The sequence below is a fragment of the Lygodium microphyllum genome, chromosome 23, assembly GCF_053477565.2.
Source record: "Lygodium microphyllum isolate KBCC chromosome 23, Lygodium_microphyllum_v1.1.10, whole genome shotgun sequence".
Taxonomy (NCBI): domain Eukaryota; kingdom Viridiplantae; phylum Streptophyta; class Polypodiopsida; order Schizaeales; family Lygodiaceae; genus Lygodium; species Lygodium microphyllum.
In genome coordinates this window covers 93828076-93972254 of record NC_141157.1, presented here as the reverse complement: position 1 = coordinate 93972254, position 144179 = coordinate 93828076, and the positions used below count along the sequence as shown (strand labels likewise).

Genomic DNA, 144179 nt, shown 5'->3' with positions numbered 1-144179 from the left:
AAATAATTTTATGAATTTACTTAATACTTTTGTAACTATTACTGATGTTGGGACCTAAAACAACCATGACACTAGCTCTAACGGCTCAGGCCGATCTCTTCAAGATGACGTTTAGTCGAGTAGTGTGCAATGACAAACGTCTTACACAACCCAAAAACGATGGCAAGGAGCACCAGTTATGGAATTGACTTTGTCTAAATACAACACACAAAGAAAATGTTTTCGACTCTTAACTACCAACGCACCGATACAAACGAACTAGGATACATCTTGTAGCTTATATTTTCAAAATAAACACGCACAATGTAGTGCATCGAAATTTTTTCACGAACAAAACACACAAGATTTGATATAACAACTTGGATACAATAGACATAGCTTAAAGGTTTGTGATGAGCACTGGGTTTCCAATTTCAAACATGCGGAATTCCAATGCAACAACAAGTCCATAGACTTGGTGTGACCGGCGTCTCTTGTCTCATGCAAGTGAACTCAATCTTCATTCAAGGGCCCCTTCCTTGTGATTCATAGGGTTTATATGGTTGTGAACTTGTTCTCTTTTCACCCAAAAGCCTAAGCTTTTGTGTGTTAACTTCTTTCGTTTACGTTAGCTTTTATAAAGCTTTAGCTGATTGCCAGAAAACCCTCCTCTAATGGTGCTGGACCCTGCCACATTTCCATTCCCAATCCCTCTTTCTTGCCCACCTCTGCTCATCTTCTGCAGACTCTCTTGTCCACACTAGAGCGTCCAACAAGACGGAGGGTTGACAGACACCTTTGGGATCTTATTCATGCCGCCAGCTTTCAAGATTCCATCTCCAGGTCTATACCTCCATAACTTCTCGCATTTTTTTGTAAGACTGTTGGTACTCTTTAGAATTAGGTCATTCTGTAGCTGGTTCCTTCAGAAGAAGAGCTGAGATTTATCTGCAACCTCGGCTGAGATCGTACATGTGCCTTCCTCATGATAGCTTGGAAATGACTTCCCCATTAGGCTTGAGGTTCAAAAGCTCCATATTATCCTGATGGCTTGCCTGCACTGGAATCACAAAGATCAAGGTACTCGACCTTGCTACTGTGAGACTTGGATTTTAGCCCTGTATCCAATTCTGCTGATGCATCATTCCTTTCCATAAAGAATTGAATGCCATCTCCTCTGCCCATTTGAGGCTCTACACTCACTTGAGGTCTGCGTTCTGACACCAGACCTGTGTCAGGACGGGTTGCTGCCCTTAACAACATGTAATGCTTGACTACCGTTCTTCCGCTGTCCACTTCAGGTTCCTGCTGCAAGTGTGCCTCTAAAAATGGTTGAAATGTTGAAGAAGGGGAAAATGTCCCTATACACAGTGCCATTACTTGCCATCCTGGCATATTGCTTAATCTGTTTGGATTACCTGTGGTTTGTTTTCATATCTGACAGAATCTGTTGACTATGGTAAATAATGTCGATTTGTGTAGAAACATCTCCCATGTAAGACATGGAATTTGAATGCAACAGCAACTCAATGCTTGTGAGGTGCACCAGCTAATCTCTGCAACAGTGGCTGTCTCAAGAGCTCCTGCTGCATATTTGCAGAGGCTTTTCAAATTCATTGTAAGCCTTCTGGATTAATCTATCCAGGAGCCATTTCGTACAATCCCAAGAGGCTAAGAAACTATATTTAGTATAACACCGATTGTATGTCTATCATCAAGATAATAGACTTGTTGAGTCCCATTCACGACATAGGTATTTGCATGTTCCACAATGCTATCCCATGTTTTCACAGACATGATAGAATCGCTGGTTGAAATGACCAAATGGCCATATTGTTGAGAAAGTTGTTCTTCATGAACTGTTTTCAGTTCATGTCTTAAAGTTGGATGCACTTCAGGAGAATTAACTGTTGGTGCTTGAGTAGCAGGAGGATGAATATAGGCAACATTTATCAAAATATCAAATAATCTGTTTTCAGCCTTGGCCTGTACATCAGATCCACAGGGCTGTGAAACATGCTCTTTCTTCACAGTTTTTTCCTAGAAGCATAAACTCTTACAAAGCTGTTTTTTGTAACCTTTGCATCATCTGTTCCTCGCTTATATTTGTTCCTTCCCTTGTTCAACATCCTAAATATTTCACTCTCTTCTATTCCTACTGCATTTGTGTCAGCTCTTGTTGCTGTTGTATACAGTAAGTACACTCACAAAAATGGGAAGCTCTTGTAAGCACTTCAAATGCCTTCAAAACTACATTTGGTACACCTGGATGACTTGATCAAGATCAATCACTTGGAAAAACACTTGTCAATGACTGAACTAGGCCAAAATCGATCATAACTTGTGCCATTCTTGGTTGATAATAGTCCCTGACCAAGTATCAGAACTTCATCACACTTTGCTTTCCCTTTGGTATGTCCATTTTCTTCATGACCTTTCATATCAATTTCAGGAGGAACAGTCTTTGCTCCTTCCATATTATCCTCATCATCATGTTCTTCTTCCTCTTCCTTGGTATTATAATATTTTTCATCGTCTACCTGCAGCTCACTTAAGTAAATCAAAAATTCTGTTGGGTATTCCCATCATAGCCCCTATATTTGCTTCTTTTCATGATAATCTCTTTTTGTTATCCTGCTTTTGATTCATACAATGTGTCCTAGTAGAATTATGCTATGGAAAATAAACCTCGTGTCCAATCATACATGCTTTTGAGAATAAGCATAAAATTGGATCCATGCTATGCGATCAAACAAGCGATGCTCCACACAAAAATGGATACACAAGAAAATATAGTGCCTAGACTATCTACATGTGCTTGTGCATCATGCAAGATGCAAACACAGTTCCTTGATTTAATTATAATCCTTAATCTGACCTCTCATTACTCAGTAAGATAAATATTGCACTCCGCTCCACCCATCCAAGTCTCACATTCACTCAACAAAAATATGGTCCTCAAGATGTTAGACCAAGAAAACAACCCATCTCACAACTGAAGGTGTTTTCCATGACCCTCAAACTTACCCAACCACCTTTCCTACTTATCCAAAGGTTTCTATTCGAGTGATGAATATCTTAGCTCTCATGCGTGTAGGAAATAGTGCATTTACTATGAAAGGTGCTCTCTCAAGTACACATGTATCTAAGATTTACTATATATAGTTGCAGCGAGCATCACACCGTGCTAGTGCTCAACGATGGTACAAAACGTGCAGCAACCCAACCCATGGCATAGAAGTAATTGATAAAATCAAGTGCAACATGAAGTGCTCGTGAACCCATAATTCCTATGATGTGCAAGAGTATCAGCAAGAAAGTATACCTCTTCCAAGATGTTTAGTAGCTACAAAAAAACTCCAACTCTAATCTGTCCAAAGAAACACAATCTCAACCAAGGCTATCAACTTTCCACACTTAAAAATCCAAACAAAATGATAAAAATAACTCTTCAACTAAACAAACACAAAAAAACTCAACTATAAAACAAGAAATCAAACAACCACACAACATCTAAACTACAAAAAAATAGTGCTTCCAAAATTTTTCACAAACAAAACACACAAGCTTTGATATAACAACTTGGATACAATGGACATATCTTAAAGGCTTGTGATAAGCACTAGGTTTCCAATTTCGAACTTGCAGAATTCCAACACAACAACAAGTTTGATGGCCTTGGAGCGACCCTCCTTTCTTCTCTCATGTAAGTAAACTCAATCTTCATTGAAGGGCTCCTTCCTTTTCTCTCATAGGGTTAATATAGTTGTTCTCTTCACCCAAAAGCCTAAGCTTTTGTGTTTTAACTTCTTTCGTTTACGTTAGCTTTTATAAAGCTTTAATTCTTCCATTTTTCTTTTGAACTTCTTAAGGTCTTGTGTTTCCAAAAGCTTTCGTGCTCCTAATCATTGTCAGAAAGATTTTTCCAACTTAATTTCTTACGAAATAATTTCACAAGCAGTTCTAAAACCCTCTGCTAATGGTACTGCCGGTGCAGTTCCATTCCTGATTCCTCTTTCTTTTCCACCTTTCCCACTCATCCAGAGGTTCCTATTTGAGTGATGAATATCCCAGCTCTCATGTGTGCACTATGAAATGTACTATCTCAAGTGTGCATGTATCTAAGATTTATTGTATATAGCTACATCGAGCATCATGATGTGCTAGTGCTCGATGATGGTGCAAAATGTGCATCAAACCAACCCATGGCATGGAATTAATTGATAAAATCAAGAGATGACCCTTGAGTCCAGTGTGTCCAACAAGTACAACGTGAACCCATAATCCCTGTGATATGCAAGAGTATTAGTAAGAAAATATACATCTTTCAAGATATTTAGTATCTACCAAAAAAATCCAACTCTAATCTATCCAAAGAAACACCAATCTCGACCAAGGCTATCAAGTTTCCACACTAAAAAATCCAAACAAAATGACAAAAATAAATCCTAAACTAAACAAACATTAAAAAAAATCAACTATAAAACAACAAACCAAACAACCATACAATATTTAAACTATAAAAAAACCTACCTACCTAAAGTTTTTCTAGGGGGTTTTCAATTTACACGAAAACACTTGACAATGCCAAAAAACCTCACACGACCTCATAGCCATGAGTAGTTGGGTACTATAAATAATTGTTATGATTGTTGTGTTTGTGGATATAAGTTTGAATTGTAGTCCAATTAATTATACTTCCTGACTCCAAGTAGAGAAGTTTTCCACAGTTACGTGACTATCTCATCTTGAATCACACATATACAGGGTATCCCCCATCTAATTATTGTGGCTCTTACGCCTCTTCTACACCCTCACATAATCATTCACTAAGAAATAAGCACATTAACCTATAGTTGGGGATCTTCTTTTACTCCACATAGATCAATAGGTTTTCAAAAAATTGCTATGTATCCAAGAGATTCATTCCAATACCATATTTATATGCATATGCAACGTGTCATGCCACATGATGCTCAAACAATTCTAACTAATAAAACATGCACAAACATGCAAAACCATCTTTTTCATGATTTATTATAGCGTAGTACAGTGTTGAAAAGTTAGAATCGAGCTAATCCACACTTCTACTCTATATATTTGCTAAAACCCTAAATGTCTTACTATGATGCATAAACATTAGGTTCTTCATTACAAAGATGTAAAAGTTTATGTCTTGTATATGTTTGTGTTCATGTTTATGTCTTGTATATGTCGATTTTTATATTTTATGTGTTATTTTACAAAGAACCTACCCTTACCCGACCACTTTAACATAAAAGCAAGCGTAGAATAAGGCTAAATCCCATGTCCTATTGCTCACTACAAATTCATCAATATTTTTTTTTAAAAATTATTCTTCTAAACTTAATTTTTAATTTTTTATAATTATTATTGTCACAATTATAAATCATTCTATAATTTCTAATCATACAATAGAGAAATACAATAATGGTAATAAGCATGCATTATTTTGCCCCATATACACATCAATTTATCAACTATCATCCGATTTTTTACTTTTACGAATTTTGTATAACTTGAACAAAATGGTTTTTAGCATGCTTAAACCACTTATCACCAATATGAGCTATACCCAAGGATTCAACAATATATCCATTGCAAAGGATCTTCTTAAACTCCTAACACACTTCTAAGGATAGTTTAATTAATTGCAAGAGGTTAACATCAGCCTTAACCTCACAGAGAGAACTTGCTAGATCAAATTCCTGAAAGTTAGCAATAACTCTATTCTCTTGCCTATCCATTCACTCTCTTGGTTGCTTCATAGGCTTAGGTGCCTCTTTCTTGGCCTTCACTTTCTTCTTTGTTGGCTTCTTATTTAGGTTTGTTTTATCATCAACAACATTTAAAGGATTACCTTGTACATCAAGGCTAAGAATTTGCTTGCCCTTATCATTTTGTTTCAAGGTTTTCTCAATAGGTTTCACATTATATTTATCACCCTCTTTGGCCTTCTAACCTCTTGTAATTGGTTGTAAATTAGAAACATCAGTTGCATTTACACGCACTACTTCAATCAAAATTATACCACTACCACTGGGCAATTCTTCCATAGCAGCCTTTTCTCTCTGCGAAATCCACTTCGATCCCTCATCTTGCTAAAGATTGTTTCCTTGTCCTCGGTGATTAATAGGACGTGGTTTTCTACTTGCTGTAGAGAACGAATCTTGCTCCAATAGGTATTGGCTAGGTGGCCGAACTTCTCATATATGTCACATTTAACATTGGAACAATTTCAAGGAAACTGTTGACCACCACACTACTAGAGCTGAATCTTGATGGATCTATCTCATCAAGCTTCCTAGTGCCCATCCGACTTTGTTGTCACTTTAGGAAATTAATATCCACAACGATCTACCAATATTGTTGTATGTTCATATCGATGTAATGTTTCATCATGTCCTTAGCTTTCTCAACAATTTTTAATACAAAGGATTGATAACCATTGGCATTCAGAGCCGCCCCCACACTAGGTTTTATGATCTATAAAGGGATTGGTAGTTCCATATACCCTTCGTTTACGAGGGGACCTTGCCATTGCTTGTATACGTCATGGGTCTTGGTTGAGAAACATTCGACCCTACAAGTACGAGTAATTGAAGCAACCCTTGATTTAAAGTCCCTTGACATTAATCCATGATATTGTTGGGTGGTGTATGTATTGAGTTATATCCTGTTAGTATCACATTTTGCACCATCCCAATCATTAAGAGAGCTTGCCCTCTAGGCAGCCTGAATTCTTGACTCAACTCCCTCTATTGTTATTATAGCCGCATCTAAATCAGTTAGTGCCATGTTACTCAAGTGCAGTTGGATTGTAAAATCCAATCCTCTCAAGAAGAATTGTAACCAAGCGCAAGGGGCAATTAGATGGAATTATCCAAACACCGAAAGACTTTGTGTAGCTTTTAAGCATATGCTTTTAAACTCTCACTAAATTCTTGTTAAGTCTAATGTAGGATATGCAACCAGTATTGGCTCTCCTTTTTAAGAGAGAACTCTCTATGAAATGTAGTCTAGACTGCTTGCATAGTGGTAATTGAATGTACCGCAAGTCAACAACCCCATTGTGCTAAATTTTCCTCAGAGGCATACTGAAGAAGATCAAATGTGTATGCTTCCTCATCGACTTTACAGTTAAACATAAGTTTTTGGAAGTCTTTGATATGTAATTCTTCATATTCATTTGGACTTTTTCTAAAGATAAGCAATGGATACCCTAAAGCGGGTAGAGCTGACATTGCCACTAGGATTCGCATTGCTTGAGAGGGTATTAAGGGTGGTTGTGCCATCCCTATGGATATAGAAATACGCTTACGAGAGGGACAACTACGATACTGATAATGGTACCACTAGATGGTGCAATGCATGTACTGAGATTGCTCTTACTACTAGTAGCTACAAGGATCTTAACTTTAAGGGATACATGACTAGTACAGTCCAATGCATATTTGCAAAAAATTTATGTGTCTTTCCTTAGCTATTCTTCACATTACTCCCCTTGAATTTATGAGATCTCTAACATGTACTCATATTCTTGCCTTAATAACTATTTTTTCACTTCTGAGCCGAGAGACATACACTTAAGTACTGAGTCTTGGGCCCTTATGGAAATCCTAAAGACTACTGGCAAAGCACCATCTATCTCGATCTAAAATGGGCCTGATACTAGCTCTAATGGCTCTAGCCGTGCTCTTAAACATGCCAAACAACCCCACACAACCTAACGGGCAGAAGCATTGAGGTATAATAAATATGTATTCTAATTGTTGTGTTTGTAGATATAATTTTGGATTGTAGTCCAACTAATTACCCTTCTTGAATCCAAGCAAAGGAGTTTCCCACATGTAGATGACTATTTCACCTCGAATCATATTCATAAAGGACACTCGCCAACCAATTGTTGTGGTCCCTTCGGCTCTTCTACACCCTAGGGATTGGCCCCAAGATACATCTCTAAAACATATAACATATCATAACATGCTCCTCTTGATATCTATCATTCCAAGATATTGTTTATAACCTCACGTAATTATTTTCCAAGAAATATATGTGCTTACCTATGGTTAGGGATCCTCTTGCACTCCACATAGGTCGACGAATTTCCAAATAATTGTTATACATCCAAGAAATTCATTTCAATACCATACTGTAGAGGCAGGGGGCTCAAGCTCACAACCGTCAAGACCCATGGATCAAGCATTTCAAGCCGAGTACTAATGGCTACCTCTCACATAGCCGACGCACTATCTCTCTCTACGAGTGTAGTGAATCTACCTCCATGCCCGATCGAGTTGCCTCCTCTCACGAGCACTCCGGTAATTCCACGATCCAAGTGTAAGCTTCAAGCGAGCTCCATCCTCAAGCTCCACGTTCCAAGCTCCATTGCTGCGAGCAAGACACAATAGAAAAGAAGAGGAGAATAAGAGAGGAGAAGATGGAGAGCTTCTCCACCACGATCCCTCGCCCTCACACACTCACTCCCTCACACTCACACTCCCTCTCTTAAGCACAAGCTCAAGCAAGCAAGATGAAGATGAAGAAGATGAGATACTTTTGGCCATACATAAGAATGAGCTTCTCATTCACTTTTCAACTTTATATACAAAACCCTAAGTCCCTTTTGGACGTCCCCTTATCCCCTTTTTTACATGGCTAGCTATGGCTTAGGCCCTTTTCCCCTTTTTTACATGGCCGACCATGGCGTAGACCCTTTTCCCCATTGTCCTCCTATCTTCTTAGCTTCCTTCCTACTACCCATCTACCTTTACAATTTGCACGGGTGAGAGTCCGGGTGCTTTTAAAATAAATCATGGTGCACCTTGTGCTCTTTTACAAAAGTATTGACTTGCTATTTTTCTTGTGCGCCTTTCTCCTTGATTTAGGACTTTTCTGCACTTCTTGTATTTCCATATTTTTCTTGGCACGCCTTCATCTTTCGTTTCACTTTTTCATTGGCCTTGTCTTCTGCTTTAAACTTTTCGGATTTTCCACCTTGTTCATTTGAGGGTTAACATTACCCCCTCCTAGACGAGTGCCAATCCCATGGCACTCACTGTGGTAGATAGCGGGCTTTGGCATGCACCGAAGACGTGGTTGGAAGGAACCGTTGTAGTTTGCCATGGAGGAGTTTTAGTGGTGATGCGGATGAAGGTCATTGGGGGTACTTTGTTGGCATGATTGGCAGGTGATAGGGTTGTTGTGATTGGTGATATGGCTATTCTTTGTTGGGAGCTGCACTCATGGATGTCATAAGTGTTGGTTGTTTGGGACTTTGTGCGTGACGACTCTTTTGTGGGCTTGCACGATGATAAAGGACAAGAGTTGAGAGTTAAGTGTTGATGAGGAGCTAATGGTACTTTTGTTGGAGTCTTCACTACCTGCAATTGAAAACTTCTGATATGGTCTCTTCCTAGGGGTTAGTGTTAGTCTTCTTATCGTGCACAAGACATAGTTTGATTACTTTGGGAGACATGTAATGTCATGCACTTAAGGACCCAAACTGTGTATAGATTGTGGTACAGATATTATGTGAGTGCACGTACATACTTAGATATTACGTAGTTAGAAGACTACTGGTCTGGTTTCTCATAGAGCAATGTGTGGATGAAGCAAGAGTTCAATGGGATGGAAAAATTTGTCGATATTGAGACGTACACTCGAAGGATTCTTGAGACATCATCTGTCATTTTGACAGCACGATGTAGTATAATTGAGCTCATTGATGCCTTAGCTTTTGGTAGCTGGTGGCTATTTGTACTGTTTGAAGAGTACGGTGTACTTTCCTTGGTCTTTCATGCCTTGCTTAACCCACTATTGATTGCAATGATACTGAGATGGATGCAAAAAGAATTGTGTGAATGGTTCAAGGTGACGTCAAGCTCCCTAGGTATGTCATGTCCTTGATGTGCCCTGAACAACTGTGGGAGATGTGTAAAGGGCTAGGGAACTAGAGACGGAGCCAGCTGACCAAGGACACTAAATGCACCTAATTTAAGGAACCCTAGGTGCTATGATGTGATCATGAGTGCCTTTTTTTCTTTTCTTTTCTTTTTTATTTGTCTTTTTTTCCCCTCTTTTTTTGGATAAAATGAATACAACCGATGCAATACATTAAGGCTATTAGCATTTCATTTGGACTGAGAAATGTCAAGATCTAAAGGCTATGAAAATGGATATTACAAGGATGATTGTGTTAGTAGCCTCGATGCTAGAGAAACAATTATTGAGATGGAGGGATACACTTGAGATTTTGCAAACCTCTTTGTAACATGTGAGACATCGATACAATTGAGGTAGCAACTGCAGTGAGCCAAATGTAGAGTTTGGCCAAGAAAGAGAGAGTAGCCAATGACTATGCTTTGGGCCATACTCAAATGCAATGTGCGCTTTCTACAAGGGTAATTTTCTCTTCTAGCAGCAGGGCTTCCAAAATGGCTCTTTGTTCTTGGTATTTCTGTCACTTTTTCTGTAATGGCTCTTTGTGGGGTTGGTGGTATTATGGTGACTTGGACATTGAACGCTTTTGTACAGAGACCTGTGTCGTCCTATATCCACTTGACAACTCATGAGAATACATGCAAGTCAAATACTTCAATCATAATGAACATGTGCAACTCAAAAAGGCATCACTTGTCTGAATTCCATAGTGTTGACTTCGATGTATATCACCTGCAATTGATCATCATTGCTTATGTGTGTGCTGGCTTTGTTTTTTTTTTTTTGGTATTATCTATACACAGTTAACAAAATACATTATTTATTTAAATACACATTTATAAATCCATGTCCCTTCGTGAGGATAAAAACCAATTGTAGAACTCAGGATTGTACTGGAGTATGGCACATGCATCTAGTACTCGTGGTAGCCTACTCAATAACAACATATATTTTGCAACATTGAGGAGCATGGTACCTTGTCCGAGTCTACTGGCAACATGTAGCTCCTCCTCAGTGAGAATTTCATCAATCAGAGAGTTCTCTTGGCTAGCTCGAGCTAAGTCTATATCCCGAATGGCAGTTAGTACTCGAAAGGAGGTTGGTACCACATAGATTGGGTCTCTTTGAGACCGCCATTTGGCCAATCACTCCTCTGAGACTGTCATAATCTGGGATCCAAGTTCGGCCATTGTAGCGTAGTTTTCAAACCAACGTTTTTCAAATTGACTTTGACCCTCTGATTGCCGCTTTAGCTACTCTATCTCAAAGAGGTTTGGTTGGCAAAGCACTTTATTGAATGTCACAGTTAAGCGTAGTTCGTCAGCCTCCTCGTAAAAAATGAGTTGCATGCGTTCATATAGGAGCTTGTCATAGTGCTCGTTAAGGTATTCTTGCTCTCCCACGATATTGGATATGACAAATATTCCTCAAGTTGCTCCCTAGGGAATGTGCCCATGTATGCAAGGACATAAGCACATGCGAATAATTTGAGTTTAGTATCCAACTCAGTCAAGCACTCTGTGACGCTTCTATATTCGATGAGGGCTTGCTTGGTTGCTATCTCATGCAAGGTTCTAGGAGTTTCACTAGCCTTTAGTATAGCTGGGGGGCTCAGGTCTAGATGAGCAAGATTGGTCACTGTTAGGATTGCTCCTGTCCTTCAGATTTCCATATTTCTCCTGAGGCTTTGCTACTATTATGTCATGGTTCTCCTCGGATGATGTGATTGGTATAGTTTTGTCAATGTAATGTCTCCATTACTTAGTTTATTCTAATGTGCATATGCATTCCAAAGAAAAAATGATTCATGTCGCATATTTATTTTTAAAATAAAAAAATACTAGCTCTAATTATGAAACTGACTCTCATTATGAAGATAATTGATGAGGCATTATATGCCAGTTCATGGAAGAAAGACTTGGGAGACCCTCCTAAGAATAGCTTATTAAAACTATGTTTGTAGTATATAACAACAAAAAAAGAACTAGCCTAGTGGATAGTCACTTGGCAGTTAAGCGCACTTGGGTGACGATACTACCAGGATGGGTAACCTCCTAGGAAGATTTTCCTACAAGCTAATGGGAGCTTCTCGCGCGCAACCAATGGCACCAATGAAGCCTTCGTAGCCCGTTGCCAAGATGCCAAGGTCTATGTCTTGCCCATATGTTCGTCAATTTTTACCTTCGCGCTGCAGAAATGGAGCCCCTCCCTGACGTCATCAATGACGTCATTAAAAATGCTAAAAGAAAGCATTTTCTCTTTATCATTGATTATGTCATCGAAAAATGTAAAAAAAGTGAGTGTCCTCTCTTCTACCCCCCGTCCCCTTGCAAAACTATAAATTGAGGGCTTGGGAATGACTAGAAGAGCAACAACAAGCAATCTTGACGAGGACAAGATGTTGATCGAGAAGAAGAAGACTCTATTCCACGAGACGAAGAGACATCATTCCATTCAACCCAAGAAAGGGGATACACTGAAGAACTCTCATCCTCTCCTACCTTGATCCGAGAAGAGAAGACACTGAAGAACTTTATCCTATTCTATCATACCTCTACTCTCGTCTCTATTCTGTCATGGCCTTGAAGAAAAAGAATTCAGAAGCAAAAATCGCAAATTCCCCTACTAACGTGGAAGCAACAATTCGAGTTACGAGCATGGGAGTCACGAGCGTGGATGTCAACCCTTTACCAACCGTAATACCACATGTTGTTTTTTCTAAAAAAGTTATAACCAAATTCAATAGAAATAAGATAAGTCTCTTAAGAAATACTGACTTAAGACCAAGAAACTTCGTTACAAGAACTGGGAAGTTAAAGACCCCAAAATCTAGATACCCCTAGTTAAATTTCAAGGGAAAGATTTCATTATGTAAAACTCAAGTGTCGATTGCTACTAGAATTAAGCATCACTTGAAAGTTGCATGATTGATTGAAGTCATAACTACTTGCAGACATCAATCTTATTTGTGATATTCTAGATTAGATCCTAATTGAATTCAGTATTGGAATAGATAAAATTTTAGGAGCCCTATACCTCCACCAAGGATAGGTGTTGAATCCCCATACCAAGAGGGGATGTTTTTATCATTGTGGAAGCATGGACTGGCTTCGATGGCGAGAGGTCTCCCAGCAAGGATCGTATTAAGTAGGAGGTGGATAGGGTGCTAGGGGGCTCTGGCTAATAAATCCATTTTTGCATCTAGAAACTACTTAGTCCCCTATATGGCCCGAGTTCTACTTGGGACACCTATAACGCTAGCTATATGTGGCCTTGATCTTGGTGACGTGCAGATGCGTCGGATGAGGTAGCACGTAAAATTATAAAAAAATTTCTTGTCTCCTGTATGGGCAAGAGAACACACATCATGGAATATAATCAATGAATTTGTTTTATTCTGGTTGTATGTCTATGAGTAAATTACGTAAACAAACAACTGTGAATAAATGGATTTTAATTAATGAAGTTGTTTTTATATATTTCACGTAATGTGATAGATAATTAGATAACTAAGAACTTCCATAGAGGGAAGCGGGTGAATGGATTCCCGGCGAATCCTATCCTATGGCAAGGTGGTCTCGATTAGTCGAGAGGTTTCCCCAAAAACAAACGCTAGGAAGAAACTCTAGGAAGGGCCGATTCGTTGACTTACCTAGGGTTTGGTCTTGGAACCCAAATTGTAAATTATCTTAGGGAAAAGGTACAACGGCTATGCCAGAGCATTGCGATGGATCTCATAAATCCTTTGTCTGCTATACTCGAAAAAAGTATTGTACTCCATGAACTAAGGGTAATGGCAGTCGCTCCTTCTAGATAAGAAGCCCCGCTGAAGGACACCTCCAGATGTGAGCTAGTTGTTGATAGGTGACCGTTAGATCAATTAGGAACCTTGAGGTCGGTCCTCCGTGGGTAAGGGCAGGACACTTCCATTGCAGGGTAGACCAAGGGTTAACAAACCGGACAAAATCCGATCATTCTAGTTAGAGTATAAATAGCGACGGTTGGAAGGAAAACTTTGGGTGACTACTAAAATCTTATCCGTCAAGAAATTAAGGTGGGTACGTCACAATCAACCAGTTGTGACAGTGTTATATCCACTCTTGATTGGTCAATGTAAGTTCTATTGTCGATGGATTGAGTGTTACAAGCAACCATTGATGGTAATGGTTACTTTGACTTATCAGAACACACGGATGTGTCTGAGGTTTCATTGCTGTTAGGAGAGATGGCAATGGGTTCATTCATGGGTGGACTTAATGCTTTATTCCTAAGCTCTTCAGCATTTTGGGTCTCAATCTTCTTGGCATCTATAGCCAATTGCAACTGCCTTTGTTTTCTCCTCTTTTTCTTGGGCAATTGAGGTGTATCCTTTAAAGATTCAGGACCCTGAACTAGGTAAACCGTTGATGTGCTTGGTTGGGCCTCAGCCTTCTCTTTCTCTAGTGTGTCCTCATGGGACATAGCCACGGCCTATTGAACAGGCTCACTAGGTTGTGAGGGTACAATTGCCTCTCTTTTTGGAGAGTCTAGTTCTTCAACTAATTCCCCCATGTTTAGCCCCTCATCCAATTACATTGCTTTTTATCAGTGCTAGTGTTGTGTTTAGAGCTGTTTTGCTCTTGCTCAGGAGGTTTAGGTGACTCTAGTGTAGAACGAAGAGAGTTTAAGACTCTTGTCATGTAAGCTTGGACAAAACCAACTAAAGAAATCAGGGTTGTATTGATGGGAAGCATAGAGATCTAAGATTGCAGGATTATCATACAAGGGATGTTTCTGGACGGTGGCAGAAAGTTGGACCTCATGGACCATTGCCAACACTCTTAATGAGGTCGGGGCAACGTATGTGGAATCATGTATTGATGTCCAAAGGGCTTTCCTTTGCTCAGCAAGTATCATTAGTCAATGACCAATTTTGGCTGCCAAACTTTGATTGGAGTACCATTTATGCACAAAGTTGCCTTGTTCTTTCCTTTTTCGTTTGATTGCTTTGAGATTTTCCTTGTTTGTCTCACATTGAGCAGTATAGAGTGAGGGTATCAAGTGCAATTCTCTAGCTGTGGCCTTTGGAATGTCCTTTATGACTTCTTCAGCGACAACTACATAGCGAGAGCAACCATGTTGTTGCTTGTCCCAAGTCAAGGGTTCGGCTATGAGCTTTGTGTACTTTGATATTGGCCTTCCGATGTCCACATGGACGTATGCACATGTGATGGCTGTTAGCTTGTAGTCAAGCTTCATAATGTACTTCATCTTTCGTTCATTGGTCAGATGCACCATCTCCTTGGCCAAATCTTTGAGAGATTTTTCCTCAAGCCTAGGCTTTAGGTGCTTTGAAAGTGCTAGAGGTGTCAAGGATGTTGGTTGCAATATCTCTTCTGTAGGTGTATTGCTAAGGATACGTTCCGCAAGGGGCGTCGTCATAGCCAAAGGTTATGACTGTTGTGATTCCCGATTGGAAGTAGTAGTAGCTAGTTCAATGGACAAGGTAATGTTGGTAGATTGCGGTGTCAAGTACTTAGGCGGATCAAAAGTGGTCGTGTCTTTTGTTGCCCTTTGAGCATTCACTTGTGCAGATCAAGCATTAGTTGAGCTAGTCACGTTGGATTGCACGAGCATATCCTTGGGCTGAGAATTAGGGGTGGTGTCATGTCCCGCACCTTCGACATTTGGAAGATCAGATGGAGATAGAGATTGGGCTTGGGCAGCTGCACTTAACGACTGTTGTTATGCTTCTTGTGTCCATTTAGGAAAAGAGGATGTAGGAGATTTGGGACTCCTAGGTGGACTTGATACTGACTGGAAGATTTACTCGTGGCTGCTAGATGATTCTGTCATTTACTTTGTTGAGCACTCAACCTTATCATGAGCAGCATTGTGCTTATGGTGCTCATTATCCTCTTGGAAAGTCAAAGGCTCCTTGGACACTATTGGCTTTTGTGCACACTCGACGGTTACATTGATATCCACTTGTTTAGCACACTAGGCTGAGGATCTACCCTTCAAATAGTCCTATTTGGTTTCTTGATTCCAATCGTGAGGGGCTCAATCACTCCAATATTGTTGACTCGTGACTTGGATTTTCGTTTAGATTTCTTCCTGCGCTTCTTTGCTTTTGATACGATCTGACCTTCAGGTGATAGAGGTGGTTTAGCAAGGGGTTTTGGTACCCAAATCCATCGGTTACCTACGTAATACCCTTGAGCATGTAGCAACGCTTTGGATATCCATCGTGGCATTGTGCTGGCTCTCCATCGATACCTTCGTTTGTAAGGCTTGGGCTTCTTTTGTGGTCTTCTATGATATTTTTAAGTCCAAAGCCTATCCTTGGCATTGTCTCATGACCTTATTTCAAGCATGGATTCACTCATTGGTTCTCTCTATTCAACATGCATTTATATCAACTCTTTTAACAAGTCCTTGCTCTCGTTACTAGGCTTGCTCGGTATGTCAAAATGTTCATTGTCTTTTCCCCGAGGTTTGATGAGGTCACCCTTACTAAAGGTTGTGATTATCCTCACACCCAGTAGTGTCAAGTGTATCCTCTATGCCACATAATCAACCTCACACTTCGTCGCTCTTTTGAAGGGTCTTTCTAGGAGGATTTCCTTTCCACAATGAGCACTATTTGGAGAAACATGGAATAGGATAGGCAAGCTTTCAGTTTCAATAGTTACAAGGATTTTGTACTTCCCTGTAAGTGCTTGTGGGTGTCCCTCGTAAGGACTAAGGGTTACATTAGTCAGTGTGAGCTTTGGTTGGCCTAGTAGGGTCCATGCTTCATAGGTCAAGATATTAAAATCAGCTCCTACATTGATGAGAGCATCGAGACAGTGCTCTCTTTTTGCGGTGAGTTTGACCCTAAGATAAGCAGACGATACTATGTCTTCATCTTTCAGGTCTTGGCTTATAAATTCAAGCCTCTGATACATGCCTTTGAGTCCCCAACTGCACAACCAGATGTGGATTCTCCACTGATGTCTTGGGTCGTCTGTGTAATACAGTTCAAGGTGCATCTATCATCACGACTGTCACGTCTATCATCCTCGCAGTTGTAGCTTAATGTTGTCGCATTCCGCTTTGACTAGATGCAGTCAGAATGCAACATATACATGTCTTTGTGGTGTGGCCTTTTTGCCCTTTGCTGGCTAGATTGACCCATTGAGATTTTAGGATCTCGGTTTGGTCTTTGTTCGGGTATGGGCTTTTGGTGGTTGTTTTGCAAGTGAGAATCTATACTTGTGTAGAGCCATTACTATATTAGGATCTGATTTGAAGGGCATGTCACGATGCGTATTTTCTCTCCAACCTACATGGGGGAAGTGCGGACGGGAGCAAAGCACCCTCTGTGGGGGTCCGAGGGGAGCAGTCTCCCTCGACTTGCAAGGCCGTTACACTAAATACCATACGCGATTTGAAGGACCGTTCATAGCCAAGTTTTGAACTACTTGCATTAGATTTCAATCCACAGTCATAGATCTATGATGTGCTTTCGGCTCTATAGGGTCTCTGGGTCAATTTCAGAGGTTAGATGTGTCAAATTTGTATTCAGTTTACGTGTCCAATTTTGATAAATTTTTGTCCGATTCTTAGAGGTCCAATTCTTAGGAGTCCGATTATCAAAATCAGACGTCCGATTTTGGGTTGGTCCAATCGACCGATCCGACAGTCCGAGTCCAAGTAGTCTGATTTTTGTGTATTCGATTTTCGTGCATCCGATTTTGCGAGTTTGATTCTGGGAATGAGACGTTCGATTATGGGATGTCTGATTTTTGTGTATCCGATCTTTATGCATCCGACTCTATGAGTCCAATTCTAGGAATCGAAGTTCGATTTGATAGGTGTCCAATTTTGAGTATGATTCTGGATAGTCCGATTTTTGTATGTCTGATTTTCATACGTCCGATTATGAGAATTGGACGTCCGATTATGGGATGTCCGATTTTCAAAATCAGACTCTGTTATCAAAGTCTGATTCCTGCGGACGAGTTTCAGGGATGATGAAAATCAACTCAATTTTAATGATTTTGGTTATGAGGAGTCGAATAAACTTTTGGAATGTAAAAATAGACCCTAATGAAGGATTGTATATACTTAGAATAGCAAATAAACTTCAAAATACAAATCGACAAGCAAATCAAACCCTCTTGCCCTGTTATAACAATAAAAACCCTAATGCATGTTTTTCTTTTTTTCTTTGTTTTTTCCTATCCTAATGCATCCAAATCACAAAGAAAACACCTACACTACTCCAACTTGCTTTTCCAAATCCAAAAAAATAAAAACCTACTTGCTAAGGAGATCGAATAGCTTTTCAAACTTCCTCGCTTCCTATCTATCTACCTCAAGCACTGGTTCAAAGAAAACCCTACTTCAATGCTCAATTCGGAGTGCACAAGCACTCAAGGCTTGAATCTGTTGATCCCGACAACGGAACCAAAATGTAGAGATGAGCTCAAGCTCGTCAATTGCCGCTAAGACCCACTGACCGCTTATTGTTTAAGTGTTTCAAGCCGAGCACTAATGGCTATCTCTCACCTAGCCGATGTGCTCTCTACAGGTGTAGTGAGCTTACCTCCATGCCCAATTGAGTTACCTCCTCTTTCGAGCACTCCGGTAGCTCCACAATCCAAGTGTAAGCTTCAAGCGAGCTCCATTCTCAAGCTATATGCTCCAAGCTCCATTGTCGTGAGCAAGACACAAGAGAAGATAATGGAAGAGAATAACAGAAAAGAAGATGGAGAGCTTCTCCACCATAATCTCTCACTCTCACACACTCCCTCTCTCAAGCACAAGCTCAAGCAAGCAAAAACAAAAAGAACAAGAAAAAATATACTTTTGACCATGCATAAAAATGAGCTTCTCATTCACTTTTCAACTTTATATACAAAACCCTAAATCCCTTTTGAGTAGTCATCCCCTTGTCTCCTTTTTTACATGACCGTGGCCTAGGTTCTTTTTTCCATTGTCCTATCTTTCTAGCTTTATTCCTATCGTCCATCTACCTTTACAATTTGCACAAGTGAAAGTCTGTAGCGCTCTTAAAATAAATCATAATGCACCTTGCGCTCTTTTACAAAAGTATTGACTTGCTCTTTTTTTTGTATGCTTTTCTCATTGATTTAGGACTTTTCTACACTTCTTGTGTTTCCATATTTATCTTGGCGCACCTTCATCTTCCGTTTCACTTTTACCTTGGCCTTGTCTTCTACTTTAGATTTTTCGAATTTTCCACCTTGTTCGTCTAAGAGTTAACACATACTTATGCATATGTAACACGGCTTGACACATGATACTCAAACAATCCTAACTAATAAAACAACTACATGACATACAAAACCATTCTTTTCACAATTTACTCTAACATAATGTGATGTTAAAAAGATGAAATCGAACCAACTCGTACTTTCACTTCTTTAAATATTCACTAAAACACTAAATGTCTTACTATGATACACAATCATTTAGTTTTTCATTGCGAAGATATAAAAATTCAACATTCATTTCATGTCTGTCTTATATATATTAATTTTTATATTTATATGACATTTACTTAAAACATATCATTGTCCAATTACTTTAACACAAAAGCTAGCGTAAACTAATGCTAAAACCCATGTCTTATTGCTTGCTACACATTTATTAATGTTTTTTGTAATTGATTTTATTTTTTTGAACTCAATTTATTTAACTAGATATTACTTTTATAATTATTAATATTATAATTACTAATAACTTTATCATTTTTTAATTTAAAAAAATATAATCATGATAGCCAACATATATTATTTTGCTCTATCTGTACCATTACTTTTATTAATTTTATCAACTATCATCATATTTTTTAATTTTAAAATTTCGACACTTGAATACATTACATATCACTTTCATATCAATTTTCAATCCATATATACATCAATTCTATTATGAAAACTGAAATAAAGTCAAATTTTCTTTGAAACCGAGACTTACTATGAAATATTCTATAAAACCACTTAATTTTTAATACTTTTGGAGTCGCTTAGATAGCTCACTAATGGTCCACACAACTGCTAATAGCCACCTTTATGCTACTATGCTTTATTCATCGCATTGTACAATGTTCCGACACCCATTGCCCTCATTCTCTCAGTCCATTTGAACAACAATTATGGCAAGAAAAAAAGAGGAGAAAAAGAAAAAATTGAACTTTTAATAGAATGCATCATTTTAACGATATGCGCATTAATTTGAAGCGAAAAATTTGAGAAATCCATGGCTAAGGCTACTCCTCGCGATTCGGATTGTTGCAAAATGCCAATTTTTAGAAATTGAGGGGATGTGCCAAAAAAATATCCTCTCAAATTGTGAGATTTTTGCTTCTTTCAAGCTTTGTTGAGCTTAATTAGCAAATAACCATTTCATCTACTTCATGTTCGCACTACCGACAAGTGGTTCAACTAAAATCGAAGATCCAAATAAACTCGAATTCAAGATCTAAAAACACATCCACATTTTTAGCATTGGTTTCTATTGACTTGGCCTTTTGGACGCTATTTCTGACTTCAAGCTCAAATAGCTACTTTGAAACGCAAAAGTCGCACTTATTTAAATGGGCCATCTAGCAAACTCCAATTGATAAACGGACTCTTCCAATGCATTCCGAGCCTGAATGAATAGATCCATGCCTTTTTATGATAACAATCAAGCTTGTGGTGCATGCTAATCTTGTAGGTTAGCATACAAGTTAATGTTATTCATAACTTAAGCCAATCTCCAAAAAAGAAAAGAAAGCTATGACTTCTACTTGAGCATGCAAGAACAGACATTGGAACACAAAGTACATCCCAAAAGGTAACTACTTCGAAGAAATGCATGACAATGGGCGGGACTATCTTGGCTACCTTCACAATGTTACATTGTCTGGGATTATATATGACCATCAGAGTTTGAAAAAGGTCAAGATCCAAACAAAAGATTGGAGAAGGAAGTAAAGAGGAAGAAGAGCAAGAGACGAGAAAGAGAGACTACAACACTTTGATCCTTTATATAGCTTTTGGTGCCCATACTACCATGAAGTCCTACCATAATCCATGGTCACCTTGTATTACTACACCGCTATTGTTAGAATTGATGGCCTCTTTTAGCTGCCATTCCATGAATACTATTTTGTGTCACCAACCAAGCCGCCTTACTTTTGCTTAGACAACTTCAATGCCTCTTTATTTTGACTGCAAATCCTTCATTTTTAGTTTCAATTTTGGCACCTAGTCGAACCTCTCAACTGTCATTAAAAAGAGTAACGAAGAGAGAGAGAGAGAGAGAGAGAGAGAGAGAGAGAGAGAAAGAGAGAGAGAGAGAGAGATAGAGAGAGAGAGAGAGAGAGAGAGAGAGATTAACATCTTCCGGGGCCAAAATCGATCATGAGACAAAACCAAGTATAATGTTGATCGTCACTAGAAATCAAAGCATAACCTACTAAAAGATTATCAGTGATATACTATGAGAAACTAAAGTGGCATACAAGTCAAAATAGTACCCATGTGGAAATACGAGGATGAAGTAGTACATGTCTGGTTGTATGACTAAGTTATACCCATTATACCTAGTTTCACTCAATCAAGATCGATGGATAGATTATGCCATACATCTCCCCAATGAAATAGTATGGAGATAGTATTTGGACTAAGCCCTAAGCTTTGTCATGTGTTACTTGTCACTAGCAAGATCTCCCTCATCTCTCTATGATGTAGCATCAATGTTTGGTACCCCAGTATCCACAGTCAGCATGCTACTTTGATCTCCTCAACTCTCTAGATTGCCTTTCTTCTCTATGTTAAGTCCCATGTATGACCACTCTCAAGAAGAAATTGATGAGCCGTGATGATTGACATCCCCCTCTCTATATAGAGCCATGATGATTGATGTCCCCCTCTCTATATAGTGTCAACCTATAGTAATGACGTGTAGAGCCTCTATGATCCAAGAGGCACTGATATGAGTACTCCATGACTAGTCTGAGAGAGGTGTCTCCTCTAAATAGCATGGAGTATCTAGCTTGAATTATACTATAAGCTCTGCATCTGCAGATATAGTGCTCCTCAGTCTCCACCTCTTGTTATACTATGCACATCCACTTAGGTTTGGGAATATGGACTGCCCTCCCAGTCTTGATCTCAAGCTAATGAGATGATACCCTAAGCTAGTCAATGGCTATCCACATCTCATGAGGCATTATAAAGCCATCAAGTGCAGTCTTCATAAAGTCTCTATAATGCGACATCTTCAAGGAAAGGAAATGCCGAGATAAAATCCATGTATGCTATATGTACAACTGGTTAAGATCCTAGACATGACCAAGTTCCGAAGGGGGAGTCGCTGTCATATTGAAAGGGGGAAGGCCAATCTCATATCCTCTAAGCCACTGCTCAACTGCCTGAGCTAGCTGCCTAAAGGCATAAAAGTCTCTCCTAGGGTAGTCTATATAGATGCATACCACATACTCTCTATGAAGCTAATGGTCTCAAAAAGGGAATTCATTATCATGGAGTGTAGCATACTCAAATCTCATGATCTGAGAGAGAGAGAGAGAGAGAGAGAGAGAGAGAGAGAGAGAGAGGAAGCAATGTCATCTCCATCCCTTCCTTTGTCATCTCCTTAATCCATCCATTCACCTATCTGAGAAGCCACATTCATCACATTAAGAGACCTATAATAACTAGGCATCTTTCTAAGCTCATTCTTGCGAATAAGCTTGATAAGGCCTCGATTTTCCTTCGCAGGCATCATCCCAGTCAGATGACAGTGATTAAGGAGGCTGCACAAATCCGGTCCATAGTGCTCCCAAATAGCCAATAACACTTGAGACGGAATTCCATCAGAACCTGGAGCCTTACCTGTATCATTTTCTTCAAAGCAAAATGCATCTCATTCACTGTAAAAGGTCTTCCAATTGAAAGAATGACTTCAGTACTGATCTGGACCAAGAAAGGTAGTCACACGATTCTCACAGCAGTCAGCAACCTGATCAGACAAAGAGCCAATGATAGAGAATAGGTGTTGTAGAAAACTCAAACACCTGCTGCAAATAGATTTAAGCAGCAGGGATATGTTGGCCTTATGCACCTTTTTCTCCTTAGATTCTGCAGCAGATCTCTCAGCATTGTTAATCTTCTGCATGTCTTCCCAAAGCGCTTTCGCCACCACGAATTCAACATCAATTAACTTATCCCTTGCTTGTGAAGAATAGGTTTCTACCACCATTTTCCACCCATCCTTTGTGCGCAGAGCCTTGGCTTCAGTACCCTATAGGTCTTGTTCCTAGCACTGCCCTCCGCGCAGTGCCCTTTGCATCAATGGCCCTGGAAACAGTCTCCTTGGCCACCAGAGGGCAGAAATCATTAACAAGGCCTCGGACAGCTCTATGTGTTGAGAAACCACATCATCCCGTACAGTTTCCCTTCTTTATTCCAACTTTCGCTTTCAGTTTCCAGCCCAAAAAGGCTTTCTAGGGTCTTCCGAGAGTGTCACAGCACCATACAAGAGTCTTCAGTGGGCGAGACTCCAAACTGTTCATGCCTATATATACGGCACCTCCCATTAATTCTTCACCACACCCACTTCTTTCACTCACTTTGTAACACTGTCATCTCTCTCTCCTCTCCTTCCACTGTCTCCATCAGTATTGCCAGGTGCCAGTCTCTTTCCCTAGGCTGTGTTTGTGCTGGCAGTGGCTTCTCCTCTCCAGCTAGCGATCATCCACACCTTGGCGACAGCACTCTACCTCTTCACGTCAGCTCCACCTCTTCCAGGTGTCATCCACTGTTGGCGACATCATCTCCAAGCCCTGCTTGCGTTTTGACTTCCTAGTGGTTCCTCTATAGTAGGTGATCTCTTCCAGTTGGCGACAGCCCTAGAGACCACCACTATTGCTTGCATTTAGGCATCCTGGCTCATCCTCCTCCATCTAGTGTCATATCATAGCTGGCACTTCCATCATCAGAGGCTGCTACATTAGCGTTTTTAGTTTATGGCTCTTCCGTCTTCTTCGACGTCAATCCCTAGCAGCTGGCGTCAGTCTTCAAGCCTGCGTTTGCAAACTCAGAGGCTCCTCACCCTTCGACAATAGTCTTCTTGCTCTAAGCATCACCATTCATCATCCTTTCGTTTGTAGACTCAGAGGCTTCTTCAACACTCTCCTTGCTCCAAGGCATCCTTCGTGCTACGGCACCCTTGTATCAAATTCACTTCATTATTCCATTTCATGTGCTGCCTCTTCTTTATGGGTCACAAAGATTGTTCTGCATTAGCTCTCAACTTACTATGTTCAAGGTAATAAGACACATTCAATGCGGACTAAGTCCTCATGAGCATATAGAGGCATTAAGACCTCACGAGGCAATAAGTCTTCCTCGAGACCACCACACTGCGTGGAGGTTTCCCCCACCCATTTTCGGGTCCAATGGCTACCACAGCCCACATCTCCTCCACAGTCCACTCCATTGAGAGTCCGCAAATGTTCCCTACCCTTGGCTCACCCTGAGCCCTCTCCTTCTACCCCACCCTCTTCTCCTTAGGTTCAAGCAAACATCTCTAGGCGCTCTTCGGCTTCTGCTCCTTCCAAGCCCCAAATACCTTCTTTGGCATGACCGATGGTACTTCCTTCATCATTAGACACCTTGAAGTCAATGATCCATGAGTTGAGGTCCCTATCTCTCTCAACGGGGGCTCTAGAGAGGGATCTTTTTCCTTTGCCCTTAGAGGAGGCATCTCCTTTTTCTTTGACTTCAAAGGGGCTCCAACTCCAATTTCAGAGGGGAATCCTACTAGTCTCAAAGTTCCTAACCCACCATCATTTACTTTCGAGTAGTGGCTTTCTTTCGAGCAGTCCTTTCCTCTACTTCTACCCAATCTCTAGAGAATCTATCTTTGATCGGGGCCCTCGGATTTTCAGCCGTGACTTTGTGACTAGGCCTTCATATATCTTCCAGCATGGTGTGACGGAGCTAGTGGCTGCTCACCCGAGGTTGTGTTTTAGGTTCTACTACTCATCTAGTCTCTTGATTATTTTCACATGTCTCCCTTCAGGTAGCATTCTTGGATTATCAGGTAGCATTCTTGGATTACCAGGTGGATCTTCTTCTCTTCACCTCACTCCTTTTTTGTGCTCCTTTTTGGGCCTGAGACAGGGTGTTGAGAAACCACATCATTCCATACAGTTTCCCTTTTCTATTCCCACTTTTGGTTTCGGTTTCCAGCCCAAAAAAGGCTTTCTAGGTCTTCCAAGAGTGTCGGAGCCCCAGGCAAGAAACTTCAATGGGTGAGACTCGAAACTATTCGCATCTATATATACAGCACCTCCCATTCATTCTTTACGAGACCCATTTCTTTCACTCACTTCATGAGACCGTCATCTCTCTCTCCTCTCCTTCCACCATCTCCATTCCTATTGCTAGGCGCCAATCTCCAGCTTCCCTTGGCTCCGTTTATGCTGGCAGTGGCTTCTTCTCTCCAGCTGGAGACCATCCACACCTTGGCAACAACACTCTACCTCCTAGCGTCAACATCTTCCACCCGGCGTCAACTCCACCTCTTCTAGGCATCATCATCCACTGATGGTGACATTATCCCTAGGCCTTGCTTGCATTTTGACTTCTTGGTGGCTCCTCTAGAGTAGGCAATCTCCTCCTCCAGTTGGTGATAGCCCCGGAGACCACTGTTGCTTGCATTTAGGCAGCCTGACTCATCCTCCTCCATCTGCTGTCACATCACAACTGGCACTTCCATCATCAGAGGCTACTACATTTGTGTTTTCAATTTCTGGCTCTTCCATCTTCTCTGGCGTCACTCCCCAACAGCTAGCGTCTACCTTCAGGCCTACGTTTGCAAACTTAGAGACTCCTCACCCTTCGAGGACAGTCTTTCTGCTCCAAGTATGACCAATCATCATCCCTGTGTTTGTAGACTCATTGGCTTCTTCAGCAGTCTCCTTGCTCCACGGCATCCTTCGTGCTACAATGCCCTCGTATCAAATTCACTTCGTTATTTCATTTCATTCATTTGAGTTTCTCTGCTTTTCTCTTCTCTGTGTTTGCCGTACACACTCTCTGTTTCTCCCTGCAAACCCTATTGTCTCTCTGGTTGCTCAATCATTGCTTGACACTATGGACTACATCGTTGTCCCGTCTCCTCTCAAATTGCCTTTCCAAGGGGCCTCTCCTATTGTTTCCTGCCAGCTGGCAACTGGTGCTTTTGTTGTGTTAGAGCCCTTAATAAGCGGCTTGAACCCCGAGCCAAAGATTCAGTCCACAACTCCTAGATCGAACATGGCAGGTTTACACTCCAAGCAGGTTTACACTCCGCTTGCAGCACAAAGTGTTGGAGAATGCTATGCCAAGGTTGGGACTAGTTGGGACTAGTTGAGCCTCTGAGCCATTGTGAAGGTTAGGTGGTTGATCTTAGCCTTGAGAGGTTCTAAGCCCCATCCACCATCCTCCTATGGTGCCAAGATTTGAGCCTAGCTAGCCACGGGGGGATGCTTCTGGTCCTTGTAGGACCACACAAAGGACCTGAATAGCTTCTCCACCTTCCCCTGGTTGGACTTGATGAACGGGGTTAGCACCTACAAACAGGGTGAAGGACAAGAAGATTGAGTGTACTATAGTTTCCCTACCCGCCACACCCAAGGATTGACCCACCTAGCTCCACAACTTACCCTTGATCTTCTCCCAGAACCAAGCAAATTTTTGAGCCATAGTCACCCCGTGGCCTATTGGGCAGCCTGGGTACTGTAGGACCTTCCTTGGGCAGGTGCGTGACCCCAAAGCCCATGATCCATTCTGATAGTTGATCCCACGACAAGTAAATAAGTTGTCCTGGCTTGACTTACCTTAGAACCAAAAGCCATAGAGAAGTCTTCATAGACCTTCAAGAAGGTACCTACAGACTCTTGTGTGGCTTGAACCACATTTGTGTTGTCACCAAAGAACATTTGGGTGGTGAAGTTGCTTCCATCAAGCAAAACGAATTCTCTTGATGAGCCCAGCCTCGACCTTGGATTGAATTTCTCTTAGAAGGGGCTGGGTGGCGACTGCCAAGAGCAGAAGAGCCAATGGGCACCCTTATCTTACCAAGCACCAGAGAATGAATCCATTAGGCAAGACTCTATTTAGCTACCTTGGCAAAGACACACAAGAATAGGGCATGCAACATCCTTCTAAACGAAGCCCCAAACGCCATTGCTTCCACTACTTCCAAGAAGTCCCAAGTGAGCTGGTTGTATGCCTTCTCAAAATCCATATTGCCAAAGGGTGCGTTAAACAATTTCTAAGGAATAACAAACGTGAGATAAAACTCTTTAGGTGCGGTTAATATAATAACAAATGGTAAAACATTGCAAAGATGGGTTACAACCATTTTTTAAATTTTAAAGATAATGACAAAGGATGGGTTAAGCCATAGTAGGTAATTAGTGAGGCCACCATTAATGCAGAAAAACACTCTGTTTTTTCCCGTAGCAAAATTGCCTATTTGCGGGAGCAGTGCATCTGCATGTCAATAGCTACTCCAGCAGATCTAACCAAAAGCAGGCACAGTTCTTCAAGAAGTAATGCCAGGGTGCAAGCATCCTGCAGGTGAAGATGAATGCAATAAGCTCCCTGGAGGGGTGGCTTTGAAGGAGCAGCAAGGACAGAAGGTTGTGCAGACACTCTGCAACTCTCCCATTTGCTTCTACAATGGCAGGATAACCGCTAGACTTCATGAAAACCTTAGATTCACAAATCGGTCAGAATGTGGGGGAAAATTAGCAGGTAAGTGATCATATTTGCTGATTCTTTGAAGAAACTGAAACAAAATCATGATCTGAACAACACATAGGAATCATATATGTTTCACAGAATCTACAACTTTTTTATAAGACCAGAGCTTTGCATCCAAGCTAGAAACTCTGCCATCCCCTGCTTCAAGGATCTGCTGTGATAACCAAGTTCCTGCTTCGCTTTCTCATGAGTGTAAGCCCACTGCTTCTTCAAGACTTGAACCATCTGCAAATAGAAAACTATAAAAGATTACTGAAGGCAGAAATCAACATTGATTTGAAAGGAAATATGTCTATGCCTGAATGTCCGACAAGTTTCGATAGGATAAGAATAGGAGTTTTGGCTTATATAACAAGATTTTAAGTTTAAGACTAACTGCAGTTATTGACAAGAACATTGAAGAAGTGAAGTGTGAATATCCTGCTTAAAAGAGTGATATATTGTGATGCTACAGTATGCAACACTTGTGAACTTGGTCTTTAAGGTGAAAAATAAGTATTCAAGCAACGTAATTTTGTCGAAGAAGCACTATTTGGCATAAAGCAGTACTCACATTTCCCATGTGCGGGGGGGGGGGGGGGGGGGGGGAGGGGAGAGACTGCCTAATCCTTGATCAGCGAGGCTAATACCAACTATAATAATCTATAAGCCTTTGTAATTGAGGCACTAGCAACAGAAGGACACACTCTTTCTCAAGAGTTTTGGACTTCTTGGTTGTTGACATTCTTAATTGCTTTGCTTCCTCTCATCTTTCATCATGCCTATACATGCATGTCCAGCCTATCCACCATAGCTCACCACTTTCTATAATTTTCTGGAATACTCCGCTTCAACATGCTCAATACAACTTTTTGGAAAAGATAACAAAAAACTCTATTAATGACACCCCAGAGAAAATTCCCCCTAAGGTAAAGCTGGAATCCCATTTTCCCATGCAGACATCTCTCCTTCTCATTGGATGCAGACATCTCTCCTCATCATCCAGTCAAAATCTCCTGTAGTCTCTCCCATCTCCCATGGAGACTATGGATGATCTCCATCCAAATCCTAGAAAGTCTCCGTAGTGGAAACATCTTAAAGGTCAATATCATAGCTACATCTTGCAATGCAAATGAACCAACGATACTAGCCTTTAGCTCCCATATATGATAGTGTCCCTGAGTCCACCGTCTTGTGAGTAATCTAGAGTGGGAGTCCTCCTAAAATGTTGGCCAAATGATGAGAAAAGAGTATCTGTAATCGAAGCTACTGCCCCCCAAATCACAACCATAGTCTCCACTGTGCCAAGGAAGACCATCTCGAGGGCTCTCCTCCACACCTCTAGAGCTTTGGGATAATCCCATAGACAGTGCCTCTCAGTCTCCTCTACCTCTCTACATCTGGCACATGCTACTACTAGGGCCCTGCCATAGTCGAGCCATGTACCAAGTACCAAATCCCTATGAGCAAATAGACATAGGAAGAGAGAAATCTTCCTAGGCCTGAAGCTGTCATCCAACCTCCTCGAAGATTCTGACAAGAAGGAATTTGAGATACCTTGTCTTTGCCATTAAAGAGTGGCTCTTGGTCCTGCTTTGATCTTGCTCATCTATATTATCCTCCCCATCCTCGTCTAGTCACACTAAGAAAGCAACCTACATGGGGAATCTCCGCTAAGGAAGGTAAGTTCTCTGTTCAAGAGTATGGCCAAACTCTGATCTCAAGTAATGATTGAGCTCAATACACCTTCACAAGAGCTTCCTTGTAGAAAGCTTTCGCCTTCAAGATCTTCCCCTTCTTTTGGTTGGTGGCAAATCATAATTTTGTTGCTGCTTTGTAGTTGGCTTGTAGGGATCGCCTATCCATTAGCCATCTTGCAGTGGTGGTAATGCTCCTACAACCCCCCATCACCTATACGGTCACCTGATTGCGACACAAAATGGCTCCGTTAAGTTCTATTCTTTTCCTCAACAATGTACAGTTATGACAGTCACATGGACAGTAGGAGCTTGGCTAACTTCTTTGGGCTCAGCTATGGATTGCTTGAAATATTAGCGATATGGTGATCTCTTGCTTGTGAGCCCAATCATCAGTGTGAGACATCTTAAGTCAATAATTGTCAATCATGCATTGTTTCATTTTTTTATCCCACAAACGGCATTTTGGAACTTTTCTCATTTGCAATCCTGAGTATGACTATGTAGGCATCCTGTCATTTGGGCAACACACAATTTTTGCAGCATTATCCCCCCGCCCCCGCCCCCACCCAGAAAGTACAAACTCAGCTTCTGCATCCTTTTGAATCTGCCAAGCATGCTTCTCATTTTATGGTTCCAACTGTTCCCTTTGGAAGCTGAAGGCAGAAACCATCCTTGATAGGTATGACCTCTGGGAGTTCAACACCAAACCTATCCCCCCATCCTATTCCTACTCTTGATTATGAACCTTCTCAAGAACTGGGCATTCTTTTTGGGACCAGTCAGCACCTATGCCAGGTCATTTTTCCTGGTGCAATCCTAGGAACCAGCCAGCCCATTGCCTCAACACGTTCACGGCAACCTATACAGGTCTTGTCCACAGGCATAAGTTTATATGATTATCAACCTCAATATCCAATATATGCAATACACAAAGTTTCTTCACTTTTGTACATAAGTTTAAAGTGTATTGTAAGTGTTTGTCTCAATGTGACTCTGTCTTTAAATATAATTTGTGAATATCTGGACACCAATCCATTTTGAATTGCAAAGTAGCAGCAACGTAAACTCTGGCATGCATATCAGACATCATTGCAAAGTAAATGATATAATCTCTGTAATGCATATACCCAGAACTGCGTTGATCAGGTCTTGTTCGTGTAAGTATAGGAGACTTGCCTCCAAATTGCTAGCCTCTTCCAGATTTGCAACTTCTTAATGCTCATACCATCTTGCCTTGGAGGTGAAGTTGCATACTCCATTTGGTGCCATATCTGCATTCTATCAACAACCACACCAACCACATGAATGAGATTAAGGGTGTGATTGGTGCTTGTACAAAAGAGATCAGCTTGATGGATATGATCATGATCAGGATGTCGCATTTCCTATCTCCTAGGTATGATGTTTTCAGCTCTGTTCTACTTCTGGCCCATGTGATGGTTTGACTTGCAAGGAGTTGGTTGCCATGCTGCTGGAGTAAACGGCTGGACACTATGGCATTTAACGTCCTTTGGTGGTCACTATGGTGCAATCGCCAATGCATTTGCAGTTAAGAAGCCATTTAATTTAGCAAAATATAGTAAATGGAAGAATCTTTAGGTCACGGCACAAGAAAAACAGGAGAAAGGCAAGGAGAAGACTGAGTCTGATTACTTTAGACAGGGTTTGTGTCCGTTTTCCTATAGGGACAAGGACATGTGCTATAAGAAGCAACCCCGACTTTATAAGGTTGCTTCAATCAAAGGGAAGGAAGCTGCTACTATGACAGATGCTCAGGAGTTGTAGGGAAGGAGGCTGCTACAGATGCTCCGGAGTTGTCTTGATCTCTATGGGACTGAGCTCTAGCGGGCTCACATTGTTCCAAATCCATATCAAAGCCTCAGAAGATTCTATTGCAGAACAGACACCATGACACTCCCATCAGGCCGATATTCTAGCTCTATGTCAGAGGTCATTCAATGTTCCTGATCTCACTTGTCTATGTACGGTATCACTCTCCTTGGCACAACAGGGGCTTTTGCCAAAGTGGACATGCTAGCTAAGGGCATCCACACCACTAAGCCACTTTCCATTGGCATACAAGAGGGTGAGTTGTCATTGGCTCTTTGAGCAATTTGAGGATAGTTTGGCATGTGTTGTGATGGATGGCTAAGAGGGGCGTTGGACCTCAAATCCAAGTTCTTTGTCATCATTGGCACAATTACATAGCCAACGATCACAATATAATCTCATAAATATGCTATTGTTATAACCAAGGATTTCACATTCTATGAGGACTCTCCCCCTCCAAATCCCCATGGACCTTCATCAGGGATGCTTATGCATACTTGTTTCCTTTGAGGTGCATTCCTTCCACTTCCTATATTGCCTTTGCATGCTAGCCCCTAGAAGGCCACCTTTGCAAAATCCTCCACCCCTCCCCGCTTTATCCCCATCCTCACCTTCTTTGGAGCACCTGGATATGTTTTCTTGAGTGCTATAGAAGTATGCCAGCTTACAAGGCAGTATACAAGCAATTCGGGATGAGCATGTTGCTCAAGATCTTGTATACTCTCATGGTTTAGGACTTTATGCAAGAGTCTGATCTTCAACCTTTTCTTGATTCATGGTTGTATGGATTTCTATATTCCATACAAGGCTCTAGTATGGGTAGGCACAGAGTTACGAAGGATTTGCTTAACAGCTCGGAGTCCCCATACAGAACCTTTGTCCCCACAAAGAAGATAACTACCATTCGTTGGCCATTGCTTTGGCCTCCTATCAGTGGCAGATGATCTAACACATGGATGTTATGTCAGCCTGCATCAATGGCATCCTTTAGGAGTATAGCAGCCACCCAGTTTCATGTGCAGCTGCCTAGCATTTGCAGAAAGCTCTTAAGGGATGAAAAGGGCCTTGTGAGGATATGCTAGGATTTGCATAGAAAACATATAGTGCAAGAACATGGCTAATGCAATGAACATAGAAACAGGGTGACTTCATATGATTCATACAATATATTCAGCATGTGAATATGTACAGTATGGAATGTACACAAAAACTTTAAGAATAAAATATGTTGTTTCGTACGTTCATTAAAAAATACATATAAAATTGACAGCTTACACAAATATAAAATATGCAACTTAAAGATAGATCATGGAAAGGGAAAAGGAGAGGGAGTATGGATGAAACTGAGAGAGAGCAAGAGGGAGAGGAAGAGGGGATGTGGATGAAAGTGAGAGAGAGAGAGGGAGAGGAGAGGAAGAGGTGTGGATGAAAGTGGGAGACAAAGGGAAAGAGGGAGAGGGAGAGTAGGTTAAAGTGGGAGAGGGAGAGAGAGGGAGAGGGAGAGTTGGTTAAAGTGTAGATGAAGCTTGAGTGGAAGGCGGCTTGAGCTCAAGAAAGGGAGTTGATGAGATGAGACGAAGGGCTGCCCTTTTATAAGGGTTGAGGTGAGGGAGAAGACTATAAGTTTGAATGAGAAGTGGAACTTGGAAGATGAAGTTACGAAGAGGAGTGGGTAGGAGGAAGAGGAGTGGGTAGGAGGAAGAGAAACAATATCTGAATAAATGGTCAGATGGCTTTAGCATGGCCACTTTTTAAAAAAGGGTGCAATGGTTAGTTTAAATGGTCAACTACACAAACACACAAGTACATACATTGCGTTCTGTACACACACAGAATGCAGCCCTGCTTAGAAACAATGCAAATGATAAAGAAAGATGAATGAAGAATGTTGGGTAATTAAACATGTCAACATGCGAGAGCCCAATGATATTCTCTCATGTGTGTGCATTCTTTTTATCTTATAAGCCTTGCAGTCTTCACCATAGATCGCACATGTACTCTTGCTTTGCTCAGGACTGTAGTATAAGGGAATCACACCACCCTCGCCTAATGCTTGTGGGCCCAAAAGAGCAATCTCTACTCTTAACAAACTAGATTTTAAGAACAAGTACAAGCAGGCTTCTGCAAACACAAAGATTGAGAGTCAACAACTTGACCTAGATCCTTGATTACTCTTAGTATAGATCAAGAGCGTGCATTGCTTCAGAGGAACCTCTTCCAAATGATATTGGCATTTCAATCTCTTTTTCTCTACATTTCCTCTACCATACTTCTCTTTGCAATGTTTGATCCACTCCTTGCTGTGTGCTATTTATTACAAAACACAGGTTCAAATATACTGAGGTTTTGTTTCTATTCCTAAGTGATCAATCTTGAGTAATGTCCCAGTGATTTGGTGAATCACAAGTCAATGCTACACTGTAAATGCATGCAGTTGTCATCACACCCTGAAAATCTCATTAGGCTTAAAGACACCATGTGCAATTCCCATTCTTTTATACAAAATTTGCATTGACCAAGACTTGATTGCAACAATCCATCTGAGCATAAGCATCTGAAAAAGTACAACTGTAACAACAAATTTTGAGGACTAACATGTCTTGTGAGAAAGAAGAAGATAAGAAAACTTACTGGATAGCTGATAAGAGGAGAATGTCCTGTTAGTCTGGCCCAAGCAACAGATAGCCGTCCAACTGTGTCCAGCATCCACAAAGGAGTCCGAAACGAGGAAGGCGCCTTTCCCCTTATCCCATCAACTATATCTAATAGCTCATCAAAAGAAGCATTCTCTCCAGTGAGAAGATATCTTTCACCTTGTTTGCCTTTTTCCATGGCTAATATACAGCCTTGAGCCACATCATCTACATGGCAAAAAGACAATTTGTCCTTTCCAGAACCTATGTGCCCAGGCAAGCGTCCATGACAACGTTCTACAAGCTGTCAATGTAAGAAGTAGACAACTAGTAGATTGCATATAATACTCCCTCTGTTTGTGTTTGAATGCGGAAATTTAAATGATATCCATAAAATAGCACACAAGATGGATGTAGCAAGATAAACCACTGCATTGAGGTAGACATATGGCTGGTACAGCTTGCAAATAATACTTCCTATGAGAAAAGCATACAGTTTCCTCTGTGGTAGTTAAATGTGCTTGAAGGTGAAAGCACTACCCAACTGCTTCTGTATTATGGGATAAATAACAAGGATGCACTTCACTATAAAAAGTATCAGATGAGAATATTTTATTGGTTACAATTTCATTATGATGGAAAAGAAAAAACAGAAATACACCTTCCAATCAGGCTGCCAAATATCAAACCCAAAAACTGTAATTGACTTAGTTAACCATATTGCTTGCTTCCTATAAATCTCCATTGTAACATTCTAGAACAAATTATGTCGAAAACACTATTCTGACCAAGCAAGCAATTTTACATGAACCTACTGAATCCTCATATTTCAGTTAAATATGTAGATCTTGTTTGGGAAGACATTACCCGATGGTAACCGGGTTTAGAGATCATTAGAAGAGGAGAGCAAGCAGATTGTGAGGAGTTCCTCTTCCAAATCAGAGGTCAAAATCCTTGGTTCACAGCAGAGTTTTGTAGATCCACAGGCTTGCTTCCATTCTCAAAAGAAAGAGAGGACAACACGAGCCAGGATTTTCTCCAAGTTCGACAGGTTCAATGCAGATGGCTAGGCTTGTGACAGAGGTGGCGGCCTAGTTGTCATGATTCCTGACACTGCTCTCTTGGGCCAGGATGTTCTCTGGGTTCAATAGGGTCTATGCAGATGGCTAGGCTTGTGACAGAGGTGGTGACCTAGTTGTCATGATTCCTGACACTGCTCTCTTGGGCCAGGATCTTCTCCAGGTTCAATAGGTTCTATGCTCTCTTGGGCCATTCATTGATGGAATTTCTTAAGCTAAAGAAAATGCATCGCGCATCAAACCTTCATTAGCTCATTAAACAGCCCCAAAAATCAGAAGTAAATTTGAGTGTCCCATAAGCAAAACCCTAAACTTTGATTGTGTCCTTCACTGCTGCCTATCATCATCAATCATACAAGCTGCGTTTCACTGTTTACAGCACTCTCTCGACATCACCTAGTTGTTGATCTGCTCCCGTTGACTGCTGATCAGGCCCACATCATCATCCATACAATCAACTGCTCCATTGAGTTTTCCATCATTTTTTGCATCAGTCTGATCTGTATTTGCTTCTACAGCAAGTGGGTTTTGAGTTTCAGCACTTTTCTACATCCTATTCTGCTCCAAGAGGTAGTTATTGTACTAGGGATCCGTCTCTGGTGGACCACACACTCTGACACCTCCCTCAGCCCATTCCCACAAGAGTCATCGGTTGTTCAACTACTCTACCTTTTGAGCAATGTGTATATTCATTCATTCATCGAGCACACATTATTCATTCAGTTTCATATGTATTCTTTCCTATTTTGTGTCTTGTATCCATACGTGTTGTGTCTTCTCAATGCAAAGTCTGCCATAACTACACATGAAATCAGAGCTGGTGCTCTACTAACGGGTACCCCACAGCTGTTGTGAAGGCCTAATTCGTGCAAGATACATGAGTTACATGTAACCAACACTTCTTCACTAGAGGCCCTGAGGCGACATTATACTCTCAATGAGGAGAACCCCATCTTCATCCACTTTACCAAATGTTGTGAGAATAATAAGACATGGAATTCAGAGAATTCATATGTAGTAGAAACCTTAACTATACTCCTTTTCCTTCAACTCACTCTCTATTAGGAGCTACACATCAATCAAAGTCTGATGGTGAGGTCTGGCCACCTCTGCAATTAGGGAGGACATACCACATTCAAGACAATTGGCAATTCCTCATCTTCATCATAGCTAGGCAGGGTGTCAGCTGCATATAATCCTTTTGATTTGTATAACCTCCCTTCTCTGTTGCTCCTTCTGTTGTGTGGGATTTGGTTTTAATTTACCATGGAGACCGTGACCAGCATCAATATGTTAATCTCTACAAAGGAGGCTCTAGAGGCAGACGTACATCTTCAAGTATACCTGTTACATTACCTTCTGCTTCATTTGAGCATGTTGTTGGTGCTGATCAATCACAATCCCCTCCCCTTACTCCCACTTCTCATGATAATTTGGATTCTATTTTGTTTGCTTTCAGTAGCTTATGCTTAGATTCATCAACACTTGCATCATTCACATTAGGTTCAATTCTATCAATATCAAGTGCAATAGGATTCCGATCTTTCATTTCAGCTCCAAGTTCATTTTCATCTTCAGTTCTGTTAGCTATCCACATGTGCATGTCACTCTACACCCTATGATCTATTGGCCATACCTTACATATATCCACAAGTGAGCACAAGCATCTATCCTGGGATGATTGTGTTGGGTATTCCCCCACTCCCTTTGGATATAATTCCACAACCAATCTAACAAGGATATCCATCCTTTGCTTATGATGCACCTTCAAACATTCTATAGCCACTAAAACACAAGGATTCCCATCCTTGCTTATTGTGCATCTATCCATTCAACTTAAGATACTCATATACTTGCCATCTCTATGCCTATTCAGCCCAAGCACACATATGGATCCATTGTGCACACGTCTCCCATGCATGGTGGGCACTTTGTGGCAAACTGAAACCAACCTTTCTTCTTGGAAAGGGCAGTAATTCCTTGATTAAGCACTTAATCACAACAATAAGTAAATGAATATAACTTGAAATGTACAAATTACCTTAATAATCTCAGACATTGGACACCCTGTTAGCCCCAAAACTAGCACCCCTTTCGGTATTTCTTTAACTTGATTGCTAATGGAATGAGTACAAGCTGAGATTCATAATCTCCTTTGTTGTTCCAAAAAGCCTCTTTGCAATAGCAACAATCATTTGGGCTGATTGCCCCTTAATTTCTCACCCAAGACTTGCACAAATGGAACCACCAACCGGCCACGTGCTGCCCCAAATCACAATGATTGGGCAATCAATTCGGGCCAATTGCCCCTTGATTTTTCACCCAAGACTTGCATAAATGAAACCACCAACTGGCCAAATGCTGCCCCAAATTACAATGAATGGATTGGCATCTAAATTCCTTAACAATTACACAAATTTTAGGTGTTAAATTCAGTGTACAATGCCTTCACCGATTGGCACAAGTCTCAAGGTGACTATCAAACCCTAATTTTTGCAAAAATTTAGCATTTACAATAGAGATCTCTTTACTGTCCACCAAATTTGGTTGAGATTTGTTAAAAAAGACTGAGAAATGCTGAGATCTCCTGAGAATGGGTTAGAGAAGGTGAAAGAGAGTCAAGATGAGAGAGAAAATTGATTTTCTTTGCGAGAAAACCCTAAATTCTGCTTGTTGTCTGCTTCAGCCAGCATTTAATGCAGTCACTTACTGCCAAACATCTCCAAAATGCTATCACCTAATCAACAATGTTGTTGCCAATCCCTTGAATGTAACTCCCTACTGTCCCCTACCTGTCGAGACTCCCAGATGGCTATCTTCTACAACAAATTGCTATTTTTTTTATCAGAACAGGGACCAACAGCTCTCTCTCTCTCCCTCTCCCTCTCCCTCTCCCAAGTTGTAAACTGACTAAATGGTTGAGACCCAACCTCCAAAAACGTTTTCTCTGTTTGTATGGGAATTTTTGGAGAGTGGTAGTCTTCTAAATCCATTTTTCAACATTAGCCAATTATTTAATTATTTTTTAATTTTAAATAATCTTAAAAATTAATTTCAATTCTTCTAACCCTATCCAAAATTAAATGTACACATCCATAATTAAATTAGCTAGGCAACCTGGAGTAGTCCCCAACCTCTGTTGACCCTTAGACTGATATTAATTAGTTGATTAATACTAGTTCCTAGTGTCACCATCGATACTTATTGGCCAAATAACTCTCCCAAGGTCAAAACTGACACAACTAATCTCCAAAGCCTAGTTGGCATAACTTACCACAACTTTTGCCTTTGACACCCATTGCATCCTCGGAGTCCTTGGCCAGTTGCCATAAATTAACTATCATGTGCATCACATGTGCTTAAACAACCTTGAACATTTAATTAATAGCTTAATCAAATGTTATCAACAAGATTAAAGCATCTTTCACGTCCTCGTAGCAGACCTCCCCTATGAAACTAGTCTTCTTCCTTGGATAGGGTGGTAAATATAACATGATTAAGCAATCATTACAGCAATTATAAAATTCAAGTAAACTGAAAATGCACACTTTACCACTTTAACCTTAGACATTGGACACACGGTTGGCCCAAAATTGGCATCCCTTGCAATACTTTTTTAATCTTACATTGAAAATGGAAGGAGTACAACTAAGATCCTTTGATCTCCTGCACTAATCCAAGTACCTCTTGTTGTCAAAACTTACTAACAAGCTTTCAAATCAATTTGCCCCCTTGGTTTGCTTAGAGATTGGCCTTAACGCTACTTCTTGAAAGACAAATTCAGTCCCAAATTTGATATTGGCTTGCTCGCCTCTTGAATCTCCCCAAAATTCCTCAATTTCAGTTGCTAGAATTCAAGTCCTAGGCCCTCAATTTTGACTACACATCCCAAGGTGGCTATCAAACCCTAATTTTTATTGTAAATGAGGGTTTACAACAGAGATTGACTAAAATCTCTCCTTTGATGGCTCCAACTCTTGAAAAATGTTGAGATAGCTATAGAGAGAAATTTCAAGGTTTCATCATGAGAAACACTAAAAAACTGCTATTGCCTTGCTCAAATAGCCATGGAAGCTGTCACCCACAGCCTAGGACCACTAGAAAGATTGTTGCCCCCTCTCATATACTGTCACCTGCACGAGAACAACCTTGGGTTGCTATCACCTGCTCCTATAGGGCTCCAAATTGATGTTGCTTGCTGTAGGACTCATCCAATGTAGCTGTAAATCAAATTTGCAGCATCTCCTACTCTCTAACAACCTCCTTCTCTCTCACAATGGTTGGAATAGACTCTACTAGCCCCTAAAAACGTTTCTTTCACTTGCATGTGTAAGTTTTGCCAAGTAGCAGCCTTCTAATCCCATTTTTCAACATTATCCGGTTTATTAAATTAATTTTCAAAATATTAATTTTAAAAATTAATTTAATATTTATTCTAGTGCTTAAAAAATTATAGACTCCACTAGCCCCTAAAAACGTTTCTTTCACTTGTATGTGTAAGTTTTGCCAAGTAGCAGTCTTCTAATCCCATTTTTCAACATTATCGAGTTTATTAAATTAATTTTCAAAATATTAATTTTAAAAATTAATTTAATATTTATTCTAGTGCTTAAAAAATTAAATTCACTAGCCAATAATTAAACTGGCTAGGCCAATTTGTTTTCCAAGTATCCTTGAGCAATTATTGACCCTTAGATTAATATTAATTAATTAATTAATGCCTAGTCTTCAAAGTCACCACTGACATTAGTGGCCAATAAATTGATTTAGGTCAAAATCTAACACCAAGTATCACCTAGTACTTGCCAGACATAACTTATTACAACTTTTGCCTTTGACACCAACTATATCCTTGGGGTCCTTGGCTTGTTACCATGAAATAACTGCCATGTGCATCACATGTGCTCAACAACCTTACACGTTTGATTGATATCTTAACCAAATATTATTGGCGAGATTAGAGCATCTCAAACATGTTTCCACGTAGACAGTGCATAAATTACAACCAAGAGCTCTTTCTCATTGACCTGCAAATTCTTTTCTACACTGTGGAAAATTCGGCTCTCATAAGCCACAGCTCAACCATCCTGCATAATAACAATCCTAATGCTATTCATGCATCACGTTGAACTACGAAGGGCAACACAAGTACTAAATCTAAAGTCATCGTTTCCTTCAACTTTTCAAATGCTGAAATTTCCACTGCTATCCATCTAAATGGCATATCCTTCTTTTGCAAAGCATGCAATAGAGATGCAATTTCGGCAAACCCACGTACATACTTCTTGCAGTAATAACATAAATCCAAGAAACTGTGGATCTCATGCACATTTCTCAAAGGTGGCCATGATCGTAATACTTCAACCTTGCAAGGTCCATGCGAATACCATCAGCCGATAAAATATACTTAAAAAATTGAATTTCATACAAAAAGAATTCACTTTTCTTATCATTGATAACCAACTTATGCTCACACAGTTCATTGAACACAATGTCCAAGTGTCTTCTATGATCTACCCCGTTCTTTGAATAGACAATCATGTCATCAAAAAAACTGTCCACAAATCCTCTATGTGGCCTGAAAATGTAATCCATCATCCAATTGAAAGTGACATGAGCATTCATAAGCCCAAAAGGCATGGCAAGAAACTCATAAAGCCCAAAAGATATTCTAAAAGATCTCTATGAAGTTGGCTTGTGCACCATTATCAAAGAAAATCAATGAATGTCAATCCCTAATTTTTGCCCATGCTCTGCACAACTTAGTAACATCATCATTGGACTGATCAACAACATCAGGCACCAATCCCACCAATATTTTGGGCTTCTTTTCTTTAGAATCTCCCTGATTTTCTATTTTTCCGGCTTGCTCCCTATTGGGACAGTCCCTTGAAACGTGACCCTCATGTTCACAAATAAAACATTTATTTGCAGCCATCAATTCCCTACGTTGTGCCAATATTTTCGAGCCCTTCCTTTGCTTTTTTGGCCTCTTTTTAGGCTGATTTTTAAATCTTTTCCTTTTCTCAGTCTTAAACAACTTTTTATTCGGCTTCTTCCTACTCTTTAGGAAGCCCGAATCCTTCCCACGCAACAAAATATTGGCTATAGCAATAGTCTTTATGAGCTAAGGCATGCTAGATATGGTGGATTTAATGCAAAAAAACCCTAATTCCTTCAGGCAGTCCATAAACATATTTTTCCACTTGCTCATGAAGGAGTACGAGACAATAAGAAGTAGTAGGCAGCAATGCATCCCAAAACTTCTTATTATATTGCTCCAAATTCTTGCATTTCTAAGCATCCACAAGTTGTCATGGTGTCCACCTCAAAAGACTTGTCAACTAATTCAATGCAAACATTTGCTTGAATTGTACCCACGTTGACAGTGCTTTACCTTGCATCAAAAGAGTGGACCACTACTACCACGCATTCCCTTTCCAAAAAGTGATTGCCTTTCAAATCTTCGAGGACTCCGTGAAGTTCTCCCCTGAATAAGCTGCATGAAACTGCTCAATGAAAGTCAAAGCTTTCAACCTATCTTGTGCACCACTAAAGGACTCAAACTTAACTGCTTTTCCACCCTCATCATAGTCTTTTGCTGCCCCTTAGGGTATCAAGTTGTCATACATTGACTACTACAAAAAGAGTACATGTTATATGTATTTTTGAAAACAGGTGACAACATCTACAAGCTGTTGCGATAGGGCAACAGCAGTAAATTTCTAATTTTCTTCAATTCTTTACATTTACAAGCTATTGAGACAGGGCAACAGTAGTAAATGACAAATTTTCTTCAGTTCTTTGAATCTATAAGCTGTTGAGATAGGGAAATAGCAATAAATGACAAATTTTCTTTAGTTCTTCGTGAAGAAAGTCTGAATTTTCTCTCTCCTTAGCATTCTCTCTCATTTCTTAGTCTTTCTACAGCCTTGCTCTGAAGATTACAGCATTGAGATAACCAAAGGTTGAGAAATTTAAGATTTCTTTGCTGTAAACCCTAATCTGCAGCAACAAAAATTAGGGTTTAGCAGCAGCCTCAAGAAGCGTGCCAAAAATTGGAAGCTCCAAGACTTGGATTCAACAGGGCTGAAGCTGTTTTTAACCTATTCAAGTGGAGAAACCAACAAATCATTGAATTTGGGGCATTTTCCATCACAATCAAAGCAGGTAAAGGTCAATCGATTACTCGAATCAAAGGGCAAATCAAATTGAAGACTTGCTGGTCATTTTGGATAGCAAGGGGAGTTGGAATACCAAAAGAGATTGGAAGATTTCCATTGTACATCAACTTCTTCTTCAATTAAGTTAAATAAATACTGAAAGGGGTGCCACTTTTGGGGCCAACAGGGTGTCCAATGTCCAAGATTATATGGTAAAGTGTGCATTTCAGTTTTCTAAATTTATTAATTGCTGTAAATAGTGCTTAATCACGTTATTTACCACCCTATCTGAGGAGGAAAACTTGTTTCATGGTTCATTGCCGGAATACCATTCAATCCCTTGATTTGGTGGGCCCGAGACACCTAGTTGCAAGCCAAAGCTTTGTACTAATGCTGATTTTTAATCTCAGCTGAGAAATTACAGCAATATGTCTTCATACAGTGAGATGGACTCAAGCAGTGATGATGCCTCTCAGTATGAACATTCACATGGAAATTAAGGAAATGCAATGCCTAACCTTGGACAAGGCTCAAACCATGGATAGCAAGCTGAAAATGTTGTTGTTGGGCAAGATGCATGACCTTCAAGGCATAAGGAGGCTGATGACCAGCAAAGTGAAGAGGAATTTGATGAGACCAATTTAAGAATCTGATGAGGACAGCAACAAATCTCTTTGCTGAATTGGCAAAGAATCCTCAATTTGCCCGATTTTTGAATGCTCCAAAGAAGGACAACAAAGACAAGAAGAAAAAGACGTCTTCTACACCTTTGAGATAGCAAGTTGCACCGAAGATAATTCCAAACCCTTCATTTGAAGCTCCCAAAGATGCTAATGAAGTAAAATAGTTGGTATCTACGGGGCAAGGAATGCAAATGCAAGGCCATCACGGAAGTGCCAATCCAATGGATTTTGGACAGCCGGGTATGCATGCTATGATGGGGCAGCTAGGATATTTTGATGGAAGCACGATTTTTCATACTATGGTTGGACAAGGACCGCATATGGGAATGTATGACACAAATCCCTATGGTATGAAGCAACCAATGCATGGTGTGCAAGGCCCAATGTATTCGGGTATGGCTGGAAATATGGAAAACCCTATGTATAGAAGCATTGGCTTAATGTTTGGGGCACAAAGTAGCATGTTTGGTACTGCATCTGCACCCTCGAATACTTATGGGGCTCAAGGAATGAATGTTGGTCCTGCAAATGCTCCGTTTGGCATTGGTTTTGATATAAATTCACCCTTTTTGCAGCAGCCAATGTATGACAACTTGACACCCAAAGGGGCAACAAAAGACTATGATGAGGGTAGAAAAGCAGTGAAGTTTGAGTCCTTCAGCAGTGTACAAAATAGGCTGAAAGCTTTGACTTTTATTCAGCAGTTTGATGCACCCTATTCAGGGGGGAACTTCACAAAGTCCTGGAAGATTCGAAAGATAGCCACTTTCTTGAAAGGGAATGCATTACAGTGGTGGTTCACTCTTTTGATGCAAGGTACAGCACCGTCAACGTGGGTACAATTCAAGAAAATGTTTGCATCGAATTGGTTGACAAGTACCTTTGAGGTGGACATCATGACAGTGTGGAATAAGCTGGATACTAAGAAATGTGAGAATTCGAAGCAATATAATAAGAAGTTTTGGGATGCATTGTTGCCTATTACTTCTTATCACCCCGTCCCTCTTCATGAGCAAGTGGAAAAATATATTTGTGGGCTGCCCAAAGGAATCAGAAATTTTTACATTAAATCCACCGTATCTAGCATATCTCAGCTCATAGAGACTGCTACTACAGCCAATACTTTGCGGCGTGGGAAGGATTCGAGCTTCCTAGAGAGTGGGAAGAAGCCGAATAAAAAGTTGTTCAAGGTTGAGAAAAGGGGCAGATTTGAAAATCAACCTGAAAAGAGGCCAAAACAACAAAGAAAGGGCTCGAAAACATTAGCACAATGTAGCAAATTGATGGCTGCAAATAAATGTTTTATTTGTGAACAAGAGGGTCACATTGCAAGGGACTGTCCCAATAGGCAACAAGCTGGAAAATCAGAAAATCGGGGAAATTCTAAAGGGAAAACATCAATGGGATCGGTGCCCAGTGTTGTTAGTGATCAGCCCAATGATAATGGTACTGAGTTGTGCAGAGCATGGGGAAAAATTAGGAATCAGCATGCATTGATTTTCTTTGATAATGGTGCACGAACCAACTTCATCTCTGTGGACATGGCCGTCCGTCTAGGCATCAGAGAGGATGAGATGGGACCCATGGGGGAAGTTGGAATGGCATGTAAAGGCCATGCAAAGTCCGTCACACCGCTCATGGAAAAACTTCGGTTGTATATACAAGGATATATGGACAGTGAAGAGTTTTTCATTGCTCCATTTGAGGGTTGTGATGTATTGCTTGGTATGCCATGATGTCACCGTATGCATGTAGTGTGATTGATTCACGTGCAAAAAATATCACTATTCAGCATAAGGAAAAGGTACTCACACTTGATGTAAAGTTGAAAGGTGAATTTGTCCCTATTGTATCTGCAATTGCCATTTCTAAAGTAAAGAAAAATCATCTTTCAGGGTACTTGGTTTTTACTAAGGATAAAGATGACAGTGAGAATGTTCAAAACATGTCTAAGTTAGAGAAGGATTGCATGTCATTTCTAAAGATATATGCTGATTGCTTCTCTCAGTCACTTCCAGAGCAACTACCGCTTGAAAGACCAAAAGATCATGGCATAGATCTTATCCCTGGAAGTAGCCCACCTATTAAGCCACCCAACAAAGTCGGTGCAGCCCAACAGGAGAAGATTATGAGTCAAGTAAATGAGTTGTTAGAAAAAGGGCTAATTCAGCCCAGCTCATCTCCTTTTTGTTCTCCAGTGCTTTTGGTGCAAAAAAAGGATGGTTCATGGCGTATGTGCATTGATTATCGTGCTCTGAACAAGATCACAATAAAGAATCACTTTCCGATTCCTCAGATCCATGATGTTATGGATAGATTGCAAGGGACAGCCATATTTAGCCGTATAGATTTAAAAAGTGGGTATCATTAGATACACATTAGACCGGAAGATGTGCCTAAGACATCTTTTAGGACATCTTTTGGATTGTATGAGTTTCTTGTTATGCCTTTTGGACTTACGAATGCTCTCGCCACTTTTAATCGGATGATGGATCGTATCTTCAGGCCACATAGAGGATTTGTGGGCACTTTCTTTGATGGCATGATTGACTATTCAAAGAATGAGGCAGAGCATAGAAAACACTTAGACATTGTGTTCAATGAACTGCGTGAGCATAGGCTGATTATCAATGACAAGAAAAGTAAATTCTTCTTACATGAAATCCACTTTTTGGGGCATATTGTATCTACTGATGGTATTCGCATGGACCCTGCAAAGGTTGAGGCAATACGATCATGGCCACCTTTGAGGAACGTGCATGAGATCCACAGCTTCTTGGATTTATGTTCTTACTACAGGAAGTATGTGCATGGGTTAGTTGAAATTGCATCTCCATTGTATGCCTTACAGAAGAAGGATGTGCCATTTAGATAGATAGCTGTGGAAATTTTAGCATTTGAAAAGTTGAAGGACAAGATGACTTTGGATCCTGTGCTAGTATTGCCCGATCTAAGTAAGTCATTCGTAGTTCAATGTGATGCATGTGGTAATAGCATTGGGGCTATTCTTATGCATGACGGCCGAGTTGTGGCTTATGAGAGCCAAATTCTCCACGGTGCAAAAAAGATTTTGCATGTATATGAGAAAGAGCTCTTGGCTTGCTAGTATTGCCCGATCTAAGCAAGTCATTCGTAGTTCAATGTGATGCACGTGGTAATAGCATTGGTATAGAAAAGAATTTTCATGTCTATGAGAAAGAGCTCTTAGCTGTAATTCATGCATTGTCTACGTGGAAACATTATTTGCTGGGGGACTGATTTTACAATGCATATAGACCACATCAAACTCTGAGATACTTTCTGACGTAGACAAAGTTATCAGAGAAGCATATGAGATGGACAAATTTTCTCTCTATGTTTCATTTTTAGATTGTACATATTGATGGTAAAAAGAATGTTGTGGCTGATGCACTGTCACATAAGTCACAAATTTCAACCGTCAGCATGGTTTATCACACTGAGTTGGATGCCATGAAAGAGCAATATATTGCTGATTCAGACTTTGCTAATGTTTATAATCAGCTTTGCAATGGCCAAAGGCATGAACACTTTGTGCTAAGAGATGGATTTCTGATGATGCATGGACGACTATGTATCACAAAGCAGTTAAGGCCTAGAGTTATCACTGAAAGTCATGCTCCTCCATATGCAAGATAGAGATATTGATGCCACAGTCAAATCAATGGAGCATTTCTTTTATTGGCCAACTTTGAGGCATGATGTAGAATAGTTTGTTAAGACATGCATTCTATGCCGGAAGGTAAAGTATGATAGGCAAAAGATGTAGGGTTTGTTGCAGCCATTACCTATTCCAAATAGGCCTTGGCAGAGCATTGCAATGATTTTTATTTTTTAGTTTCCTAAGACACCTACAGGGAATAATGGGATATGGACTATCATTTGCAGGTTTAGCAAACAAGCCCATTTCATTCCGGTGAGGAAAAAAATAAAGGCTGATCATATGGTACAATTGTTTTTACAGCACATATTTAAGTATCATGGTATGCTAGAGTCGATCATTAGTGATCGAGACCCCCGGATGACCAGTTTATTTTGGAAGGGATTGTTTGAGAATATGGATATTATGCTGAAATTCTCATCATCCTTCCCAAATAGATGGTCAATGTAAGGAAGCAAATTCCACAGTGTTACATCTTTTGAGGTTTGCTATGTTTCAGATCACAAGACACAGTGGGGCCCTTGGTTGAGTTTGCTTTTTTATAACAACATAGTGCATAGTTCTACAGGCAAAGCTCCATTTGAGGTGGTTGAGGGTGACAAGAAGGTACCACCTATTGTGCAAACTAAGAATAAGATCTGCCACAGACGTGCTTTGTAGTTTGCAAAGGGTGATTATGTATTGCTGTGTTTTGAAAAGGTAAGGCTAAAAAAGATGAAAGGAAGAGAAAGATTGTATCCGACGTTGAGTATGAGATACTATGGGCCCTTCCAAGTGTTGGAGAAGATCAGCAAGTGATCAACAAGTATCTCATAAACTAATCACCAAGTGATCACTTGCTGATCATAAACTGATTACTTGCTAAAATTACCTCCACATTGGCGGATACACATGTCAAAAGTAGTGTAGCAATGGAAGCATAAACAACATGCTGAAATAAACTGCTGAAACACAAGACGAGAAAGAATTAACACAAATACAAATGAGAACTCAGATGCATGCTCGAGAAACGAAATCCATATCAAACATGAGATAGCAGCATACAACAGTGAGTCATTGGCTGTGTGGGCATCCTGGCACCAGCTCCTCTCTCCCCAGAAGAATCCACAAATGAGCTGAAGTACAGAAGAGGAGGAGGAGCCCCAACAATATATAGGCATAAAATGGGGGGAGCAATAAATGCATTCGGCCAGCATTTAATGCTTGTCGGCCAGCATTTAATGCAAGTAGGACAGCATTAAATGCTCCCTAGCCCTAAAAAAGGCACCAAAAAATGCCAAATAAATACTACATAAAATGTTGTAGTCTCTGCAGCACAGACTCATACCTGAGCTAACTAATCTGCTAACAACACAATGCCTTTTATGTCAGTTTGTTGAGGCCTTTTCATGGTGATGTACCAAAGGATATGTTTGTTGAAATTCAGCTTGCGGTTGAGGAGCTAGATGAGATTTTGGTACCCGAGTAGATTTTAGCACTTAAGGAAAAAAAAAAAGTCAAATGTAAAGTTTCCAAAAGATACTTGGTGAAATTTCAAAATTATTCACCAATGGATGAAAGAGGATGACTTGGCAAACCATCCTCAGTTGTTGCAGCTTTACCTAGATACCTTTGAGTTAAAGCCGACTTTTGTTCGGGCTCCATCAAGTTCAGTAGAGCAAAGATTTGGAGTATTGCCTGATGCTCAAGGGGAAGATAGCACTTCCACTACTTCAATTATGGACAACTCTCGTATGTAGTGGATCTCACATGTATTCAGCATGCATCCAAGATACTACGCTAACAATATGTTTGCCATGAGGTCACTACTTAGTATACTAGTCACTATGAGATGTATGCAGATGAGTATGAGTTTCACCTAAGCACTAGAACTATACTTTTGCATCAGTTATAATCCATTTAGCAAGAATTTTGCCTCAATTTAGAGACAAATTCTGATTAGTTTCAACTCAGTTTTTTATCAACTTGAGAACAGTTTATGGTCACTTTTGGCATCAATTTCGCATCAGTTTTTGAATTGATTGTTGGTCAGTTCTTGCAATGAGTTTCTGATCAGTTTGGGGTCACATTTGCAACAGTTTGTGATCAGTTCTCAGATCAGCAAGTGATCAGTTTATGATCAGATTATGCTCAGTTTTCAATGGTTTATATATGGTTACATGGACAATAGCATATGTTATGATGCCATTGATGTTATATCCATGGTTTATGCTTGATTATGCAATGATATGGTTTGCTTTTGCTAGATGAGTTGAGCTCATGATAAATAGACATGTCACATGATAATCTGACAATGTTTTTGAGATTCTTTGTGAGTCTTATGTTATGTTATGATTTGTTGGTACTTTTCAGCATGTACTGGGCATATGGAATGGTTGAGCAACAATGTGCAATAATGTGTTGACTATGATGCTTGTGGAAATTCCAATCCACTATTTTTCTTTTGATGTATTTGGCAATGCAATCGAGGACGATTGCAAGGATTTTAAGGGAAAGGGCTATCATGAGGACATGTATTTTTGAAACCTCACTTAACATGTGGATTAATTTTTAATCACATGGTTAAGTAAATGTTGCACATGTGAGATGTAACTCGGCGAGTAAATTTACGAGCCCGGGAGCCGTGGAAATCACGGGATGTCAAAGGTAAAAGTTGCTATAAGTTATGCTGCACAGGTACTTGGTGGTATCTGATGCCAGTTGTTGGCCTAGGTCATTCATTTGGCCATAAGTGCCAATTGGTGACACTAGGGAAGTGGCGTTTAATGGTGCCTAATAACGCTAATCTGATGGTCAAAGATGGTGTAGAGACACTCGGGAATGGAAGTTGCCTAGCCAATTTAATTATCGGTCAATCATATTATTTTCAAGGCACCAAAATAATTATTAGATTAATTTTCAGTATTTAAATATTGAAATTAATATTTAATTATGGATAATGCTAAAAAAACCATTTAAAAAGGCTACCACTTGTCAAAAATGCTATGCAAGATTGAAAAACGTCTTTAGAGGCTGGAGGCATTTTGAGTGTATTCAACCTGCAAGAGAGAGGAAGGAGATGCTGCTAGTTTAATTTGCAACCATTGAAGGACCTTCTGATGCAGCCAAGGGCAAGAGAAGACCAATCAACAATAGGTGACACTATCTACAACCTGTTGAGACAGGGCAACAGCAATAAATGATTGATTTTCATCAGTTCTTTATATCCACAAGCTGTTGAGACAAGGCAGCAGCAATAAATGACAAATTTTCTTCAATTCTTCGCGAAGAAAGTCTGAATTTTCTCTTCCTTAACATTATCTCTTATCTCCTAGCCTTTCTACAACCTTGCTCTAAAGATTACAGCATCGAGATCACCAAAGGCTGAGAAATTTAAGATTTCTCTGCTGTAAAGCCTAATCTACACAGCAAAAATTCGGGTTTAGCAACAGCCTCAAGAAGAGTGCCAAAAATTGGAAGCTCCAAGACTTGGATTCAACAAGGCTGAAGCTGTTTTTAGCCTATTCAAGTGGAGGGACCAACAAATCATTGAATTTGGGGCATTTTCCATCTCCATCAAAGCGGGTGAAGGCCAATTGATTGTCCGAATCAAAGGGCAAATCAGATTGAAAACTTACTAGTCATTTTGGATAGCAAGGGGAGTTGGAATACCAAAAGGGGTGCCAATTTTGGGGAAAACAAGGTGTCCAATGCCCAAGATTATATAGTAAAGTGTGCATTTCAGTTTTGTGAATTTGTTAATTGCTGTAAATAGTGCTTAATCAGGTTATTTACCACCCTATCCAAGAAGGAAGGTTGGTTTCAGTGCACTTGCTGAATTTACATAAAAAAGGTTGCACTTGCTGAATTTACATCAAAACCAACAACAAATAAAGCATTTGCATGACCCACATTCATTCCTTGAGCCCCATAAGCATTCGGGGGTGCATATGCATTACCAAGCATGTTACTTTGTGCCCCAGGCATCAAGTCGATGCTGCTATACATAGGGTTTTACATATTTTCAGCCATACCCAAATACATCAAGCCTTGCATACCATGCATTGGTTGCTACATACCATAGGGATTTGTGCCATACATTCCCAAATGCGGTTCCTATCCAACCATAGCATGAAAAATCGTGCTTCCACCAAAATATCCTGGCTGCTCCATCATAGCATGCATGCCTAGCTGTCCAAAATCCATTGTATTGGAAGAATCCATAGTATTCCTAGTCATGTAGGCTTACTATAGCACTTTTGGGCTGAGGCAATTACTACTATCATGCATCTCATCAATAGATCCGCATGCACTGCTCTTGGTAGTAGAATTGTAGAGAAGGTATGGTCTAGTAAACCTCCCTTGTGTGCATACTTGCAAGTCTTTGGATCTAAGACTTTATGCCATATTCTCAAAGACAAGGGAAATAAGTTGGATCTTAAGTCTATCAAATGCATCTTTCTTGGATCTGGGGATGCATGTGAGATGGGCTATCATCTTTGGAATATGCAAGGCTCGAAAGATTGTGTGCAAAGCCATGATGTTATTTTCCATGAGAAAAATATATGTATGAGACCAAAGCACGTGATTGAGATACACAGGGTAATCTTTTTGGTGAAGCCTCCTATTCCATGATGGCCTTGCATTTGCATTCTTTGCCCCATACATACTAATTGTTTTATTTCATTAGCATCTTTGGGAGCTTCAAATGAAGGATTTGGCATTACCTCAGTGCACCTTGCTGTCCCGAAGGTGTAGAAGATGACTTCTTCTTCTTGCCCTTGTTGTCTTTCTTTGGAGCACTCAAAAATCAAATGAATTGAGGATCCTTTGCTAATTCAACAAACAAATTTGCCACTGTTCTCATTCGATTCTTAAAGTGGTCATCAATTCCTCTTCACTTTGCTAATCATCAATCTCCTTATTGTTAAGCTAAAAATACATTAGCTTCACTTAAACAGCCCCAAAACATGCTTAATTAAGGAAGAAACCTTGTTTATTTAAAAAGAAATGCATTCCTCGAGAGTGTCTGTATCCCATAAGCACAAACCCACTTGGGAGGGCCCAAACTTTCTATAAATAGGTATGCTGCTCTCCATTCAGAACATATCTCATTTTTGCAAGTTTCGAGTGTTTTCAACTTGTTGCCCACACCCCTTTCACGGAGGACATCGCAGTCCCAGTTGTCCTTGCTGTCATCTACAATCTGGCGCCTATTTCCAGCCTTCCAACCATAGTTTGCGACTGTTTACAGCAAAGCGACTGTTGTTGATCACTCTCCAGTTGCCGCCTACTCAGTTTTCTCTCTTCTTAGCCTGTCGTTGCAGATTTTCTCTCTCCACTACCTGCGTTTGCAGATTTTTTCTCTCCTCTGCCTGCGTTCAGCTGAAGTTCTCTCCACAGCCTGCGTTTGTTGTCTTTCTCTCTCTACAACCTGCGTTTACTGCACACACTCTCTCTAGATTGCCGTTTGCATCAGGTCCAACCATACACAAGCTTTGTTCACTATTATTCGACATCCGGACGCTGCCTTGCTGCAATTCGGGATCCGTTTGGAGTACGACTCTCTCCAGCTCATTACCTCTGCCTTGATCCTTGAGATACAGGAGTTCGAGGTTCAGTCTTCATTCACTGCATAGTGTGTTTATTGCATGAGCATTGTGTATTCAGCAGTCATATCACTTCATTTATTTTCTGTGTCCATTGTCTCTGAGTTACCCTAACCCTAATTGTGTTCTTTTATCAGTCTGTGCTTTGTCATATGGTTTTTGTTTGTGTTTCTGTGTTAGGGTATTTCGTTACACTTATCCCTGAAGGCCTTACATCTTGCCCAAAAGCAACATTTTTAGCTTGCTGTCCATGGTCTGAGCCTTGTCCAAGATTGGGCATTGCATTTCCTTCATTCCCATGTGAATATTCATACTAAGAGGCATCATCACTACTTGTTTGCATCTCACTATATAAAGACATATTGCTGTAATTTCTCAGTTGAGAGCAAAAACCAATACTAGCACAAAGCTTTAGCTTGCAATCAAGTACTTTAAGCCCACCAAATCAAGAAATTGAGTGGTATCACAACAATGGAACCATGAAACCAGCCTTCCTTCTTGGAAAGAGCAATAATTCCTTGATTAAGCACTTAACCACAACAATTAGCGAATGAATATAACTTGAAACGTACCAAATTACCTTAATAATCTTGGACATTGGATATCTTGTTGGCCCCAAAACTGACGACTCTTTCGGTATTTCTTTTACTTGATTGCTAATGGAATGAATACAAGCTGAGATTCATAATCTCCTTTGCTATTCCAAAAAGCCTCTTTACTGTAGTAACAATCAGCAATTAATTTGGGCCAATTGCCCCTTGATTTTTCACCCAAGACTTACACAAATGGAACCACCAGCCAGCCAAATGCTACCCCAAATTACAATGAATGGGCTGGCATTTGAATTCCCTGACCATTATACAAATTTCAGGTGCTGGATTCAATTTACGATGCCTTCACCAATTGGCATGGGTCTCGAGGTGGCTGTCCAGCCCTAATTTCTGCAGAAATTTAGGGTCTCTCTGCTCTCCACCAAATTTGGCTGGGATCTGCTCAAAATGACTGAGAAATGCTGAGATATCCTAAGAATGGATTGAAGAAGGTGAGAGAAAGCCAAGATGAGAGAGAAATCTTGTTTTCTTTGTAAGAAAACCATAAATTCTACTTGCTGTCTGCTCCAACCTGCATTTAATGCAGTCACCTATTGCTAGGCGCCTCCAAAACGCTGTCACCTGATCAGCAATGTTGTTGCCAACCCTTGGAAGGTGACTCTCTACTGTCCCTGCCTATTGAGACCCCCAGATGGGTGTCTTTTGCAACAAATCACTGTTCTCTGATTAGAAAATGGACCAACAGCTCTCTCTCTCTCTCTCCCCCAAGTTGTAAATTGATTGAATGGCTAAGAACCCTAGCCCCCAAAAACGTTTTCTCAGCTTGCATTGGGATTTTTGCTAGGTGGCAGCCTTCTAAACCCATTTTTCAGTGTTATCCAACCATTTAATTAACTTTCAAATTTAAATAATCTTGAATATTAATTTCAGTCGTTCTGATCCTGTCCCAAATTAAATGTGCCCATCCATAATTAAATTGGCTAGGCCATTTGCAACCTCGAGTGGAGTCCCCAACCTCTGTTAACCCTTAGATTGGCATTAATTAGTTAATTAATGCTAGTCCCTAATGTCGCCACCCACACTTATTGGCCAAATACCTGTCCCAAGGGTCAAAATTGAGATCAACTGACCCCCAAAGCCCAGCTACATAACTTATCACAACTTTTGCCTTTGACACCCACTGTATCCTCGAAGTCCTTGGTTTGTTACCATGAAATAACCGCCATGTGCCTAATTGCAAGGCTAAAAAAGGATTAGCAAAATCTCAATGTAACACCTATCCCATCAAGCCAATCACAAATAAGACCCACCAATGTTTAGAAGATTTCATTTTGTGTCCTAAAGCCTTAAAATATTCAACTACTCCCAAGAAGACCAATTTAAGAATTTTGACACAAATTGATCATTTTGGCGCTATTTACATTTCTCAAATAGCATGGAACTTCAAGATTAATATCATGATGATAAGACTTGTTTTCTACAAAGAAAAAAGGTTTCCAAATGGGCTTGGCATTTGTAAAGCTTGCATCTTGGACTCAAGAGATTGCACTTATTAGCATGTATCCTTAGGATTTAGCTCTTCTTGTCCCCTCTCTCTATCTATCTATTGCTCTTCCAGTCATACCAAAATAGTCTACATTTTAGTCATAAGGTGGACCCCCAAGTGTACTCTAGTTCCATTATCTATCCACCCTATGTACCATTCAACATTGATACTCTTGTTGCTACGACCAAGACTGTTTTAGAGACAAGACTTGTTTTAAAGAGTTGAATTTCACAACTTGGTCAAACCTAATGCAATAGGTGCTAAAGTCTTAGGATCTCTAGGACCTAGTAGGTGGTCTAAAGGCTATCCCAAACCCTCAACTGGTCCACCCTAACCCTATCCCTCAATGGAAGGCTCCCAATGCTGTAAGTAGTCATGTTTGACATACATTGTCATCTCTTCCCTATGAACCTTGGTCTAAGTCAAACAAGGAAATAAGGAGCTCTAACATGCTTGTCATGTGTTTTGATGGAGGACGCAACTCTATTCAGAGCATGCATTTCTTTTATTGGTTGATTTGGTGTGCATTTCCTAGTTCTGCAAAATACCAATCGGGTTATGCAGCCTCTACAAACTACAATTTGCCATGTCTACCCTCGTCGACATTTTCTCCCTACCACATCAGCAAGCATTTTTTGGTGCTGGTCAATGAGATTTGGCTCATGACTGCCACACTTAGTGGCTCAGCTGGCTGATTGGCCAGTTTAGGGGCATTTCAGCTATTCATACCTGGTGGGCACTTTGGGTAGACCATTCATGTCCATTTTCTACAGGTGCACACTCAGATTGCAACATTATTCTCCATTTGCAAGGGCTACTGGCCGCACATTCCATCTCTATCACCATCACTATCTCCATTGCTATCATCATTTTCCAGCATGATCCCAAGCCTTCACTGACGTTTCGGGCTGCATGCAAGGACTGATTAGTCTATCATTGTAATTCAGCATTCTTTCTAGATCCAGTGCAGATTTCTCTTTCATTCCTACTCTCTTCTCCCTTCTCCTTTTCTCTCCGTGTTTGTATTCCTCTTCCGTTGCGCTCACATAGTATCATCGCCTAAGTGAGGACACAGAGGTTTCCTTTAGAGAAGATGACCCTACTACTAAACACAAATTTTCAGTCTATTGTTTGCTGTAGAAAACACAGATTTTTGTGTTTTAAAGGTATTTTCGACAAAGATAAGACATCCACAACTATTTTCTTGCAGGTACAGCTATTTGTTCTCTCCATTTGAGCTCTTTCTCAACCAACCGCACCAAATTCAGTGTGTTTGCAAGTTTAGAGACATGGAATACCACCGGTTCCAAGGCTTTGATGACTCAGATAAGGAATCTATTCATACTCCCTCTAATAGGCAATGTGATCATCGCGAAGATCGGAGGTCAAAGCCCCATTCTAAACAAGAACCCTCTCTTTCCAAGTCAAATAGACAGGAGAAACAATCTCCTTCCCTCCTCTCTTCATGTCTCCTGTAGGGCCCATCCTTCTGGCCCTAGGATGGGTATGATGGCACCATCAATGCACATAGCCATTCTCCCTTGCTTTCCCAAAGAAAACCAACTAGATGGATCAAATTTTTCGCTTTGGTCTTACAAGGTAAAGTGTATTCTTGACACATTTATCTTTTGGAGTTTATTACCTACCCTCTTTCTCGTCCTGTGGAGAAGCCCAAGGTGGGATGAACGATGGATCATGCAACTTGTTGAGATTAAAATGCATTAGCTTCACTTTAACAGCCCCAAAACATGCTTAATTAAGGAAGAAACCTTGTTTATTTAAAAAGAAATGAGTTCCTAGAGAGTGTCTAAATCCCATAAGCACAAAACCCACTTGGAAAGGCCCAAACTTTCTATAAATAGGTATGCTGCCCTCCATTCAGCCCTCATCTCGTTTTTGTAGGTTTCAGGTGTTTTCAGCTTGCTGCCCACACCCCGTTTGCGGAGGACATCGCAGTCCAAGCTGTCCATTGCAATATTCACTCATCTGGCACCTATTTCCAACCCTCCATCACATCAGCTTGCTGCTATTTCCAGCCAGGCGACTACTACTGTCGTACAGCCTACCACATCAACATATTGTTGCATTTGCAGGCCCTAGCTACTATCCTTGAGATTCTCTCTCCTCTCAACAGTCGCGATAGATTTTCTTTCTCCTCAACTTGCATTTGTTGTTTTCCTCTCTCCTCAGCTTGTTGCTGCTTTTTTCTCACTCCTCCCGATTGCATTCACCGTTTTCTCTCTCCTCACTGCGTTTTTAGTCTTTCTCTCTCCTACACTACCGTCTGCATCAAATCCACCCTTCCTTGGCTGTGTTTGCTGGTATTCGACATCCGGAGACTGCTTTGCTACGATTCGGGATCAATTCGAAGTACGACACTCTCCAGCTCATTGCCCCTGTCCTAATCCTTGAGATACAAGAGTTCAAGATACAATATTCATTCACTGCATAGTGTGTTTGCTGCATGAGCATTGTATATTCAATAGCCATATCATCTCATTCATTCTCTGTGTTCATTGTCTCTAAGTCACCCTACCCCTAACTGTGTTCTTCTATTAGTCTGTGCTTTGTCATACAGTGTTATTTGTGTTTCTATGTTAGGGTATTTTCTTCACACAAACCTATGGGATCAACTCAACACTAAAGCCCAATCCTTCCTCTCCGTGAGCCTATAGAATTATGTCCTAGTACATGTATGCAAGTTGTGGACAACAGCAGAAGTGTGGATAAAACTTGCTTCTTTGTATCATCACAAGATATTTCCCTACCAGATCACCTTGGAGAAGAAACTTATGACACTCAATCTTGATGACTCTCCTTCCATGAAGGATCACATCACCAAGTTGAAGGATATGAGGAATGAGCTTGCATCCCTTGGCAAGATTATATCTTCAAAGGATATGGCAATGATTCTCTTGACTCAACTACCATCTCCTAAGTACGATGCATTCTACACCTTCTTACATTGAGAACCCGAGAGACTCTTCTATGGGAGGAGCTAGCCCTGCTTGTCCTAGAGCACGATGAGCATCTCAAAGAGGTAGGAGCTAGCAAATCCAGCTCCACAAAGGCTTTCACAGCAAGAAGAAGGAGAATTCAAAGGCCAAGCACAAGAAGAAGAAATAGAAGAGTTCTTCAAGCTCTAATACAAATCCAAATGTTAACCCCAACACGAAGAGAGCGAAAGAAAGTGGAAAAGACGCAGGGCAAAGGTCGAAAAAATGTAACCCGACGGAAGGAAAAAAATGAGAAAAGGCCAAAAGCGCAAGGACAACCTTTAAAGGCCAAGGCAACCACGAAAAGGGAAAGGCGCATAAAAAGCGCACCCTAAAATCTTGTAAAAGAGTGCCGGGCTCTCACCCATGCGATTTGTAAATATAGAAGGGTAGTGAAAAGGAAACAAGGAAGATAAAAGGACAATGGAAAATAGGGCCTAGGCTATGACCGGCCATGTAAAAAAGGGAAAAAGGGGATGACCGCCCAAAAGGGAAGTAGGGTTTTGTATATAAAGTTGAAAAGTGAATGAAGAGCTCATTCTTTGGTGTGGCAAAACTAGTCTTCTTCTTCCTCTCTTCTTCTCTCCTTCTTGCTTGTGTATGCTCTTGAGAGAGGGAGTGTGAGAGTGTGAGGGAGTGAGTGTGTGTGAGAGTGAGGAATCAAGAGGGTGAAACTCTTCACCATCTCCTCTCCTCTTCTCCTCCTCTTCTCTTCTCTTCTCTTGCGCGCGCGGCTATGGAGGATGGAACTTGGAGATGGAGGAGGCTTGAGGATGCTTGAGCTAGCATTGAGAATCGTGGAGCTATCGGAGTGTAAGAGAGAGGAGGGTACTCAATCGAGCCTTAAGGTAAGTTCACTGCATTTGTAGGATTGACGGCGCGTCGGCTAGGTGAGAGATAGCCATGAGAACTCGCTTGGAATGCTTGAAACAATAAGCGGTCCGTGGGTCTTGGCGGTTGAGCGAAAGCTCCCACATTTTGGTTCCATTGCCGGGACAAACGGATTCAAGCTCGAGCACTCGCGCGCCCCATATCGAGCATCGAAGTAGGGCATTCACCCTGAAACGGAGCTTGAGATAGGTAGGAAGTCGGGTGTTTTTTATCTTCAGAACAGGTAAGTGTTTTGGAACAATCTGGTTATTAATGACTGGAAAACATGGAGAAATTAGTTCAGTGTTTTGCTTTCGATTCAGGATGTGTTTAGGATAGATTAGCAGTAGGAAATCACACACAAAGAGGCAGAGGGCTGCTGCTGTGAAACAGGGGGGAAAACCACAGGAAACAAAGGGAAAAAATGGAGTAGATGCAAGGTAACGGCATAGGAAACGCCAGGGAAGGAACCTGTAGTGTGTAGGGCAGAACTAGCAGGGTATAAACTCTGGGAGGGCAAGAGGACCCCATTTCCAACCAACGGAGAGCGAGAGAGATAGAGAGTGAGAGAGTAAGCGAGCTGGCAGCCGTCCGATCGACCGGAGCTAGGAGGACATCGCATTCGGCGACTTCAGGTAACCGATCTCGTCCGCCCCACTTCAGCTCTATCGCGGGGTAATCGCACGACCAATAGGATAATACACCTAGTGAAAATCAAGCAAATCGGTGTGCGTAACTCATCGAACCGGCGGAATCGGACGTCCGACCCAGTGTCCGATTCCCAAAATCGGACACTCGGACAAACGTCCGATCGGAACGACCCGTCCAATCACTAGGCTCGGACCAACTAGTCCGATCGGACGTGCCACGTGGCACTCGGACCAACCGTCCGATTTTTAGAATCGGACACTCGGACCAATTTGTCCGACTCAACCACTCGGACGCTCTGACTCGGACCCACCCTGTCCGATCGGACGAAGTAATACACGTCACCAGTCGGACCATGTCCGGTCCGATTCCTAGAATCGAACCCATCCATAATCGGACCAGTAAGAATCGGATCACCCGGTCCGATCGGACCGCCTAGGATCGGACCGCCTAGAATCGGACCGATTCCTCACACACCCGCCCGTCCGATTCTTGAGAATCGAACACGCGGACCTTAAGACCCCCACTTCGCCCTGACATACCTGGTCCGATCCCCACAATCGGACCACTGGTAAATCGGACGTCCGATTCCCAGAGTCAAACCAAAACAAAACCTGACCCATCCAGGGACACACTGGGGCACTCCCCCAGCGACCCACCCCCACGTGAGCAACAGGAAGCAGCATAGGACCCTGGGACCCATAGGGCGGCCAGGACTAGAGTAGCAAAGCCTGTCAGGCCCAAAACGAGCAAGAGTGAGTAAGACGCCGGGGAATCACTCACAGCACTCTGATTGAATTTCCGCACTTGAAGAACACTTAGGAAAGTCGAAAGCCTGATTGAGCACGAGTGCACGAGGAACAACACACTCACGAGTGACCCTAAGTTGAGCACTGCATTCAAAAATTAAAAAGAACTCACTCAGATAAATTGCCCAAAAAACCCACCACTAGGAGAAGACCCAAGGGTAAGCAAACGCGCAGAGCGCAAGGTAGGATCAAGCAAGGAGCGACAACGACAAGGATCTGACTTACAACCAGGCGCAAGAATCCCACCATGACAGAGGGAGGCTCAGATCATCGGTTTGCAGGGGAGCTAGATGTTAGCGCATTTCCGGAAGCCATACAGCAAATGGTGAGCAGTTACGATGCGCATGCCAGGTACGAACACTGTGGCAGGACGGCAGAGGCAATCATTGCGGACCTAGAGGAGGAGAGGAGGCTAGCCCGCAAGGCACTGCAGGGCATAGCAGAATACAATAGGGACCAACAAGCCAGGAGCCTAAGGCAAAGCATGGAGCTGCATGAGGTGCAACGAGTACTAAACTTGGCTGGCCGAAACCGGACAGACCAGGAGAGAGCACTTGAGGAAGACCTTACGCTGGGCGAGCTCCTCATGAAACGGCTGCTCGATAACACCGCGGTGGAACAAAATGCCACTGCGCTAGCAACCTCGCTACTTGCAGGACTAGGGGCAAACCAGGGTTCAAAGAGCCAAGGCAAAATACCTATCGTCGCTAAGCAACTCGACAAGTACCAGCCACCGGACGACCCGTACAGCTTTGTCGAGCAGTTTGAGCAGGTCTGTGAAGCCAATGGCCTCAACGACCAGGCCCAACGTTCGCAAGCATTCGGACTCTGCTTAAGCGATAAGGGTAGGACGTGGTATACGAGCCTAGATGCTATAGAACGGGCCAACTTCAATAACCTCAAGGACCTTTTTGTCAAGAGGTTTGCCGAACCCGAATACTCTGACAACCTGCTAGTGCGCCTGATGAACGTCAAGCAGAAGGAGAGGGAGGGCATCTGCGACTATGTGACCCACGTGAGAAGCCTCCTTAAGAGAATCCCCTTGGGCGAAAGACCGACTGACAGGGCAGTGTCAACCGTATTCATCAGCGGGATTCGGGATGAAGAATTGGCCATTGTACAAGTTGCTAATTGCCTTCGAGTGGACAAAAGCCTGCCAACGAGTCTACGAGGAACTGAAAAAAACCCTAACAACGGCACCTATCCTACGACCCCCAGATTGGACTATGACGTTTCACGTACACATCGATGCCTCTAAGTTCGCCGTGGGGGCAGTGCTGTGCCAACCTGGTGAGCATAACTTAGATTACCCAGTGAGTTTTGCGAGCAGGCAGCTCACTGAAACAGAGATGAATTATTCGACAACGGAAAGGGAGGGATTAGCCATGGTATTCGCCATGAAGAAGTTCCGGCATTACCTACTAGCCACCCCCTTCACCTTCTTTGTAGACCATCAAGCCCTGCTCTATCTAGTCAACAAACCTTGCGCTACAGGACGTATAGCCCGATGGCTTCTCCTGCTCCTGGAGTTCGACTTCTCAGTGGTAGTACGGAAGGGAAAACAACACTACATGGCTGACCATCTGTCCCGAGTACCCACAGGAGAAGCTGTTGGACAAGGCATTGTGGATGAGTTACCAGACAGCCACTTATTCCGCATATCCAGCGAAAAAGACCTATTCAGGGCCGACCTGACACCATACTGGGCAGACGACATAGTCCAAGTGCTTGAGCATGGGCTGCCCGAACGACCAATAGAACGGGCACGGCTTAGGCGCTTAATCCTAAAGATCCAGCCCTATCAGTTGATTGTAGGCCAGCTCTATAGGCTGGGGCAAGACGGTCTGCTACGTAGATACGTATGTGAGCATGAGATACACGATGTGCTATCAGAGGCGCACAACGGTATTGCAGGAGGACACTTTAGCGGGGATACTACAGCACGAAAGGCGTTGCAGTCCCAGCTGTGGTGGCCCACACTCTTCCGCGATGCCTCACAATGTGTCAAACATTGCGACGAGTGCCAACGGACAAGGGTCCCGGTCCGTAAAGATCAGATGGAGTTAACCCCGGTCATCGCTCGCCAACCTTTCGAAAAATGGGGAATTGACTTCATAGGACCCATCAGCCCCGCGGCACAATATTCACAGGCTAGATACATCGTGGTGGCCACGGACTACCTCACCAAATGGGCGGAGGCGAGGGCCACAAGGAAAAACGACGCTAGGACAACTGCCAAGTTTTTATGGGAGCAAGTAATCTCGCGTTTTGGTTGCCCCATCGAATTGGTTAGCGACCAGGGAATGCACTTCATCAACGAAGTGATAGCCCATCTTCTATCCACCTTCCTCACATCCATCGCAAATCCTCACCATACTACCCTCAAGCTAATGGCCAGGCTGAGTCAACCAACAAAATTCTCATCACTGTCCTAACCAAAGTAGTCTCAGCCTCACGAAGTGATTCGGATAACAACTTGATGGCAGCCCTGTGGTCCTACCGAACAGCTTATAAGACGGCCGTCGAACAAACGCCTTTTAGGCTAACCTATGGGACTGAAGCTATTCTTCCATTAGAATTCTTCGTCCCTAGCTTGCGGATAGCACTCCAAGAACGATGGGAGGGGAGGGAGGCATGGACGCAACGCTTGGTCGAGTTAGAACGCCTGTCAGAGGTGCGTCTTCTAGCCACCCATGCGCTTATCTGTGAGAAAGCCAGACGCAAAAGCCGGTTTGATAAACACGTCAAGCAACGAGAGTTTGAGTCGGGAGACCTAGTGCTCCTCTACTCAGTTAAAGGACACAAACAGAAGATGAAATTCAGAGGTCTTGGACCCTTTAAGGTCCGCACAATCAGCCGAACTGGTAATGTCGAGCTGGAAACACTGGATGGTGAGGGAATGGGCTTCTTCAACGGCAGTCGAATCAAAAAGTACTATCCGCCCACTCACCCACTGCATGAACAACCAATGGTGGAAACGCCCGTTAAAATACGAGTAGCCACACTTACGGAAATCGGCGAGAATGAAGAGGAGCCTGTAGAACCCGCCTACCTCCGCATCACGGTCACGGCCAAGCAAACGTGCTCCTTCAACGCCCTAATTGACGAGGGGGCGGATTTTAACATTTTGACGGACGAGCATTGGACCCAACTTGGCGCACCAATGCTTCATCCCACAACAGCCAAATTGAACCCATATGGGGCCCAATCCTACCCGATCCTCGGCACATGCAGAGTTGCCATTTCTATCGAGACTGAAACTATTCCCATGCTGTTCTATGTCCTACCCGATGCCAGGAATGCAAGCACAGAGTCATTGCTCGGGCGAACTTTTAAAAAGCAGACCCGTTGCAACGTTGATTATGAGTCACAATGCATCCACCTAACAATCGGGAATGTGACTATTGTCACGACTTTCAGCAAGCGCCTCGTAACCCCAGCACCGCTCAACGGGCCACCGATAGAAATAGTCGCACCTAGGACTAAGGAAGAGGGCCGTGTATATTTACTACACCCAGATCCCCATGCACCGCGGCCCGCCAAACCCAAGGCAAAACCCCAACAGACTCGCTTGCAATGGGTGCCGAAGAAGCCTCGAGACCAGCCTAGAACTAGACGCGCGGGTCCACGGAACACCTACAAATCTAAACCTAGAAGACCAAAACGCCATCATCACAAGCGCCGCGTGGTTAAACAAATATGGGTCCCTAAAATCCTGCTGCGTGCATAAGGCGACTATGAGGGGAATGCCTCGCTGTGGATCCCCAAAATCCCAACTGACACGGGCCCTGCTTCTATGTCAATCGCAAGGCCTTGTCCTCTGACACCTCAAGACCACGAATCGCAGAGTCCACCCCAGTCATCCGACTCCTTTGCGAGTCAACCCACGGGCGTCACACACGCCCAACGACCCAAGCACCGGCCACCACCACAGGAGGCATCACCCAATCAACCCGGCCCGCAACTCAGCAACCCTGCCGACCGTAGTAGCATAGCCCCTAAGATCACACCCGACCCATCCATCCGACCAACGCCCCGGTTGCTGACTCAAACAAGCCCCCAGCTGCAGCTCTGTACCGACAGAACCTCCAGCTCCAGCAAACCCCAACCACCCGCCAGCCTTAAGCCTTCCTATGAACGGAAGTCATTCCTAACGCTGGCCGCTGACCTCGCCGAGGACACGGGGGATGACGTTGTGGACTGCATCAAACAGCTTGATGCCACCTTTGTTGCACTGGCCCTCAGCTATGACCGCCTAGACTTGGGACTGTTAGCGGAACCCCTTGCAACGGACGTACGCACTATGCCTTGCTCTTGGGAGACTTTTGAATTCGCCTTTGCACAAGCTTCACGCTCTGCCGCTGAGCTACTCGCTCGCGAGGTCTCCAAAGATCAAGCCATTAAGCAACGCCTCATCCCATCATTTGACCCGCGCACGACGTCCGGCCTCACTAGCCAAGAAACAACAAGGTTGTCCCACCTGGCGGACACCGAATCACCCTTCTTGAAGCAGTGGTACACTCTTCGATTAAAATGGGCAGTTGAGGGATGCCGCATAATGACCAACGCCGAACAACGCCGAGCCATTAAGACAGTCGAGTATGATCCCACATACGTCGCGCCCACCTCGTATCGAGTGTTAACCACTCTTCGAGGTCGAACCATGGACGATCATATCTTAGGGCACCCCTATCTCGATCGCATCCTGACAGAAGAAGAGCTCCACATCGCAAGTCGGGTCAACTCCGGTGATTTCCTCACCGATGTCCTCACATACATCACCCACGTAGGCATCCGACCCTGTGACCTGGACTACTCTGCACACTTAGAATATAACCCCAACTTCTACGATTGGCTCCTCCACAAAACAACATGAACGCCTTGGACCCACAACGACGCCAATCCTGGGACGAATTTTTCTTTTCCACAAGGGGGAGGGGGCAGTAAACGGAGTTAAAACTGAAAAGCAAACCAAGCATGAAAGTTAAAACTAAAAAGTGAACCAAGCATGAAAAGGCTCCAAATTAAAATGCCATGCAGAAATAGGTGATAGAAGTTTGGAAGGGAAAAATCATAGTTATGAAAGATAAAATCTGCTATGGTCGTCCTACCAATTGGTTGCCAAAAATACTAAAAAGTGAATTGACTGAATGTACAGGTGGCGACCATGGCAGGTCAAGACAAAGCTGGCAAACTCCCTTTCTCGGAGGAAGAACAGGTGCGGTACGGCCTCACGGTGGAAACCAGAGCATTCAATCAGCTGAAGTTCTGCCACATATTCAACTTGGAAGACGTGGTTATTGAGGAACCAGCGGTACGACGGATCATAGAGCAATGCCACTTACAACGGTATCTGGACGCAGTGGGCCAGAGGATAAACTATACCCTGTGCGCCGAGTTCCTACGCACCTTCAACAAAAACAGGGGCACCGTCACAGTGCGGGACGCGAAATCCACCAGACAGGTGCAGGTTGAACTGACCCCTGAACTAATAGAAAGAGCACTGGGGCTTCCGAACAAGGTGGAGAAGAAACCGAAAAGGGACGTCTACGCCATGTTGGGAATGGACAAAGTGAAAGTCCACACCAACGACGGAGTCAACTTGGCAGACATCCCTGATCCAGAGATTCAACTGCAGGCAAAAATGATGCATACCCTATTTTCGAGTCAATGGTACAATAGCATCATGTCCAGGATCAATGTGCCTTTACTCGAAAGCATCGCGGCTCAGGCACTGGATGAGGTGAACCTCAACGGGTTCGTGAGAAGAACGATTGAGGCCTCAGCAAAGGCCCTGGCAACAGGAGGAAGGGCCGTAGCAGGAGAATCCCCCTCACCTCGATCAACCCGCAAGGCCTCATCCTCCAAGGCCTCCACCGTAGGTTTTGGAGGTGCCCTCACTGCGATCATCCACGAGGCAACAGGGCAGGGACGTGCGGGAGAGGACAAACAGGGAGATGGCGGAAAAGGTGGCGAATCGCCGTCGCAGTCCCAGCCCCAGGCGGAAGAGCAGTCGGATGAAATAGAAACGGACACCGACGAGGAGGGAGAACGCCAAGCTGCACCAGAAAGGAAAGCGGAGCAACGGACCAAAGCCTTGCACGGAAAGAGAGAGAAGGAGCGAAGGAGAAAAGAGAAGGAGGAGCTCGAATGGGCCCGAAGAGAGTCAGTAAGAGAAGAGGAGGAAAGAAGAAAGAGGGCTGAGGAGGAGTTGAGGAGGAGGGAAGAAGAAAAATTGGAGCTGGCGACGCGTCGCTCCATCGAGGAACAGCGGAGGAAAGACGTGGAAGGAGCGGGCAGACCATACCAACCTGAAGCACCCGGCCCCAGCACTGGTACGCCGGAACCTGCGCCGCTGCCTCCTACGGAAGGGAAAGGAAAAGACCCAGTCAGACCCGTCTCCCCTCTCCTCGTACCACCCATGCAAGCCACTCCCCTCAAGGTGACACCCCCTACCACAGCCGCCCTGGGGCACACCCCAAAGATCGATGAAAGCAACGTGGTCACCTGGTTGCAATTCTTGGTGGAAAGAGAGTTGGCAAGGGAAGCAGCCGGGGCCACCCCAGTCTCAGGTGCCAAAAGGGCAGCGACGGCCGAGCTGGAGCCAGGGCCAGAAGTGAAAAGACAAAAAGTGGAGGAGATCGCCACCACTACGATCATGTCCCACTCCCCACCTCCAACAGGCCACTACGATGACTACGTAAAGGAGCTGCTCGCTCAGTTGCAAACGGCCAGGCAAGAAAGAAGGATGGCAGTGGAGGAGCTGGCAGCGGAGCGCGAATCTCAAGCCGCCCTCCAACTGGACAGAGTGAGGCAAATAACAGAATATCAAAAGGAAATCGTTGTGCTTAGGGAGGAGGCCAGCACCAAGGAGGCGGAGGAGCTGAAAGCCCTGAAGGAGCGCGACGCTGCCTGGGAGGGACGAAGGAAAATCCTAATGGAGCGTCTCACCAGGGAGAGGGAGACAAATGCCCACCTTCAGCGCAAGAATGACCAGTTATCTGCAACCAACTTGGAGGCGCAGAGTCAACTTGAGAAAATTAGACAAGAGATTGCAAAGCTGGATCAGTTAAGGGCAGAACAGGTGCGCAGGTTGCAGGCGACGCGGGACCAACTCAACGAGCAGATCGCAGAGGAGCACCAAGAGCAGTCCCGCTTGCGCCATGAGCTTGAAGCCCAGCAACAACAATTTATGGCGATGACCCTCCAACAGGGGGAAAGCCTGGAAGACATGGAGAGGCGGGCAAAGGAATAGTCAAATCATAACGAGCAGAGAGTGCGGGACTTAGCACGCCGGCTGGCCAAGGCTGAGGGAGACAGAGTGATGGCTGAAACCAGGCAGAGGCAGCCCAGCTCGCTATGATAGCTCAGCAGCGCACTTTTATCAACACGCTGCTCCACACCACCCACTCAGAAACAGATGAGGCCAATGATCAGTTGCAGAGAAAGCTAACCATTGCGCGCAGGGCCCTCACGCCAGGCCTGCACGTACCACTGCAGCTAGGAGGCCCGCCGCAGAGCCTAGAGTAACAAAGAAAATATCTGGCACAAGTAGGACTGACAACACAGGAGATGGATGACCTTGGGTTCACTGAGGAGAAAGCACAGGAGGAGGAGCAAGCGGAAGGGGGTGAGCCAGAGCTTGACCTAGGGCCTCAAGGAGAGGAATATGTCCCGCCACCCCCTCAACCCCAACAAACCGAAGTGCCACCCCATGACACATCTACCGAGCGAAGAGCGGCCCACACCACCCGAAGGAAGGAAATGGTGAAGAAGGCAAGAAGAAAACTGAAGGCCAGACCTGCCCCGAAATAGCCTACCCCTTTCCCGCTGCGCACCCAAGACTCCCCCGCCGAGTACCGCGCTGAAATGATTATCTGGGAGCAGCAGGAGTATATAGCCGAGACCCCTTCGACCTACGGTTCGAGTTTCCCACCGCCTTGAATAGGGTGCTGCCCATTCAGTTGATGGAGGATGTCATCGCTATGGGGGCCCTGCTCAAGACTAAATGGTTAGAAGAGTGTGAGGCCCACCCAACTGCTTGGGGGGCCGAGGACCGCGAGTTTTGGCAAGACAAAGTCCTCCAAGTACCTCGCACAGTGAAAGGCTATAATTGCCAATCCGCCTGGAGGCGGCGCATTTTTGACGTCAACCTGGAGGCGTGGATGGCGTTTTGCAACACCCTCCCTTCGAAAAGGAACGACCCCACCTTTATGCCGTATCCTCGAAGGGTAGGAGTGGATTTTAACCCGTCCATCCACGGCAGGTTTGACTTCCCCGTCATTTATAATGCCAATACCACTTTCCATAGGAACGCTCTTCTCTTCACCCTTTCCGACTTGTACAGCTCTATAGATAAATTCCTTAACGAATTCACCTCTTGCCCCGACCCAGCATTCATCACCATCTGTAACTACCTTAGGTTAATTAGAATCCTAGTACACCAGGAACCTGCACCCCAAGAGCGCCACCTTCCACCCCTCTATTTTGACCCCAATGCCATAGACAGCACCACCATGACCCGTCTCATGATGCGTGCTGCTCTTTTGCCATCCTTCTGTGGTGCACTGCTGGAAGACATGAATGACAGCAAATTCACACAGTGCAACCAACCCTTTCTCTCCACCACCGCCCTCAAAACCCGCCTCCACACTAAGGGCTACTTGCTAAGCTGAAAATTCCTTAACAAGGCCCCCCGCCCTCCGCCCACCCTTTCCCACCATTCGGATAATGAGGAGTAGAACTCCCGTTATCCCTTGTACCGCTGCCTCCATGTACCCCCGGCAAAAAAAAAAAAAAAACAAAAAACAAGCTTCGACGACAATGGCACACCCCTAACAATGCCTCCAAGCAGGAGCCAAAGGTGTACTTCATCTCCTCATTACCACAATTCTGCTCCACACGGCCCCACGCCGCCCAGTCTTCTAGCTAAGTAATATCTAAGTATGCACACGCACGGCACTCACATAATACCTACATAGAACTAATTCACAGTTTGGGTCCTCAAGTGCAGGACAACACTCTCAGCTTGCTTAGAGTTCGACCTGTCTCCCAAACTAAGTCTTGTGCACAATACAGAGACTAGCACTACCCCTAGGGAGAGACCACCTGACAGGTTTTCAATTGCAGGTGTTGACGACCACAGCACAAGTGGCATTCGTTCCTCATCAACATCCAATGCTAATTGCCCACCCAACATCCGACAAGCTGAAAAAATCGTCCTACGCAGCATCCCCAACCAACCCCACGAAACCAGTCACCAGTGCAGGCCCCAGGCCCCTGTCCCCCGAAGTCTTCAGTGCATGCTACCACTTGCTCCCTACGCCAATGAGTGCCATGGGACTGGCACTCGTCTAGGAGGGGGGTAATGTTAACCCCAACACGAAGAGAGCGAAAAAAAAGTGGAAAAGACGCAGGGCAAAGGCGGAAAAAAGGTAACCCGACGGAAGGAAAAAAATGAGAAAAGGCCAAAAGCGCAAGGACGACCTTTAAAGGCCAAGGCAACCACGAAAAGGGAAAGGCGTATAAAAAGCGCACCCTAAAATCTTGTAAAAGAGTGCCGGGCTCTCACCCGTGCGATTTGTAAATATAGAAGGGTAGTGAAAAGGAAACAAGGAAGATAAAAGGACAATGGAAAACAGGGTCTAGGCTATGACCGGCCATGTAAAAAAGGGAAAAAGGGAATGACCGCCCAAAAGGGAAGTAGGGTTTTGTATATAAAGTTGAAAAGTGAATGAAGAGCTCATTCTTTGGTGTGGCAAAACTAGTCTTCTTCTTCCTCTCTTCTTCTCTCCTTCTTGCTTGTGTATGCTCTTGAGAGAGGGAGTGTGAGAGTGTGAGGGAGGGAGTGTATGTGAGAGTGAGGAATCAAGAGGGTGAAGCTCTTCACCATCTCCTCTCCTCTTCTCTTCTCTTCTCTTGCGCGCGCGGCTATGGAGGATGGAACTTGGAGATGGAGAAGGCTTGAGGATGCTTGAGCTAGCATCGAGAATCGTGGAGCTACCGGAGTGTGAGAGAGAGGAGGGTACTCGATCGAGCATCAAGGTAAGTTCACTGCATTTGTAGGATTGACGGCGCGTTGGCTAGGTGAGAGATAGCCATGAGAGCTCGCTTGGAACGCTTGAAACAATAAGCGGTTCGTGGGTCTTGGCGGTTGAGCGAAAGCTCCCACACCAAAGAAGCCTAAATGCCCACACTGTGGGAAGGGGAAGCATCCCGAGGAGAAAGGTTGGAAAAGGTATCCTCACCTTTGTCCAAGAGCAAGGGACGAAGCTAAATCATCTGATCTTTCCTCTACCTCTACACCAACTATTATCCATAAGTCTCTATTTCTTCATATCCATGCATTGGAGGAGCCTCCTTCAATGGATGCTTCATCTTCCAAGAGACCTTAGCTTATTGACAGCAATTCTTTAAGTCATATGACTCCACGAGAGATTTGCTACAAGACCCTCGTGCATCTAAGGGTCTTACTACTAGTGACATTTGTTCAATGCCTATTAGTGGTATTGGCACTTTGCCATTATTGCCAAACCGTTCCTCAAGCTCCATTTTGGAAGTCCTATATGTTCCAAACTTGGGCTCTCCACTCCTCTCAATTTATGGCCTAATCAAACCATCTTTATTGACGATAGAGAACGGGCTATACAGGCTCCCTTCCCCTTCTCTTGTGCAAGGTCCTCCGCAGTAGTTGTCTATTGATGTGCTCATTTCCACTTGTACACCCTCTTTTCCACAAGTTTCATCCCAACACCCACCATCTCCTCTAGTGGTTCCCTCCTACCTCCCATCCCTTTCAAAGATGCAGTTGTGGACTTCTTGGCCCCTAGTGTTCCAAAGGGGGATTCCTAGGGTCATGAGGAGCTTTTTCATCGGTGGTCTACATCGACAAACTTCATCAGCATTGGCACTCTTCTTGTCACCCTCAAATCCGCATGTTCTTTGGCCTTCAGCCACATCCACGATTTGAGAGGAGGTGTTAGCAATCATGTTTGTCATGCACTATCATCTCCTGCCTATGAACCTCAATCTAAGTCAAACGGGGACATTAGGATCGTTAATCTCTGTCATGTGCTTTGATGGAGGAAGCAGCTCTATTCAAAGCATGCATTTCTTTTCTCGCTTGGTTTAGTGTGCATTTCTTGGTTCTACCAGGCATCAGTCAGCTTGTGCAGCTTCTACAACCTGCAATTTGCCCTGTTTGCCCCTATTGGTATTCTCTCCCTGCCATATCAGCACTTTTAGCATTTTTTGGTGCTGATCAGCCAGATTTGGCTGGCCAAATGCCACATTTACTGGCTCAGCTGGTTGGTCAGCCAGTTTAGGGGTATTTCAGCTATTTACAGCTGGTGGACACTTTGAGTAGATCATTCCTTTCTATCTTCTACAAGTGTACACTCAGATTGCAGCATTCCATGCCTTCACTAACACTTTGGGCTGCGTGTAGGGACTGATCCATATATCACTACATTCAGCATTCTTTCCAGTTTCAGTGCAGATTCCCCTTTCATTCATATTGTCTTCTCTCTTCTCCTTTTCTCTCCGTGTTCATGTTCCTCTTGTATTGTGCACTCACAAATGCTACAACAAATGTGGAGTTCATGCAAGGGTTACTACTTGAGTTTCACTCAATCATAGCGCTTTGCCCTCACATCCAATAATTGGAGTTATCTCATTGACCATTGTGCGGCAAGAGATCAAACCCAACATATCAATCTGGATCATGAGTTGCAAGAGCTTTCCATTAACGGGATGATCTGAAAGCCAAGATAGCCAAACATATGTGACTACTCGCCAAGTTTGCCGCCACCAAATATTTTGGGAGCATCAAATGACAATGGTGTTTATGATGTTTATTGTGGGTGTAAGAATTTTTAACCTTAACTAATTTCCTCAATTTCATGGTGGAATTTTGAGAGTCATCACAAATCCTAAACAGGATTTGTAGTCAAGATCCAGGAGGGTGGGTATGGACAGCACATTCCAAGATAGGGCTCTAGGCATTCTCTTCTTTCAGTTCACAAGTAGATTAGGGAGGGGATCTAGATGGGTAGGGTCAAGGCAATCCTAGAAGTTGCATAGAAATAATACAGACATGGTATAACTCAGCCTTTCTTGATGGGCTTTTGGAGGAGATTGGAGGAAAGTTTTACGCTAAGAAAAATCACTCTTTTTCTTTAGCTTTTGGCAACACAAGCCATGCACTTGGCTTGGCTTTGGCAGAGTTCCAATAGAATGCATAATGACTAAGGACTTAGGAGACCCAAAGATACTACTTATGAGACTGCCCGAGAGCTTAGATTGTCTGGAGGACAGCCCTTGGGCTGGCCTTTCAAGCCACTAAGGGAGAGACCCAAAGATATGACATTTGAGACTGCCTGGTCTTTTGGGCACTCATGACAGATGGTAGGCGCTTGAGGTGCAATGGCTCAGAGAGCCTCAGACAACATACTAAGAGTCAGCACCTGACATGAAGATTGTCAGGGAATCGTTTATTTCCATCCTTCAGGCCACCAGACATGACTCATCCAGACTGAAAGACTTCAATCAAATGGAGTGGACTGTAGGATCCTCCCAAAAATGGGAGCTCCTATCTAGAATAATTGCTTGGTACATCTAAACAGCAAGATGCAGCAAGGGTATTGTTCAACAATATTGAGAGCCGCCAGCATCTAGAAAGATTATTCAACACTCTTAGGGCATATGGGATAAGTTGCAGGGAATTCAGAGTGCATGAGGAAACAAGAAGCCTTCCTAGACATTTAAGATTCCTCACCACTTTTCATTTAGGGATTCATCACATGGTTTGGCATTGTAGACTGCCAGATTGGCTTTTCCGCTAGCCCTTTGAGGCTTGTACTATATAGTTTTCCCTTAAAAGCAGCCAGCATGGGAGATGTCTATTTCCTGTTCTTATATTTTGCCCTGTATGTGGATTTGTATACTTTGTTTTTTGCTGCAGAGATTTCCTATGCTTATATTTTGCCCTGTATGTGAATTTGTAAACTGTTTGTTTTTTGCCGCCAGGATTTTCTTTTCTTTTTTTTTTTTGGGGCGAGGGTGGGGCAGGTTGGGGGGGTTTTTTAAAAGACCATTAAACTAAGTTTAAAGAATGATAAAATTTTTCTGCACATAATGCTCAGATTCTTCAATTCAAGAATAAGTTTGAAATGGTTTCACAAGATCCATAAGCATGTTCAAAACTTACCAGTGAAAGCAATGAGTTTCCTTCTGTGATTTTTCCAGGACCATAAATGACCCCTGGATATGTTAGCACGATTGGCAATCCTTTCCTTGCTTCTTCCAAGGCAATTGCATCAGCTTCAGCCTTTGACTTTTCATATTCTGTGCAGAAAGAGTGGCCTGGATGAATCTGCAGAGTGTATTATTTTATAAATAACCCTGACCGAAGTCTTCTCCAGAGAAGACTGACTATAATTCAATATCTCAAGAAGAAATACAAATTGCATCAGTTGTCTCTTTAGTCCATATGTGATCACACCAAAATCGCTGAATTGAGAAAACTTGCTACTAGGTAAAAGAGCCAAAATTGAAGGGCATATCCAAGCATAAATTAACCCATAATATAGTTCATACTGAGGAACTGTAAGATTGTTCTTATGTAAATTTTGATTTCACCACATACCAAACAAAAAGAACACTACCAATGTAAACATTATTTTGGATGGAACAACCAATCCAAAAAATGAACCTAATATGTCCAAGACAAAATATAAGTACACAACTCCAAAGTCCTAAAAACAGTGACGATCAATACTGAAATCACAACCAACATAGAACCATAGTCACCAACAAACTCTTTTGAACACCGAGGAATTTCTTTCTTTGCTCGTTTTGAAACTCTATGCTTTTTCCTTGGTTGACAAATTGAATATGCACAGGAGTCGAAATATAAACTTGAGTAGAACTGTATTCCTGGTGTTGAGAATGATATATACGCCAGTTCTGTACTTTTCTGTTTTGCAAACTTTAGCACAAATAGCGAGAGGTGGGGAAGATCAAAGCTCAGCTGAGAGTACACAGATGACAATGAAGAGAGTGTGAGAGTGAAGACACGACTCCCAATGCAATAATCAAAAGAGTAATGTGCAAGTACAAAGTACAACCCTTAAACCTTAGAGTTGTTAATGTGTGTTCACACCTGAAAGGTGTAAAATATGATAAGTGCCCGAACTGTGTAACATAAGTACATTAAATAAAGAAGAATATAACTGGGGGAAAAAAACATCTCATAAGGAGAGTAAAAAGTGCCGGAGTGTCGTACCAAGGATCATCGACACTCCTCTGTGAGCGTAGGCATGAGTCAAATCCAACAAACCCCCCTAAAGTTAAGAGTGATCAGCATACAAGGATCATCCACCAAAGAAGATCAAATTTAAAGCATTGCAAAACGCTTCAAATTTGTCACAAGGAAGAGCTTTGGTGAAGATGTTTGCCACATTACTAGTAACAAGGCTGACATCTCCTACATGTAGCCTCTCTCAGACCAAAGTGATAGAGGATCTCAATGTGATTTTCTCATGCATGAAACATTGGGTTCCATGCCACTGCAATGGCACTCTAATTGTCAATAAACAAAGGAGTAGGCTCTGTGACAAATACATCAAGATCAGCCAATAAATGTCTCTGCCATACACATTCAACTGTGGTAGTGAAGCTGCCTTGTATCCAACTTCGCAAGACAATGTGGCAACAATGGATTGTTTCTTGCTAAGCCAAGAGATGCAAGATGAGCCAAGAAAGAAACAATTTCCACTCGTAGAGTGACGTGAATCAAAATCACCAGCCCAATTTGAGTCATTGTAAGCATGTAGTTGCAATGGTCCCCCCTTGGCATAAAGCAATCCAAGAGTCCCAGTCCCTTGCAAGTAACAAAAAACATGCTTCATAGCTTGCCAATGTGACATGCGTAGGCTGTGCATATATCTACTCAGGGCTGAAATTGCAAACTAAATATCTGGCCTTGTGTTGCATAAATAAATGAGACATACAACTGCTGGAGAATACTTATGGATGTCAAAACAAATCACTGTCATCATACAAGGATAGCTTGAGTCCAGTTTCCATTGGTGTGCAAACTGGCTTACAATCTTGTAAGACAAACCTCTCAAGAATTCTACTAATATATCTGGACTGTGACAATCCAATGTCTCTAGTGTCATGAATGAACTGAATGCCCAAATAGTAGTGCAAAGGCCCTAAGTCTGACATCTCAAAGATTTGCTGCAAACTTTGCTTGAATGCTGAAATCTTATCAACATGTGTCCCTATGAGTAGCAAATCATCTACATGACCAAAAAGGAATTCCCTCTTTACATACGTAAAGAAACCTCGGTTGAGTAAAAAGGCATCAATTTTTGCATACCAAGGTCGGGAAGCTTGCTTCAAACCATACAAAGCCTTTTTTAGCTTTCATACCAAGTGTTCGGATCCCTCAACTACAAAACCAATGGGCTGCTATACATACACTTTTTTTTTAAAGTTCCCCATATAAAAGTGCAGTCTTAATATCAAGCTAGTGCACAATCCAACCATGACAGGCAGCCAAAGCAACCATAGATTGAATGATAGTCATATAAGATGAAGGAGCAAATGTCTCCTCATAGTCAATGCCTTTCTTTTGTGCGTAGCCTTTGGCCACAAGCCTAGCTTTATACTTGTCAATGGATCCATCTACATTTCTTTTCAACTTATAGACCCACTTTGTACCAATAGCTTTCTTCCCAAGAAGCAATGTCACTAAATCCCATTTTGATTCTTTATAATAGAATCAAATTCAGCTTGCATTGCTACCATCCAATGCACACTTTGTTGTGCATCTTCAAAACATTCAAGTTGCTCATCATCAAGTGTATGTGCTACCATGACAAACTCCATTGTATTAGCATGATCATCCAGACGAGCTTGTCTTCTAGTATGACCAGTAGTAGGAGCATCCAAATGACTATCTTTCATAGTCTGCAAGTACTATCTAGGCATTTGCCTAGCTTCCTAATTATGTACAAGCTGCTGCTGAATCTCAAATTCAGCATCTTGTTGAATATTCAGATCAGCCATATGCTAAATTTTTACATTGCTCAATGGAGTAGCTGGTTGAACATTATGTTCATTTACCAAAGCTCCAACTGTATCACCAAAAGAGATGGGTAGCAGCTCTTCAAGCACATCATTGGCAGCCTGATATGTATCAAAACCAGTAAGGGATAATTCTGATTTTTCATCAAAAATCACATCCCTACTGACAAATACTTTCTTGGAAATAGGATCATACAATCTTTATCCTTTGCTCTCACTGTTGTGCACTACAAAAATGCATTTAACAGCCCTTATTGTCCAACTTCTTTCTTAGTACTTTGGGAATATGAGCATACGCAAGACACCCAAAAGTACGAAAATGGCCAACTGAAGTTTTCCGGCTGTTCCAAGCCTCAAAAGGCGTAACATTCTTTAATGCCTTGGTAGGGCACCTGTTCAAAACATGGCAAGCACACATAACTACTTCCATCCAAAAACCATGTGGCAAGCTCTTAGCTTTCAGCATACATCTGGCCATACTGATGGATAATGCCTTTCTGCTTCAAAAAATTATTCAGCATGAAAGATATGTATTCCCTCCTCAATCTGAACAGAGAGTCTTAATCCTACAACCACATTGATTCTTAGCAAGTGTAACAAAAGCCAAAAATGCATCATACACCTCGAACTTTTTCATCAATGAGTAGACCCAACAAAAATGAGTAAAGTCATCAATGAATGTGACGAAATAACAATAGCCACCCAATGACTTTGTTTGCATAGATCCACATACATCCGAATGCACAATCTATAATCTAGTGGTCGCCTTCAAAGCAGCATCACAAGGAAACGAAAATCGATGCATTTTTTCCAAAATGCATTCCTTACAAATATGTTCAAGAGGTCCCTCCAAGAGAGGTAAGCCATCTAGCATCTATGTAAACTGCATAAGCATCAAACTGCCATAGTTGACATGCCTCATGCGACCATGCTATAACTTTGCCTGTGACATAGAAGGAGTAAGAGTAGATGCCAAATAGACCAACTAATCAACCAAATAAGCATCTAACTCATAGAGTCCATGACATAATGTATCAGTCAAAACCAAAATCAAGAATTCTTTATTCCTTACCATACATTTATTATCATCAAATGTGACCCGCATACCACACTTCGCTAAAGAAGAAATGGACAACAAATTCTTCTTTATGCCTGGCACATATAATGCATCCTATAAACGAAGAGTAGAGCCACCAATGGCTGTCAAAACAATCTCCCCAATACCTCTAACAAGGTAAGATGCATTGTTGGCACACTACACAGACTTGCCAACAGGAGCTGCAATAACTGAGGAAAACAAATCCTTGCAGGATGTAATGTACCTAGAAGCACCACTGTCAAAGAACCAAGTACTAGCATCCTCAATAGAGCTAAATGCTCTATCAACCCAAGAAGAGTCATAACTGTAAGTGTAGAAACAATAGTCACGGTCTACAACAAAAGACGCAGACTCTGTAGCAGTAGAAGGTGCATCAGAAACAGACATCCCTGACTCCTCCTTCTCCTTGGCTATGCGCTTCCTACATTCTGTTATGTAATGACCTAGCTTCTTATAATAGTGGCACTTGCCCTTCTTGGCTTGCATACACCCCATTTCTTGCTGCTCTATGAAGTATCTGAAATTTCAAAACTTTGTGGAGCATTTTTAGACTGGCTGCCCTTGCCTTTCTACCTCAACATAAAAGCCTATTCAGAGGCTATTACATCCACCCCACTATTCTTTCTTGTTTGCTCTTCTTCTAAACGCAAACTAATCAACTAAAGGAAAGTAAGTGGCTACAAAGAAATTCTCATGGTGAGATTTAGGGCCATATAAAAGGCCAAATAAGAGGGCAGCAATGAATTCATAGTAGTAGAGATCAAATGTGCATCTGAATAATACTCATCTACATTCATTAGCTGCTTACACAAGTCCTAAATTTTGTTAAAATGATCTTGCATGGAATCACCTTCATCTATCTTCACATTCTTAAGCTCTTTCTTCAAGAAAGAGATGCAAGTCTCATTTTTTCCAACAAACATCTACTCAAGTGTAAGCCATGCTTCTCGTGAAGAAGCTGAAACTAGAACAACCTAGAAATCTGAAAATTTCCAGAAATTACAACAAGCATCACACTGTAATTAACAAATCTACTCACACTATCAAAATTGTCCAATGCACACGCTGTCCAATGCACAAATAGTGCACAACAGCACAAAAAATGCAAAAGCCCCAAAATTTTGTTGTCCAAAATGCACAATTTCAGTTTATTTCAGACTGAACCTGATGGACATATGCCAATGTTTGCACTTAACCAAAAAACCCTAAATTTATGGCTCCAATTTCAAGAAATTTCTGCAATAAATATGTCCCCAAACACATCAAGAGCAGAAATACCCTAACCAGGCAAAAACCCCTATCTAAAATTCAAATTTTGAATTAAAAAATAGATAAATGTCTCCTTTTTACCTCTAATGCTAGATTTGAGAGCCAATTCACTTGGTGGAGCAAGAGCTTGTGACACTAGCACAGGTGGCGAGCTAGTGGAGGAGACTTGAAACAAGTGGCGCACTTATGGACAGGAGGTGCTAGCGAGCTCTAGACACGGTGCAGGCAACTAGGGCAGGAGACGCAGCCTGCTGCACTGTAGGTGGCACTGAAGCAAGGTGCATGTGGCACAGGTGACCAGGAGGCGCAACTTGCTGGAGGTAGGCGGCAGCATTGCAATAGCAGACCTAGCACAGGCTAGGCGGTGCATGCAACTGCATAGGCAACTGGGGGCTGCCCTGCTGCTAGTATAGCTCAACCTAAGCTGTATCTGAGCTCTGATACCAAATGTGAGAGGTGGAGAAGATCGAAGCTCAACTGAGAGGACACAATTGACAGTAAAGAGAGTGTGAGAGTGAAGACATGACTCCCAATGCAATAATCAAAAGGGTAGTGTGCAAGTACAAAGTACAACCGTTAAACCTTGGGGTTGTTAATGTGTGTTCACACCCAAAAGGTGTAAAACGCGATAAGTGCCTGAACTGTGTAACATAAACACATAAAATAAAGAAGAATATGACTGGGGGAAAAAACCTCTCATAAGAAGAGTAAAAAGTGCCCCAAAGTCATACCGAGGATAACCGACACTCCTCTGTGAGTGAAGGCATGAGTCAAACCCAACACAAATGCCCTAGTTTAACCATTCCTTTACATTTCTTGTCATACCTCCTGTAATTGGCTCACTACACCATGTGTGATGCATTTTTCTTTTAGTAAAATTTAGTGATTATTCTGATGATGAGGGTACAAGTTTCAAATAGCAAACTTGAGGCATTGTCTTTTAAGGGTCACTTCCAACAGAGGCTTGAGTTTTTTGATAGTTTCTTTTTCCCAAGAAAAGAAACTCTATTACTAGCACCTTGGAAGAAAGCTTTGAGGTAAATACAACAAACAAAAAGGCCATGTAAGGGACTATTAAGTTCATCATTTATACAATGGTTGGGTAAACAATCAATCTCGTGAGTTGTAATGCTAGACCATATGTGTAGCCAAGTGGAAGAATGTGTCAAAGTGGCATGTCTACATAATATCATCTTTCCTCCTCGTCCTCTCAGATTCACCCTACATGCTCTACCATCTCCTATAGAGTGTATGAATGGTCTCCATCCAAATCCTAGAGGAAGTCTTAGTAGAGATATCTTGAAGATCCATGCATGACTAAGCCTCGTACTACAAATGAACCAACCAATAATGCTAGAAATTAGCTCCCATCTTTGGTGGTGTCATTTGGTCCACGATTCTTACAAGTAATCCTGCATGGAAATCCTGCTCAAGTTCTGGCAAATGATGGGAAAGTAGTGGTTCCCCTGAAAATCCTTGCATCCACATGTTGGGCCTCTACCATAGCTACCAATAATGGGGAATGGGAATGAGGAGCACAATAGGAATAGGGAAGCCCCATCCAAGAACAGGGAGGGATAAGCAAAAAATAATAATTTTTCATGATTCTAAATTTAATATCTTCACAAGTATTCAAAGGTGCCCCAAAAGCAAACCTTAAACATCATTTTGCACTATTAAAAACAAAATAAACAATGCATCGTATATTAAGACCAATCAATGCTGCAAAATACGTACATACAACTAAAAAAGTCTAAAGAATTAAGACTCAAGGTGAGGTAATGTGCATTCCTAAAAGAACTCTACAAGATCCTAGAAATCCTCCTTTGAAATTGAGAGGAGGATTGAGAATTTTGAAACATCCCCCAGAATCCAAGATGCACACAAAACACACCACATATCATACTCACAATAAAAAACACAAAGGAAATGGACATCAAACTCACCTCCCAATCATAAAGTTAAAAAACCTCACCCCTATGCCTCAAGCCAATAACAAACAAGGCCACAACTACATCCCAAGAGCTGGCATCCCATATCCCTAGCCCACACCACCCAATGCACGATGGATCAACCTACAGGCCTAGAGTCAGAGAGTGGTGATCACACAATGATGTCCACAAATGAACCTTTTTTATTATAAATAGGACTCGGCTGCCCTAACCCTAAAATGCCCCTAGTGCATTCAAACTACATCACTTTATGACCGCAACGTTGTAACCAATGTTGTTGGTGCCCATCCAAATATCAAAGGATGTAGCAAAATCCATAGTAGCATCACTTATTTCAATGCCCCTTCCAAAAGGGATAGGGGATCTGAGGAAACAACCAAAGGAGTGTTAGCGATTATCAATCCCTGGCGGAGCAGATTATCAGTCCTTGGCGAAGCAGGCTGCCACATGGTAGTCTGGTACAGTCGGACTGTACCAATGCAGCCGACCTGTCATTTTTTATCGCATTATTTTTGGCTATTGATAGCCGACATTCTGCACATTGTTCCACATTTCTGGACTTTTGGTGGAGTTTGACAGTGATTCGGTACGAGTCCTTGATCGTGGATCCCAGAAGGTTCTCTCATTAGGATATGAGGAGAACGGCATCTACAAATTGACGTCTTCTACCGCTCTCCCTAGTCTTCTTCTTACCTCTCAGACACAGTTCGAGCTATGGCATGCTCGGTTTGGTCACCTCAACTATGATTATCTTCGGAGGGCGTCACGTGCACAGCTTGTTCGAGGGTTGCTGGACATAGTGGTGAGCCAGCAACCATGCGTCTCCTGCATTCGTGGAAAGTAGCATAGGGATGCGATTGCCACCAATGCTTCGCAGCGGTCTACTTCACCGATGGAGCTTGTATCTACGGATCTTTGTGGCCCTATGCGGAACGAGTCCTTAAAAGGAAGCTCGTACTTCATGTTGATCGTAGATGACTACAGCAGGATGACTTGGGCCTACTTCTTGGCGTTGAAGTCGGAGGCTTTCTCCCACTTCAAGGATTGGCTTCTCTTTGAGGAGAACCGATCGGGCCGGCCATTGAAGACCTTGCGATCCGACAAGGGTGGTGAATTTGTTTCTAATGAGTTTACTCGTTTTTGTGCAGATAAAGGCATTCACCAGGAGTTTGCTAACACCAACACTCCTCAAGAAAATGGCATTCTTGAACGGAAGAACAAAAGTGTGATCGAGATGGCGCGCACCATGATGGAGCACCGACAGACACCTCAGTTTCTGTGGGCCGAGGCTGTGGCTACTGCAGTTCACATCCTCAACCGATCCCCCACTTCAACCATTGATAGGATGACACCTTTTGAGGCTTACTTTGGGACTAAGCCCAATGTTTCTTATTTTAGAGTTTTTGGGTGTGATGCCTATGTTCACATTCCCAAGCCTCATCGTGATAAATTTGAAGCGGCTTCCCGAAGACAGGTGTTCGTTGGCTACAGCTCTCAGTCCCAAGGCTATCGTTTGTATGACCCCGTAAAGCGGGATGTGTACACCAGTCGAGATGTGCGGTTCGTGGAGGTTCCGGCCATAGCAGTGGGTGAGGAGCATCTCGTTCTTGGAGATCCAGGGGAGAGTTGGGCTCCTGAGACAGTTCCTTTGGAGCCAGCGCCTTTTGATTCCGATTCTGTTTCCGATACAGAGCCTTCTGTTCCACCGGTCACCCCCGAGGAGTTACCACCGGTGGATATCCCAGAGTCTTCAGCTGATGGAGAGCGACGAGGAGAGGTCCAGCGGCCTCCTCGTTGGGCCCGTGACACACTCCGAGATTCAGGGATTGAGGGGGTCCCTGAGGAGTGGGGACCGCAGGATGATCCGCGGCGGTCTCGAAGGCACCAAGCACATTCTACGGAGCTTGTTTGCTCTAACTATTGTTTGATGACCCGTGTTATGCAGGATCAAGAGTCCACCTCCGTGAAGGAGGCTTTACAGTCTGCACCATGGAAGAAAGCTATGGAAGCCGAGTTGGAGGCTATTGAGAGGAATGGCACTTGGTATCTCGTGCCGCGACCCTCTCATAAGAAGGTGATTGGCGTCAAATGGGTCTTCAAGACCAAGTACCTTAGCGATGGTTCTTTGGACAAGCACAAGGCTTGCCTTGTTGTTAAAGGTTTTGCACAGCGCCCCGGGATTGACTATCATGATACTTTTTCCCCCACTGCTCGTATGGCGACTATTCGAGCTGTTCTTGCCTTGGCTGGCCATAGGCAATGGCCTGTCTACCAGTTGGATGTGAAGTCGACCTTCCTCAATGGTGACTTAAAGGAGGAGATCTATATAGAGCAGCTTCCTGGCTTTGGATCTTCAGATGGGCAAGTCTACAGGTTAAAGAAGGCCTTGTATGGTCTCAAGCAGGCTCTGCGTGCATGGAACGAGAAGATTGACTCGTTCCTTCAGTCACAGTTGGGATATCGGCGTTCCAAGGCCGATCCGCAGCTTTATGTATACACTTCCGAGGCTGGTTGTGTGCTTTTTGTGTTGTATGCTGATGATTTGATTGTCACAGGTGATCATGCACAGAAGGTCAAAGAGACGAAGGCAGCTTTACATCAGGCGTTCGAGATGACGGACTTGGGTCTACTCCACTTCTTCTTGGGCCATGAGATTTATCAATCTCAGAGGGTGATTTTCATCTCTCAGCAGAGATATGTACAGGAGCTCTTGGTTTCTTTTGCGATGGAGGATTGTCGGACCATTTCTACTCCTATGGATCCAAACTGGAAGGCCACTTTACATTCAGATTCTCCCTTGGCGGATGCTTCCCGCTACCGTCAGTTGATTGGATCATTGATTTGGCTCCTCAACACTCGTGTTGATCTTTGTTTTGTTGTAGATCTCTTGGCGGGGTTCATGAGTGAACCTCAGACGGTGCATTGGCAGGCTGCCCAGAGGATACTTCGGTATTTGAGAGGGACCTCTGACTTAGGGATTCATTATCCAGCACGCACATGTGGTTCAGATCTTGTACTTGCAGGTTGGAGCGACTCGGATTGGGCTGGCGATGTGGACCACAAGCGATCTACTACAGGCTACTGTTTTACCTTGGGTGCAGGTGTTATCTCATGGAGTAGCAAGAAGCAACCCACGGTAGCCCTTTCGTCTACTGAGGCGGAGCAACGGGCCGCGTCTTCCACCACATGTGAGGCTGTGTGGCTTCGGAGATTGTTGGAGGAGCTTGGCTGCCCCCAGACTCGTCCTACTTTTCTGCGATGCGACAATGAGAGTTGCATTGCCTTGGCACGGAATCCTGTTTTCCATGCTCGGATGAAGCACATAGAGATCCAGTACCACTTTATCAAGGAGAAGCTTTTGGATGAGACCATAGCTGTGGAGTACTGCAAGACGGAGAACAATCTTGCAGATTTGTTTACGAAGGCGCTTCCCCAGGCTCTACTTCGGAGACATGCCCGATCCCTCAAGCTTTCGCCCCGTCCAGGCTCTGAGAGGGGGTGTTAGCGATTATCAGTCCCTGGCGGAGCAGATTATCAGTCCCTGGCGGAGCAGGCTGCCACATGGCAGTCTGGTACAGTCAGACTGTACCAATCGGCTGCGTTTAATGCAGCCGACCTGTCATTTTTTATCGCATTATTTTTGGCTATTTATAGCCGACATTCTGCACATTGTTCCACACTTCTGTTTGCAGATTACAGGCTGGAGATTCGTGCAGACTGCAGTGTACTTCAAGGTGAACAGCAGGTTGCATCGTCGAGGTGGAGACACGCAGTCCCGCGCACTGCGCCCGTGTATATATCTGCATATCTTTGTATACAGCACACCTTATACAGCAGATCTTCATCTTCCACTGTCTCTTTCTCTCTCTCTCTTCTCTCTGTGTTCACTCTCTCTCTCAGTCTTGGTCCCACGCTTCCGCATCGCTGCACTCTGACAAGGAGATGGTGGGGGATGGGTAGCAACCTATGGGATAGATGGTAGCTTGATGGGTGAGGCAATGGGGAGGTGCCAAGGAGGACCCTACAAAGTAGAAGGGGAATGGACTCAATAATATCTACACTCCTAAAGACCTATCCAAAGTATGTCCTAAGGTAGCATCTTCAACAAAGACACCTTGCTCTATAAAGAAAACCCATATCCCAAGACAAGCAAGGCCATACGATACGATGAGAGGAGATGGAAGCCCAAACATGAAGGACTTATGCTATAAACTTGAAGTTGATGAATAGTCAGGTGAAAATAGTAATACCTCTAAAATGCATTCATGATGTGTCACCTATGATGTTTCTACCCTCCTAGGAATGGAGATCTAGAAGCCAATCACATTAGAAGTCATGTGACTCATAGCACCACTATCCACAACCCAAGGCCTTTCTGAAGACTAGATAGGTGTGAAAGAATCCTTTACCTGGTAAATGTGAAGGAATACTAACTTTATTGTAACAATGAAAATAGATGTGGATGCAAAAGTAGACTCCATCACTCCATCCTTCACACCAAGATGAAGGTGAGAATATTTATTTTCGACAAGTTTTGTCCAAATGGATGGTCTCCTCATAGTGAGGGCACTTTGCATGACCCTTGAAGTTTTCATCCTTCCTAAACCTATCTTCTTATAATGATTATCTTGCTCCAATATCATCCGTATAAGCTCTTCCTACATGATTGTATCCTGAGCCCTAGAGGTGGAAAGACCGGTGCTGAATACCTCATATTTGGGAGATTGGAAATGTGACAAGAAGGTCAAACCCATATCCTCTTACAAGACCTTTCCAAAGGATGCAACATCATCCCATATCTCCTCCATCTTGTTGATACGATCTTTCATGGTCAATTTCATCAAATTGAAAGAAATTTAGCATCCCATTGAGGCACCAAAAATTTGGGGCTTTTGCCTCAATTCATCTTCTTGGCCCTCGATGTGCTCCAAAATCATAATATTCGGCTGCTATCCCTATTCTTTCCTGACATTGAAGACAAATTTGATCATTTTTGCGTAATACTGGGTGAATTTTCAGTATATTCTATTGCTGTCCGCATTATTGGAGCATTTCCAGCTATTAATCTCTGATTTCAGCATATTGCTGATCACCACCTTAATCGGGTAATATTTATTTCTGAAATTAACTATTTTCAGCATATTTTTCTCTCTTCTCAGCAGAAAAAACAGCAAGAGAAATTATTATTCTTTATATTATTCGATTTCATTGAGACGGGCAGCATATCTTCTATCAATGATTATTGTTCAGGCATCTATTTTCTCTCTCTTCACTTAAAAAATATTATTTTATTGCTGATCATCACTCATCGCCAGCAATAATAATAATTTGTTGGGCATACTTGGCACCGACAACAAGCTCGACGGCACCAATTAACCAATGTGGGCTTACATGATGCGACATGTTCTTGTCGCGAAGAAACTATGGCATATAGCCAATAGCACCGAGCAAAGGCCAATCTCTCCAACACTAGCACCACCTCCCGCTTGCACATCACGAGGTGGCTCTCATGATGCTGAATCATCTTCTTTTTGACAATACCTCCCACTCAAGATTAGATTCGATGGGATAGCTATGACGCCCAAGCACATGCCCTAATCGCTTTATCCATGAAGAGAACCATTATTCCACACATTCAATCATGCAAGACATCCAAGGAAGAATGGGATAAGCTTGCATCATTATATCAAGTGTGCAATGAAGCGCGCATTGCTTACCTACATAAGCAACTAGAAGACGTTTGAATGGAACGAGGTAATATGGATGCCTATCTCATTGGCATCAAAGATCTTATTGAGCAATTATTAAATATTGATGAAAAAGTTTCTGATAACTAGCTTGTTTCCATCGGAGTCGTATCAAGGCTTTGCTACCACCTTGCGGTAGGTAACTATGGGCAACCAAGTTACCTACAGCTTCGACCAGCTTGTATCTCTTTTGTTACACGAGGAACAAAGCCTCTCAACCGCAATGCTACTATGGCAACCGAACAGACCTTTTCCACCCATCATCATGGAAAACCCAAACTCAACCTAAAAAACAAGGTTGCTGGTCAAAAAACAACAAATTTTCATGCTGGTCATCCTTCTTCCTCTATCTTCAAAATTTTCACTTGCCATCAAACCACATTTGTGAAGGTTGTTTACTTGGTAAGATGCATCGATTCTCCTTTCCTAAGGATTCTCATGTTTATTCGCCATCTATTTTGCATCTCCTTCACAGTGATGTTTTTGGTCCTATGCGGACCAAATCCATTGGTGGATTTCTATATTTTGTCACATTCATAGACGCCAAATCTCGATTTATTGTTGGAAAATGATAGCCAGCTATGGAGGAGAGAAAAGAGAGACGATGAGAGTACTGAAGCAAAAGAGTAGAGTGTACTTACTAAATTGAAAGAATGAGAATGAAAGGTACAAGATTGGTCTAAGATAGACCAGCTCTAACTCAACTAGAGTTAACTGACTCTAACCTTAACTCTAAGAGTGGTGACACTAACTTTAGTTGCGTTCACACTAAGAACTGAAAAAGAACCAAAGACTAAAACATTGGGCACCGCCCATAGAATTGGCAATTTCTAACACCCCCCTGCAGTGCCAATGTGGTAAAGTACAAGAATGATCAATCACCAAAGGGTAGCAAGTTTAAGGACTTGCAAAAAGCTTCAAACTTCTCACGAGGTAGTGCCTTGGTGAAAATGTCTGCAACATTTTCTTGTGTAGGAACATACATCAAGCTTATCTCTCTTGCATAGCACCTCTCTTTGACATAATGGTTATGCATCTCAATATGTTTCGTATGAGCATGAAACACAGATTTCATGCTAGTACAATAGCACTCTGACTGTCAAAAAGAATGGGTGTAGGACTCTCCAATGGTAAATGCAAATCAACCAACAATCTGTGCAACCATACACATTCCACTATTGCCGTGAAGGCTGCCCTATACTCAGCCTCACAGGATGAGGTAGCCAATGTAGAATATTTCTTGCTTAGCCATGAAATGCATGAACGGCCCAAAAAGAAAGAGTATCCACTAGCAAATTACCTAGTATCTGCATCACCAGCCCAATCTGAATCACTATAAGCCTGTAATTGCAAGTCTCCCCTCCAAGAAATAATAATGCATGTGACTCAGTACCTTGCAAGTATCTGAAGATCCGCTTAACAAATTGCCAATGTATAGTCTGTGGGCTATGCATATACCTACTCACCTGAGATACTGCATACTCAATGTTAGGGCGTGTGTTGCAAAGATAAATAAGATAGCCAACAACCTGGCTGTAAATTGCAACATCACACATCTATTCACCATCATGCATAGACAGCTTTAAGCCTAGCTCCATAGGAGTGCACGTAGGTTTGCAATCTTGCATATTAAACCTATCCACATACTGTAACTGTGACATGACGATACCATGCTGATTTTGGGTGAACTCAATCCCCAAATAATAGTATAGATAGCCCATATCTGACATACCGAATGCATGTTTCAATTCAGCCTTGAAAATTGAAATCTACAATTTTTTCTTCTGAAGATCCAGTGAGTAGCATGTCATCTACATAAAGAATGATAATCAACAAGTCCCCTCGTTCATTCTTAATGTACAGAGTGGGAGCAATTGGACTGTTTTTGAACCCTTTGCTGGCCAAATATGCATCGATTTTAGAGTACCATGCATGAGGAGCCTGTTTGAGACCATAAAGAGCTTCGTTTAGCTTGCATACCATGTGCTCTTTCCCCTTAACCACAAACCCTAGAGGTTGTGACACATAAACATCCTCATGCGAATCCCTATTCAATAATTTTGTCTTAATGTCCAACTGATGTACCTTCCAACCTTTTTGTTTTTTTGGCAAGTAAAATATGGCTAATTATATTACTCAGAAGGCTGATTACAACAAAGTGCACATGCTCAACAGACGAGCCGGAGCTTATGCAAATCACAAATCCATCATGTATACAAGCCTCTCAAGGCGGTCTAGTGGGGATGGGGGCAAGGGGTGTATCACCATCTGGGACTGCCCGCCTGCATCGTGAAGAACAAGTCATGGCCACCCCAAGTGAGCAAAAAGTGGAGCTCCTAGCGAGCTCGAGACTCGCCCTGCACCTGGTCCCAATGGCCGCGAAGGGAGTGGATGATGGAGGTCCAAAGCACTGCCAAAGTCGCATATACTGAAAGGCACTCCCCGCCAAAAACCACCTAACAGCGTGCCTTCCAAATGTGCCATCCTGTAAGACTCCCTATGATCTCCCATACCTCTGAGCGCTCTATTGTGGGCTCCAATACTTGGCGGCTGGGTAAAGCCTCCAAGCCGGCCACTGCACAAGACCCAACCTCAATGAGAAAAATCATGTCCTACATCTCGGCCTCATACAAAAGGTGACGGCCCTGGCTAACCGCCTGCCAGCAAAAAGCCCCCCACGAGATATATCCAAGCTGGGTGTCACACGACGAAGAATACGACAGTCTCCTCTCCACACAAGCTGCACGACCTCGCAAGACCAAAGGCAGTGCTTTGAAGTTTCCAAGTGCTACTATGGGTAGCGCTTACGACCTCCATCTTGCTACATCTGAGCCAACCAACTCCCAACAGCTAGACCCCCATGTGCCAAAAGCCAAAGGAAATACGACACCCTCCTCGGCCTCCAACTGTCCCACAAGCGACACCAAAAATTCCAACGGAAGGCATCCGTGATGCTGTGCTCCGCCCAATTTTTGCTACGCAAAGGCGCCCAATCCATGTCCTCCTGCATCAGTACATGTCTACCAATCCTAGTTGTGTACTCCAAGAACCTCAGCGGCTTCTTGGTGACTACATTGGCCGGCCATAGCCACTCTCCAAGGTCCCACTCTAGCTCATCAAGTGGCCTACTCTCAAATAACCAAAGGCACCACTCCTGAAACTCCTCCAAGGGCACATAAGGGTCCAATCCCTAGGTCTTTCCTTGGAGTCCAACCACACGAATCCTCCTCCAAGGAAGGACAACAATATCCTCATCCTGCTATCCTCTGTCAAGAACCAAAGGCCCCCCATCCTACACGGTGAAGAAAGTCCCGTAAGGAGCACCGCCCACTCTACCTGCCACATGTAAGGGGATACCTACGGGTGAGAATCTAGCAGCCCACACCTCACCAAGCTTTGCCGGCTCTCAGATTGAGGGATCTAGCCACTCCTGAGGGATCGTTGAGTCAATCTCTCTCCTCCTCACCTCAGCTCCTTGCTAACAACCTGATGCCCGCTGCAACACCTCCTGATCCGCTATCCTATACACCTCCTGCCTCGTCCTGATAATACAAGCAGGGCTAGCCTCCCAACTAGCCCACTGGATGTGGGGGCGCTCACCAATCTGTATCCCATCCCGATCTCTAACCAAGGGGTTCCAGACCACCGGCCGGCAGTCTATCTCCTCCTAACATCTTGGGGGCCTCTGAACTAGGGCCTTGCGAAGGCCCTGCCACACTCGAAGTAAGCTGCAGAGGGAAGAAGCTCTGGGTGGCGTGATTTGGGCAATCATGAAGATCCATCTCAAGGATAGCCTCCAACCACCGCCAAGCCATGGTCTGCACTCCTTGAGACCCTCCGACAAAAGAACCTTCCAAGTCTACCCACCTGGTGTGAGACCACGGACCACTAGCTTGCCCAAAAGAACCAAGCTCTAGAACATTGGGTCAATGATCCCAAGCTCTCCCTCAAACCGATGCCGGATGATGGTCCCCCACACCACCTTGGCCTGGGAATCACTCGAATCGTCTAAGCTAGCCTAGAGAAAATTCCGCACTAGGCAACGAAGCTAAACCTGTAACGTGTCCATTTGTATCTTCAGGACACGTCTTAGCAGTCCATCGGAAAGGATGTCTAGAAGCTCCGCCCGGCACTCCCATGGAATGTTACGGGGTTTGCGATCTAGGACTCTCCGCGTCTGCCACGTAGCGGAAGTATTCCGACTGTTCCCACTTAGGACCGACTTAAATTAGGGTTTTCCCTATTGGTCATTTCCTAACGGCAACTAGCGTCGAACCCGAGTGAACTACTTTACGCAAAAACGCCAAGTCCGAAGCGGATTCACGCTGCACTTGGTTCAAGGAGAATGGGAAACAAGAGGGATGTGAAGCTCAACCTCTCTGCCACCATAAGGCATAGTCCCATTCCGTTCCCCTAAAACAGCGTAAATCGGAATCAGTTATAACTCTAGGTCAACGCTCTTGTTGTTCGTGTTCCTTGAACGATCTTTCTGCTGTCCATCTTGATTGAGAAAAGTTCCCGGCCAACCGGGACCACCCATCCGTAGGACGGACCTATGGCCACATCCACTACACTTTCCTCAGGTTGTTTTAGTTATTTAATTACCTAACACATTTAGTTGGACAAGTATCAATCAGCTTCCTTAATTAGCCCGTTAGGTATTGGTTCCTTCACGTAATCATATCACTTGACATAGAAAAGCAATGTCAAACAAGTTCCTTTTTAACAGGTTATCATATTTATCTTTGAAATACATAAAGTCCAGCCCGTAGGCTTATCCACAATCCGCCCGAAGGCTATCCAGCAATCCACAGGGATTACTAATCCAAGATTCCGCCCGTAGACTAGTATGTGGGCCTCGAGATCCAATCCGGAGTCACGTTAGCCTCTTGTGCAGGGCCCGGAAGGCAAGGGATTTACGGCCAAAGTCCCCCCGGCACCCAAGCGTCCTCCTGCTCCAAGTAGCGCTCAACGGAGAGACCTCTCGCGGCGGGTTCGGTCCACCTTCCCGGCGCGGTTAACAACCCCCTTGGTTAGGATCAGGCAAGCAGTCGGGGGTAACTGAAGCTACCTCTCCCTTCAGGCCTTCAACCTGAAGCATTAGATATCCATTTATCCTTTAATTCTTTGAGCCAACAAAGCAAAACAGTGCTCTTAATGCTATTACAAGCACAAACAATTCCATTGGTCGTTATTTTTGGCCTACTGCTAAGGAGCGAATCCTTCTTTCCGAATGCTTCCAGTACTCGATCCGGAATTACTTGCGACTTGGCAAGATCCCCTATATCCTGGGTTAGGGCCGTACCCTATTAACCCGACTTGGTCAATACCTTAAGTTCCTATGTTATTCCAATTTATTGGTTGGTCTCTTGCTTTCAAGCAATTATCTTTACCCAAGAGAGATACTATATTAGGACGACTATTCATCCTCTTGCAAGATAACTTGCGTAAGAGTCTACCAACCTCATTCCAAGGAATTTGGTCATTTCCTTGTGTTCAATTCACAAGATCGTGCGACTCTACTACTTGTCGCACAAGTGTCGCGTCAAGCTATGGAACTATTTACCCTTCGAATGGAGTCACGAAACAATCTGTTCATGATTACATTAGACTGACATTGTCAGTCCTAGGGTTCCAAGTTCCATCTTTTTTTAGTGAGAGATTCTTAGGGAAAAACCCTAGATCACTTTTCAAGTATGTTCCAATGTCCCTACGTTCCGTGAATGTGGGCAAGTCTTTAGGGTATAGGAGTTTCAGCCTTGACCATACGAGCGACTAGGTCACGTGTTAAATCCTAGTTAGTTCTTTGGAATTGAATTGTCTCTTCCTAAACGAGTCCCTTCGCAGTTTTTAGGTGTTTAGGTTTAAGCCAACTTGTTTAATTCTTGAAGATAATTACGCTATCGTTTCCATAAACACATGACTCATTGTCTACGAAGTTGAATTTCAACCCTAACTTTTCAGTTTAAGATCAAGCATAGGTTAGGTTATAGCCTAATTCCAATTAATCACCCTATAACTTGCAAACAAGATTCATGCTAAAACATGCAACCTTTTACTAATAAATATGCAGTTGAAAAACGATATTTATACCAATTTACTAGAGTTATGCAACTTAAGAATCATTTCATGCCTTGCAATTTCCTATGGATTATTAGCACTTTTCATAATGACTCATTGCGAAGAAGATATGTCCTAATAATGCGACATGCAATTTATACTTCATGCCTAAACGGAGTGCACTTTCTTAATTCCGTTTCGTAAATATGGACATTAATCAAAGTTCAGTTCATTGAAATGCACAAAAACTACTTGCTAGAAATGCATATCAATTTTCTACTCACTTTATTTTGTTCATTTTATTGAAAATACTAATGACCGAACTTGTCCGTCGTAAGCTAATTTTTTTAATTTAACCAAAGTATATAAGACGGAAAATGCATCCTATCTCCAAAAATTATCTACGCACGATTGAATTATAACAACGAAAAATAAAAATTAGGAAGAAGAACCTGGACTTGTGGTGAGATGTCCACGTGGATGCTAGGAGACGATCCTCCTGCGGTTGCGCCTTGGGCTTTCTTAGGAGCCATTTTGAATTCAGCTTTCTCTCCTTGGGCGCAGAGTTATGATCTTGTCCGTCTCAGCAAGGGTATTAGATGGAATTCGCACGGAATTGGGTGGAAAAATCCCGGAGGGCAGGGGGTATAAGAACGATGATAGGGGCTTTGGGAAAGAGCCACAAGAAAGGATTTAAGGGCTTTGGATTGCAGGGGTGGAAAAAACCCACAAGAAGGATTTTAAAACCCACAGGGAGAGGGGGGGTGCGGGGGAGGGGGAGGGGTTTATCAAACCTCTTTGGAAGGCCTTTTGAAGGCCCACAGGAAAAGGGGGAAAAAAGGGTGTAGAAGACCCTTTAGGATCTAGGGAATCCTTTTGTGGGGGGAAAAAGGGCTTAAAGAGCCCTTAGGAGGGAATTTTTGTATGGGGGAAAAGATAGGGGCTTTAAGGAGTCCATATGAGGGCCCTTCAAGGCAAATGTTGGGGGAAAGAGGGGGCTTAAAGAGGAGTCTATTCTTTTTGTGTGGGGGGGGAAAACAAAGGTATGAAAGGGGCTAAATAAGGGATTTTTGCATGGGGGGGAAAGGGGCTTTAATGGTCCATATGAGGGAATTTGTTGGTGGGGTGGGGTGGGGGGGGGGGGGGGGGGGGGGGGGGGGGGGGGTGTGGTTTTTTTAGGGGGTTAGTCTTAAAGGGCCATAGGAAAGGGGCCTTCTTAGGTCCTTTAGAAGCTTCCCCCAAGAAGCTTCTGGGGCCACGTGGGAATTGACTATGAGCTGGTGGCGGCAACAGATGGAAGTTCGGCGTCTTCACGGCAGCACCAGATTCTCCTCCTTCACGACAGCGATCAGCACCTCTACTCCTCCTCTCCCTCTCAGCAGCGGCATCGAGCAGAAACTCACCAGCATGTGCAGCTGCTCCTCGGCAGCACCAGCATGTCGGCGTGCACCAGAGAGTCGACTCTCTCCCTCACGGGTGTCTCTAGCTTCCCACCTTATGGCAGCGGCGACGGTAATGGTCCTCTCCTCCTCTCGACGAATTCTGCAACGCCGTCAGCCTACTCTTTCCTCCTCACGGCAGTTAGACGGCGTCTTCACTTACTACATGGCAGCCCCCTTCTCCTGGCTATGGCCCATACTCCTTATATAGGTGAGGGGAGGGGGATCCTCCCTCCCCCACGCATCAATGCGCATGAGCCTCCCCCCTTCAAGCTCCAGCAAGGAGCTTAGTGTCCTTACTAAACCCTTCTCCTCCAGCACGACAATCGGCTGGAGAAGGAAGGAAAAAAAAATTGCCATTATCCTAATAATTATCCAAATCAAATATTATTATCCCCATGACCCCTTCCCAAGAGGGGATTCATGCGACATATGCGGTTTCGTAGTCCCGGTTTTTTTGGCCAAAGGAGATAATGCTACATCGCATCTAAGTTCGTACCTTCCAAGATCCAATGTCGGCATTATCTTTTGCCGAGAATTCACATGGCCTCAATACATATTTTCGGTAGAAATATTACAGAACCACACAAGACAAGGAGAAGCACCAACAAGAGGTGATGTATCAAGCCGTCTCACTAGGAGGATCTAGTTGACCAGTAGGGCTCGGCCCACTAAGGAAAGGTAGACAGTGCTCCAATAGGTCAGCTTCCGCCTAATAGAGTTGAGAACTAGAAGAAATTGCTGGGCAGGAATGCTGTGGAGTCCCACCTAGAACCCTAGATATCGAACGGTGTCCTTTGCTCACCCATCTGAAACCCAAGTGGACACCCCACTCTATGCTAGAGTCCAGATCTGTAAGAAAACCAGCCGACTTTCGCCAGTTGATTTTTGCTCCAACTACAATGCAAAATACCTCCAGAGCTAATTTCATTCTGCCCAACATCAGCTCATCATCCTCTACATAAAGAGCATTATCATCTGCATACACTGAGTCCAGCAGCTCAATCTCCTCCCTCACTGGGTCGAAGGCCACGTAGCCCACTCACACGTAAGTGGAGAAAGTAGGACATTGCCTCCGCAAAGAGTAAGAACAGATACGGGGCAAGAGAGCAACCTTGCCGGACGAATCTCTCTAGCCGAAACTCCTCCCTTCTCTTGCCACCAATGAAAGCCCTGCTAGTGGCCAATCTGTAAAGTGCAAAATCCCCACAAATCCGTGACTAGGGGAAGCCCAACCTCGCCATGGTGCCCTCTAAAAAGTCCTAGTCAACCCTGTCATAGGCCTTCTCGAAATCCAAGAGTACTGCCAATCCCTAACCATTGTGCTGAGCCCACTCAGTCGCCTCGAAGAAAGTGAAGACATTGTCTAGGATGCTTCTATCCTAGACAAAACCTGTCTGGGTGTCATGAATGATGTCTCGAAGCACGGGGCGGAGTCGACTACCGATCATCTTGGCTAGTGCTTTATAGGCCACTGACAATAAGGTGATCGGTCTCCACTGGGACAGCTCCAACAGATCTCCCCCTTTGGGGAGGAGACTGACAAGACATGCCGATATGGAACATTGGGTTCCTAGCTAACTGTATGCTGCCCATGTTGTCACAATGAATGACAATCGGTCCATCTCCCCACACATCCAAATCACCTAATAACTTTTGCAGCCATACCACCTCATCTACTCTCCCATAGTAGTACCTCTATACTCAGCCTCTATACTCGATAAAGCAACTGTAGGTTGCATTTTATTACTCCATGTAACTGCTATACTACCAAGGAAAAACATGAATCCGTTGGTAGATCTTCTATCAAACATGCTACCAGTCTCCAATCTATGTGTATATAATCCAAACACTTACATATCCTTACCTGCCTCATAAAAAAGTTCATAATCCAAAGTGAACTTCAATACCTCAATATGCATCTAACTACATCCAAATGAGGCTTTCTAGGCATGCACAAATTGATTGACAAGGCCAATAGCATAATAGCTCAAGTTTGACCTTATGAGAGTCATATAAATCAAACTTCCTACTATCCTTCTAAACAAAGTAGGGTCTTCTATCTCATCCCTAACATCAGCACTTAACTTCACATTTTGTATTTGCACTAAAAGAGGCTTACATGGTGAAGAAGGCCTTAGAAAGACCATCCTCTCCCGAGCATTTCTGCCCATATTGTACATGGAAGGCCTCAGCTGAAGGGGTCTAGGAGGGAGCATCCCATCTCCTCTGTGACAAAGGATGGAATGCAATCCCAGACCTGTTGTCTACAACACTATACTCTGGCAGAGACTGCCTCCTACTGAAAAAGCTATCTGTAGAAGTCAGTGGCAATCTCCATCACCTCATCTAGGCTAGAGCGAATCCTCCTGTACTGATCATGGAGGCTGCAAATCTGATCTTCTAAGGTGCGAGGCTGATGCACCTAAAAAAACTCCCTGCATATCGTGTCCCCCTTCCGCACCCAAACGGCTACTAAGGTACGAAAGGAGAACTCGGAGCGCCTATCCTCTCAAGACCGACGAGGGCTGCCCATGCACGCATCTCCTACGTGTGGAGAGTGGGATCCCCTGGTGCCTCTTGGAATAGTCTCTGAGTGGCTGCTAGGTCTCACCAGAGTGCTCTCTCCTCCTCCCAACTCTGTTGCCTGGCCTGTAGGGCTACCTCCTAGCAAATCCTGCTCGACTCAACTAAGACCTCTGCAACCTCCTCTACAATCTGGTCCACCTTGGCCCGCTCCCTAGTCCAAAGCTGCTCAATCTGCCTCCTCACCTCCTCCCTCCCCTGTAGATCGAGTTAGGAATCCGACAGGATCCCGTGTCAAGGGCTGAAGCAGGAGCATCAAGTGTGAGGAGAACTGGGCAGTGATCAAACAAAGTGGTGCCAGCCACATGCCCTACCTGGCCTCCTCAAGAGCACCCCCACTCTCCCACATAGAACCGGTCCATCCGCTCCAAAAGAGCTCTGCCCAGCAGCCTGTATCCCCAAGAGAAGTCCAATGACCTCTCCCTCCTGTGAAAAGCTGGGTCCTGCCAAGCATCACGTGCTCCTATTGTGAGGAGGAAGACCTCCCATGCCTCCTACTCCTCCCCTACCATACCTTGATAATCTCTACCTCTGCCCTACTAGTCCTCTAAGGCCTCCACGTTGTTGAAGTCTCCTCCAACAATCCAAGAGTCCAACTCTGGAAGTCATGCTACAATCTCCATCCAAAACCTGTTGCGTGCCCTAACCTCAATAGAAGCATAAACATTGAGGACTCCAAGGAATGAGTCCCCTAAATCCAACATGATCCATATGACTCTCCCTGCCACAATCGTCCCATGGCCTCGCATAGGGGCGGTAAGGCTCGGGCCAATAGAGGTGCATACGCCTCCACTCCTACCGTGGGCACCGATGGAGTACTCCCAGTAGGTGTGTGAGCTGCCTGAAAGTACCTTCCCCACCCGATGGGCCTGGGAGGGCGTGAGCTTCTGCTCCTATGAAGAAGTAAGATGTCAATCCATCCGGCAAGGGCAAGCTGCAGCTCCTGCCGAACAATCAATTTTTTGGAACCACGTGCCCCACTGTAGTGGAGGCTGTTTATGTTCCAAAATGCTAGGTGTATACTCATGGGGAAACCTGTGATTGACCAAACAAGTATCAGATCGGTGTGGAAGCTGCTGATGAAGAAGAGCTATGGGGCATGCAAATGCGCTTGGCTGCAGGCCTAGAGGGTAAACTCCATTCCCCCCTGGTGGCTCTCAAGCGGCGGACCATGGGGGTGATAGATACTCCAGGCGGTACCACCAAGGTGTCTATCAGCCAAGCTAAGAGGCGTGACTTTGTGCACTGGTAGAAGCGGGAAGCCCATGTGAGAGGCCACTCGACCACATCCATCGGTGAGCTCCACTAGGTAGGGGCTCGAAAAATAATGCTCAAATGTGGGACCTCAGCTCCAGCCCACCAGTTAATGTCCATCATGCACCCTAGCCACTGCTGGGAAAAGAGTGCTGGCCCTCCTTCACCCATCCACTAGGACATGTGGTCTGCAACCTGGCCCCTCACTTCCTCCTCTATCTATGTCATCGTCCAGTCTCCTGAATGAGACGTCTGAAAGAATGGTGGGGTAATCGAAAGTATGAGGCAGGTGTGAGGGGGGGATGTGGGATAGGGTCGGGGGGCAATCCATGAGGAGGGGGTGGGCATGGGGGCTGGGGGATCTCGAGTCAGGTGGGCTGTGCACCTCAGTGGGTGGTGGGGGTGGAGGCCTATGATCCTACTAGGTGGGACAAGCAGGGGGCTGCTGCGGGGTGCTCTAACGGGGGCCCGTCACTCGCCCTCCTACTCTTTGCTACCGTGGCTATGTTTGAGGGCTTGGCTAGGACCCCCCCTACCATCTCCCTCTCCGTTGTCGCTGGACCCATGTAAAACTGTCAGCATATCCACATACGAGTCTGTCAATTGAGCAGCCTTGGCTCTGAAACGCGTACAATCTGTTGCCTGATGCCCAAAGTCATGGCATCACAGGCACTAACCAGCCTGCCCTGTCACAATAACCTATTGCCTGAAAGAGTGTCTGCTTGCCTCAATCTCAAGAAACTTAGGTATGTTCTTTGTATCTTTCATAGCCACCCATACCTTCAGGACTCTTGCGGCTGTCACTGCATCCGCGAAGGAGGGAGAAAGAACTGTGCCTAAAATCTGTCCAAAGTTCTCCACTAATTGACAATACTCTACCGCCAGTCCAAGGAATAGAAGGGTGACCGAGTGTCTAGGAAACCTGTTGTGGAGCGCGAATTCCTCCACTATAAAGCCACTATACCAAGGAACCATGTAGATGACCCCCTTCATGGAGACATAAGGTGAGCTATCCACTAGCTCACAGGCTAGATCCGTGGAGGTGAGTCAAACCATGAAGATCCCCTGACCCATGAGATCTGTGCTGTGCCAATGCGTAGCATGGAGTGAAGCCAATCCCGAAGTTGGGCCCTAGATGGAGTGTCCTAAGACCTGTTCAAAGATTGTTGTTTCTTTCAGTTCCATCTCTGTGGCACGGACGGAAAGAAGCTGTTCCTCAGAAAGGACAATGCGCAAGGTGTTTGACTGGGGGACACTCGCAGAATGCAGCGGTGTCTGACCAGAGGTTTCCATTGCGCGTCATTGCTGAGGACCTACCGAGCTAGCTGTTGTGATACTGGGGGGAATATTGCTACAAACGGAGGGAGCAACGATTGCTAGTGTTATCACGTCTTCGCAAATGCAAGCAACTCCTGCTGAACTTGCAGAGGAGAAGCAATCAACGGAGCAGACAAACGTGCAACATAGGATGGAGGTACAAGAGCAGGTCGACTGGGGAATGTCTTTTCATGCATGAGGCAGACATTTGGAGCAGTTTGTGATCACTTCTTAGATTAGCAAGTGATTAGTTTACGATCAAATTATGCTCAGTTTTCAATGGTTTACATATCTCATCGTGCTCATACAGGATGTAGGAGCAAAAGTCTCTTCATAATCTATGCCCTTCTTCTGTGCATACCCTTTTGCTGCCAAACATGCTTTGCAACCTTCTTGCCAAGTGGTAAATCCACAAGATCCCATGTAGAGTTAGTGGCAATAGAGTCTAACTCATCCTGCATGGCCTACATCCAATGTACATCTTGCTAAGCTTCATCCAAGGAAGTAGGCTCAACATTATCCAACAGTGAGCTCATAAATACATGCTCATCACAATCATCTACTTTCGTAAAATCAGCCAAAACGGCTCCCCCTGCATCATGTGCTACATGTCTAGCAGCCCTTCTGGTGCATTGAGCTAAAGGAGCATCCACTTTATTCTCCTAGAGAGTTTGTAACAACCATCTCGAGAATGTTTTTGCTGCATTTACAGCAGCCTTTTCATGCTATACTACATCTTCCACTGCATGTGGGAAACCATCATTAATACCCTACTATTCAGGTACATATGGTCCAGCAACAGCTTGCTGTATTATGTCTGTCCAGCCATTACAGCAGGCACGGACTCCAAAGAAAGTAGCAAAAGACCCTCAAAGACGTCACCACTATCATGGGTGGTTGACATTTGGAACTAATCATGTGAAAATGTAGCACTTTCAGCAAATATGACATCCCTACTGGCAAAAACTTTCTTCGTGCATGTACCATACAAGTGATAGCCCTTGCTTTCCGAACTATAGCCAATAAATATGCATTTTACAATCTTGTCATCAAGCTTCCCACAAAGCTCTTTCAAAACATGTACATAGGCTATACAACCAAACACCTGAAAGTAGTCCACCTTGGGTTTCTGTTGGGTTTCACTCATGCCTACGCTCACAGAGGAGTGTCAGTGTTCAGTAGGACACTGGGGCACTTTTTACTCTCCATACAAGAGTTTTTTTCCCCCATATTCATTTTCTTTATTTTATGTGCCTAGGTTACACATTTACGGGCACTTATCATGTTGCACACACTTTCAGGTGTGAACACCCTCTTGCAACCCTAAGGTTTAAGGGTTCTACCTTGTACTTTCATCTTACACTCTTTCAATCTATTGCATTGGGTGTGGTCCTTCACTCTCCACACTGTCTACTGCACTCTCAGCTGAGAGCTTCAATCCTCTCAATCCTCTCACATTTGGTATCAAGCTCAGCCCAACTCTATTCTGGTCTCAATCTCTAGGAGTCCCCGCTCAGTCTAGCTCTGCCCCATCAGCTCCCTCACCACAAGCCTCAGCCGAAGACTGCCAATGCCCCCTACAACAGTTCGCCAACAGGGCCCGATTGCCTCCAATCCAGTAATACGCCTGCCGCTCCGCCCTCCTCTGCCGCCACTACTCAACCGTGTTAGCAGAGTATTTGTCAGCTCATGTGTGAGTCTGAGCTTGATCTGGGCTGGGCATTTTTTATTAGGTATTTTAGGTATTTTTCTAGTGTGGCATTTTATGCCAGTGGAGCATTTTATGCACCAGTCGGCCAGCTTTAATGCTGTCCGACCAGCATTATTGCTCCCCACTTTTTCAGCCTATTTATACTCAGTGGCTCCTCCTCAGTCAGTCACTTCATCTTCACCATTTGCAAACTCTATGGAGAGAGGAGCCAGTGCCAGTGCCCACGCAGCCAGTGACTCACTGTTGTATGCGACTGTCTCGTGTTCAGATATATGGATTCCATTTCCCGTGCATACATCTGAGTTCTCATCTGTATCGTGTTCTTTTCTTTTCTCTTTTTGTCTTGTGTTTCAGCAGTTTATTTCAGCACATGTTTATGCTTCCACCGCTGCTCCACTTCTGACATGGTATCAGTTTTCAGGATTTGTGTTTCTACTGTGTTTTCTTGCTGATTTCAGGACTGTTTTGTACCCCTGCTGATCAAACGACTGCTGTCGCAGCCAGGCGACCTGTTTTGGGGCTGTTTTCAGCCTGCGTTTTTTGCAGTTTTGCCATCGCCTGCTGCCTCCGCACCCTCTGCTGCTTACGCACCCTCTACTGCCTGCGTTTTCATCTGCAGCTGCTGGCGACAGTTTTCTACCTGTTTTTCTCCAGTTTACAGCCTGCGTTTTGCTGATTCAGCATCTCTCGTGGCTGGGTGACTGTTACTTCAGGCCGTATTCTCTGTTTTTGGCAGTTTTTGACTGATTTTTTGACTTTCTGCAGCAGATTTTGTCTTCTATTGATCAGATTTTGGGTTATATTGCATGTGAACTCTCTTTTTCTGTAGTCTGTGCTTGTGTTTTGGCTGTGTTTCCTCTCTAAATTCCATCTCTTCTCTACTTCTCTTCTTATCCTCTCCATATGGCTCCTCCGTGCACTTCCACTGATGATAAGTTACATGGACCTGATTATCTCACATGGAGTGCTGTCATGAAAGCTTGGTTTGTGCAGAAGCGGCTATGGTACATCGTCTGTGGAGCTATTGCTCGACCTCTCCGTCCTTTTCCTCTTCCTGAAGACTTTGATGAGGACAACCATGAGAAAGCGGTGCTCACATGAGACTCGGACGATGCCCGTGCTTACTCGGCGTTGCTTCGGTGTATTTCTAAAGCGGTCTTACCGGCGGTTACCTCCTGTAGGACATCTCCTGAAGTATGGCAGAAGTTGCAGCAGATGTACGAGGCACCTTCCACCATGTGGGCCGTCACACTTTATGGCCAGCTCCAGCAGATGAAGTTTGAGCCGAAAGATACTATTCAGTCTTTTCTTCTTCGTGTTACGCAGGTACAGGACCAGCTTCGGCACATGCAATCTGCTCTTCCCGAGGTGCATCTTGTCGGGACGGTCCTCTACAAGCTCCCCCCGGAGTTTGATGGAGTGGCCAATGCTTTGCGAGCGCAGACATCATCGACTCCTGTCAGTTTTACATATATGACCTCGATGCTGCTTGAGCATGAGGCATCCTTGAGATTACAGGGGCGGCTTCCGGCACATTATGGAGGCGAGGCTTATGTAGCTTCAGTGAGGGGTGACGGGAAGAAGAAGTCGAAGGCCCAGTGTTACCACTGTGGCAAGAAGGGACATTTGCGAAAGGACTGCAAGAAGTTAGCGGCTTCCAGGAAGAAGGAGCAGAAGACGAAGCGGGATGTTGACTCTACCGATGAGTCCTCTCCTTCATCAGACTCCGACTCCGATCCTCCGACCAAGGTGAAGTCCAAGGCGCGGAAGGGATCCTCTTCTTCGGATCGCGGGAAGGGCTTGGTGGCCCCTTCCTCGGCTGCTTTCTAGTGGTAGTGATGAGGTCATCCCTCACGACTCTCTTATGCCAGAGAGGGAGTGTGAGCGGGTGTTCAGATGGGGCAGCCGCGCCTCATCTATACTTTTATACAGGTGCACAGGTTCCAGAGAGGGACGTCCCTGACGCATCGATTTCAGTCTGGCGAAATCAAATCCTGGAGCTGGGATTGACATCCAGGTTCATGCTGAGCTGGTTATCTGACAGAGAGCGGGAGACTTTCGTCTGGAGCTCACATGAGGGGACACTTTGGCGGTCTGGCCAAAGGCAGGGACTCCATGGTCACATATGTTCAGAGGCATTTTTGACAGGATGGTCTTGTATGCTACTACGAGACATTGGTGATGGACACAGAGACATGCTATGATCTTCTCTATTTTCAGGTGTTTGGTACGATCGACATCGACATCAGGTTCTCTCCGAGGCACCTTGGTGGTGGCTTGATCACCCACTGCTTGGGTATCCATGGTTCTACTTGGTGGTTCTATGTTGTATAGTTTCTGATCCCTTTTCATTGTACTATTGTATTATATCAAATCACTCATGATCTGAGAGAGGGTGTTAGCAGAGTATTTGTCAGCTCATGTGTGAGTCTGAGCTTGATCTGGGCTGGGCATTTTTTATTAGGTATTTTAGGTATTTTTCTAGTGTGGCATTTTATGCCAGTGGAGCATTTTATGCACCAGTCGGCCAGCTTTAATGCTGTCCGACCAGCATTATTGCTCCCCACTTTTTCAGCCTATTTATACTCAGTGGCTCCTCCTCAGTCAGTCACTTTATCTTCACCATCTGCAGACTCTATGGAGAGAGGAGCCAGTGCCAGTGCCCACGCAGCCAGTGACTCACTGTTGTATGCGACTGTCTCGTGTTCAGATATATGGATTCCATTTCCCGTGCATACATCTGAGTTCTCATCTGTATCGTGTTATTTTCTTTTCTCTTTTTGTCTTGTGTTTCAGCAGTTTATTTCAGCACATGTTTATGCTTCCATCGCTGCTCCACTTCTGACAAACCGGCGCCACCTGACTCAATCGCCTGCCGTCACCAATCCACCACCACTGTTTCCTGCACCCCTGGCCCGTTCTTGCCCTCTACGCTCTGGTCCAACAGTTTGAGCCTACCTGACAGCCAAGATCAGGGTAAAATGAAATTTTTTTATCAATTTTTAATTTCAAATCTTATTCGCAAGAAAAGGCTTGTGCCTAGGCAGCATTTCTCTACTTTTGCAAGTGTCTGGGACACATTTCACACAGAGATTTGTAAAATTTTAGGGCTTTTATTGTGAGTTCAAAGATTGGCAAATGTACTACAGCTTCAATTTGAAATAGACTGTTCTTTACCATTTTGGGGCAAGAAATTTGGGGCTTTTGCTTCTACAGTGTTGCTGAGCATTAAATGCACCTTGGACTGCGTGCATTACGACCAACTTTGACAGAGTGAACTTCAGTTTGTGAATTGCAACAACCTGTTTGCTGTAATTTCTTGAGCCAATTTGGTCCCCATGGAGCTGAAAATTGTCTGCCAAAACTGACTCATGATTTGGTATCCCGATCATATACTATGACGTGGAGTAAGCCATGCAACTTAAATACATGCTCCATACACTGAGTGGCAACTTGAGATGCTATAAACTGAGATTTTCTAAGGATGAAATGGGCTGCTTTAGTGAGTCGGTCAACTACTACATAGATGCTATCCCAACCCTTCTTAGTTATAGGTAAACTAGTGATGATGAAATCCAAGCACTTGGAAATGGTTTACTCTATGCAAAAATTCAGACATTACTTGCTAGCTAATCAAGTGATCTTTTATGTAGACCACTAGGCTCTCTTGTTCTTAATCAATAAACCTCAGCTAATAGGCAAATTGACTAGATGGATGTTGTTGTTACAAGAGTTTCATTTCAAGGTCATTCACACTCCAAGGAAAGAACATGCAATTGGCTAATTATCTCAGTAGATTGGAGAATGATGATGTAGAAGCAGGAGTTCTTGATCAGCCAGCTTGGGCATTGCTCTTTTGCTTCTTTTTGGCATTGGTTATCATGGCAAATCGAGGTGCTGTATTCACCTATGTATCCAAGGAGGACAGGCTGGATGGTAACAACTATTCACTTTGGTCCTTCATGATGAAGAATATGCTGATTGCGAAGAATCTTTGGGGTAACCCGAGAAGAAGTTAGGCCCGGAGTTGTGGCTCCTGCTACTCCTCCTACAAGAGGAGGTGGACAATGGGCACCTCAGCTTGTTCAGCCTACTCCACTTCAGCCACTTTCCCAAAGATCAACAGCTCAAAAGACATGGGATACACGGGATGCACAAGCTTTGTCGTTGATTGCATTGGCAGTTCAGCGGCCTATCATTCCTCACATTCGGTCTACAACTTCTTCACGAGAAGCCTGGCTGACTTTGGAGCAAATGTTTGCTGGTAAGAATGAGACCCGCATCTTTCTTAAAGGAAGAGCTTGAGACACTGAAGATGGATGAGGGTGATTCTATGCAGGATAACTTGAACAAAATTCAAGACTTGCATGCGCAGCTTATGAATGTCGATGAGTACTACTCAAATGCATAGCTAATATCTACTACATTGAACTCATTACCACCCTCATACTTGGCCTTTCATAAGGCCTTAAACCTCACCATGAGGATTTCCCCACAGTCGATTACTTTTCTTCAGCTAGTCAGTTTGCTCTTAGAGAAGGAGCAAACAAGAAGAAACAGTAGTGTGGATGTCATAGCCTCTGAGCACGCTTTTATGGCACGACAAAAGGGCAAGGGCAGCCAAGCAAAGGATGCTCCGCAGAGCTTTGGAAATTCAAGCACTTTACAAGGTAATAAGAAACAAGGGGACAAGCATGCCAAGAAGGGCAAAAAGGAATGTATATTTCCGATGCTCCTTCCAGTGCTACTAAGTCAACGTCCTTTGTTGCAGACAGTGACTATTGTTTTTAAACATGCAGTTACGACTATTCTTGGGCTGATGGAGCATTTAGCTCTACTAAGGATGCAGGCACTTGGTTTTTTGACAGCAGTGCTTCTAGGCACATCACATCTCAAAGAGATTTATTTGCTTCTGTTGGTGCAACTCCAGTTGGCAAGTCTGTACAGTGTCCCAACAATGCATCATACCCTGTTAGAGATATTGGGGAGATTGTGCTCACAGCCATTGATAGCTCTATTCTCTGCCTACAGAATGCTTTGTTTGTGCAAGATATAAAGAAGAATTTGCTATCTATTTCTTCTTTGGCACGATGTGGATTGCAGGTCACCTTTGATGATGACAAATGCATGGTGCGAGATAAGGAACACGTGAATTTGGTCTTGACTTGCAGTCTATGTCATGGGTTATAAGAGTTGGATGCTCTTTCAATTGACCAATCAACATACTTAGCATCCACTCTTACTCTTGCTATGTTACAGGCAGAGTTATGGCATGCTCGCATGGGGCACATGAACTATGGTAGCTTGATGCTATTACAACGTACACAGATGCTAGATGGATTATCTCTTTTGGAGAGACCTCCCGGGCACTTATGCAAGGGATGTATTTTGGGGAAAATGCATCGGTTTTCATTTCCCCGTGATGCTGCTTTTAGAGCCACAGCCAGGTTACAGTTAGAGCACTCAAATGTATGTGGCCCTATGCAGACAAAGTCATTGGGTGGATGTTACTATTTTGTGACTTTTATTGATAACTTTACTTGCTTCTGCTGGGTCTATTCTTTAGTGAAAAAGTGAGAAGTGTATAATGCATTTTTGGCTTTTGTAGCACTTGTTGAGAACCAATCTGACTGTAAAGTAAAGACTCTCTGTTCGGACCGAGAGGGGGAATATATGTCCTCTATGCTGAATTCTTTTTTGAAGCAGAAGGGCATTATTCATCAATTCGCTACTGCCTTTACTCCACAATAGAATGGGGTTGCTGAGAGGAAGAATTAGTCACTCATGGAGATGGCCAAATGTATGCTGAAAGCAAAGAGCTTGCCTCACAGTTTTTGAATGGAGGCTGTTATGTGTGATTGCCATGTTTTGAACAGATGCCCCATCAAAGCATTAAAGAATGTCATGCCTTTTGAGGCTTGGAACAGCGAAAAACCTTCTATAGGGCACTTTCATACCTTTGGGTGTCTTGTATATGCACACATTCCCAAGGTACTTAAAAAAAAGATGGATAACAAGACTGTCAAATGCATTTTTATGGGATACAGCAATGAGAGCAAAGGATACAGACTATATGATCCTGTCTCTGAAAAGCTATTTGTCAATAGGGATGTACTTTTCAATGAAAAATCAAAATTATCCATTGCTAGTTTTGACACATATCAAGCTGCCCGTGATGTATTTGAGGAGCTGCTGCCCATTTCATTTGGTGATTCAGCTAGAGTTTCAACAAGTGAACTTAATGTTCAGCCAGCTGCTCCATTGGAAAATGCAGAAAATCAGCCATTGGCTGATTTGAATATTCAGCAAAGTGCTGAATCTGAAATTCAGCAAGAGCGTATGCACAATCAGGAGGCAAGACAAATGCCTAGATGGTATTTACAAACTATGAAAGATAGTCATTTGGATGCTCCCATGGCTGGTCGTACTAGAAGGCAAGCTCGTATGCATGATACTGCACATACCATGGAGTTTGTTATGGTAGCAAGTACAGTTGATGATGAGGAGCCTGAATGTTTTGAGGATGCACAACATAGTGTGCATTGGATAGCAGCAATGCAAGCTGAGTTTGATTCTATCATTAAGAATCAAACATGGGATTTAGTGTCTTTGCCTATTGGGAAAAAAGCCATTGGAACAAAATGGGTCTACAAGCTGAAAAGGAATGCAAATGGATCCATTGACATATATAAGGCAAGGCTTGTAGCCAAGGGCTATGCACAGAAGAAAGGCATTGACTATGAGGAGACAATTGCTCCTACCTCCCGCATAGCTACCATCAAGTCTATGGTTGCTTTGGTTGCCCATTGAAGATGGATTGTGCATCAATTAGATATTAAAACTGCATTTTTACATGGAGAACTTCATGATGAAGTTTATGTACAACAGCCCATTGGTTTTGCAGTTGAGGGATCCGAACACTTGGTTTGCAAGCTAAAAAAGGCTTTATATGGCTTGAAACAAGCTCTTAGAGCTTGGTATGCAAAGATTGATGCCCTTTTACTCACCCGAGGGTTTATAAACAGCTCATCACAGTCTACCCTTTACGTATGTAAAGAGAGGGGATCCATGCTGATCATTTGTCTATATGTTGATGACCTTTTGCTTACAAGGACACATACTAATCAGATTTCAGCATTTAAACAAAATTTGCAGCAAACTTTTGAGATGTCAGACTTGGGGTCTTTGCATTATTACTTGGGCATACAGTTCATACATGATGCTAGAGGTATCAGTTATCACAATCAAGATACATTGGTAAACTCCTTGAGAGGTTTGGCTTACAGGATTGCAAGCCAATCTAGACACCAATGGAACCTGGACGGAAGCTGTCATTGCATGATGATAGTGATTTGTTTGATATACACACATATGCTCCAATAGTTGGATGCCTTATCTATGTACGCAACACTAGGTCGGACATACAGTTTGCAGTTTCAGCCCTGAGCAGATATATGCATCAGCCACGCATGTCACATTGGCAAGCTATCAAGTGTGTTTTCCATCACTTGCAGGGTACTAGATCTCTTGGATTGCTTTATGCCAAGGGGGGACCACTACACTTACATGCTTACAGTGATTCTGATTGGGCTAGTGATTATGATTCACGTCACTCTACTAGTGGCAATTGTTTCTTTCGAGGCTCATCTTGCATATCTTAGCTTAGCAAAAAACAGTCCACAGTTGCTACATCATCATGTGAAGCTGAATACAAGGCAGCTTTCACTACCACAGTTGAATGTGTATGGCTTAGATGCTTGCTACATGATCTGGATGTATCTATCACAGAACCTACTCCTTTGTTCACTAACAGCCAGAGTGCCATTGCAGTGGCACAAAACCCAGTGTTTCATACACGCACGAAACGCATTGAGATACATTATCACTTTATCAGAGAGAGGCTACATGCAAGAGATATCAACCTTCTCTATTTCCCTACCACCAGTAATGTGGTAGACATCTTCATCAAAGCTCTTCCTCGTGACAAATTTGAAATATTTCGCAATGCTTTAAATTTGATCTCCTTTGGTGGAGGATGACCCTTGTATCTTAATCACTCTTTACTCCAAGGGGGTTTGTTGGGTTTCACTTACACCTACGCTCATAGAGGAGTGTCAAAGTTCAGTAGGACACTGGGGTTTTTACTCTCCGTATGAGAGTTTTTTTCCCCCAAATTCATTCTCTTTATTTTATGTGCCTTTGTTACACATTTATAGGTACTTATCATGTTGCACACACTTTCGGGTGTGAATACCCTCTTACAACCCTAAGGTTTAAGGGTTCTACCTTGTACACTCTTTCAGTCTATTAAATTGGGTGTCGTGCTTCACTCTCCACACTATCTACTGCACTCTCAGCTGAGCTTCAATCCTCTCACAGTTTCTTCCCATGCCAAGCTTCAAATAGGGCGATCGTCTTTAGTGCCTTAGTGGGTGCACCATTCAACACATGATTTGCACATTGAAGGCCTTCTAACCAAAATTTGAGGTAGCCCCTTGCTTTTGAGCATACAACAAGTCATCTCCATAAGAATGCGATTCTTCCTTTCAGCAATACCATTCTGCTGAGGAGTCATTCTAACAGTGGCTTGATGCGTAATGCCATGATCAAGCAAATACGTCTCAAAAGCACAAGATATGTACTGCCCCCCATCTATTCATGTGAAGTGTCTACACTTTCAAGCCAGTTTCAACCTCAAGCTTTGCAACAAGATGTTTAAAATGCATAAACGCATCAGATTTTGCTTTCAGTCCATACACCCATGTATACCGAGAGTAGTCATCAATAAATGTACCAAAGTAAAGATGACAACTAAGTACATATGTCCTCATGGGACCACAAATATCAAAGTGAATGAACTGCAATTTCTGGACAACACGCACTACACCATCCTTTTTGAAGAAAAATCTATGCATCTTGCCCGAAATACATCCCTCGCATACATGAGGAAGTGGAGTCTCCACTGGAGGCAATGCATCTACCATATGACACCTATGAAGGGTCATCAAACTCCCAAAACTCATATGTCAATAGCGGGCATGCCATAGATCCCCATTTTGCATAGTGGGCGATAGAGTAGTGGTTGCCAAAGCATCATGAAACCGTATATCATAGGTAAAAACCAAAAACAAACCCTTATACAAGATCCTAGATAGCTTGGGTGCATAATCCATCTTTCTGTCTCTAACAATGCATTTGTCATCCTCAAAGATGACCTAAAAGCCACGCTTGTTAAAAGCAGAGATAGACAACAAGTTCTTTGTAATGCCGGGCACAAACAAGACATCTAGAGGCATGAAGTCAAAACCATATGCAGCAGTAATAGTGATTGTCCCAATGCTACAAACATCATAACTGTTGTTGTTCGCACATGTAACACACTTCCTAACAAGGGCTGAATACAAAGAGGAAAATGAACACCTCCTAGAAGTGATGTGCTTTGAAGCTCCACTGTCAAAATACCATGTTTGCTACATTTCAACAGCATTAAATATTGAATCGGCCATTGAAGAATCATAATTACAAGTCAGAAATGCATAGTCCTCCTCCACGAAGTTGGCTAAAGCATCACCATCAATAGATTTGATGGTGGCTGATGTCTCTTGGACAGCCAAACCAAAGTCATTTGTCTTCTCTTTGGCTAATCTCTTACGGCATTCACCAATATAGTGGCCTAGCTTCTTGCAATAGTGACATTTCCCCTTCGTTTTAGAATTTTCTATGTCTTGGACAGCCTTATTTGATGGCTATCCAAATCACCTTTTTGCTGAAGTTTTGCATTTTGCTTGACTTTTCCTTTGCCTTCGAACTTGGAAAGCATAGCCACATCTCCTAGACACAATGCAACATTCTTCCGAGTTTGTTCCTCTTGCAACAAGAGTCTTTTCAACTCCACAAATCTAAAGGGCTCCTGCCCCCCCTCAAAGACAACATCAAAGAGGTGTGGAAACCAAGACACTTAGTGCCTCATTTTGCACACGTGTGGCATTACAATGTGATCACCTAGATCATTGTACTCTCTCTCTCTCATTAATTCATTACTTTTTATTCATGATTGAGTATTGTTGTACATCAATTAGTTCTTCCATTCTCATTTATTTTCCATTAAATTAATCGCACAATCACTTCGCCTAGGCCGACAATAATCACTCTACACCTGAGCCAACATCTAAGATGCACTCCACCCTGCATGGCCATAGCGCGTAGTTGGAGCCATCCAACTTCTCCTTCTCGAGCAGAGAAGGAAGAGCATGCACACATACAAAGGCTCGAGGGTGCTAGGATAGCAATTCAAGGGTCCTCAATGCCTAGAGAGCAGAAACTTGAAGAGATGGTGGCTGGGAAGGAGGCTGGTCCACACCATTGTCCATGCCACAATTCTCATAGTCGTCACGATGATCCTCTCAATTTGCATAATTGTGACAATCTTCGCATCAATCCTCTCAATCTTGGCTGTTGTAATGCCACTCTTCACAATTCCACTCATCACTTCTAGAGTCCTCATGGTTTCCATCATATTGATGTTCCAACCACTCTTGCCAATCGTATAGGTTATCCATGGATGTACTTCACAAAACCTACCAAAAAAATAAAGGAAAAAGAAAAGTTGGGGCTCTACAAGGTTGAGGGCCCTACTATAATGGCTAAGAAAAGAAGGTGATATGTTGTAGTAGGGTCTTCAGAGCTAGAGAATGTGACACATCATTTCAATGAAGCCTCCACTTTCTAGCAGCTCCAATTCCCCTCATTTGGCAATGATACCATGTTAGAGTGCACAATCAAAGCAGATCATGAACAAGGAAAGAGAAGGGAACAGAGAAACAAGGTGAACACAAAGAAGGAACAAATCTGCACTGAACTCAAGTTGAATACAAGGCTAGTACAATCAGCCCCTGCACACTACAGGACTGCATTAGTGAGGAAGTTGGGATGTGGCAGAGTGAAGAGAATGCATACGATGAGAGAGAGAGAGAGAATGGAGACAACAGATCCGATGATAGTAAAGCCTGAAAATCAAGGCAGCCATAAATAGACAAAATCCTAAACTGGCCGACCTCCTGCCCAACAAAAATAAATTGCTGAAACATTCTGACCCCCAGCAATAAATGCTGAAAGCACCCCAGCTGCCACATGGTGAGCAGATAATGCACCTCAAATCTGGCCAGGATAGTGTGTTAAGCAAGTGTGGGTAATGCACCTCCAACAAATAGACTCGAAATGAGCAATGTGAACAAACTCAAATTGTCATCAAAATGAGAAATGAATTTAATGATTTAATTTAAATTACCAATAATTTTAATTAGAATGAATTTTAATCATGGTACCCCTAGGTCTTGGCATGGTGCCCATCGCACCAGAAGTAAAGGATTTAAGATTGGGCAAGCAGTGGACAAGTGTACCGGCTACATGGTATCAAGGCATAGCAAAAGAAACAAAGTGCAACATGAAACTTCCATTAAATTGGAACATTTGCACCTTACTTAAGTTGTAAAGAGCACTGAAGTTTTGTCGGTGAGCAGCTCGCCATGCTCTGTCCTGATTTTTCTGCAAAAAAAAGGGGGGGCCCTATTGTCCACATCCGTATTTTTGGGAGCTTGATCTCTTACAAGGCATAGTTAAGCTCCACCCCAGCCCCATTGCCCAAGCTCTGGCAACACGCCACTATGCCCCACTCCAACTATGCTACAATTCCAACAACACTCTGCTACACCTTGCTCCACCTCAAGGTATGCCCCCACCGGCCATGCTCTGTCCTGATTTTTCTGCAAAAAACCCCCCCATTGTCCACGCACCACTTAAGAGCGCGCAGCCAGTGAGACAGTGGGAAGAGACAACGGAAGAGAGAAACAGATACACACTGAATAGATGAGGCAGCAAGAGTATACAGAAGTCAGAAGTATATTGCTGAGAGAGTAAGGGTGCTTACAAGAGGTTGGATTGGAAGTGTTAAGTGCTGGCAAGCGTTATGTTAGCCAAGGCAAGTCCTCAGTATTTATAGACAAAGCAGCCAAAGGGTACAAGAGACCCCAATAATGGATGTTAGTGGAGAGAGCATCAAATCTCCTTTCGGAAGGCTTAGTGGGCATCTTTGTACAGTGTAAAATGATAGGCATCATCTACAATGTTGAGTGCCCAATTTCATTTGGGGCCTTTTTGGTCAAATAGCCTTAGACATGCTATGAATCCATGCAGACAGTGAAAGGCACGAATTCAATGAAGATTCAGAAGGCTTTGATTGCCTTGTTAATGGCTAGAATCTCCCGCTGATAGGATGGGTAATTTTGTTGTGTAGGATTGAATATACCTGAAGCATAATGGCAAATTTTCAATTGATTATCTATTTGGATTTTCTCTTCTTCGCACAGAAGTGCACCCCATCCCGTATCTCAAGCATTTGTGAAAAGGACATGAGGTAATCCTATAGGAAGATGCAATGGAGGCAGATGTTGGATCAGATTTTTGATTTGTTGCAAGGCTAGAGTATGCATAGGCTTCGAATTAAAATGTCCTTTTTGGAGAAGAGGGTAAAGATCTGTGTATAAGAGACTCTATATTGACAACATATGCAGAAACAATAGTATGCTTGATTAATAGAAACATGCATTGTCATTTCGTATGTTGTGCTAGATCTTAACTACATGCAATCAAGGTTGCTTGCAATGTTTCAAAGGGGGCGGGGGGAGAGGGGGGAGTATATGAGAGTGAGAAATGAACTTAATGATTCAACTAAACTTCATCAAGATTTTTAATTTAAATGAATTTTAATTTGATACCCCTAGTTCGTGGCATGGTGACTATTTCACCGATAGTTAAAGATTTGACACCAAACATGCAATGGACAAGTGCATATGCTACATACTACTTTCATTTATGGAGGATATTTGATTTTCCATCTATCATTAATGGACTTTTTCTTAAAGATAATACCCTTAAATAGGGCTATCCAAAAGAAGAGATCCATCCCTCCATACTCTTGGCAGGTCCTTGGGTAGCCAATATGCACCCATTGACCAATGCCCTTAAATAGGGCTATCCAAAAGAAGATATCCATCCCTCCATACTCTTGGTAGGTCCTTGGGCAGCCAGTATGCACAAATTGACCAATGCCCTGGCTGCTCTGGGGTGGGACCTTTCAGCTATAAAAAGAGGGTGGAGATGTGACTTATACATGACCACAAGCATCATCCTTTTTCGGCATGAGAGGTGGTGTTGAGCCATTAACATTAGGGTTCACACTCGAACATAATTATGGTGCATCAACCTCTAATTTAGTTGCAGAAGTACCAAAAAATAGATTTAACTAATAGAAAATCATGGTGTTGGAACTCCAAAAGTGTTTGTCCAACTTAGACTGAGGCTCACAAGCAAGTGATGACTATACATGACTTACGTGACTGCTAATAAATAGGTAGGTAAGTAGGTCAAGAGAGTGGTTTGATGGGTAGATAGATGGGTAGGGTGGAGATGGGCAAGAAGCAAGCCACCTTGCAAATAGCACATACCTATAAATCACCTCAAGGAGCTTAATTTAAAGCCTTCTCAAGTAGGATCTTTTATATTTAAAAGGTTACCAAAATAAATATCAAAATCCATATTAATCCTCAAAACATAATCAAAACTATTTATCAGAAACATCAAATGAAGATGCTACCTGTGTCTCATCAACTACGTGTCCATTGGATGGCCCAAGTGCAAAAAAACTTGAAATGTACACAAATTTCTCAATTGAGGGTGTTTTTTGAACTGCATCAATGACATTTCTTAAGCCAATCACATTCACCTGCACAATAAGATATTTATTATTTGAATTTTCTTTTACTAAAATATGGAATACTTTGGGAGATTGGGTAGTGGAAAATTATAATCAAAGGTGATTAATATATGTCACATGAGCATTGAAATTTTTCTTGCCAATCATCTTGCAATATGAAAAGAATTAGGATGTTATAATAAATGTGATTTAGAGCATTGAAGACTTTATTGGCCAATCATCTTTCAACATGAAAAAAAAATAAACGCATTACCTTGGTGGCATAAGAAACATGCATATGTTTTTGTGCGTGAAATAATCTTGCTAAGCAAGGCTTTTCATTGTATGCTTCTTCCATATTCATCTCACAAAAGAGTATGCTTGCGATCTCACCTTTGATGTTTGGACATTAGTCAATTCATCTATTTCCCACGGTCACCTACTAAAGTTACAATGAGCTTGTATGTCACACATGTCCTCTTTGGGTGGAAGTTTAAGACTTCCCTAATTATCTTGAAAAACATCTTCCTGCCATTGTAGATTCGCTTAGCAAGTCGATTCCTCTTTCAATATTGTAGCCTGCAAAAAACTAAAAAATGTTTTCTATGCTTTGGGAAACATGCAAAAGGACACTATTCCCTCCATGGCCATAGACATTCCAGGTGTTTAAGGGGCTGGTGAAAGATAGTATAAGCTTAAATGGGAATTCCTAAAAGAGCATGTTATGCTTATCACAAATTTGGACACATGTCCAATTGGTGTCCTATTGTGCTACATTCTCCTCCTACTATAGTGGCACAACCAAGCCTGGTGTTCAGCCTCGACCTCAAATGTTCAAACTGAATTCAGAAAAGGGAAAGGGCAAGACAGATTCTTCAATGCCTAGCCTTGATGATTATCCAAGGAAATAAGTAAGTGACAAGCAAAAGGAGAATGCAAAGGGACGGTAAGCTCCTTTTATAACTTGATCTGTGATCTCCTTGTATAAACTCTTTCAATGTATATATTTCTATGAATGCTTTTGATTAAATGTGTCATGTACAATGTTAGAGATCTATCTGATCTTGGTCAATGAAGATCAATTAGGATTACAACACTGTCAATAGGCCATGTTTATTTGCAAGAGCAAACAAAATTTTGGACGCTAATATGGCTACTTTGATGGTTATCATATTTTTTGTACAAGTGACTAATCATTTTCAAGAGAGACACTTTTGATAACTATATTGAAACCGATCTTGCCTTACAATGATCCAAATGGTAGATGCTTCGTGCTGCAAATTTGCATTTTTGGGAAAATGTATAAACTTGCAGCTGTTTATGCACCACAAGCTTCAAGCCCAAGAGGAAATATTTGGGCTGAAATGGTTGCTTACCCTTGACTTTATGATTATTTTGTTTTTAGAGATTTTAACCATATTCTTTTGTATATTCATAACTCCAAGTCACACTCATATGTTAGCTTCTAAAGGAGTTAGACTACTCCCATCTATGCAAGATTTTGATGCTTGGGATCCACGGAAATCAACGTATGCAAACCTGTGTGATTATACATATTATCACAATTCTCGCAACAGTTTATCGGGCTTAATTGGATAGATGGTATTTGTTTGATGCTACACAACATGATGCTTTTTTATAAGCTTTGGATCAATCATGCCATTGATTTGTCTAATCATGTGCCATTTGTTAGCCTGTCACTTTTAGTGTTGTCAATCTGTGATCTCTTGGTTGTAAGCTCCTAACAGAATCTGATGGAGACATGGGAGCTTCGGCATTTTAGCATGCATTTCTCCTTTTTTAGGCCCTGTTTCTATGTCTCTCTATCTGTTTACCCCTCCAATCAGTCACACATTGTCCAACATGCCATGACACTATTTGTGGGGTTTTTTTTCTGCAATCGGACTGCATTTATTGCAGTCGTATGACCTATTATGGCTGTGGCCCTATTTTCTCGTTGGTCAGATTTAGGGGATTTCAACTATTTATAGCTAGTCCCCCCACACTTTGGCCATCATCTTCTGCAGGCTGCTCCTCTGACTTTGGGCATACTCCTCCATCTCCGGTGATGCTAGTGCCATCATCATTTTCAGCCACATCGGGTTCCCTCACTGACACCTCTAGCTGCATGTGGGGACTGATCAATCCTTCTATTTGTATTCAGCAATTATTTCAGTCAGTGCAGATTCCTTTCTTCCTTCATCTTCCAATTGTCTTCCTTTTTTTATGCTTAAGCTCCTCCATCCATTGCGCACTCTCACACCATTATGGCTAGGTCTTTCTTTTGGAATGAGTAGTATGGATGATTCTTTGTTCTTCAATAGAAGACCTTGGTTATTAAATAATTGCTATCTCCCAAATGAACCTTTCAACATGAATTTTGTCATGTGAAACATTCTTTGCCTACAAATGTTTGATGATGTTGATTGGCAAAAGTTTGCTTCATTCTATGCAAAATGTCACCATGACTAAGACAACATGGGATTGACCAAGCAACATGTTCAAGAGACCAAATCAATTTTTGGAAGTTTGCATTAGTCAAGTAACCATCAACCTCTTTCCTCTTTGGAATTAAATGAAATAGCTATGGCAAACAAGTAGTTGGCTAATAACACTAATTAGAAACTTATGAAATGGCAGCTTAGAGCTAGATGTAAACTATAGAGGATAAGGGATGTTCTTCACATGGTTTCTTTAAGGGACTACAATATTCAAGATAGCAAGACTATTAACAGGGCTATTGTCACAAGAATGTGAATTTACTCCTAGAGGTTTGGCAACACAAGACCATGCATAGGGGCAATGTCAAATGTGGGAGAATGTGCATGCAACAAGCTGCCACTTAGACAATGTCCCACATAGGAAAATCATTCACTTGCCCAGCATCCTTTTACAAAGATGATGATGATCATGCAATGCAAAGGATAGATACAACAGGGAAGGGAGGTTGATATCAAAGACAATACCTAAAACCTATAAATTACAATCAAAGATAGAAGTGCCCTCTCAACCATGGATGTTGTTACCAGAATAAGAAATGAACTTATAAACTTAATAATTTGATTAAACTTCACAAAGATTTTTAATTAAAATGAACTTTAATTCTGGTACCCCTAGCTCTTGGCATAGTGACCATTGCACCAACAATGAAAGATTTGACACTAGGGCATGCGATGGACAAGTGTGTGAACCATGTGGTACATAGCTAGGGCTAAAGGAATAAGATGCAACATAAGACTTTCATTAAATTAAAAAGTTTAACCTTAGAATTGAGTTACATTGAAAGTCTCGCCCAATAAGCAACTCATTTAGGACACTTAAGAAGTTATTAAGCAAGCCCTAAGCTAAAATTTTGCCCAGTGAGCAGTGTTGGGTATCTCACACGCCTTACTTACGCCTACGCTCATATGGGAGTGTGCGGGTGATCACTAGGACACTGGGGCACTTTTTACTCTCGGTAGGAGAGGTTTTTTCCCCCAGATTATGTGTACTATTTTGTATGTGCTTGTGGTGCACACTTACGGGCACTTACTGTGTTCGGGTGTGAACAGCCCCTTATAACCCTAAGGTATAAGGGTTATCGTTTGTACTTTCAGCAAACACTCTATTCAGTACTATTGCATTGGGTATCGTGCTCAACTCTGTCTCTCACTCTCACACTGTCTACTGCACTTCAGCTGCACCTCGATCCTCTCCCATCTGACATTTGGTATCAGAGCTCAGCTCAGAGCAGTCTTCAGTCTGCAGTCTGCAGCCCCCGCCAGTTCTGCCCCAGCCGCCTGTTCCTGCCCAGTCCTGCCTGCGCCTGTCAGTCCGTCAGCGCGCAGCACCAGACGACTCCTCTGCCCAGCGTGCAGCTCCAACAATCAGCGCGCAGCACCGCCCTGCCCAGCGCGCCACCTGTACCTGCGTGCTGCCACCTCTGCCCAGCGTGTCCTCTGCCCTGTGTCTGCCCAGCGTGCCCCTTCGCCTGTCAGTCTGCCTGCGCAGCCTCCCTGCGCTGAGCTAGCCTGTGCCGTCAGCTCCAGCTGCCAGCGCGCCACCTGTCTCCACCAGCCAGTCCTGGGTGCCGCCTCCTCTGCCCAGCGCGCGCCCAGTCCTGCCTGCGCGTGTCACTGGACCTGCACGCCTGTACCTGTGCGTCAGTCCGACTGTACCCAGCAGTCATTACCTCGGGAATCGTGCCCGTCGTCAACACGCAGAGGTAACATTCTGCACTTTTCTTTTACACAGGAGTTCGTGCAACAGGTTCAGGTTCAGCATTGGGAAACGTGCTGAACAGCAGGTTCAGTTTTCAGCATTGGGAAACGTGCTGTGTCAGTCTGTGACACATTGAATGCACATTTTGGGGCTTTTGTAACAGACATTTGTGACAGAAATTTTGGGCAGAAAATTTTGGGGCTTTTGATGTTTTAGTGCTGCTGAGCACTAATTGCACCTTGGGAAGCGTGCATCAGTGACAGTTTTTTTTTGACAGAATACCCTTTGCACATTAATTGCAGACTTGTGTTTGCTGCAATTTCTGGAAATTTGCAGATTTCCAACCCGTACTGCATTGACATTGCTCTATTGCCTTTTGGGAAATAATGGCAAATCAGGGAGGAGATGTATTCACCTATGTGTCCAAGGAAGACCGATTGGATGGGAACAATTATTCCCTTTGGTCTTTCATGATGAAGAATGTATTAGTGGCCAAAAATTTGTGGGATTATGTCAGTGGAGAGGAAGCACGACCGGGAGTTGTGGCTCCCGCTACTCCTCCTCCAGGAGGACGTGCAAGAGGGCAACCTCAGCCCCCTCCACCTCAGCCCGCTCAGCCACTTCCCCCAAGAACTGCAGCTCAGAAAGCTTGGGATACACGGGATGCACAGGCTATGTCGCTAATTGCATTGGCAGTTCAGCGTTCTATCATTCCTCGTATTCGTTCAGCAGCTTCTTCACAAGAAGCTTGGTTGACATTGGAGCAGATGTTTGCAGGAAAGAATGAGACTCGCATCTCTTTCTTGAAGAAAGAGCTAGAGACTCTAAAGATGAATGAGGGTGATTCTATGCAGGATCATCTCAACAAAATTCAGGACTTGCGAGAGCAACTCATGAATGTGGATGAGTACTACTCAGATGCGCAGCTGATTTCTACGACATTGAATTCACTGCCTCCCTCTTACTTGGCTTTTCATACTGCCTTGAACCTCACTATGAGGATTTCGAAAGAGCCCATCACTTTCATTCAGCTTGTCAGTTTGCTTCTAGAGGAGGAGCAAACTAGACGGAACAGTGGTGTGGATGGTATAGCCTCTGAGCAGGCTTTTATGTCAAGGCAGAAGGGTAAAAACAGCCAAGGGAAAAATGCTTCGCAGAGTTCTGGTAGTAGTAGCACTTCACAGACAAGTCAGAAACAGGGGGGCACGCAAGCCAAGAAAGGAAAATGCCATTACTGCAAGAAGCCTGGCCACTATATCACTGAGTGCAGGAAGCGCATCGCCAAAGAGAAGAAGAAGGAGTCAGGGATGTCCGTTTCTGCAGCTCCTTCCACTGCTAGCGAGTCCGCGTCCTTTGTTGCAGCCAGGGACTATTGTTTTTACACTTGCAGTTATGATGTCTCTTGGGCTGATAGAGCATTTAGCTCTACAGAAGATGCTGACACTTGGTTCTTTGACAGTGGTGCTTCACGGCATATCACATCTCGTAGAGATTTGTTTGCTTCTCTTGGTGCACCTCCCGTTGGGAAGTCTGTTCAGTGTGCTAATAATGCATCATACCCTGTTCGTGGTATTGGGGAGATTCAGCTTACAGCCATTGATGGCTCTATTCTCCGCCTACAGGATGCTTTGTATGTGCCTGGCATTAAGAAGAATCTGCTTTCCATTTCTTCTATGGCACGTTGTGGTTTGCAGGTCACCTTTGATGATGACCGTTGCATGGTCCGTGACAAGGAACACATAACATTGGTCTTGACAGGTTCTCTGTGTCATGGGTTATATGAGTTAGATGCTCTTTCGGTAGATCAGTCTGCATATTTGACATCCACTCTTACTCCTGCTATGTTAGAGGCAGAGTTATGGCATGCTCGTTTGGGGCATGTAAACTATGGCAGCTTGATGCTATTACAGCGTACTCAGATGTTGGATGGATTACCTCTCTTGGAGAGACCTCCTGAGCATTTATGCGAGGGTTGCATTTTGGGGAAAATGCATCGTTTCTCTTTTCCCCGTGATGTTGTTTTTAGAGCAACAGCCAGATTGCAGCTTGTGCATTCGGATGTTTGTGGGCCCATGCAGACACAGTCATTGGGTGGTTGTTACTATTTTGTAACATTTATTGATGACTTTACACGTTTTTGCTGGGTCTACTGCTTGAAAAAAAAGTCAGAAGTGTATGATGCATTTTTGGCTTTCAGTGCACTTGTGGAAACTCAGTCTGGTTGCAAGATTAAGACTCTCCGTTCGGACCGAGGGGGGGAATACATGTCCTCTATGCTGAATTCTTATTTGCAGCAGAAGGGCATTATCCATCAGTACACTACTGCATATACTCCACAGCAGAATGGGGTAGCAGAGAGGAAAAATCGGTCACTCATGGAGATGGCCAGATGTATGCTGAAGGCAAAGAGTTTGCCTCATAGTTTTTGGATGGAAGCCGTCATGTGCGCTTGCCACATTTTGAACAGATGCCCTACCAAGGCCTTGAAAACCGTCACACCTTTTGAGGCTTGGCACAGCCGCAAACCTTCTGTTGGCCACTTCCGTACTTTTGGGTGTCTTGCATATGCCCATATTCCACAGGTACTTCGAAAGAAGTTGGACAACAAGGCTGTAAAATGCATCTTTATGGGATATAGCAGCGAAAGCAAAGGCTACAGACTCTATGATCCCGTGACCAAGAAGGTTTTTGTCAGCAGGGATGTTGTATTTGACGAAAAATCAGAATTATCCTTGGCTGGTTTTGATACATATCAGGCTGCCCGTGATGTCTTTGAAGGGCTACTACCCATCACATTTGGTGATTCAGCTGGTACTTCAGCAAATGAACCTAATGTTCAGCCAGCTGCTCCTATGGAACATGCAGTAAATCAGCACATTGCTGAAACTGAAATTCAGCAGGAACTTGTACACAGTCAGGAAGCAAGACAGGTGCCTAGATGGTACACGCAGACTATGAGAGATAGTCATTTGGAAACACCCTTGGCTGGTCGTACTCGAAGGCAAACTCGACTGCATGATTCAGCACATTCCATGGAGTTTGTTATGGCAGCATGTACTCATGATAATGAGGAGCCTGAATGTTTTGAGGATGCACGACATAGTGTGCATTGGATGGCAGCCATGCAAGCTGAATTGGATTCTATTCATAAGAATCATACTTGGGATTTGGTGTCTTTGCCAGTTGGCAAGCGTGCCATTGGTACGAAATGGGTCTACAAATTGAAAAGGAATGGAGATGGATCCATAGATAAGTACAAGGCACGGCTGGTAGCTAAAGGCTACGCACAGAAAAAGGGCATTGACTATGAGGAGACCTTTGCTCCTACCTCCCGTATGACGACCATTCGGTCTATGATTGCCTTGGCTGCACATTTTGGTTGGAAAGTGCATCAGCTGGATATAAAGACTGCATTCTTACATGGGGAACTTCAGGAAGAAGTGTATGTACAGCAGCCCATTGGTTTTGCAGTTAAAGGCTCAGAAAATTTAGTATGCAAGCTGAAAAAAGCTCTATATGGTTTGAAACAAGCTCCACGAGCTTGGTACGCAAAGATAGATGCTTTCTTGCTTAGTCAGGGGTTTGTAAACAGCCCATCTGAGTCTACCCTTTATGTACATAAAGAGGGGGGATCCATGCTGATTTTGTGTCTATATGTAGATGACCTTTTGCTCACTGGAACACATGCTGATCAGATTTCAGCATTCAAAAATAATTTACGGCAAACTTTTGACATGTCTGACTTGGGTATTTTGCACTATTACTTGGGCATCCAGTTCGTACATGATGCTAGAGGCATTGGATTATGTCAGTCAAGGTACATTGGGCAACTTCTTGAGAAGTTTGGCTTACAGGATTGCAAGCCAGTTTGTACACCCATGGAACCTGGGCTCAAACTGTCATTACACGATGACAGTGATTTGTTTGATATCCATACTTATGCTCCAGCAGTGGGATGTCTCATCTATCTATGCCACACTCGGCCAGACATACAGTTTGCCGTTTCAGTTTTGAGCAGGTACATGCATCAGCCTCGTATGTCGCATTGGCAAGCTGTGAAGCGTGTGTTTCGTTACTTGCAGGGTACTAGAGCTCTTGGATTGCTTTATGCCAAGGGGGGACCACTGCAGTTACATGCTTACAGTGACTCTGATTGGGCTGGTGATTTTGATACTCGTCACTCCACTAGTGGCAATTGTTTCTTTCTTGGCTCGTCATGCATTTCTTGGCTTAGCAAGAAACAATCCACTGTTGCCACGTCGTCATGTGAAGCTGAGTACAAGGCAGCCTTCACTACTGCAGTTGAGTGCGTATGGCTTAGACGCTTACTTGCTGATTTGGATGTATCTGTTACGGAGCCTACTCCTTTATATACTGACAGTCAGAGTGCCATTGCAGTGGCACGGAACCCTGTGTTTCATGCTCGCACGAAACACATAGAGATTCACTACCACTTTGTCAGAGAGAGGCTACATGAAGGTGATATCAGCCTTGTCTACTGTCCTACCACCAGCAATGTGGCAGACATCTTCACCAAAGCTCTTCCACGAGACAAATTTGAAGCATTTCGCGATGCTTTGAATTTGACGCCCTTTGGTGGCGGATGATCCTTGTACACTTGATCACTCTTCACTCCAGGGGGGTTTGTTGGGTATCTCACACGCCTTACTTACGCCTACGCTCATATGGGAGTGTGCGGGTGATCACTAGGACACTGGGGCACTTTTTACTCTCGGTAGGAGAGGTTTTTTCCCCCAGATTATGTGTACTATTTTGTATGTGCTTGTGGTGCACACTTACGGGCACTTACTGTGTTCGGGTGTGAACAGCCCCTTATAACCCTAAGGTATAAGGGTTATCGTTTGTACTTTCAGCAAACACTCTATTCAGTACTATTGCATTGGGTATCGTGCTCAACTCTGTCTCTCACTCTCACACTGTCTACTGCACTTCAGCTGCACCTCGATCCTCTCCCATCTGACAAGCAGCTCACTTACGATTAATGACTAAAACATTAATTAGTCCTTAATCCAAAAGATGATATGATTAAAAAGCGGCTGGTTACTCATTTGGAAAGCTTATCTTGGCTATTTAGGGTGACTTCTCTCTCATTTGGAGGAACCCAAGCTTGGAGACAGCCACTCTTTTCTTTTTTGCTGCAGAAAATTGCAGATTTCAGCTATGAAATGAGCTTACACCATAGATAGAATGTGGACATAAGCCAAATTTTCTCCTCTTCGCATATGGATTCCATTGGGCAACATCCTAACTCCATATACAATGATGTATGATGTTGTTTTATAGCTAGATATTAGAAAAACAGGTTATGACAGCACTATGGGTTGTGATCCTTCCTTCTTCTTTGAGATCTCAAGTCTAGTGTACTTTCTAGGCAATTTTGTCACAAAGAAAGCGGCGTTTTCGTAGTTTCATCGCAAGGATCCAAGAATAGTAGGACTCACCAAGGTTTGACGGCTGGCAATCGGATCACGATGGGTCTGGCCAGCAATAAACTAGGCAAGGCTGGGAGGTGAAAGAATCGCTCGTGCTCATTTCTTCTGACTGCTTTTCCTCTGGCTTTTATGGTCTTCTTCAGAGCCATCTGACATTGGTATCAGAGCCTATGGTTCAACGGACATGACCCGTCATCCGCCAGGTCGTCCGTCATTCGCCAGGTCACCAGTCGATTAAGGTCGCGCGTCACCCGTCATATGTTAGTACTGGCCGAAAAGGGAGACGCCGTGAAAGCGTGACAGGCTGTGAAGGAAAGTGAAAGGCGTGAGACGTGCCATGTCACGTAAGTGTGACACGTTGCGGGCAGAGGAAAGGCGTAAGGCGGAGCATTCGACGGTGGTCAACTGAGGCGAAACGTGATCCGACGGTGGTCAACTGAGGCGAAACGTGATCCAACGGTGGTCAACTGAGGCGAAACGTGAAAAATGCGCCAAAAACGTGAGACAATTTCTGTGCGTGAGGCGACTGCTGTGGGACGGACGGAAAAACGTCATGGGACGGACGGAAAAAACGTCAGATGATATACGATTGAAGTCAGAAAACTTCATTTCCAGCATCACTGCTTTACGGTTTTAGTCTGGGAAGGCAAAATTTTTTCCTTACTCTTCGGGTTTATTTACAAAACCAGCAACAGTTGGCTGCCATTAAAACCAGGGAAGTACTTTACTTTGTATGCAAATTTCTTATCTTTGCTTTCCAATTCCAGTGTATTAATGGCAAAAAAAGGGAAAGAGGGAGTAATGGAAGGTTCTAGTTCTGGGGACCACCCTATAGTAGATCCCCATGAACCAGAGATGCAAGAAGAACAGTGGGAAGAATTTTTTGCTACACGAGAACAATTTGATGATCTTACTGCTCGTGTACAGGCTCAGGGGGTTCAAATGGAATTTTTAACTCAAACACTCACTGAAATAAAATCTCAATTAACTTTATTATTAGAAAGAGATAAAAATAAGATAGAAACCTCGGATGTCCCATCTTCATCGAAAGATTTAGATGTGACTATGCGAGATCCTAAGGAACCCCACCACAAGTTGAGGGATAATCCAGTTCTAAAGGATATGAAACCCCCTCAGTTTCACGGGGAGGAAAAAGATAGAAATAAAGATACAATCTTTAATTTCCTCCAAAAATGGGAAGATTTACATAAACTTAAAAATACTCCACCACATCTCCAAGCACTGGAGGCTAGTTTAACTTTGGGGCCCAAAGCATATAAGTGGTGGCGAACTTTAAAGGAGGCAAATAAAATACCTGAAACTTAGGCTCAATTTGAATCCATCTTTTTGAAAGAATTCCTTCTTGAAAATGAAATGGAAAGAAATTGGGAAGATTGGGATTATGTCAGACAAAAGGGAAGACCCCTGCTGACATATCTGGAGGAATATCGTGAGATAATCCTCAAATTGGAAGGAATAGATGAATTTCAAAAGACAAGAGGATTCATTAGGGGACTAGATAAAGCCTGTAAAAAGAAAGTAAAAAGGAGTTCACCTAAGACGCTGGAAGAGGCAATTAAATTTGCATTAATCAATGAAGATAGTATGCGTCCAGGTACACTCACTAGTCTCACTGATACGGAGCCCAAGTCTAAGGAATTGGAAACCTCAAAATTTGTGGGCAAATTTAAAAGGAAAATGCCATTTTTTAAGGGTAAGAAACAACCTTTTGAAAAGAAACAATTTGTAAGGCCAAAGTTAAGTCCTGATGACTTTGATAAGGCTAAAAAAAAAAAGTTGTGTTTCAATTGCTTATCCCCTAACCATGCTGCTTGGAATTGCCCTCAAAAGAAAAAGGGGGAAGACAAAGGAAAGGATAAGGACAAGAGCAAGGGAAAAGAAAAACAAATCCATGTAGTGCAGACCTTAGAATTAAAGGGGCATGAAAGGTATAAATCTTTAGAGGTCTTGCACACGGATGTACAACACAAGTGTTGTATGTCAACTTCTATGTGGCAGCCTACTTTTGGGCCACATGATTTAGTTAGAGTACATGGATTGATAGCTGGAAAGAGAGTTAGAGTCATGATTGATGACTCTGCTACACATAATTTTATAAACTATGCACTTGTCAAAAAATTGAAACTTTCCCAACAAAAGAGTGGGCATCAATATGTTGTTCGTATGATGCAAGGCCAAGACAATAAAATATGGGATACAATGGTATCCAATTTGGAAATTGAAATTCAAGGATATAAAGATAAACTTGATTTCCAAATTATGAACATGGAAAGAGCTGATATTGCTCTAGGGAGGGAGTGGCTATGGGGATTGGAACCATCCTTAAAACGTAGTTACCATCATAATACACTGGAATTTGAAAGGGATGGTAAGACTTTTGTCATTCAAGGTGAACATGAAGTATCTGATAATCCTTTGCTGTGTTCTACTGAAGTTCAGAAGCTGATAAAGAAGGAAGTTTGTGAGGTATATATGTTATGGTCTCTTCCTGTACAGAACACTTTCACTTTCTATAATATAAAGCAAAAATTTTCTTATGTTTGTGAGTTGAATATAAATAATGAATTAAGTAGTTTGTTAGATGATTTTAAAGATGTGTTTCCTTCTGATTTACCAAGTGGCCTTCCACCAGATAGGGGTGATATAGATCACCCAATTGACACAAATAAGGATACACACCCTATTTCTAAACCACCGTATAGGTTAAGTGAAACACAGCATCAAGAAGTTGAAAGACAAATTAAGGATTACCTTGATAAAGGGTTTATACAACCTAGTAATTCACCTTGGGCTTCACTAATTTTATTAGTAAAGAAAAAAGATGGTTCTATGCGACTTTGTGTTGACTATAGAGCACTTAATAAAATAACGGTGAAGAATAAATTTCCTATGCCCAGAATGGAAGATCTTTTTGATCAATTGCAAGGGGCAAAATTCTTCACAAATATAGATTTAAGATCAGGCTATCACCAAGTAAGAATTAAGGCACAAGATGTTCCCAAGACAGCATTTCGTACTAGATACGGGGATTATGATTTTTTGGTGATGCCTTTTGGCCTCACTAATGCACCAGCTACCTTTATGAAACTGATGAATAATGTGTTACGGCCCTATCTAGGACATTTTGTAGTAATCTTCTTGGATGATATCTTGATCTTTAGTAAATCAAGAGAATAACATTTGGAACACTTACCATTAGTATTCCAACTGTTAAGAACACATTCCCTTTATGCGAAGAAAACTAAATGTGAATTCTTTGCACAAGAGGTCAAATATTTGGGGCATATTATCTCGAAAGAGGGAATCAACATGGATCCAGAAAAAGTAAGGGCAATTATTGAATGGCCATCTCCAAGGAACCTGGAAGAGCTGCAGATCTTCCTAGGTTTATCTGGATTTTATCGTAGATTCATTCGAGATTATGCCAAAATAGCTGTTCCAATGACAGACTAACTTAAAGGGAAAGGAAAGAGCTTCAATTGGGGAACAGACCAAAATGAAAGTTTTCAAAAACTTAAGGTAGCTATTGCTACAGCTCCAGTACTATTAATTGTGGATCCCAATAAACCATTTGTGGTTGAAGCTGATGCCAGTGATAAGGCGATAGGCGCGGTCTTATTACAAGAAGATCGACCAATTGCTTTTGAAAGCAAGAAATTAGACCGTGCAAAACAGAATTATTCTGTTTATGAGAGGGAGCTATATGCAATAGTACATGCAATAAAGAAATGGAGGCATTATCTCTACGGTGCCAAACTTTTGATTTTATCGGATCATGAAAGCATTAAGTGGCTTAATGATCAACCAGATTTACACGGGCGTAAAGCCAGATGGGCCGAACTCCTCCAAGAGTTCGACTATGAGATAAGATATAGAAAAGGAAAGTATAATATAGTAGCTGATGCACTCAGTAGAATGCCCATCATTAATGAATTGAGTTTTACTCAATTCACTTCCAACTTGCTTGAATCTTTAAAAGGGAAATGCCAAGTTGATCCGGCATATTCCAACATATGGGAAGCAATAAAAAATGGGGATCCAAATGAAAGTGCTTCTACTGAGGAACGAATATCTTAGGATGTTCAACAAGGAAATGGAGCATCAGGGGTTGCTCAAACTGGATTCAAGTGGAAGAATTTTACCATTGATAATGGTTATTTACTCTACAAGGGTAGGGTATGTGTCCCGAAAGATACAGAAATAAGGCTTCTACTGAGGAACGAATATCTGAGGATGTTCAACAAGGAAATGGAGCATCAGGGGTTGCTCAAACTGGATTCAAGTGGAAGAATTTTACCATTGATAATGGTTATTTACTCTACAAGGGTAGGGTATGTGTCCCGAAAGATACAGAAATAAGACACCAGATACTCTTTGAGTGTCATGATACCCCTAGCGCGGGACATCCAGGAGTTAATAAGACTTATAGTCTTATTAAAAGGCAGTTCTATTGGCTTGGAATGAATAAGGACGATGTGGTCAAATGTAATAAATGCCAAGTTAATAAAGCTGAAAGATTGAAAATGGGAGGACTTCTCCATCCACTAGAGATTCCTTCGGGAAAATGGGAGAGTATCTCCATGGACTTTATTGTTGCTTTATCTAGAACACAGAGGGGGCATGACTCTGTGTGGGTGATTGTGGATAGGTTAACCAAAATGGCTAGGTTCATTCCAACTTCAACTGATGTTAAAACACCAGAATTTGCTAGATTGTTCGTAGAGAACATATACCGATTGTATGGCCTTCCGGCAAATATAGTTTCTGATCAGGATAGAAAATTTGATAGCCAATTTTGGCGTGCGGTATTTAGGAAATTGGATACTAAACTTAGCATGAGTACGGCGGATCACCCGCAAACAGATGGGCAAACTGAAAGGGTTAACCAAATCCTTGAAGATATGCTTAGGGCATATGTAAGTAAAAGGCAAACTAATTGGGAAGAGTATCTATCGATAGCAGAGTTTGCATACAATAGTGCCAAGCACTCTTCCACTGGATATAGTCCATTTATGTTAATGTATGGATTTCAGCCCAGATCTCCTTATGCAGTAGGACTGCATAAGAAAAAGGTTCAGGCAGCTAAAGACTTTTTGGAGGATATGAATAGTATGTTAAAATTTGCTCAAGAAAATATTAAAAAAGCTCAAAATCGAGCTAGAGCATATGCAGATCCTCACCGAAGAGACATCTCCTTTGAAGAAGGAGAATTAGTCTATCTTAAGGTGCCTGAACAAACTAAAACTATGAAAAAGGGACAATGTCCAAAGCTTTCACCGAGGTATTGTGGTCCTTTCATAATACTTAAAAAGGTGGGAGAATTGGCTTACAAGCTCCAACTACCTGCTGGTAGTAAAATACATCCAGTTTTTCATGTAAGTAAATTAAGAAAAAAGCTGGGTGATTTGGATAATCTAATTTTAAATGATGACATTGAGGAGCTATTAAATGACCAATCTAATCCACATGAACCAGAAAGAATATTAAATGTTCGTAATAGACGAACGAGGAATACTATTTATCAAGAATGTTTGGTTAAGTGGAAAGATTGTTCAGAAGAAAGCTCAACATGGGAGCGAGTAAGTACTTTAAAGAAAAGGTTTCCCAATTTACAGTTAGACCTTCCAAGTATCGTTTTCGAGGACGAAACCGATTCTTAAGGGGAAGGAAATGTGACATTAATGTGACATTAAATGTGATATTAAGGTAAATCAAGAGAAACATGCACGAGGATGACCGTCCGGGGTCTTGGGCGCCCGAACGGGGTTTAGGGAAGCCTAGAACCAAAGAGAGTCCAAGAATAGTAGGACTCACCAAGGTTTGACGGCTGGCAATCGGATCACGATGGGTCTGGCCAGCAATAAACTAGGCAAGGCTGGGAGGTGAAAGAATCGCTCGTGCTCATTTCTTCTGACTGCTTTTCCTCTGGCTTTTATGGTCTTCTTCAGAGCCGTCTGACATTCACACTTTTGATATAGCTGATTGGAGGCTGACAATGAAGGTGCCAAGGCCATTCTGCACCCGTGGATCGGTTATATCACAAGAAATCATTAAAATACAACCATTTGTAACTAATTTTGAGCATATTTTAGTAATCTAAAGAAATACAGAAAGAAACGCCAAGCTTTGGGACCAACATATATCAATGTGTGGTGTAAGAGCACTCTAGCTACCATTGTGTGTGGAGTTTTCTTGTTGACTTTACTGTTAAGTTGAATTAAGTGTTTGCTAAAATGTGGTTTACTGCCCTTTGGGCTTCCAAAGGTTGGTTACATGGTTCCATTACTGAGACTTCACCAACTTTCTGAAGGAGGTAAGCTTGTGGTAATTCACTTGCAGCAACGTTTATACTTACTGAAAACAATGTATAGCAAAGGGCAAACAATAAAAGATGCCACACAATAGCAGTAGGAGGAGTAAGAAATAAGAATCCCCTCTTGAAAGGCACTCAACACATTGTTTTGAGTCTCCAAATGCTGAAAATACTTTAGCACAACAAGCAACAAATGTGATTGCTGAGCATACAGCTCAATCACATGTAATTTCACAAGTCCAAGGTGCTCAAGAAGAAAATGCAACATTTATGGTACAGTAAGTAATGTTATGAACTTGCAACAACAACATGATCATCCATTAGGGAATAATGTGTAGCATATTCCTCATGGATAGCAAACAATTCCTCCACCATCTACACATCCAGGTTATTTTTGGGGTGTTGGATGTAAAGGCCCTTTGTTACACTTCTCGTATATATATTTACTTGTACATGTGAATGTATCCTTACAGGTGTAATTGTATCGTACCTTAAGTATAAATACATTATTTTACTCTTTGTGTATATCACATTGGCACACACCCTACTCACGTTTTTCGCTCTCTCTACACACTCTACTACCGCACACACTACACTCCAACTGCGCACCCCCTTCAAACTAATATCAAAGCTTCAGTCTTGGCGTGCGTGCTTTTCGAAGTCCATTCGAGTCAGATCCAGCTCATTTGATGCAAGAAAATCATCAAGTCGTCACTTTCTCGGTCACACATGTACTGGATTGTCAATCGACATGTCAAAAACCCTAAATCTAGTACAAGCATACATCGTTTTTGCTCAAGAAAACAAATGCATGTCGTTTTTGGCTTAGACTAGCAGACGCAAGTCGTTTTTGCTTAGCCAAACAGTTTGAAATCCTAAAATCAAATAGATAGTCTGAAACCCTAAAACCAAAAAATTTGAAACCCTAAAATCAAAGAGACAATGTGAAACCCTAAAATCAGATAGCTGATAGCTAGCGGTACCTTCTCGAATAGTGCGACAGCTATCGAGCCCTCCTGTGGTGACATGGCAGTCTTGTTGTCAGGCTCGGACTAACATTCATTAAATCCTGAGCAATCATTGGACACTACAACAATCAAACCTTTTAGCATTTTCTTTGATTTTCCACGGTGAATGCTTGTGCAATGACATTTGACCCAAAACTTGTAGACATTGTACACATTGGCTTTGGAACATTTGGGGCTTTTCATGTATCAATGAAATTTTTCTCAACTGAGTTGTATTCACTGAATTGGTGCACATCTAGATCCGAGAAACTAGGGGCTTTTGCGTATTTTGTTAAATTTCTGCAACATTTGCCTTTGTTTGGCACTCGACAACCTATATTAATACAATTGGGGCAGATTTGTTGTAGAAATTTTAGGACTGTCCACATTAGTGATGTATTTTGCGCTAATTCATGCTTTGGAAATGAAATAACAGTAAATTCATTGTTGAGTGGGAAAAATTCTTACTTGGGATGTATCAAATGTTTTCAAAAGGCAGCTTCCTTTAGTACACGTATTGTTGAATGCTCATTGTGCAATGAAACAGTGGTACATACAACACTTGGGCTGTTGCATATGCATTATGGTGATGTATTATTTAAGTGGGAGTAGTCTTTTATGCATGCTTCAAATCAGTTTCAACTTAGTTTTTTTTATCAATTATAGAGATCAGATTATGGTCACTTTTGGAGCAGTTATGCATCAGTTTTTGCAACAGTTTCTGATCAATTTTTGCACTCGGTTTGTGACCAGCTTGGGATCACATTTGCAGCAATTAGTGACCAGTTTTCAGATCATTTAATGAGCAGTTTATGCTCAGTTTTCAATGGTTTACAGCTGCTTCCATGGACACCAACATGTTGGTGAAGTCCATAGTTTATGCTTTACTATGATTGTGAAGTCAAAACAATTGAGAAACATGGGTTATGGATGCATCCAATGGGTTCCTAGCAACAATTCTGGACTATTTTTCAGTTTTATGCCATGTTTTGCTGGCCAAAAACTTTCAATAAGTTTTGGGCATATAGCATGGTTGACAACAGTGGTCAAAGTTGTGACTGTGATGCCTTATGGAAGTTCCAATGCAGTATGCTTTTGCTTTGGCACAGTGCAATGCAATGGAGGACAATTGCAAGGATTTCAAGAGGAAGGTCTATGATTAGTTTATATCAAACGTGCAAGGTTGTAAGGCACATGTGATGCATATGGCAATTATTTCATTGTAATAGGCCAAGGGCCCTGAGGAAACAGTGGATGCCAAAGGAAAACGTTGTGACAAGTCAGCATTCTCTCACCTTCTCTCCAACTTGCACTCAACCATTCTCAATAATTCTCAGCCTTTTGGAGCATAACTTAGCCAAATTTGGTGGAGAGCAGTGAGAATTCTGCTGTAAACTCTAAATTTTTGCAGAAATTAGGCTTTATCAACCCCCCATGCCATCAATCAAAGTCATTGCACACTGAAATCAGCTCCCAAAATTCAACGAATTGTTAGGGATTTCAGATGCCAACCCATCCTATGTGATTTGAGGCATCATTTGGCGAGCTTGTGGTTGCATTTGTACGGGTCCTGGGTAAAAATCAATGGCCAATTGACCCGAATTGCTTGCTAATAAATTGTACAACAAGGGGCTTTTGGATTAGCAGAGGAGATTGTGGAATATCAGCATGTACTCAATCCATTACAATTCAAGTTTAAAAAAATACTACAAGGGATGCCAATTTGGGGACCAACAAGGTGTCCAATGTCCAAGATTATGACGATAATGTGTGCATTTCAGTTTATGTTCAATTGTTAATTGTTGTAATTAAGTGCTTGATCAGGTTTTACCGTCGTCTCCGAGAAGGTAGGCTGGTTTCAGAAGACTTAAAAAGTATATGGCTAAGCCTAAAGTTGTCCAATGTCCAAGATTATGATGATAATGTGTGCATTTTAGTTTATGTTCAATCGTTAATTGTTGTAATTAAGTGCAGGTTTTACTGTCGTCTCCAAGAAGGCGGGCTGGTTTCAGAAGACTTAAAAAGTATATGGCTAAGCCTAAAGAAAACTAGCCTAAGGTTCCTAAGAATCACCTAGGACTCCTAAGAGACTAACCTAGGGAAAGGTAATGATCAAACCAATCAGAGATGCTATGAGACACTGACTGAGGGAAATCCACCACACCAATGGCTAGCCTCTGATGACCATAGATACTAGGGGTGGAGAAACTGTAGTACCTCCTGGGAAAGACCCCCTCTCAATCTCCTTGGAGTGGCACTCACTACTGAAAAGAGCTAAGGTTGATTTAAGAAATGGAAATTGGATTTAGCTTTGGTGTGGGTAGAAGACCCTTAGCTAGGGATGAGATGGTTTGAGTGTGGGTCTAAGACCCTTGGCCTTTGGCCGAGTTTCTGGCAAAATGTACAAAACCTGTTCTTTTTAGGCAAGAAGTGCCAGGAGGGTCTTTGTGAGGGTGTGAGTGTACCACTCCCTTTTTCCTTCAAAGGAGATTGACCATCGACATCAAGATGTGGTCTGTGTTTAGGGTCAATCACGGAAGGTAGAATTGAATCTAAATGTGAAGGTGATTCCTTTCCACTCCTTGTCTCCTTTAAAGGAGGTGACTCATCAACACAAGATGGGGATTCATGAATTTGAGAAACCGAGGACAGTACAATGTGTAGGAGGGGGATTCCCCACACAATAGGACCAGAAGATAGTGTAACACACTTGCAAGTGTGTGTAAGATACAGTGTTAAAAGGATAGCATTCCCACTAACAATGTACTAGGGTGCAAAGTGGTATAACTCTGAGTGTCTAGTGATGACCTAAACCTTGATATACATCAAAGACAATGTGCCCTAAGACTCAATAACCTATCGTAGATCTAAAGTAAGGATCTAGACTAAAAGAAGAGAAATCCAAATATAAAGTAACTGTAGGAGGGAAGGGCGGGAAATGTAAAGGTAAATGGGAAGTACCAAACTCATATGAAAATGAAAGAGAAAATGAAGGATTACCTTGTGGAACATCTGTGAACATAGATTTTTCTTCAAAACTATACCAATACCAATCTCGGTCTCTATGGTGACTTACAATCAATTCCTACATAACTAAAGGAGCAATATAGACAAAATAAAACTCACACAAAAATGGATTGTAAAACCTGCCACTAGGCTTGATTGTAAAGAGTTTTAACTTTTGGTTGTGTGCCAAGTGGAGTCTTTGCTCAACTAAGAGATTATTAGTGTCATCAACAAAGTGCTCCAACTAAGATACACCTTATGAAGGAGAATGAGATGAAAAAGAGTTGGGCATCAATGAGTGATCCCTACAAGAAAGGTTAGTAGAAGGAGCATTGACCTCCAAATCAAGACTATAATGTCTCCTCAAGGCCTCCATTGAAGGAATAGCTAGAGAAAGCATCTAAGGATCCAAAGATGGAAACATTTGAGCCATCGTGAATCACATACATGTCGTTCTTGTATCTCACGCAAAACCAAGCTCTCCATGATGGCCATATGATACTCTTTACAAGAGCACCAACTCTAATACCATATGAAGATATGCTAGGGTTTGCACAAAGAAAACATAGAATGTATGAACACAATTGAGCTACAATAACTCATACAGTAACACAATAAACGCAAAACGCAGAAACACAAACACAAATAGAAAAGAAAGAGAATTCTAAAGTGAATAATCAATGCTGTAAATGAATGAGAGGATTTACAGAATGCTCAAGGGCAAAGCTATCCAACAATTAATGGCTCTCATGGGAGTGGGCTAGGGGAGGTGTCGATGTGTGTTGTCCACCATGTGTGTTGTCCACCAGAGACAGAAATCAAGTGTAGTAACCACCACTCGAAGCAAAGGCTGATGAAGAAAAGTGCTGAAAACATGAAAACAACAATGCAAACGCAAATCAGGCCGACGCCGAAAATGGAAGGGCAGCAAGCTGGAAACCAAAATGCAGCAATCTCTAGGGATGGAACTAGTCAATGCAACAATGTAACCACCTGAAGATTATGGCAACTGATCATCAGCACCAATGGGAGGCTGGGGGATAGCTGTAGACCACATAGCAGTAATCAATCACTGGAGCTGGACAGCTAGTGGAAAAGGGCTGATCAATCACTAGGGCTGGACAGCTAGTGGAAAACTTGCAAGATAAGGATGGATTGAATGGTCAGTACCTTGTCTATGTATAGATGCAGAAGGACCCTTCCAAATTAGGATTTTGCTTATAGGACAAAAACTCTCTAGGACTGCACTCTGTTTAATAAAACTTTTGGTAATTTACATGTTTGGGGGCTGTTTTAAAAAGCTAATCAGTTTGTAATGCACTTTTAGCTCAATAGAGGGCCATCATAACACAACAGAAAAAGAATTTGTATCATTTTTATTATTTTTCATATTTAATTACTTGTTTTTTTTTTTTATACACTGACTAGATATATAGAAAAGTGCATTAGAATTCCACGAATTGTTCAAGGCATTTACAAAGGGCTACAATGCTAGTCGAGAAGTGCCAAGATAGCAATCCGTACAAATGAACCTAGTAGATAAAGAAGAAAGACCTAACACTCCCCAACTTAAAGAACAGGAAAAGAGTCAGCCAATAAGACAATCGGGATAGGCCCATACTCGATTGAGTTTTGGGGCTATTTATTGAGTTAAGAAAGGTTTAATGTCTAATGTACCTTTTTCAGTATAACATCACATGAGCAAACCCACATACTTCGATGTCAAGATATGCAACAATCAAAGAGATAGTAGGGTTTGCAAGGAGAAACATAGTGTACGGAAAACACTAAGAGAGAAGAGAATATTAGAAAACACAAAAGAACACGGTGATGATGCACTAAATCACACTATGAGAAGAAAAGCTGATACAGCAAAGCCAAAGCTCAAAAGATGACTACGTTGTCCTATCTAACTCAGGAGGCAACAGCTATGGGAATCTGCATAGTGAAGGGAGCGAGACACAGTCCTCCAAGCAATGAGCTATCAAAGTAATCATTGAAGCATGAAGGACAACTATCAAGGGAGCACGAACTACAATCCTCAGATGCCATCAGAGATAAGAAAAATGATCACCAATTGTCGAGAGAGTGAAACACAGTCCTCAAACGCCAAGAAGATGGCCTAGGCATAAAACGCAAATCCCAAAATGTGGAATGCTGAAATCGCAAGCTATAAGAGCCTGGATGCTGACGCCTATGTGGAAGAAGGTCGCCAGATGTGGAGGCGATGCCAGATGATAACAAACGCAAGATGCAAATACCTCCTGATTGCCAAATGTAATGGTGTATGATAAAGCCAGGTGGTGGAGACTAATGCCAGAGTGAGGAAAGCTAACGCCAATGCCCTTGATCAACAAATGCAAGCTATAGATGTGTCGCAAAGTGTGGGAAGATAATGCTAGAGTGAGCAAAAGCTAACACCAATGCCCTTGATCAATAAATGCAAGCTATAGATATGCCACTAGGTGTGGAAAGATGACATCAAGGTGAGGGGAGAAGGATGGATGTCCACTACGAACCACAATATCCGCTTGCAGGGGTGTAAGGTTAGTGAAGAGGCAAGAGGGAGAATGTTAGAGTGATAGAAAAAGAGGGATAAAGAATGACCGAAGTAGTGAAGAATGAACGAAGTGGATGAATTTGTGAACCATATTACGATCATACTCATCCAAAATTGGAGCAATACATTTTGATGAACTAGTGCAAGTGAGTACGTCCTAGAATAGGCTTGATAATGTTGTTCCATATCTCGAAGTAACCTCCAATCAGCTTAATGATTAGCACAAACATGGAATCCATGATAGCAACAAAATAACCTATCAGAAAAACAAGAGAGAAATTTGCAAAACATAGATGTGACCAGCAAAACACAGATGATGAGGATTGCCTCGAGATGAAAGCCTGCAAAATGCAGCTAGGAAAGCTATCACAAGATGGAAGGTTGCAAAAGGCTAGAGAGAAGGGGAAGCCCATGAGTAGTGAGGGAGATACTTCCAAAAAGGCGACTACTTGCAAGAAGCAAAAGAAACCAAAGGAAGAAAACAAGTGTTTTTCATGTAGACAGACAAGGCATATTGCTAAGAATTGTGCTCGAGAAGAGGATCAAAAAAAGCCAAAGGAAGAAAATAAGTGTTTTTTCATGCATTGTTGCACCCTCGGCAGCTTGAGCTCAAAGAGTGGCAATTATTTCTCATCTTCGAGCAAAGTAAGTAGTTAGCAAGGGTAGCTACAGCTAGTAAATGTGCATGAGCTTAAAAGGTCTTCTTTTCAACAGGGAGACGTGGATGAGAAAAGCTTGGCATTGTTGTGGTAGTTTGATTCTCTTTTCTTGGACGAGTTATTCAAGAAGTGCATCGATCATGACCAAAGGATTTTAGGATTGAATTAGTTAGAGAATAGGAACCTCCCTCCAACTAATTCAATCTTGGATTAGTTATTTAGGAGTTGCCCCATCACGACCAAAGAATTTCATGATAGAATTAGTTCAAGGAGAGAAACCTCTCTCAAAATCACCCTACCAAATGAGCAAAGAGGAGCTCGAGGAGCTTTGAGCATAGATTGAGAACCTTTTGGATCAAAAATTGATTCAAGTCAAGTGGAGCATGTTTAATGCTCCAATCTTACCGATAAAGGATGGAAACTCGCTTATGTGTAGATCACAAGGCACTCTATAAGTCTTCCATCAAAAACCAATTTCCCTTGCCATGGATAGAACCATAGATGACATCGAAAGATATCCAATGGTGTGCAAATCTTCTAATTGCCTTAAATAGCTGGAGGTTGCCAGAGGGTGAGGATGACGATTAGAAGACATGGCCAAATGAAAACACAAGGAATAATGACAACATTAAGTATCCCTTTTTAATGCCAAGAAAAGAGAGCAAGTTTTAGTTTATCACTACAATTAACCATGCCGACCATTTGCTTGAGTGCATTGAGAAAAGGTTGACACCATCCATTGCTATACCCATCTTAATGTTACATAGCTTCGTTTCAAACTCTAGACATGTAGTATCAATGCACTTGAAGGTGAAACAATTGGCTGGGATTTGCATAATCTTATCTTTGCTTGCATTTTTTAATCCCTAATTGATAATTTGTGATAATTCACGACTTTAAAAAGTATACTTTATATGTGGAGTGAGTAAAAAATGTCATCATACTTTTCACGGCACCTTGTTTGCAACATCTTTATATTAAGAAGCTAAGCTATTTGGACTCAATCCTTTATGTCCAACCACTCACGCTTTAGAGCACCACTCTTAATTGCCTTGTGTGCATCTCATCACCTATGTGACATATATACACGCATACAATCCATCATCCATCCAATAGAAAATCGATCAACCATTATAGATACCGAGGACTCCTTGTGCAAAGACACTATCGCATAGTCCTTTAGAACATTGTGTCTAAATACTTGTTGGCACAACTCCCTTATTCGTGCCATCACCCTCCTCTCCTTAGCATTCATGAGCACGTCACCAATTTTCTCATCTACTAAGTACCCATACCTTGGTGGGCCATTGCGATGAATGAGCATGCCTTGAGTGATGAGGGTGGCTTGGGTGATGCCCCCATGCCATTGGCAAGTAAACTCTTTGATTTCGAATTGTTTTTGTAAACAAGGCATTGGCAAGCTAATTGACACATGCTTGCAATGCCCATAATGTTGACTTGAAACTCTTGCAAATGAGCGTCCTTACAAGGAATATTACAATGAGGCTGACAGTTTGCAGCAAAAGGCCACAAAAGGCGGCAGGTTGTTGAGCAGACAAAACCTCCAACAGCTCAAGGATAGCCTGAAGACAACTCACTCAAGTAAATGCGCAGCAGTTTAGTGTTGGCTGGGCTGAAATATGACTAACAATTTTGGGAATCTGTACAAAAACCGTCAAGTTCAAAGTTTTAGGTCCTTCCAAGACTCTAAACGGCACGTTTCTAAAACATCACTACAAGGGCTGCCTCTTGTTGGTTCAATTCCTCCTCTCCAAAACAGATGTTTTTGTCCAATAATTGCGATTTGCTTTAACAGAACCTCAGTTTATCATTAACACTGTGCCACTGGATTTGCAACAAGGCCAAGGTAAAATGCAGCATGAACTGTGTGTAGACCGAAGTTTCAGCAATGAGCCTGATACGTTTGGGAGAGTACTCCGAAGTTAAAGCATAAATGCAAGTTTGAAGCCCTTCCAGTAAGGTAAATAGCCTCTTTAGAGCCCGGAATCATTTCACTTGAATATGTCAATAGCCGCAAACCCCATGGAACTAGCTTGCCTCTGAGCCATGTATGCATTACTATTCCTTGTCAGAAAGCAGTTAACACTTCAAACTGCATAAAATGCATCAAAAACGTGTCTTCTAGGTGGCCTCCGATCCATGCATCCATTATCATTCCTTGCCAGAAAGCACTTAACACTTTAGCCTGCAGAAAATGCGTCCAAAACATGGAGGGACATGGAGAAGTAGCCCGCACCACGGTGAATCGGGAGGGATCGGGACACCAAGGGGTAACAAGAGCTGCGCAATGGAAGATGGCGGCACAGCCATAGAGAGCGCGCACCAAGGACTCGGCATCAGTGACGTCTCCATGGACCAGCTCCGCGGCCGGGGGCAGGCCGGTGACGTTGCTGGTTGGCCTGGCCAGGGCCTTGACATGGTAGCGTCCTTGATTCGCGAGGATATGGCACAGCCGATCACCTAAGAAACCAGTGGCTCCGGTCACCAGCACGCTCTTCTTCTTCGCGCCTTCGTCCAGGCTCTTCTTCTGCGCTCCTTCTTCCATGGCTGTCCTCTGATTCGGAAAGAATGAATGGAGAGGAGGTTTGTTGTCACCCCCAGGGTAGACTAACGGCTGAGTCGCGGGAGGTAGCGTGTCACAAACGTCAAGCTTCAGGCTGCTGACTGGCCCGTTCATGAATCGTTTGCGCTCGTTGGTTTATCAAGAAGCCCCACACCTTACTACAGGCAGAGGCTGTGAGTGAGTGAATCTGACCCCACAGCTTAAGGTGGATTCACAACTATCCGGATTCCGGACGAGACACTAATACACACACTGCCTGAGTGAGTGAGTAAGTCTGACCCCACAGATTAGGGCGGATTCACAGCCATCCATACGAGATATTAATACACACATGTGTGATGGACATGTCATATAGAGGTTAGTTGAAAATGGTGTCCGTGGCTGGAAGGAAACTTGATCGGGATCCCCTTCTTGCCCAGAAGATCAATTGTCCTATCTTGTGGCGATGCAGGAGTTTAAACCTCAAATGTGGCAATACATAGTAGCTAGACCACCCCAACTCACCAATCCTACTTCGTTGTCAAAAGTTTGGAAAGAGCCTTACTTATACACTCATGTGTGAATCTAAAGCTTCCCTTTTTTCAAGGGAGTCCTTCACAAGTCCATCGGACAATTGTGAAACAAGCCTCATGCCCCGTATATCCCCATGCACACATCCACCTTGAATGGAAGTTTGTATGAACACACAAACAATAGTGAGTTGCAAAAGATCATTTGTGTCCAACCACAAATCCCCACTCATCGAAAAATTGCCACACCCTTCTCTTGAAAATAAGACTAGATACAATAACCTCCCAATCATAAGTCAATTCCTTGACAAAACTGTACTAACTCAATTGGGTAACATAACTTGTCGTACTAGTATTAATTTTGTTATTATTCTATGTGTATAGCATGCTCATTATTAATAGACTCCTCTTTTTGAAAAAGCCCCATTGTGAGTCTGTAAAGGGCCCTAGTATTGCTCAACACCAATTGCACCCTCAATTTAGGATGGGTTTAGACCCACATCTTGAGAGAAAAGAGAACGTGATTCTTGTGCACATGTTTATTTTCATTTTGATATTCCAAATAATGCTACAATACTCAATTTTTTCAAGGACTTTCAAGTTGGATAGGTTGGCAAACAACTTCATAAAAATATAATTTGCAAGGATTGTGAATCATCATAAATCTTTTTGTAGCCTATCATAATCATCCATGTGGACCACCTTGACAAGAATATCATTGTTGTTAAGTTCTTAGCTCCCTTTAATACGAAAATTATACAATTGACATACAGGATACCACATGTGTCATTCGTCATGGTCTAGCCCACCCTTAGAGAGGGTTTGTGGGGCTTCTCAAGAACTGTGAGACTCCACTCTCCCCTTTTGTAAGTAGAGGGAGCTCACATTCAACCGCCAAGACCCACAGACCGCTTATTGCTTCAAGCATTTCAAGCGAGCACAAATGGCTATCTCTCACCTGGCCAACGCACCTTCGATCCTACCAAGGTGTAATGAGCTTACCTTGATGCCCAAATGAATAGCCTCCTCCTTCAAGTAAGCCGGTAGCTCCACAATCCGTGATGCGAGCTCAAGCATCATCAAGCCTCCACCTCCAAGCTCCATCCTCTATAGCTACACGTGAGACAAGAGAAGAGAAAAGAAGAGAGAAGATAATGGAGAGCTTCTTCTCCAAGATCCCTCATCCTCGCACACTCACTCTCTCACACTCTCACACTCCCTCTCTCAAGCACACACAAGCAAGCAAAAAGAAGAGAAGAAGGGAAGAAGAAGAGTCCACATTAGTCACACACCAAAGAATGAGCTTTTCATTCACTTTTTGAGTTCATATACAAAACCCTTATCCATTTGGATACCCATCCCCTTTTTAACATGACCAGCCATTGTAGCGAGGTCCTTTTTTCCCATTCCCTTCTAGTTGCCCTTTCTCTTTACCTATGCCCTTCTACCTTTTACAATTTGCACAGGAGGGAGCTTGGCGCTCTTTTACAAGAGTTTAGGGGACCCCTGCATTTAAAAAATGCACATTTGCCTTTGACTTAGCTTTTGAGGCCGTCCTTGTGCTTTTGGCAGTTTCCCTTTCTACTTCTTCTGTTGTATCCACATGTTTTCTTGGACTTCTTTTTCTCCGTCTCGAACTGGGGTTAACATTATTCCCCTCCTAGAGGAGTGCCAGTCCCATGGCACTTGTGGGTCTATCTTGACAAGGGTTCAGTGATTTGAAGGGTGATTGGTGAGTTAATGATGATGGGGCCTCTTGGGGATTAGTCATTGGAGAGAAGTTGATCAAAATGTTGAGGTAGTAGAGGCCGAGAATGGTTGGAGTGGATGATGGGGCCTCCGAAGTTAGTGGTTTGCAGCCTTTGTATGTACCTGAAAAGAAAAGAAGTGTGCTACCTAGGGGGAGTGTCTACCTTACCGTGTGATGCATTGTGCTTGTGCTAGTGGAACTGGGAGCTGGGTCAACCTAGGTGTTGACCCACACTTGAGGACCCAGTTCATGCATAAGGAAGGTGTGGTGGGTGTGGCTTAGGGAGACATGCCTTAACCATAGGCGAACCATAGGCAAGTGTGACCTCCCTAGGTATGTCTCGCCCTTGATGTGCCCTAAGTGTGATGTGGGGAATTAAAATGGGCTAGGGGGTTAGGGACAGAGCCGGCCGATTGAAGCCATCGAACACATCTAACTTGAGAACCCCTAGGTGCAGTGACTGTGACCTATGTGCACTGAGGTGATTTGATTGCTTTTCTGGTGATTTCCTTCTCTTTTCCTCTTTTCCTCTTATTCTCTTCTTTCTTTTCTTTTTCCTTTGCTTTTCTTTTTCTTTTCTTTTCTTTCTCTCTTTTTTTTTGAATTACATAAATATGATAAGAGGCTAGTTTTTGTCATCCGAGCCCTGAGAAGGTGGTTCTGTGGGCTTAATAGATTTTTCAAGAAATTTCTAGGTTTGCATATACCCTTTGAGGTTTAGACGTACTTGGAGAGTGGTGGTGGAAAGAAATGGATGATTGCAGTGGGTGAAGGGGCTATCATTCATATCTTCTAAGAGAGCTAATAAAAAATAGGGGAGTAGAGCAGCTCGCATCACTAATCTAGCCATAGCACAGCTGTCTATGCCATTGGGATCAAAAAAGAGTGTTAGGAGGCGATGTTCTTGTGGTGTTAGATCCTGCCTTGGTAGTATCCTAAGCAATCTAAGGTAGTTACACATTGTGATGAAAGTGGGATCGGAGCAAGAAGAGATTTCATCAATGAAGTAGACTATTGAGTCATATAGGTCCTCTGACGTGAAGGCTAGGGCTTCTTCGGGTTTAGTAGCATTTGCATTATAGATCCACAGAAAGTCATATATGTCATGAATGCTTGGATTAAAATCCACTCCTACCCTTCTTGGATATGGCATGAAAGTCGGGTTATTTCTTTCGAAGATTAGGGTGTTACAAAATGCCATCTAGGCATCCATGTTTACATAAAAAATACGCATTCTCCACGTTGGTTGGCATTCATAGTCCTTCACTACTCTGGGTACTTCAAGAACTTTGTTTTGCCAAAAATCTATGTCCTCTATCCCCCATAAGGTAGGGTTCTGTGCCCTCTCTCGAATATCCATTTGTCTCCCAGCCTGCTCTTCTGACATTAATTACCTCTTCCACCACCTTGACTAGCAGTACTCTGCGCAAGTTGGCGAAAATTTGAAAATTAAAGTTGAAGGGCTCACAAGCAGTCTCTTGTTGCTCCCAGATCATGAGTTCAGCATTAAAGCTTGCTGGGAAGTCATCTTGGCTTGGTGGGATAGGTTTTGTTGGCACTATTGCTGATTGGGCATCATGTCTTCTCCGTGCTTGCTCTACCATATGTTGTCTCTTCTTCTCAAGCTCTACTTTTCTTTTCGCAAAGGTGCCCACCTCCTGCTGTACTTTGGATTGAGGGGAAGGGGATTGTGGGATGAGTTCTTCCTCTTGAGGTTCCATCTCAAAACTTGTTCTTGCCTCTTCCTCTTGTCTATCCTCCTATTGTGCCCTCTCAATGAACCCTAGGGCATCCACTTCTTGTGGGGTCAAGCCTGTCCTTAGTAGATAACTCCTTTGTTCTTCGAGGCTAAGGCTGACATCCACTAGGTGCACTGGCATATGCAATCCTACTCTCAAGGCCCTGCAATCCCTATCTCTCTCTTCAATGGTTCAATGGCCTCCCCTTCTTCTGTTTGAGTGATGTCCAGGATTGTGTTAAGGAAGCCACATTGTTGGGGTCTCTAGGCTCGCTTAAGCGGCCTCTGCCTTGCTCTCTGCTGACATTTTATCTCCTTCCACACACAGGCCAGACGGTGTGCAAAGTCCTTGACTCTTCTTTCATTATGATTAGCCCAATATTCTACTCTCTTTTTCATTTCTTCAAGGCTCTCCCCTTGCCTTTGCGCCATGATTATGAGCCGTTGCTCTTGCTCTTCAATCTCTCTCTCCATTCTCTTTTGCTCCTCTTGCCCCAAGGTTGCCTCCTTTTTCAAAATTTATATCACCTTTTGATACTTGTGTGCCCTTTCCTCTCATGCTACTTCTAGCATTTTTGTGGCGTCTTTGACATTATCCATTTCTTCTTG

General features: G+C 42.9%; 1 protein-coding gene across 4 annotated transcripts; it reads right to left on the bottom strand.

Moving 5' to 3' along the window:
* Positions 1–27297: 27297 nt before the first annotated feature.
* LOC148016473 (uncharacterized) lies at positions 27298–139783 on the bottom strand. 4 transcript variants are annotated; one of them, XM_087663677.1, is made up of 5 exons: positions 139247–139782; positions 113672–113800; positions 72699–72863; positions 33878–34183; positions 27298–27976 (listed from the first exon to the last, which is right to left on the bottom strand). In XM_087663677.1, the coding sequence occupies exons 1-5, from the start codon at positions 139685–139687 to the stop codon at positions 27947–27949; spliced, it is 1071 nt and encodes a 356-aa protein (XP_087519803.1). In that variant the 5' UTR covers positions 139688–139782; the 3' UTR covers positions 27298–27946. The 4 variants fall into 4 exon arrangements, with proteins under 4 accessions (XP_087519803.1, XP_087519801.1, XP_087519804.1 ...); XM_087663675.1 differs by having other exon boundaries at positions 27305–27962; positions 139247–139775; XM_087663676.1 differs by lacking the exon at positions 27298–27976 and adding an exon at positions 30592–30694 and having other exon boundaries at positions 139247–139783.
* Between the last annotated feature and the right edge of the window lie 4396 nt (positions 139784–144179).

Coding starts and splice junctions, on each gene's coding strand:
- LOC148016473 (XM_087663675.1), bottom strand. CDS start 139,687: ATGAACGGGCCAGTCAGCAGCCTGAAGCTTGACGTTTGTGACACGCTA. Junction 113,801..139,246: donor ATCCCTCCCGATTCACCGTG/GTGCGGGCTACT, acceptor CTTATTGTGCAG/GTGAATGTGATTGGCTTAAG. Junction 34,184..72,698: donor GAAACTCATTGCTTTCACTG/GTAAGTTTTGAA, acceptor TTACATTGACAG/CTTGTAGAACGTTGTCATGG.